Below are 144,179 nucleotides of genomic sequence, written 5' to 3'. Positions count from 1 at the left end.
TTAAAATAATTTTAAAAATTATATTGAATATACTTGTTTCAATCGGAGACAACACTGTTAACTTCTTGGTTTGTTTTGGTAGTGACAATTGAAAATTAATTTGTAGCTACTGTAGCTCTTTCCGGAGCAGGTGAAAGTACCCTGAAATGAGAATTGTTTAAAAGACCAAGAAAAAATCTTTGAAATTCATACAGGTTTGATTATCTGAAATGTGCCTATATCATGCCTGTATGGGTATGTACATGACTTCGTTTCAGGTTTTTCGTGTTGAAATTTGTCTTTTTTTCATTTTCTCTCGGCAGATCTTTTTTAGCATGTTAAATTACACTATATTTTTTTTCATTATAAACTAGTCAAAATTATGATGCCAGTGATATCTAGTTCTATACAAGTATCTTTATTTATCAATACAACCATTAAGGGTCACTTATGCATGGTGCCTCAACATATGACTTCATACAAAAGAAACCTGTTGATTGTACACTTTAGAGGCCATAATGTTCTTGGTTACTGGTTACAATTGCGTTTGGAGGAGGCGATGTAACAATATGAAGATGTCTGCAAGTTAGATCGTCATATCCTTGACGGTACCCTGAATAATTAGAAGAACCGTGATGACATTCGTGAAAGGATTGTATCGCCTACCTATGATGGTAATGCTTTGGTCGAAAGATCTATCTTTCAGAATAACAACGCTCAACCTCATCGTGATCGGATTGCTAGACAAGCTTTAGAATCGGAGTCAATTGTCACTTTACCATTGGCAGCCATATCACCATACAAATCTTATTGAAAATAAGTCGGACGAAAAATTAATCAGAGTGAAGCCAGATGTTCGAAACTTGCTAAACTGAGGATTGCTTTGGTACAGGAATAGCGAATTTTGCACAATTTGAACCCCGATGTTTTTTTTTCAAGGAATGAGAAGATGTGTTATTCTTCTCTACCGGAAACGCAAAGGGTATACCCGATATTGACCATTTGGGGCTAAAGTTACGGTTACCAATACGGTCTGATGTATAAATAATAGCATATTGAAACCGCCCCAATGAAATCTTTGAAAGTGAGAAATGTAACGTTGACAGGAATTAAAACTAAGAATACGTGTTGTGCGTCTCATTAAAATTATAGTACACAAACTGACCTAAAATTGAGAAAATGATGTAGCACACATATAAGAGAATAAATACACCTTAACTTAAAAAATGCAGAAGAGCATACATATCAAGCACGTTTATCAGTAAAACAAAACATTAAAAAAATTTAAAAAAAAGTAATTCTCAGAATACTATCACTTTTACGAAGCTTTTATCTAAATTTTGTTAGTTCCAGAAGGTTTGATATATTCTTTCTAATTCTAAAATCTTTAATTGCAGACTGTACCTACACGTAAAAGTTGAGTACAACAAAATAGAACCAAATTCATGTATATTTATCATGATTGTCAATTCTAATCTAAATGGCTATTTAGAAGCTACATTTAAAGTGTCACGAAACGCAATGATTGTTTAAATCAGATTATTGATGTTGTAAAAAGTTCGGTTAGAATCATCGTAGTATTTGCCCCTGCTTACTAGTATAAAGTAAAAAAAAATGTTGATTAAAAGACATGTAAGAAACACAAATAGAACTTATTTTAACCAAGTTTGATTAAAAATCGTTGATGTTTACATCCAAAATAGGGGGAAAAAAACAAAAATTAAACAATGCTCAGATTTAAAACAATTTAGGGCTTATGAAACATAGAGCGCAGGTGTAAAAAACTAAATATTCAAGTCAGACATGCAAAACTGTTTTAACAAACATCATTATGTGAAAAGGCAACCTTTTCACATATTTTGGCAACATGATGTTTAGACTGTTGCCATGGCAACGCACATTATACAGGGGAAATGAAAACAGAATTTTACTCTAAATGAGACCTTAATACACGTGAATCTGAGGAATTATGTTAACATTTGATGATGTTTAAAAGTGGTTTTGGTTTATAAAATAATCTGGTCGAATTGGTCATAACTCTTTATGTCTCAAAAGAAATGCTAAAAGCAAGATGGATAAACGTTGAGTAGTAATACACAATATTAACAAACGGACCAAAAAGATCTATGAGACATGTTTATTTGGAAGGTGGTCTACAACAAATGTATCAATACATAGAATTTAAATTAATTTTGAAGATATAAAATAACACAATATATTCGGTACGTTGATCGAGCAATGTTTTCCTCATTTGCAACTGTAATGTTCATTTAAGTATAAATAGTTTAAGCACAACTTGTGATGATCACATTTGTACTTTGTGAGATGTTGATTTTTCATTAATTTTACACTTGTATATGATGTTAAAATATGAAATGGAGAATTGAAGAGGTTAGGGTGATTTTTTACCTGTAATTGGTACCATTCTGGTACAACGTAGTTAGTTATGATTTTCATATTTTTGTTATTTCCTTTCTAGTATACGCTTATATTTCTCTGCAGGATCGATCCTAAGATTAATTATCTCTTTTTAAATAAATAAAAATAGACACATCTTGTATACATACCTTCATAGTACCGGATACTTGAATTAACATACATTCGGTAGATAACTACGTATGTATTGCAAATCATTTTAAATATTGCATCTACAGCTACATACAGTTAAGGTTTCGTTTAGAGACCGGTTTCAAATATCTATCGATACGTTCGAACACATGTTTTACTGTTACATGGTGATTTCATTAAAATAAAGGCAACAGTAGTATACCGCTGTTCGAAACTCATAAATCGATACAGATAAAAAACAAATCCGGGTTACAAACTAAAACTGAGGGAAACGCATCAAATATAAGAGGAGAACAACGACACAACAAAAACACAACATAAAAATGTAACACACACAGAAACGAACTATAATATAACAATGGTCATTTTCCTGACTTGGTACAGGTGGGTTGAACCTGGTTTTGTGGCATGCCAAACCTCCCGCTTTTATGGCAACGTCAAACACAACACCAAAACGATAGCATCACATGACAGGACCACAATACAAATAAATTGGAGAACATATAGGACAAAGAAACACACGAATAATAGCTAACAAAAGGTACTAGGCTTAAAACTCAATACACCAGACGTGCGTCTCGTCCACACAAGACCAACCAGTGACGCTCAGATGAAAAAAGTTTGAAAGCCAAAACAAGTACAAAGCTGAAGAGCACCGAGGACCAAAAATGCAAAAAAAACTTCCAAAAAGTTGCGCCTAACACGGCCAGGGTTTTCTGCCTGGGACAAGAACATCCTTATAATTAAGAATAATTTATAATTTTGCAAACAGTAAATTTTATAAAATGACTATATAATAGATATACATGATAAAACCAAGGTGGGGACTAACTACAGAATAAAAACGGATACATTACATAAAACAACTTAATCCAACACATAAAAAAATACACAGCCGAGTAAGCCAAAGCCAAACCCTCAACGCACAAAGTGACGTCACATTTGAAATTCATTAAAACCCATAGTATATGGTCTTTTTGATTTTGTCAATTCAGAATAGATTACAACATATCCTTGACTTTAAAAATGTCTTTTTTTTGGTTAGTTTTCTGTTTGAAGTATTATCTCATGGTTGAACTTTGATAAACTTGAAATTTAGTGATTTCGTTTTATCTCTTTAAAATGAAATCTTTTTTTATTCCTTTGTTGTCTTCGAGACTGGTATAGATATTTGTTGGCGCATGTACATGTACGCTTTTTCCACATATTAAACACCACATCTCGCCTAATTTATGGTTAAATACAGCAGATTTGTATTGCCTCTCCTGAAATTTTCAGTATCGGCATTTCTTGGGGAACTGGTCTACAAGTCCTATTTAATGACGGCTTTCAACCATATAATATTATTCAAAACCCGAGTATTCCATACATAGTAATACCACTCATTTTTTTCTAATATTTTTTTTTTTTGTTTACATTGTGATTTGTGAACAAATGAAACTGTCTAAGTCAATACATTTTAATATCATAGTATTTCGCTTTTTTTGTCTAATTATCCATTAGATTGACCAAAATTCTCTCCGCAGTGGAAGAAAGTCTTCAGAAGTACTGTGAAATTTTTTACTGGCGTAGTGGTATTAACCATATGTGTATTCTAAAAATAAACTCTTACGAACTTCTGGATAATTTTAAATTTCGATCTTTCTCTGAAATAAGTATATTAAAACTGTTGTTTGTTAACCCTTCATACCAACACTCCCCATGTCAAATTGAAAAATCGTCTAAAAAAACCAACCAACAATGCTTTTTAATATGAAAATAGTAGCATACGCTATAAATTTATTGTTTTGGGGAAACAATACGGCATATTTTGTTAATATTGAACAAAAAGGTAAAGCATGCTACACCGAGGAACAAATGATCAGCATCCTGGAGTTTCTTATTGATAACATAGTTATTGAATTTGGAGGTAGACTTTTTCAACAAATTGTCGGTATTTCTATGAGAACAAACTGTGCGCCTCTTCTGTCGACCTCTTCTCATTTTCATATGAGTCGGAGTTCCTTTGACATTTGTCAAAAACAAGAATATCAAATAAGGCAGATCATTAAATTTCACATTCAGATATATTGATGATATTCTTTCCATGAACTATCCAAATTTTTCTGATTGGATTCCGTCAATATATCCTCCAGAACTAGAAATAAAAAAAAACAACAGACACGGCTCCCTCGGCCTCACATTGAGATTTATACCTTGAATTTGACATAAGCGGTTAGCTCAGTACCAGAATCTATGACAAACGAGACGATCTTTGACATAACCCTTGTTCGTCAACTATCTGCTCTGACATTGTCTCCAATGTGCACATGTCCAAACATAAAATGTACATTAACTACCTATACACATATCTGCCCATCATTATAAAAGTATGTGCGATATTTTTAAAGACTACATGAGTTTTTGTAAGCAAAGCTATGATAAAATAAAAGAATTCGATGATGAAATGAAATGTTTTAATGATTGAAACATTTTGTCCGGTTTACAATTGTAATTGATAATTATTGGTTGTACAGTTAATTGGTATACATATTATTATATTATAACCAAAAGAGAATTACAAAATATAATAAAAACTGTTATTAATTGACTGTTGTAAGTTATTCTGCAACTTGATCATTATATTGGCAAATAAAAAATGAAGAGACTCATTTTTTTCATCCCTGAACATTGCACAACAAAACAACTAAGGAGAAATTTGCATCGAGTTGCTCGCTTTGGTGTTGTTAATGCTAAAAATTAGTTGAAGGAAAGTACCGAGGAATTTGAAATTATGATAAGTGGCATTTAGATAAGGAATTTTACTTAGATCTTATAAATTCGAATACTCAATATTGTCCTCACCGATTATTCTTTTTGAGGACAGCAGTAATTCATAAATCTATACAAAATGTGTCTAACGAATCCTAAACTTAATAACAAATGCAAATTATCTTTTAATTGTAAACATAAGTCATTCCTTCATAGGCACTAAACGAGGATCGTTCAACCAGAAAAGCGTGAGAGCAATATAAAAATGACTCTTTAAGATGTCAATAGCAAATATGTTTTATAAGATTGATAATATATTATAGATGGATAAGCGAGTTTTTTTACTATTATAAACGATTGTCGTGTTTAGTGAATCCTTTATTTACATGTGCATGTTTTTCCTTCGTAAATATTGTTTTCTTTTCGTGGATCGAAGTTTTGTTAGGCCCAATAAGTGACAAAATAACAGGGAGAAACAAAATTGCCTGGCCAAGACCGAACAAAATTACAAGAACCATTACTTTAAAAAAAGAAATAAAAACGTAAGATTCAGAAAATGCGAGCATGATTATCCCAATTAATGATGACATGGCCCCGTTAAATATTGGACCACCTGACAGAATGATTGCTTCATTTACCCGCTCATTTCTGTTTTCGCCATCAACAGTTAAAAAGGCATGACATATATGTGCGGTGTAATCAACAGAAAATCCGACACTCATTATTAAATGAATCATTGTAATTGAACTTAAAGAAAGTCCCCATAGATGCATGAAACCGAAAATTCCTAGCATTATGAATGCCATTGACAAGGTAACTAACAAAATGACTAATGCATTCGACAGGAATATACTAGTTACAATAAGAACAGCAGCCACTGCTATACCAACGGTCTGTAGTGTATTCGGAAGAACGGCAACGTACTGCTCAAAATAAATAAAAGCAGGCGAGAAAGAAAATATTCCTACGTCCGATTCTTCCGTTATTTGTCTTATCCTCAACATCAACTCTCCTTGCATGTATGAGTCTTTGATATCATTTGTTATCATATGGACTCTTGAATGGGAAACGGTACAGTTATCGCTAAATATAACATCATTTGAGAACGATGAATTCGAAATGTATTTTTTTAAATTTAAGCAAAACGATTGCTCAGATGAATTGTCATATACATTTGATGATCTATATGAAATCAGCCAGTTAATTTCATTTTCTGTATGTATGCCTTGATCCTGTTTGATTTTAGTCAAAATATCTTCAAATGCATCTTGAGTTTCGATTGATTCATAATTAATTTTTGAGGGAAAAATCAAGGAAATGATAAATTTTGAAGGAAAAAGGTCGTAATCCCAGATACTGTATGAATGGTAATATGATGATTCAGACACCAAATTGCGAAGGAGAAGACCATGCTTTAAGTGAACAACTCCCCATATTGAGAATCCCAAATAAACAAAAAAACCTACTATTACTAAGATTTTAAATGGAAGCCATAAGACTAATTTTGGAAATGCTATAGATGGAAATTTTTGAAGAAAACTTTCTTGGTCGCTTCTTGAGGAAGGTGGGGATCCACCACAGCATGTTATTTTCAAACAATTTCCTCCTTCGCTATTCATTTCTTCCCTGCTTTTTGTTGTGAGGCATGTAATGCAATGTCTTTGAGCTGCAACTCTTCGTTCATGTATGCTCATACAACCAAGGAAAAAAGTCATCTGATTGACATAGCACAGTAGCACAGCCAAACCTGAAATCGCAATTAAATGGATGATATCTTGCTTTATGACAGCATACACACATATTTCTAAGAACTAATTACTTAAATTTCAGCGGCAAATATTACCTGCGTATCCAGTACTGTTACATGTTAATGCGACAAAAACATTTGTTTCTGCTAAGTCTTGATTGGAAGGTTCTCAAAGATCATAACGTGATGATAACAATACCACAATAGATGTTGTATTTGTACTGACTGATATTTAGTCTTAGATACATGATTTTTTATTAGTTGTTATCGGCTTTAAACTAGCTGTTGCTAACTTCAAGTACTCTCAGATCTGTACTGTACCTGTAATTCAGTGGTTGTCGTTTGTTGTTGTGTTACTTTTTTTTCGTTCATTATTTGGTACATGAATTAGGCCGTTTGTTTTCTCGTTTGAATTGTTTACATTTGTCATTTCGGGGCCTTTTATAGCTGACTATGCTGTATGGGTTTTGCTAATTGTTGAATGCCGTACGGTGACATATAGTTGTTGGTTTCTGTTTCATTTGGTTTCTTGTGGAGAGTTGTCTCATTGGCAATCATACCACATCTTCTTTTAAAATACAATGTATATAGGAAGACATGGTACCCTATCCGGAAATATCATTCTGAATTTGACAAAACCATACTTTGGGCTTACTCATAAAGATTCTGATCTTGTTAGAATGCATAAAAAAAAACAATACAATTTAGTGCAGTTGCATATATTCTATCAATCTGTCCACAAACTTGTCGTGTTAGTTTAAAAGAGTGGTTGTTACATTCTTGTATAATAATTTTTTATTTGATATTCCTCAAGTCCAATTTACATCCTAAATCTAGAGTGTCATTACCGGTATTTTACATAATGTTGTGAACCATTGACCACGGTACCGAAGGATCAACTGCTTTTGTTAAAATCCATCTTACTGATGTTTCTGTTTTATTTGATACGATATACATCACAAAAAGTATAATTAAAACAGTCATCGAAAATGGCTCGTTATTTGATACGCCAGTAGCGCGTTTTGTTTACATTAGAAAATGTAAACTCGTTAACGGCGCTTAAATAATATCATATCGGAAGTTCAATTCATCAAGTTAGATAGCATATAAAGCCTAATTCCGAAAAGTTGTGCCCAATTGGGCTAAGGCAATCAATAGTTTTACTGTTTTACAAAATTCCCGACTAAAATATAAAATCAAAAGTGCGTATTGCATATATCAAACTAAGTAGAAGATAAAATGAAGATAACATATAAGTTTACCAGAGTACAAACAGAAGTTCCGGACGCTCTGAAATGATGACAACATCCCTACCGCAAACGCTGTCACATTTGTCAGTGATGTTATTGTGATAGCTACTCCACTTGATTGCATAGTTTTCCCAACACGCTCTTCAGTTGATTTGTTTAAAGGTGCAGATGCTAGTCCTGACATCAGAATAAACATATCATCCACACCAATACCTAAAATGATTAAAACGACGAGAAAAAATACCGATTCCACATTATTATGTTTGCGGCAGATGCTTATTAACTTTGGTGGGATTATGAATTGGAAATGTTGTGAGTCAATACATGTATATTTTTATTTTTTTTCTATTCGTTAAACAACATTGACATGTCGAAACCGATTTGTACAATATAAATTAAAGTAGTTTAATTTGAATTTTTTATTGATAAGAGAGGAATGTGTATTTTGTTTGTTCGTCTCCCCCTCACACCGTTTTGCCCATTGTTCTAATGTTCATAATTACTAATGTATATGTATATACAGAATGTGTAAGAATTAATTATGAATTCTAAACATGTGGGGAGTTAACTGCATTATTCCTCTCTCCCATTTATAAAACGTTAGCAGACAAAAAATTTAATGCATCATTCTCTAAGAATCATATGTATGCATACCAATAATGAGAAATGGCATGACTCCAACGATGTTTACAAATTCTACATTTAAAGCACTACCAAGTCCAAAGGCGCCTAAAATGGACAAACCACTAGCAATCACTCCCGCACGACCTAAATGTCCAGTATTTGATACGCAGTTCCCACCAGCTGCCACGAAAGAGGCGTATGTAATCATCAACGTAAACGTTAAAGAAAAATATGAAATATCACCACCAGTGTTGGCATCTAGTTCTTTCCCTAGAGAGTCTGAATTAGCAAATGCAATACTAATATTTTGATTGCCTGCACTAGAAACAAACGACTGAAATGTATCTATGAATTTCTGTTCCCACTTCGATGCTAATACATTGCTTGAATGTAAGTCTTGCCTTAAGTAGAAATTTATTTTCAAAGCTGTAACAAATACTATAAGTCCATTTGCATTTGTTTTAACACCACCTAGTGTTTGATCTAGTATTTCCTTCTTACCATCTTCTGTCAAAAATACAGGAAAGGTGACGTTTCCAAATGCAACCTGTTTCCAAAAATAATCAGAAAACAATACTGAATAACTGGCGACACAAGTACTATTACGAAGTGCACATAAACTTTTATATAAATATGTCTGGTCTTCGTGTTCGATTGAAATTTCTTCCACCGTGTTTATAATTGTGTTTATATTTGATTGAAATGTCTCGTTCAATACATTTCCATCGTTTGGTGATTTTATAATGATACTTCCATACCTGCCAAGGTCAAGCAAGCTTTGTTCATAGAAATTCGTACCAGTAAAATCGGGAAATTTTGTTCGCACCAACGCACTATCTTGGTATGCCTGGCTATTACTAGGGGTATAAACTGTCAGATCACTATTGGACCTCATCCACAAAATATTTATACCCAAAAGCCCATTAAGCATGATTGCAAACATTATTGCTGAAATAGGATTTCTCGCTATTATCTGTCCATACTTGTGAAAAGTACCAGCTAGTCTTTCTTCAAATAACGTTGATAGAAACATGATCACTGAAACAAAACATATAGATTTAAAAGCAAGTTAATTTATAAAGCATGTCTAGGGCTTCAAAGAAATATAACAAACGACATGTCTGTGCTCAGGTGAACAGAAAATAGGATGATAGGATTATATCATTCTATCGTTTGCGGAAAGGAATGTTGTCAACATTTCATATGATAATTATTCACATGATAATTTCAATTATTTTATTTGCTAATTTTGCCATAAATATAAATAGGGGGTGTGATAATAAGTATTGACTAATCCTGGAAATTATATAAATAACCAGCTAACCCTTTTAAAGGAATGTTTATTTTTTTCCAGAAACAGATAGAATCCTATAATCTGTTCACCTTATCACAGATTGTTATACTACTGTGACGTCCTAGACATGCTTTCACTTAACTAGAACACATTTTTGTTAAGGGGCCAGCTGAAGCCCGTCACCGGGTACGGGATTTTCTCGCTGTGTTGAAGACACATTGGTGGCCTTCGGCTATTTTCTGTTCTTTGGTCGGGTTGTTGTCTCTTTGACACATTCCCATTTCCATTCTCAATTTTTTCTATTAATTTATTTGTTTTTAAATGGTCATTTTTACATAAGGAAGTGTTTGAAATTTAAGCATTAGCAGCATCTATAGGATACTTTCCTCATAAATAAATATTAATGATTAAAACTGAAACGAATGCATTTTTGTATTCTATGGGTATTTCCCATAAATGCAAAATGTTCAAAGGTAATTTTCGGCTATTTTCTGCTCTTTGGTCGGGTTGTTGTCTCTTTGATATATTCCCCATTTCCATTCTCATTTTTTCTATTAATTAACTGGTTTTTAAATGGTCATTTTTACATAAGGAAGTGTTTGAAATTTAACTATTAGCAGCAGCTATACGATATTTTCCTCATAAATAAATATTAATAATTAAAACTGAAACGAATATAATTTTGTATTTTATGGGTATTTCCCATAAATGCAAAATGTTCAAAGGTAATTTTGTGGATTTCCCATTTTTGAATTTGCATTGGAGTTCGTTTTTTTTTTTTTTTTTTTTTTACTCAAAATATGAATACATGAATACTTTTGAACTGTATAGCCATATGATTGAATTTTGTTTTTTGCAGATTTATTTAAAATTTAAGTTTTTCATTCAACGTAGCAAAACCATATTTTTCATGATTATTATATCAACTATAGTTAGAGGAGGGGACAAGGCGTCTGTGCATTGCTAGGAGGTGTTGTCGTAGAAGTAAGAAGGGAAAAGTACAGGTTCCAGTCCGACCGGGGAGGAAGTAAAGAAACAAATCTACTCTAACATTGTTAGTTGATTTTCTAGGCACTTTATAAATATTCTAAAGCCTGGTATTTCTTTATCATAAGAAATCCGATGGACAAGGTATAATTTACAGTTGTCACTTCGCATAGGCAAACATAAATATATTTATATATATATATATATAGGTACGTCTAAATACTAGTAAGTGACAACTCTACGACTGATTCATGCATTGGATCAGCAGTGAAGGTGATACACGGCTGAAAACACATATATAAATAATTACTCTAAATATCAGCACAACAATTAAAGCTGCAAATTAATATATAAATATGTTGAATCGAACATAAAGAAAAAATTCACAAAATAAAAGAAAGTAATGTACAATAAAACCTGAAAAATAAAATCTGCGAAAGTTTACACAAAAAAAACGAAAACTGTATGTAAAATAACAGAAATATATGAATTTCAGAATGATACAACCCAAGAAATATATAGAATAATAATTCGACCTCACATAGAAAAACTAACAAGCGGGAAAGATTTCATCAAAGTGAAGATAAAAATATCTAAATTTAAGAACAATCTAATATTATTATTTAACAACTAAAACAGAATGAATTGATATATCAAATGGAAATTGCTGCAATACATGTGACCATGTAAAACAGATATCTGAAAGCTTGTAAATAGTTTGTAAGCCTCATGTTAAAAATGCAATATTGTAGAAAATACTGAAGAAAAATATTTCATCACTTACAAATATTGTAAAGGAATTTACGAAAATATTAGATTATTTCTCGATAAACTGAAACTATGCTTTCATATCCAAGGAAAATAATTGAATGAAAATTATTATGAAATAAAATAATTATAATTGTTTCATAATTAAGCATCAATAAACTACTATTTATCAAAAAGAAAATAAGGTTAATGTTTTCTTTATATTCAATCATGAATTTCTCATAAGATTACACCTTTATAAAGTTGCTAAACAAAAATTAGGTTTCATAAAACAGAATATGTCAGATATTCTTAAAATATTTTTTTTCCTTTTGAATTGGTGCTTGATTTACTGTACTTGTTAAACTTCTTGTTTAATTTTTAGAAACACCAAAGTCAGATTATTTATTTACAGTTGTGAAAAATTATATATGAAAAAAATAGTTAATACCGACATGAAAAGGTATAACGTTGATAAATCTCAAATTTTGTGATAATTTTGAAAGCAAAAATTTATACTCACAAATTATAATTCTTTATTATTCTAAAGGTAACCCGAGTAAAAATAACAACAGTACTTATGACTTCTTAAGAGAAAATTGTATACTTAACAGATTTGATTACAGCTTTAATTAAATAAAAAATGAAATGTAGTTTTATGTTTTAATTAACGTACACAATTCTGGTCTGAAATATTAAAATATGATTAGTCTTACCTTTTTCCTTATACACCAAGACAACCTTAAGGGCGTGTGTATATTTAATCGTGACTGAACTTCCTAGTACATTTCTTGGTATTACAGATATGCAACTGGTCCAGTTTGATATATGTTTGTTCTTTTCAAGATTTTGCACAAGTGAGCTTATCATTCATATAAGATTATAAGTGTCTCCTATATGAACGGCTTTATAAACGAGTTCGATGTTGATCATTATCATTTCAAAGTTAACTAAAGGATATACAATTCGATTTAAATATTGATGAAATTTTGAAAAAAAAACGCTTACGCTTCAACACATCTTTCACTCGTATTGATAAAAAACAAATAAACCATATTTTCTTAAAGAATAGAACATTAAAATGCAACTATGACAATCAGCAGCAAAGTTCCCGAAGTAAAAAGTAAAATAACAAAAATACCGAACACCAAGGTAAATTCTAAATTGAAAGTCCATTATCAAATATACATTTATTTTACTAGTGATAAAACAACAATATTTTGGGAAACTATTGTTTATTATCCCGGGTTGTCGTTCATATAACTGAATGAGTTAACTATTCTCAAAGTTTTAACCTTTATTTAAATTACCATTCCAGTCCTCCCTTCCCGTCCATTTTCTGTTTTATACAAATACGTAATTGTATTATGAAAACTAATTACAGAACAATCTCATAGTGAAAAAATGATGTAGATTTTAGCAACTATAGGTAAAAAACTAGCAAAACCAATACCGTATATAGTAACCGATAAAAAGCCGCGACATGACAAATGAAGTAAAAAATAACAAAAAATACTGAACTCAAAGGAAAATTCAAACGGAAAATCTCTTATTAAATGGCAAAATCAGAAGCTCAAAAACATCAAATAAATGGAAAATAACTGTCATATTCCTGACTTTGTACAGGCATTTTATTATGTTACAAATTGTAGATTAAACCTACTACTATAGCTATTTAAACCTCTCACTTGTATGAAAGTCGCATAGAATGTTATTATATCAACAAAAAGGTGTGAGCAAAACAAGCAGACATAATAGGTAAAATTGACAAAAAATTGGGATAAATATCATACATTTCAAAAGAGAAAAAAACTATAGCCTGACTATCAAAACATGTTAAAAACAATAGACAAAAAAAAAACCAAGTAAAATAGTTAGAAACCAACGTCTACCAGTGAATAACAGGCTCAGGATTGGTATAAGTACTTTAATAATGTGGTGGGTTTAATATCATAAGATGTGGTATGTGTGCCAATGAGACAACTCTCCATCCAAGTCACAATGTATAACAAATTAACAATTATAGGTTAAAGTACGGCCTTCAACACGGAGCCTTGGCTCACATCGAACAGCCAGCTATAAAGGGCCCAAAAATGAATAGTGTAATATAATTTCAACAGGAAAACCAACGGTCTAATCTATATAAAAAAAAAGAGAAACACTTATGAACCACACTAACAAAACTACCACTGACCAACAGGCTTCTGACTTAGGGCAGGTGCATACAAATGCAGCGGGTTTAAACGTTTTAACAGGCGCCAACCTTCACCCTAACCTGAGACAGTTGTGTAACATTACAACATGAAAAGACACACTATAAAATATCAATCGAAATGGCTTTACTGGATCAAAAAAAAGTAAACATACACTAAACGAATAAGTTAGATCTATGACACAATATTAATTAAAAAAATGTAGGAACAGTGTCAAAAAGACAATCTAACCTGGGACTAAATGGCGTTAAATATAACAACGTACACATGTAAGTTAAGATATAATAATTTTGTTATTAGGAGGACGGAAGTAACTTATTTTACAAAATTTATAAATTTGTTGATCACAGTTCGAGTACAGAAGTGAAAATTAATCGTGATATTAAATACTTATCAAAGGCGCTCCATATTAAAAATAGTGAGACGAGATATTACACAAAATAAATAAACATTGAATAACAGAAATGTATTACAAATTGTGTCAACACGTGAAATTAACACGAAAGTACGATTTGGGAGTACTCGCAGTTACTGAAAGCTAGTTAAAAGCCAAAAAAACAATTAATAAAAAAAAATCATACATCAGAGACTTAAATCGATTAAAACACATCCCAGGGATCTAGTGTTTTAAACGCCATGGACAGTCAAAGAAAGCGTTGCCAAAATAAATGAATAGGCAGGCAGTAGTATATTTGCGCTCAACCCTCACTTTAACAACTAGCTCTAACAGCACAACCATGGAAAAACTGTAAAAATAAGTCGATAAAGGATTGACTCCTCTAAAATGGAGAAGGGAGAGTTGTAATGCTTACACTTATAAATAATAAACCCTGTTTACACATAGCGGTTATAAAAACAGTAACTGTAAAAGTTGGAAAACATAAAGACCGAACAGAAGTTTGGAGCATGTCATGGTGTCCCCCTTGGTTGTACATTGAGAACGAACACTTTCCTGACCATATTTTCTATCAACAATAAATTACATATAACATGTTCATGACTGCAATAGCTGTAACAAATGAAAGTTGGTGTTGACAGTTCATTCAACTACCACATACAGGTGGACAACCTACACAAGCATAACAACACGAACATCTTAAAAATCAATAAACATGTAAGTAAAAGCCATACAAGAGTAACAAGAAATTAAAAAAAAGCAAAGATACTAACATACTGCATCTAACAATTGAACCTGATTCGTGGCTATACTTCCAACCCAGAGGAAAGGGTTCGTAATAGAGCTAGTAGATTATTCCAACAGTCGTGAATAGTACGCAATTATATAGACGAATTATCTTTCCTTGATATCTTTATGTAATTTCCATTGTTACATGTAATGATTTTTATGTATGGGGATGTATAATATTACCTACATATAATACTTGAAGGCTTGAGTCACTAGGTAGTCTAACGTGAAGACGTCCGATCAGGATTACAACTGGATAATGACTGTGTCGAATATTAAGGGAAATTCCAGAAATCCCAACATGACGTAGATTAGTGTTTCGAAATAGTTTTCTATGTCTAGACATTTATAACATGTCTCCCTGTTTTGTAGAAATGAGCATTAATATAATGTTCTTCCTATCTCTTATTTCAACAATGGTTTCTATTTCAAACACTCCAGTTCAGATGATCAACGACAATTCTAAACTTAAAGATCTTTGTCCAGAGAAGCGTGGCTTATACTGGGTTCCAACAAATAATGGTATTAATTAGTTAACAACATCCCGAGATCTAAATGTGGAAAATCAGTTCCCTTCATCATTAGGTTCTTGCTTGTAGATTTTTAGAAGAAATACTCTCCCTGAGGTATGCAAGATCCACTGAATATGTTGAAATGAATGAAATGATGCCGACATAAACGAAGCTAGAGCTAAAATTATCGTAGATTTTTATGCGCGAACAAAAGTTTAGAACAAATAGATGGATGAATTATATTTTGCTCATTATTGCCCAGTGGCAATATATTATCAGGAATAGATATTTTAAAATAATGTATACATTTCAAAAATAAATTCAAACAAATTATATACTAGTATTCTGAACTAGCACAAGTACACATATACATGGCAGTAAATACAGCATTCATTATGAAACAGACTTCTGATATAAATAATACAGTAACCAACTATATACATTTATTTTTAATACAATTTTAAGACATTAAGCACACAAAATTATGCAACAACTCGTGGCACTTATTGTTGGCAACAATATCTTCATCTACGTTTGTAGAAATATTAAATGGTGTGTCTGTTAGCAAACATTCAGTCTGAACATCATTTTTTGTTATTTTTCAAGTTCGATTAGCCATAGGTCTCCTCCATCTTACGTTTCCTTCTATATCCCAACTCCTTGTTTCATTTTTATTTGGTCTTCTTTACTTTTTCATTTTCTCATCCTATATCTTGTACACGTATCTCTTTTTTTTACTCCCGCTGATCAACTTCTGTTTTATCATTTTTATCTTTTAAAACAAATGTACTTTCTTTTTCTTGGATGTTTTAGTCTTAACCATGTTAACATAGGCTTTCTTTTCTGTTTTTCTTACCAGGTTGAATCCTCGTATGGTCTTGCAAATCTCTTTACCTCTTGACTTATTTCTGTAGGTATTTTCCTATGTATCATTGGTACTTTAAGAAAACCAGTATCTGTGTGCGATAAGTTATGTTCTTTCTCTCTCTGCATTGACTGTATTGTGATACTCTATTGCTGTCTTTGTGAAATGCCATCTTCGTTTATTTTCTTGAGCAAAGTGTATTTTTTTTATCTTCTATTGTTATTTTATTTCATTTCTCTTATACTGTGGATACTGATGCATGATTTTTTATTATTAATTGTTTTTGGCTTTTAACTAGCTGTCAGTAACTGCGAGTACTCTCAAATCGTACTTTCTTGTTTATTTGACCTGTTGATACTAATTGTAATGCTTTTTTTGTTATTTAATGTTGTTCGGGGTTATATCTGGTCTATATATATACCAGCTTTGAAAAGTGTTTGGTATTACTATAAATTTTCACTTCGTACTATGAACATCAAAATTTTTTATTTTGTAAAAATATTTCCTTTCTCTCTTTGAACTGTACACGTATACCTAACAGCAGAATTATTTTCATTAACCTGTGTTTAAAGTAATTGCAAATGGCTGATATTTTTGTTCGAGCATATTGTTTTTCTTAAATTGTTTAACATTTCACAGCGGTATAACATTTTACTTTTATTATTCTTCCCTTAATTTATTTATTTTGTATTTACATTGTATCATAGATCAAATTTATTTGTTCAGTGTATGTTCACAGGTGTTATTATGTCCTTTGAGTGAGTTAAGCCATTTCAATTGATATTTTATAGTGTGTCTTTCTATTTTCTATGTTGTGATGTTACACTATTCCAGATAAAGATGAAGGTTTTATACCATTAAAACGTTTAAACCCGCTGCAATTGTTTGCACCTGTCCTAAGTCAGGAATCTGATGATCAGTAGTTGTCGTCTGTTGATGTAGTTCATACGTGTTTCTCGTTTCTCGTTTTTTATATAGATTAGACCGTTGGTTTTCCCGTTTGAATGGTTTTACACTAGTATTTTTTGGGGCCCTTTATAGCTTGCTGTTCGGTGTGAACCAAGGCTCCGTGTTGAAGACCGTACTTTGACCTATAATGATTTACTTTTATAAATTTTGACTTGGATGGAGAGTTGTTTCATTGGCACTCATACCACATCTTCCTATATCTAAATATGTCAACATAACAAAATAGAAAAGCATATAGACAAAGCACATTAGCAAAAACGAAAGACAAGAATACAAAAATTTACAATAGCACAATAGTACAATGACGGGATGCATAAATACCGAGCCACGTCAAATGAATATTACTAAAAATAGACTAAACATTAAAACAAATAATTTACAAAGACAAATGAAAGAATACTATAACACGTTATTAAGATGATAAACAACGTCTGTACCTAGAATCTATACTTCAAGGCCATCGTGTATCATTTGTGAAGCTGATACGGAATATTTATCAACAATGTTTTGGTATCTTACGATGAACTTTTTAAAAAAAGGACGAGACGTTCCTTGACATACTCCTGGTTCATCAACTTTCTGCTCAGACACTGGTGACTTTTAACAAAGTCTGAGTAGCAGATGCAAGCTCTTGAATACCGAATGACTTGGGAAATGTATATCCCATATGCAGGTGAAGTTGGTACTGGGACTTTCCTTGTTTGCATTGTATATTCTGTATCTTCCTTCACGTCTTTGGAATGATTTGATTGGGTATTATATTCTGATACAGCGTTTTGCACTTTTCCGATTGTTTCTCCTAAATGAACTGTTTGCTCTTTTCCTTAGCCTATCATAACGGAACAATGGTCTTCCATTTTTTCATCCATTAAGTTGGTCTATTCTCCTTAGTTTTTTATTGGAGGCTCCTATTAACTTTGGTCCTTTAAATATCTTTTAATTTTACTGAATACACAAAGATAATGTTTGGCTACTTAAACTGAACCTTCGACAACTGTGTTCATCTTATCCTTTTCCTTCCTCATCACAACAAGCATTAGTGAGGTATTCTCTTGCATATTCTGATGCATTTTGAAATGCCCTATCCGAACTCTTCAATCCTGTTTGTAAATTTGTCCAATAGATCGTCTGAATATGGGGAGATATTTGCCAGATTTTCTAAAATGAGACATGAATAGCCTACTGAATCAAATCGGTCGTTTAAAAGTTTGCACGATGTTTCATAGTCTGTTTGTACCTTGTATGATATGTTCTTTTAGAACTTCAGTGCTTTTAAAGAAATTGTCGATACCAAAATTTGTAATTTTTTTTTCACTATTTCATCCGTTCACAATAGCTCCATACGAGCGGCGCTGTTTCGTCAAAATTACTCGATTTATTACTCATATTTAGAGTTGTGATTTATTAAATAAGATTGAAAGTAAAAGCAAAACAGAAGACGTTGAAATAGTATAACAAGCAATTACATAAAAAAAAAACTACATGTACAAAATATACAGTACAAACACTACAATATATGAAACACCACTTTTACAGAAGTCCTTTTACAAACGCGCCAAAAAATTTAACGGACACTATATTTCCATGTTAGTTACTTTGACATCAGAATATCTGACGCACAAAACTGAAAAAGAAGTTTCACTCTTACACCTCAATTTACCGTATACAAGCAGTATTTAAACAAGTATACACTACAAACCAGTAAAAGTCTGAAATTTTTTACTTGTCTGAACCATAGTCGACGAAGTCTTAACCATTTTCGACCAAGTTTGAATCATACTCGACCTAGTCTGAACCATACTCGACCTAGTCTGAACCATACTCGACAAAGTCTTAACCAACCTAGACCTTTTTTTTTGTATCTATCTGTTGTATTTCATCAATTTAAGAACTATTTTTAACATCAGCTATTTCCCCTGGCTAGAACTTGAACAACAATTTGAATTCCAAAATGTATATAATATAACATTGAAACCAAAATTTTACATATTAAATATAATATAATCATCAACACTTATATATGTATACACGTATATAAAACATTTTCAAAAAGACCAAAAAAGTGAAAAAGTATATTTTAACAAAACGCATTTGACTAGCAGGTCGAACAACTGATGTTCTTAAACCCTGCTGACTGCCATTGGCGATTGCCAAATAAACGGATCACCAGATGTAACAAAATGGATCTTATAATAATTTATAACCAAACAGAAAACAATAAACTTGCGGAAAAGATGGTTTAACGCAAACATTAATTAATATAAGCTAACAGCTTGTTTCTGGATCCTATTAATTATTCACTTGTATTAATATGTAAATGCCAATTTGTGTACATTACTTAACCTGAATTTAATTAATAAAATATGTTTACACTAACGCAAACATGAGATGCAATTTTGAAAGAGTCGAAATAGGATGAACGGATCGTATACAAAATGTAAAGATCATATACAAAATGTAAACCCAAAGGCAAATATAATACAAGCCCAAACGAAAAATATAAACAAGTCTAAATTGAAAACAACGTTCAAACCTATGATTGCGTTGGATAAAAACCGCAATTTTAAAACGTGTGCATGCAAAACAAATTTCTTGGTAGAGGGGTCTAAATACAGCACAAACAACATTTTCCAAAAGACCAAAAAAAGTGAAAAGGTATATTTTAACAAAACGCATTTGACTAGCAGGTCAAACAACTGTTGTTTTCAATTAAGACTTGCTTATATTTTTTCGTTTGGACTTGTATTATATTTGGCTTCGGGTTTATATGATCCGTTCATCTTATTTCGACTCTTTCAAAATTCAAGAGTCTATTCTTACTTGATGTTAATTATATGGCCTTCCAAATGCCGTTTCGATTCCTAACATCACTGAAGAGACATTAATTGTCGAAATCCGGATATGGTGTACAAATGTTTGCACCTCATGTTTGCGGTATACCATCTTTTCCGCAAGTTTATTGTTTTCTGTTTGGTAATAAATCATTATAAGATCCATTTTGTTACATCTGGTGATCCGTTATTTGGCAATCGCCAATGGCAGTCAGCAGGATTTAAGAACATCAGTTGTTCGACTTGTTAGTCAAATGCGTTTTGTTAAAATATACTTTTTTACTTTTTTGGTCTTTTGGAAAATGTTGTTTGTGCTGTATTTAGACCCCCCTACCAAGAAATTTGCTTTGCATGCACAAGTATAAAAATTGCGGTTTTTATCCAACGCAATCATAGGTTTGAACGTTGTTTTCAAGTTAGACTTGTTTATATTTTTTGGCTTGGGCTTGTATTATATTTGCCTTCGGGTTTATATGATCCGTTCATCCTATTTCGACTCTTTTAAAATTCAAGAGTCTATCCTAAATTGAGGTAAATTATATGGCCTTCGAAATACCGTTTCGATTCCTAACATCACTGAAGAGACATTAATTGTCGAAATCCGGATATGGTGTACAAATGTTTGCACCTCATGTTTGCGGTATACCATCTTTTCCGCAAGTTTATTGTTTTCTGTTTGGTAATAAATTATTATAAGATCCATTTTGTTACATCTGGTGATCCGTTTATTTGGCAATCGCCAATGGTAGTCAGTAGGGTTTAAGAACATCAGTTGTTCGACCTGCTAGTCAAATGCGTTTTGTTAAAATATACTTTTTCACTTTTTTGGTCTTTTGGAAAATGTTGTTTGTGCTGTATTTAGACCCCTCTACCAAGAAATTTGCTTTGCATGCACACGTATAAAAATTGCGGTTTTTATCCAACGCAATCATAGGTTTGAACGTTGTTTTCAATTTAGACTTGTTTATATTTTTCGTTTGGGCTTGTATTATATTTGCTTTCGGGTTTATATGATCCGTTTATCCTATTTCGACTCTTTCAAAATTCAAGAGTCTATCCTAAATAACGGTAAATTGTATGGCCTTCCAAATACTGTTTCGATTCCTAACATCACTGAAGAGACATTAATTGTCGAAATCCGGATATGGTGTACAAATTTTTGCACCTCATGTTTGCGGTTTACCATCTTTTCCGCAAGTTTATTGTTTTCTGTTTGGTAATAAATTATTATAAGATCCATTTTGTTACATCTGGTGATCCGTTTATTTGGCAATCGCCAATGGCAGTCAGCAGGGTTTAAGAACATCAGTTGTTCGACCTACTAGTCAAATGCGTTTTGTTAAAATATACTTTTTCACTTTTTTTGGTCGTTTGGAAAATGTTGTTTGTGCTGTATTTAGACCCCTCTACCACGAAATTTGTTTTGCATGCTCACGTATAAAAATTGCGGTTTTTATCCGACGCAATCATAGGTTTGAACGTTGTTTTCAATTTAGACTTGTTTATATTTTTTCGTTTGGGCTTGTATTATATTTGCCCCCGGGTTTATATGATCCGTTCATCCTATTTCGACTCTTTATATGGCCTCCCAAATACCGTTTCGATTCCTAACATCACTGAAAAGACATTAATTGTCGAAATCAGGATATGGTGTACAAATGTTTGCACCTCATGTTTGCGGTATACCATCTTTTCCGCAAGTTTTTTGTTTTCTGTTTGGTAATAAATTATTATAAGATCCATTTTGTTACATCTGATGATCCGTTTATTTGGCAATCACCAATGGCAGTCGGCAGGGTTTAAGAACATTTGTTTTTCGACCTGTTATTCAAATGCGTTTTGTTAAAATATACTTTTTCACTTTTTTGGTCTTTTGGAAAATGTTGTTTGTGCTGTATTTAGACCCCTCTACCAAGAAATTTGTTTTGCATGCACACGTATAAAAATTGCGTTTTTTTTCCAACGCAATCATAGGTTTGAACGTTGTTTTCAATTTAGACTTGTTTACACGTATATATATATACAGTGTATATCACCTTTAAAATAAAAAAAATAAATAAAAAAACAAGAACATCAACTAAGGAGGTAATTTCTAGTCGGATTAAAACAATGTATGTAATAAATTAAATTTTCGGTTAAATCAAATTTTTTTGTAATGTTTCAGATATATTTTATGGTTACTGGAAAATTGTCAACACTTAACTTAAGCCTGATATAGATTTATGGTGTCAGTCGAGTTAAGTTAATAACGCAGTGAACATTTTTTTTTATTAAAATATATATGAAATAGTATATAAAGCAACTTAATAAATTTTAAAAATGACATAATTGCTTTGTAAAACCAAGAATTTAAAATAATAGAACTTCCATAGCATCTTTGATAACATTTCAAAGAGGAATTGTGTTCCAATGTAGCAGTAAAAATTTAGGTTGATTAATTAAGTTTTGTCAAAATTAAAGACATTGCAAACAAGAAGCTCTTTAACAAGGTTCAATTACCTCAGTACAGTTTCTCAAACTCGTGTATTACTTATCTAGTGAATTCAAAAGGCCTTGTGATTTAAGTTTTACAGGATTTGTTTAATTTTCAATGGATGTTATTTAAAATGTGGTTCTTTCTGACCAGGTGTGATCTTTTTAATGATTGTGCCACAAGCAGGAGGTATTACTTTATAGTTTACCCCTAATAAGAACAATTTTAATAATTTCTTTGATTTTGTATCTATATATCCTAAATTATGATAAGAATAGATATATTTCTGATATGAGGTTAAAACAATATCAGTGATCTTGTTGGCTGTTGTTAAAAAGTTAGTTATATAACTATTGTATGTAATCATGAACCCTATGTAGTTTTTATTTAAGAATTTAGGAAAATTAAGTTGTGTTTAATAAAAAAAATACATGCCAAACAAGAAGCACCTTAATAAGGTTTTATTTCCTTCAATACAGATGTGGTTTTCAGGTAAATGAAACTCTTTTTTTTTTAACAAGACTCAAACTTTAAAATTAGATAATTTAACTATCTCATTTTGATAAATCTGATAATCATGTAAGGATGTTAAAATCTGTTTTTATAAACATTCTTTTATTTTATTGTGGCTGTTGTCATGTCAGTTAAAAAGAAATTTATTTAAGCAGTTAAAATTTTAAAAAAAAAAACAGTAGAGTATGGTTCAGACTGAAAAAAGGGTCGAAAACTAGTGAAGTATTGGTCGACTTTTGGTCGAGAATGGGTTTATAGATATAAGAAGATGTGGTATGAGTGCCAATGAGACAACTCTCCATCCAAGTCAAAATTTATAAAAGTAAACCATTATAAATCACAGTACGGTCTTCAACACGGAGCCTTGGCTCACACCGAACAGCAAGCTATAAAGGGCACCAAACATTACTAGTGTAAAATCATTCAAACGGGAAAACCAACAGTCTAATCTATATAAGAAAACGAGAAACGAGAAAAACACTGTTTCAGACAGGTCGAAAAATAATTCAGACTATTTTCAATGACAAAGATAAGGTCAAGTACAAATCAGTACAGTCGAGTGTTATCGAGTACAATTCAGTACAGTCGAGTACAGATATTGGCCATTTCAGACTTTTACCGGTTTGTACAGGTATATATTTATAATGCGTTTCTGTGTATGTTGGCGTTTGTTTTGTTGCAGTTTAGTGTTTCTGTTGTTCCGCTGTTTTCCTCTAGTACTTGATGTGTTTCTCTCGGTTTTAGTTTGTAATCCTAACTTGTTTTCTTTTAATCTATTGATGGCTATTGAACAGGGGCATACTACTGTTGCCTTTATTCATATATAAAGATGTACAATCACAATCAATATTGATATATTTAAAAAATGTCACATTTAATCATAAAGCACAAACCATATGATTTATACCTTCATAATGAATATGTTTGGATAAATAACCTGACTTGTAATATCTGAAAAACTAATCAACTTCTTCAAGTCAGGAATATGACAGTTGGTATCCATTCGTTTGATGTGTTTGAGCTTTTTATTTTGCCATTTGCTTAGGGACTTTCCGTTTAGAATTTTCCTCGGAGTTCGGTATTTTTGTTATTTTACTTTTTTCTAAATGTTTAAAAGATTTAAAAGTGCAAAAAATAATCAACACAATAATTAGTTGTTGATCCTACTTTCCCAAATAATTTGTCGTTATTATATATAAGCATCTTCTAGTTAGTGACAACCCTCCTGGTAGCTGGAGTTCTTCTTTGTGTGTATTTGTATTACGGCATACGATCTAGATATGCAAAAAGGGAGCGATTTTTGTGTTGCCATACATTGAAATATAAATTTCTTTAAAAAAAAAAAAAAAAAAAAAAAATATGGTCAAAACCATTTTTCTTTTACTCATAGATGTATTATTTCAAGATAATAATATGATTATTCCTCTTATCATAAAAAAAACAATATCACATGACATTAATAATATATGTTCCAGTTCACAATCCACCGTTACATTTTGTTTTCATAAGTAATCATTATATGATGAACAGGGAAACACATTTTTTTTGGTTACAGATAGACATTTTATTAAGGTAATAATTTTTCTTTATTGTCATACAACGTGGTCAAGTTCTCTAGCGCTTTTGTCACAATTTAAATATATTAAGTTCTAGTTCTCACGTACGGTAAAATATGATTCATAATTTTTTTCATAATAACCATAATATGATATTGCATTTTAAATAAATATGAAATATATGAGAAAGATGTATTTACATTAATGTGCCGAGCTTTAAAAGGTCGCGTTTGTACTGTTCCGAGTTTTAATTGTCCCATATAAGAAATGTAACTTTAGGAAAGTTCTCAATTTATTTTTTAACTTGTCGTTAAGTTTTAACCGTCTGCCAAATTTGTTTAAACTTGTGTCAAATTGTGTTCTCGGGTTTTCAGTTTTGCTATTTGAATATTTATTATGATTACAAATAAAAGATGGAGACTTGTATATTTATTATGATTATAAATCAAAGGGGGCGACTGCAGATGGTTACAATTTTTCAGGAGATGTTTATGGGTAATTTTGACCACAGGAAATTTGTGATTTTCTAGCATCTAGAGATCCGCCTGCAGTATATGAATTTAGTATTGACTCATTTAATGTCAGTGGTGAACAATTTTTTTTTTTTTAATAATTTTTTATGTATAACCATATGCAACAAAAAGGACAGGGTTTCAAATTAGTATCCTACAGCCGGCTTACAAATGTAACATTTCCGAACTTTGAAAACTATGCTTTGTTTAATTAGTACAATTATAACCATGGCTGAAGGTTACGCTTTCACTGGTAACGGTATACTCTGCTGTGGCTGGAGTTGTCAACGCACCGGCTAAAATTATCAATCACAGACATACATACAATTTCAGCTAAAATTATGACTAAGACGCGAATATTTTTCAACCCATAATAATTTATTTGCAAAAATAAATATGAAACACAAGAAACAAATCTATAACAGGGACTCCATTTTGGCTTGTCGGACGTCAAATGTAAACATAGTAGTAAAATATGTGAAATTTATAGTAAATCCTTCTGATCTAAGTCATAAGTCTGAAGATAATACGTGCTTATAAAATAAGGGATATTTACCTGCTCTTGCGTAATGCTTTGAGAGGATCGCAGGTGTTATTGCTTTGGTACTTATAGGAACTAGAACCATGATCAATAAAGGTTCATAGAGGACCGTGATCTCCAAGAATTGTCTGAAGTTCGGACTTGTATTGAAGCAACAATTCTCTGCTACAGTATCGTAGAAAAAAAGTGTGGAGCATTGCTGATTGGTGTGACGAAAAAGTGGAAATATTAAACATCAAAATTAAGTCAATAGTATGTCATGGTACACATCGGTCAAAGAGTGGTAGTGAACCCTGTGCTAACCAAATTTTCTATAATAAAAAATATACAAACAATATATACTCGACCGCACTAGTTGTAAAACTAGACATTTTATGTAATTTTTGGATAATTTAAATCCAGAATAGATCTTCAGAAAACGAAGAAAGAACGTTTTTGGTCCCTTGAATTCGGTAATGAATTATACATCTACCAAATAACATACTCGTATATTCACTGAACTTATGCCGGACATCAGTGTGATGTAATTATTTGTAAAAGTATGATGTATTTGATTGAGGGCTTCAAACATCTACAATTTAGTTGAAAACTTCAAAACTACCTAAAATATCCTCATTTTGAGACCATATATTGCCTACATAATTAGATATGAGATAGAGCTTTATCCAAAATGATGTTTTGATGTCGTACAAGTGAGAGGTTTAGCGCTATAAAACCAGGTTCAATCCATCATTTTCTACATTTGAAAATGCCTGTACCAAGTCAGGAATATGACAGTTGTTGTCCATTCGTTTGATGTGTTTTGTCATTTGATTTTGCCATGTGATTAGGGACTTTCCGATTGAATTTTCCTCGGAGTTCAGTATTTTTGTGATTTTACTTTTTACACACATTAACACTCATGAAAAATACCTTTTGTAGCAACATATACATATATGAGAGATGAAAACTCGTAGAGTATTTATTACTAATCGAATATTCGTTGGCTCTGTTACCCATTTTACGTACAGTAAAAGCTTTCTTACATTTTGACGAAAAAAACGAAAGAAAGTCAAGAGAGTATGTATTACATTCCCATGATAAGAGTCGATGTTAGATACGGTAAAACAGCATTTTTTTTTAAATGAAATTATATTAAAAAATGAAAGCATTTAAAAGATCAATTACGCATTTAATATCTAAAAAAGATAGAAAATAGCATAGAAACGTTGCTACTGTTAAACATGATAACACACTCTTGCGTTAGAACTTTTCAAGCATGCATTTCTTAAATGTCAACACTAAAAATATTACTATTTTAAGATGCTATTAGGCTAACGACAAAATTATCATGTCTTTGGCTAAATGTGCATATAAAAGACCAAGTCGGGGTATAGAATAGGAGGTTATTACTATGTCTGCTAATTTTTAAATCCATCCTCATGACCCTTCATCTCTAATAGATATTGTTTTGTTCATTTACATACACAAGTTAACATCACAAAAATCCACATGAACAATCTTTATGATACTGATGATTAAACCGTAAATATTTTGACAGAAAACGCAATTACACACTGAAAACAGATTTCACAGTTAAGCTTAAAGACCTGTATAAATCAGGTGTATGATCTCACCGAATTCTCAAGGGGTACTGTCGAGGGGCACAGGAATGTTTACAAGACTTATAAAACGAGCCCCATAGTATTTTTCCAGGCTACAATATTTTGAATTTAGGAAGTAATTTCTATTTGTTTTGGGGGTATCCAATATATTTTCCTTGGTACTTTGTTAAATGTAAGTTAACAAATGCAAAGATGTAATTGTTTTTGGGATGGTGGAGTGGTTGAGCACAATCTATAATGTTAAGATGACCTTCTTCTTCTGAAGGGCCTGTATCTAGCTAATATTTAGACAATAAATCATAGAAGTCCCATGACAGCCTGAAGCAAGATTACAGACAAAAATCAATTACAAAATATCCATAGTTTAATAACGGAACCCTCAAACGGGTCTAACGTATAATTCGTCAAGTGTACGTACCTTTCGTCGAATATAAAAAGCTTTACTATGCGGTATGGGTTTTGCTCATAATTGACAGTCGAACGATGAAGTTGCTAACTTATATGTCATTTGGTCTCTGGTGGAGAGTTGTTTCATTGGAAATCATACCACATCTTCTTATTTTTATATTTAGTAGGATGCAAAGCCTTCAACATTATTTTCTAGGAATAGATAAAAGTAGTAGGAATTTTGTACCATAAATAATAGCTCATTTACTACATGTATTAATTATCATAACAATAAACTTATCAATAATATGATTAGACACCTTTTGAAAAATAATAACAACGTCAAACCAGATCACACAAGTATATGTAAGAGAATGATAGTCCTTTTCTTAATTATTGAGTACGAGCGTCAGCAAGTATTTATCATGAAGAAAGGGATTATCATTCTCTTATAAACTTGAATATTGTTAAATGCTTAAGACTCTTGTGATCTCTTGGTTAGTTTAAATCACGAATTATTTTCATTGTCTGTGCAATTTTTATATAATAAATGCTTCATTTTCCCTTAGTTTATTTATTTTGTATTTACATTGTGTCATAGGTCAAATTTATTTGTTCAGTGTATGTTCAATGGTGTTAATGTGTCCTTTGATTGAGTTAAGCTATTTCAGTTGATATTTTATAGTGTGTCTTTCTATGTTGTGATGTTACACTATTGTTTCAGAAAAAGGGTGAAGGTTTGGTACCATTAAAACGTTTAAACCCGCTGCATTTGTTTGCACCTGTCCTAAGTCAGGAATCTGATGTTCAGTAGTTGTCGTTTGTTGATGTGGTTCATAAGTGTTTCTCGTTTTTTATATAGATTAGACCGTTGGTTTTGCCGTTTGAATGGTTTTACACTAGTAATTTTTGGGGCCCTTTATAGCTTACTGTTCGGTGTGAGCCAAGGCTCCGTGTTGAAGACCGTACTGTGACCTATAATGGTTTACTTTTATAAATTTTGACTTGGATGGAGAGTTGTCTCATTGGCACTCATACCACATCTTCTTATATCTATTCACTTCCTTATTAGGCATTCCAGTTATAGGATAGTCTTAGTGATGTGAAGACTTACTTATAATTTGGAAAATTTTAATAAATCGTGTTTAGACATTAGATGACACAAAAATATGATGAAATAGTAGAAATGTTTTTCCAAAATGTGAATATGAATGTAAATTATGTAAGATGTTAGTTAGGAAGTATCTTTATTGTGTTTTTTTTTTTACATTTCAAATCAAAGATAAATTTTAAATTATGGATACAACTGAATTTCATTCCCCAGCCAATATGTTATCCCAGCTTTTTTCATCAAACACTATGTAATTAACTTAATTTTGAATGTTCAAATAAAATCCATTATATATGAAATTACTGCGGATACAGTAATGTCAGTTTTTGTAATTCTACAATGGAAATGGGTGAGAGTACTTTCTATATTCTAACAATATTTCATAAACGTAAAGAAAAATATTTAATGATTGATGATGAAGGTAAATTCAGAAAAGCTCTTCGGACGCATGAAATTTATAACGTGTTGTTTTCATTTTTTAACAAATGGTTGATGATTAAAACTTTATGGTGCTTTATACAATTAACTGAGGGTCACCACAGGGTGCATTGCATTTGTTCTTATTAAGAAATATCATCTCGACAGCTTTTTCTTGGTAGAGTCGGTTTCTCAACTTTGTTACGTATCTTACAGTCCTGCAGACGAAAATTATTTCCTCTGACGGAACAGATGTGTTGGAACGACAAAGACAGGTTTAGACAATTGGGTAAGGCTAGGAAAACCGCTCTCTTGCATAGCCCATCTTTGCGGAAATTTTTAAAGTATGATAAAGCGCAAATATTCGAAACGTTTTCTAATTTTGTTAAATGAAAGATAGAATTTCATTTCTCGAGTGGCGCTCTCAATAAAAATCATTTTTTTTTAAAGAAGACAATTTAAAAAAATATTTCCGTACTCCATGTACTCCTTACACAATTTATTATATTTACCTGTGTACGTTATTTCATTTAACGCAATTTTGTCCAAGGTTATAGTTGTCTTTTTGATATTGTTTTACATCTCCCCCCATTTTTTATTAATATTGTATTTATATTGTGTCATAGATCAAATTTATTCGTTCAGTGTATGTTTACTTGTTTTTGTTAATATTTGTTTTTGATCTAGTTACTAGTAAGTCATTTCAATTTATATTTTATAGTGTGTCTTTCTATATTGTAATGTTACACCACTACTTCAGGTTAGGGTGAAGGTTGGCGCCTGTTTAAACTTTAAAGCCTGCTACATTTATTTGCACCTCTCCTAAGTCAGAAACATGTTGATCAGTGGTTGTCGTTTGTTGATGTGGTTCATAAGTGTTCTCGTTTTTCATATAGATTAAACAGTTGGTTTTCCTGTTTGAATGGTTTTACACTAGTGTCATTTTGGGACCCTTTATAGCTTGCTCCGTGTTGATAGCCGTATTTTGACCTATAATGGTTTACTTTTTACAAATTGTGACTTGGATGGAGAGTTGTCTCATTGGTACTCATACCACATCTTCTTATATCTAATAACATCTTCACAGGGAAAGGATCCATCGAGTTGCACTTTCGGTACTGGTTACTTTGTTCTACCAAGCGATACTAATTACTCTAAATATCAGCACAATATATAAATTGCGGAAGCAAATTTTTGTTCTTCCCTCGCCGGAATTCGAACTCATGCTATAAGGATATCGTGACAACACCGCCTGCACTGTGTCTAGTGCTCTAGACCACACGGCCATCTAGACTGAACTAAAAAATTCAGCTTTTGGTGGCCTAGTGTTACCGTTCCTCGTCAATAGAATCTAGAGTTCTCATACAGTACATGATATATTAGTCATGAAGATGGAATTGATTTCAGATAAGCTAAATTATCTGTCGTAAGTACGTCTAAACAAGTAACAACTCTACGACAGACACATCCATTGGATCACAAGTGAAGTGATACACGGCTAAAAACACATATTTTATCAGTAAATATGATTGTGATGTTGAATGAATTATATATCAGTCTACTTAGATTAAACTATAACAATCTTGAAATTTATACAATAAAAAAGTCAAACCGAACATCAGGTAAGACGCTTGCACAATTCTAAATATGTGTTAAACACGACATAGGTTATATGACTAATTACAACAGAGAGTTCAAATATATGCTTTAAATAAAAATAATAATGTGCGATATGAACTAGCACAATTCTAAAGCTTAACGGTGATGACAATTATGATGTTACAAGAACGATTGCGGCAATAAGAATTCCAAATAAACAACACTGAACGATCTAAATTTGTAAATATTTCAAATTTGACAACGGTAGAGTAGTAACAACAGAGTCTGCGTATTTAAACATCGCAAACAAACGGCCGTTAAAATATATTAATAAATTTTGACTAAGGTTAACTAGTTGAAAGTGGCTTGGTACTTTTACATCCCTCAAAAAATTAAGCAATTTAAATTGGTATATTAAATCTGCTGAATATACCAATATATATATATATGAAATATTCAGTAATGCAGTGAATTATATATTTGAAATTAACTTAACATCAAAACAAATACACATGTTAAAAGTTAAGCGATTTTGTCCTTCGCGGGACTTATCAAGACATTGTAAACTGTTTCTGTTACCCATTTGTTATTCATTGTATTGTTCTGATGTTTCCGACTTTTTGGAAATGTTTGAAATCGGACCAAAGAATATTTAGATGATTGATTTTTCAATTTGTTGGGTTTTTTTCGTGCTTTTTGTTTAAATTTTATTCGGGTAATTTCGTGTAATATATTTACTGCTATGCTAACATACAGTATTTTTGCACTGTGTTATACATATCCACATAACAAAAATATATAAAAATGACACACTTATTTTGCACGCACTTCCACAATACATTGAAGGTGCATACAGATGTAGCACAAGGTACAAGCAAACACAGTGCAGATTTTTTGATGTGTAAAAGTTGGTATTCTTTAAGAAATCGCAAACGAATGGAAAACTGTAAGTATAAGCAATCATGCAGTAAAATTCCACGGATGGACGTTATTTCATAGTATTACTACTTTAATTTATAAATGAGCTGTTTAGCTTTTATGAAAAGAAATTTAAAATAATTTTAAATTTGTCGTTGATTGTCAATTATTTTTTCATATATATTCCCTGTCCAGTAGGAAGCTTATTGTTTGTTTTTTTCCGATTATATACCATAGAGAAAATTCATGCATTACATTATTCGTATTAGTTGTAAATGTGAAGGTTAAGTGTCCTATGACTTTGAAAAGATCCTTTTTGTTCATATTTTAATATAAAATACTAAGATCAACCCAGTTTTTGGTGGGGTTCGTGTTGCTAAGTCTTTAATTTTCTATGTTGTATTTTGTTTACTGATTTTTGTTTTTGGTCGTTTTTCGTTTTTTGCCATGGCATTGCCAGTTTGTTTTGACTTTTGAGTTGCATATTCCTTTTCTATCTTTCGCTTCATTTTAAGCAACGGTGTTTTATCAACAAAGGTGTCTTATGTGTGAAAACTGACTTCGTGCAAAATCGTGCAAAAACAATATATCAATTTGGATAACACATGACGAAAGCTATATGACAAGACAGGCGGTTTGATTGTTTGATTACCAATTTACTATTTTTTTTATTTTCATTTATTTATTATGTATGATTATCGTTTTTCCTTATCATACTTGTAACTTATGTGACATATAGAGCGTTGAGTACGTTTAAAAGTGTTACAATTTTTATTATTTGTAAAGCATTGTAGACATTAAATGTAAATTATCCTGCTTTGTTAATAAATTCTATTTAAATTACTTCTTTTTGTGTTTTTTCTTTTTATTTTTCGGATAAACATTCAAGTCTTTTATGTCAAACTAATATAATAGTGGAGCACTATGTTGTTTGGTCTGTACTGCCGTCTATTCAAAGTTTGTTTCGTGTAAAGTTGAAGTTTTGGTTTCAAGTTGTTAACCGACGGGTCGATGCAACTACGGATAGACCAAGGGTATCACCAGCCAACGTAGAAGTGCATACTATTGACACGGTCATGCATGGATACATCATATCCTTTGTTTTTCTATTCTTTATATTGACTGTTTATTGATAAACATTTACGGTATCAATTTTACTTACTGTTAAATTATTCGTAAAACGAAATTGTGTATGCCCTCAGAATATTTGACGCATAGTTGTTTGGTACATTTATGTTCAACTTTGTATTTGAATTAGCCACCAATCTGTTTTGTAGGAGTACCACTGTTGAATCCCATGTAAAGAAAAGAGTACAAGATTATAAACGTTTTGGATGAACTTTTACAATAATCATGTGATCATACTAACTCTAAATACATGGGTTTACGATGTGAATAATGTGAGCAAGCCAAGATATCATATATGATTGCATATTCTTGTTTTTATTATAACTTTTTATAAACTATTTGGTTAAAAGAAATTAAACACGAAAAAAACATATGTCGAATATCAAAATCTTCCCACGCAAGATCGGTATAAAACGGTTAGTCTTTGAATAGGCTGTAACTAATTATCGTACCCTTTAACATTTAGTTTACATAAGGGCAGACAAGAATATGAATAGTCGTAAAAAAACCTTATCAATTTCAAGGAATGTTTTAATATTCTACTTCAAACAGATTAACCTTCAAGTGAACAGTTTTTTTGAATAAAATATAAGCTCCAAAAGGTGAAAGGATATCCTAAATAATCTACATCAAAGTATGCTGGTGGTCGGTTTGAAGATAATATTATCATAAATCGGATACTGAGTATACTTGTCCGTAAAAAAAAGGAATATTTATGTCATGTATATTTTACTTTCAATTGAGATTTGATTAAATTTTGTTTTATGATGTAGAAGATTTTGCCCAATGCATAGTATGATGGAAAACACATGTAGATTATTCAAATTTAGAACATCTATCGACATTTTAGCTGTTTTGGGAAGAATAATCAAAGTGTTTGCCCATGCGTTTAAGCCCCTATCACACTAGACCAAGACCATGAAGATCACCATACGATCTATAAAAAGATAAGATCGCGGTGAGATCGTTGTATGGTCGGCTTGAATATTCAATATTACATAATTTTCACGTTCATACTACGACCTTGCTATGATCCTGATAAGATTCTGCTACGATTTCGCTTCGACTGTAACACGTTCTAGTTACGATCTTGTCATGCTCTTGCTACGTCTACCAAGACCTTACCACGACTTACACGATCTCTGTACGCTTCTATCGAGACCTTCCAGATCGCATTACGATCTTAATACGAGTTTACTACGATCGAATATAGGCAACAGTAGTATACCGCTAGTCGAAATTCGTAAATAGATTGAGAAAAAAACAAATCCGGGTAACAAACTAAAACTGAGGGAAACACATCAAATATTAGAGGAGAACAACGACACAACAGAAACAGAACACTAAAATGCAACACACACAGAAACGAACTATAATATAACAATGGTCATTTTCCTGACTTGGTACAGGACATTTTAAGAAAAAAATGGTGGGTTGAACCTAGTTTTGTGGCTAGCCAAACCTCCCGCTTTTATGGCAATGTTAAATATAACATTAAAATGACAAGATTACATGACAGGACTACAATACAAATAAATGGGAGAACATACAGGACAGAGACACACACAAATAATAGCTATCAAAAGGTACCAGGCTTATAATGTGATACGCCAGACGCGCGTTTCGTCTACATAAGACCCATCAGTGACGCTCAGATCAAAAAGTTCGAAAGCCAAAACAAGTACAAAGTTGAAGAGCATTGAGGACCAAAAGTTCTAAAAAGTTGTGCCAAATACGGCTACGGTTATATGCCTGGGATAAGAAAATCCTTAGTATTTAGAATAATTCATACTTTTGCAAACAGTAAATTTATAAAAATGACTATATGAACCACGACTCCACTACGTTGTTACTACGCTCATCGTCCCTAGAAATACCTTGACTCTTCCACTGTTCACACCAGTTTCCTTGAGAAAACATGCCACTAAAGGTATCAAAAACACGTAGAGGTCGTGGTGCTAAAAGTAGAGGGATCAACAGAATTAGGTCGTGCATTTTTTGTGGATAGGACGTCGTAGAATCTTAGTGAGGTCGTAGGACGGCAAGCGCGTAGTAGCAGCGTATTATTGTCTTCCTCATCGTAGTATAATCGTATCAATATTTTAGTAGAAGCGTAATAAAGACGTAGTGAAATCGGGATAGTCGCAGTGAAATCGTGGTAAGCTCGCAGCGAAGTAGTTTCCATTGGCTTATCCAATTGCAGGTCACGTTTCCAATACGACGATTCTACGCCCATCCCGATCTTACTGCGTCCTTTCCAACGACCTTCCTACACTTCTATTACAAATAGTTTTGGCCACGACTGCACTACGAATGTTTTGAACATGTTCAAAGTTTGACCTCCATGATCATAAAGACTTGGTACGTTCTTACTACGACCTTACCACAACCACCACGATCTTACTACGACTTCCAAAATGTTTCATAATTTCTGAGATCGTAGCAGTATCGTGGTCCTAATGTGATGGGGATATTAGTAACATATTGAAATAAAGGTGTCTACAATATTTGTGGAAACCCTACTGTTATGGCATTTTTGTCTTTTCAACAATAGAATGAAGAAATCTTTTGAAAAATATATTAACAAAAGCAATTTATATACGGATTCTTGCAGGAATTCAATCTTATGAATGTTCGTTTACAGTTCCATACATTAGTCTATTTAATTTGGGCATATAGAATAATTGAAACGCCACTGTTGATATTGCATGAGTACAAGGCGCTATTATATATTTCATGTTTAAGCTTTATATTGAATATTTAGATTAAACCATAGAAAAATATCACTCAGTAAAATATCCTGAAGTAAACGTATTCATCAAAATAAGAATAGCCGGACTGAATAGGTGATATATTACCATTCCTCTTCTCGATCAAGGGCCTGCTTATCAAAGTTATCTTAGGGCTAAGACATGTCCTAAGATCATCTTAGGACGTATATTTGTCCTAAGTGCGTTTATCAAACATATCGTAACTTAGGAAAATTCATAGGAATCGTCCTATCTTTAGGACACCTAAGTAAGTGTCTTAAGATGGTCTTACGATGAATATATTTTATGATGGTTAATTTGTAATCAAATACGACCGCCAACTATATACGGATCCCCCTTTTTCTAAATATGTTTCTATTTTCACTTATTCAATTGTTTTTGCTCTTATATAAAAACAGAAGACGTATATATAGACCACCAATCCATTCATATTTTCCACATGGAAAATAAGAATAGAGGGGCATCGTATATATATATAACACATAAAATAAATGAACATGATTAAAATAATAATCAGAAAAACGGGGTCCATTACCCAAGCGCATGTGATCCATAATGAAGTTATTTATAATCTATTATATAGTCATTTTATAAAATTTACTGTTTGCAAAATTATAAATTATTCTAAATAATAAGGATGTTCTTGTCCCAGGCAGAAAACCCTGGCCGTGTTAGACGCAACTTTTTGGAAGTTTTGGTCCTCGGTGCTTTTCAGCTTTGTACTTGTTTTGTCTTTCAAACTTTTTTCATCTGAGCGTCACTGGTTGGTCTTGTGTGGACGAGACGCACTTCTGGCGTATTGAATTTTAAGCCTAGTACCTTTTGTTAGCTATTATTCGTGTGTTTCTCTGTCCTATATGTTCTCCCATTTATTTGTATTGTGGTCCTGTCATGTGATGTTGTCGTTTTGGTGTTGTGTTTGACGTTGCCATAAAAGCGGGAGGTTTGGCATGCCACAAAACCAGGTTCAACCCCCATTTTTTTCTTAAAATGTCCTGTACCAAGTCAGGAAAATGGCCATTGTTATATTAAAGTTTGTTTCTTTGTGTGTTACATTTTAATGTTGTGTTTTTGTTGTGTCGTTGTTCTCCTCTTATATTTGATGCGTTTCCCTCAGTTTTAGTTTGTAACCCGGATTTGTTTTTATCTCTATCGATTTATGAGTTTCGAACAGCGGTATACTACTGTTGCCTTTATTTATGTATTCCGTATTTTTATGAAAGACGCACGAGATTTGCCTTTGAACTCTGTAAAGTATAAAACCGTGAAACTTCGAATTAAACTCATTCGAAAATATATAATGATTGTTACCGATTGTCTTTTATAAGTTTTCACTGTTACTGCTCTTTACAAATAATTTGATCAATAATCATATAAAACGTTGTTACATTTTTTTGTGTTTTTGTTTTTGGTTCATAAAGTTTGAATGTACCATTATTAGATAAATAATACTCTTTTCTTTATGATAATACAAATAATATTTCTAAGTTTTAATCTTGTAATCTTTTGCTTCTGGTGAAAATCAATGCATTCTTAAACATTTAAAAATTCATATTTTTCTTTACGCTAACACTTAGGACAGCGGTTAGGAATCCTAGCTAAGATAGTCCTAAGATGTCTTCGATGTGCATGCTGAGAGATGTCGTAAGTCGGTCCTAACAAGAGAGGTCTTAGGACAAATCCTAGGACAGCTTCGATAAACAGGCCCCAGGTGCTTTAAATTTGTCCTTTACTAACTTTCGTGTACATGACTTGTAGTAACCAACAGGTATGATAAACGTTCATTGATCGAGTAGACAGCATTGGTTGAACAATTAAGATTTGTATATATCGATTGGATAATTAGCGGTTAACAACAACAGCTGTACAGTGATTCAGATATAATATGAAATGTAAAAAAACCTTTGTACATTTTGTGCGTCCGACTGTTTACCTTTATCACAATCGCTCAAAGCCAAAAAGTTCGAAATATGAGAATGTATAAATATTTAAAACGCTATAAGACCAAACATGGACAAAAAAAAATGTAAACAATCTAAGGTCGAATTTGCCAGATAAAGTTCCAACCATTATGTTATAATTTTATCAAGCGGAAAATTCAGGAAATGTATATTTCATTCTGACTTCTGGGCTAATAATAACGGTGACGTACAATCCACAAGCCGCGGTATTCACCCAGTGCAATAACACTTTATAAATTTATAATTTAGTACATGACATAAATGATAAATGAAACCGACAGACTTTCTAGAAATACAAAAAAAATATAACTGTTCGATCTGCAAGAACTACATGAACTGTGGGTTTTAGATGACATCGTGAAATTGAAATTACAAGTCTGTATATTTCTGTTTGAAAAGGAACAACCTTAACTAACAATCTGACATTTTCAATGAGGGTTGGTAACAATCTATTCTATAATGAGAGATAAGTATTCATTTTTCAATAGTAAACTCAAAGAACTTGTTATTAATTTTTGTAATAGAGCATATCAAAATAATAGAATTAACTATTTATGGAGTGTCAAAATATCTGTGGAGGTTTTCGATAAATTACGTGCTTTTTATTGTCCGTTCAATTCAGTTGACAGTAATGACTTTTCAACTCTAAACACTACACTACTAAACAATCTTATAAACAGAAGTTCTCATATTTAATTAAATGGTCGTATGAAAAATCTGGTCGCAGACTGATTTGTTGCAACTCACATAAATCTTCTTCTGTGATGATAATTGGAAATATTCTAGATATACTTACTGGATCTGTAATCAGATGATTAAAGCTAAAAATGTTCTTTTTAACAACAGCTTTGTACGTTTCGGCAATAAAAAATATCGACAGGTTGTAAGTGTTCCTATGACCACCAATTGTGCCCCTTTGAAAGCAGACTTGTTCTTGTATTGTTTTGTATCATAGTTTATGGCCAACCTCAGTAAAGATCTGTTTAAATTAAATAGGATTGTTAATTTTTAAAACACTAAAAGTTACTTTGATGACATTTTTGATATTAATGATCAACATTTTTTTGTATGCTGAAATAAATCTAATACAGATAAGAATAATTGTCCTTTTGTTGATTTGGATATTTCAGTTTCACACGTGAAATTCTATAAATATTTAAACGACAAAAGAGACGATGATTCGTTCCCGATTATTAAATTTCCCATTTGAGATGTAGTGTACATTTGGTCTTTTCTTACAGTGTATATATTTCCCAACGTGTTCGCTATGCCCGTGTTTGTAGTCTGGATTTGAATTTCAATGAACGTAATTTATTCAAAACTAAAAAAAATTTCAAGGTAGGTATTTCGTTGCTATAAATTAATTAAAACCGTTACCAAACTCTTTTATAGATATAAAGATTTGAATTGGAAGTTCAACAGTACTTGTAGAGTTCTTATTAAAAACGGGATATTTGATCATAATTTTTTTACGGCGATGTTGTTTTTAACAATTGAATTATGTAATTGTTTATTTTAATCATTAGTTCCAAAGTGTTTGAGTATATAAGAAACATATTCTCCCGCTCAAAAATTAAGAGTGGGTATATTTCAAAGAATACAATACAAGACAAATTGCAGAGTCTTCACCCATCTGGAGCACCTGATTTCTTCCCTGTATTTTTATTAGCTTTCTTTTTGTCGTTTTTTCTTTGTTTTTTGCCGTGAATTTGTCAGTTTTCTCCGACTTATGAGTATGAATTTCCCTCTTGGTAATTTCTGCCTCTTATTTATCTTTACTGATTACTTTTTCCTAAGTCCGCTTATTTGAAAAAAAACGTACATTGTAGTCAACCCCTTACACCCTCAAATCTATAAACGATAAATACCATTTCAACTATTGTAAGTAGTGAAAAGGGGGGTATGGTAAATTCATATCTAAATTTGTAGCTGATTAATATGTACTTGAATTAAAGTCAGCAACCCTCTTAAATTTTATGATTACTTAACTAAAAATAATCGTTCACTTTGTGACACCAATATTTATGACCGACAGCAAAGATCATTTAAGTACTCGAAGTCCTTTTTGTACTATTTTTTTGACATGAGAAACAAACAAAAACGTTTTGTTTCAAAATAAAAATGTAATCTATGTGCAATTTGGGCATAAATAATACTGTCTGAAAGCAGATGAAGTATTTGGTCTAAATAAACAAAGATAGCATGTGACATAATTTATTGAATTGTCATACTCATTTAATAAAACTTAGTGTCGATCTCAGTCGTTCTTCCTCATTTCTTTTCAAGGGCAGTTTTTGCGTAAGGAGCACACCTCTGCTAGCAAAGTCCGTATAGTGTGCTCATGCACGAGCATAAAGTATGAATGGAAAAAATGATAAATACATACGACGAAGTAAAGGATATGTTACTGATGAGAAAGAGAAAGTTGAAAATTTTAATGTTGACATGATTTTTAACAAACATTTCTTAAATTGTCCGTTGATAAATTCGGGAATAATAAAGAAAACTTAAGTTACATTACTCTCAGGCTTAATTTACATAAAATTGATTTGGATTGTTTATCATATTTCTTGTGCAAATATAGCTCTGTATGGTTAAGGTCTTATACTTCCTTTGCTTTGAAATAATTTTGTTTGCGCTTTTCTGATGAACGTTAATCCAGAAATGCGATTCCGACCAATAAAAGGTGTAAATTCAATTATTTAAATTGGTTTGATACCAATACTGATGGACTGTTAGTCCCCGATGGTATCATCAACTCAGTAGTCAGTGCTTCGGTTCTAACATAATTGTTTAACAAACATTTTCTTGGATTCTCCGTCTGCTACTTTAAATGGGACCTACCGATTTAGACTTAAAATCGGGGTTTTTATTTACACATGCAACACGAAAGATGCCACATGTGGAGCAGGGTCTGGTTACCCTTCCGGAGCATATGATTTGATTTGATTTTTGGTGTTTTAACGCCACTTTTAAGCACCGCTTTTGGGCTATTTCGTGGCGGCCAGTTTTTATTGGTGGAGGAAGCCGGAGTGCCCGGAGAAAACCACCGACCTTCGATAGGAAAACTGACAATCCTAGTCAATTAAGATTGGAGTCGAGTGCACCGGCACGAGCGGGGTTCGAACTCACAACATCAGTGTTGACTGGCTAGTGATTACAGTAGTAACTACTTAAACCACTCGGCCATCGAGGCCCCCCGGAGCATATGAGATCACCTCCTGTTTTAATGGGGTATATAATGCTTATTTCTTAGTTTTCGATGTTGTGTTGTGTTGTGTTGTGTTGTGTTGTGTGTTTTTTTGTTGTTTTATATGTCTTTTGGTCGTTCTTTAATTGCCATGGTATTGGCACTTGATTTTGACTTATAAGTTTGAATATCACTTCTGTATCTCTCTTCTCTCTTTTGGAAATTGTTCGTATCTAGATCTTTTTGTTATTGGTGGAACTGAAACTTAGATCCTCGTCAAACCTGTAACCTATGATGAAATAAGATATGCTTTAGTTTGATTTTTATTATGGTGATGTAACGATCAAAAGATTACTATAGGCAATTAAAGTACTATCAGCAAGGTTTCGAGGACGATCTACTGAAATGTTTCCTTAAGTTCTACGTTTGCCATCCTGAATTGATTCATCTTTTCGTAAACGAGCATCTGAAGCAAATAAAAAAAGAAGCCATCATTATCCCTTTACCTCACGATGATGTCTTCTCCCTAACTATTTCAAAGTTTGTTGCCTATATTAAACAGATCTATCATATTGAACTTGCAACGAAGGATACCACAAATACAGCTATACATCTCCTAGTAAATACGGTATTCAAGAGTTTGGGTTTCCAATCATGATTTTCTTGGTAGATGGTTGCTGCTTACAAGGAGGTTATTGAACTAAGGGTTCCAGTAGCATAATGTGCATGACATTAAGAAGATCTAACATAATACTGACTCAGACGAGCTCAGTATAAAAAGGTCTAGATCAGACGTCACCATGGAAATGGTGTTGTCTCAAATGGCAGGTGTATCGTCATCACCAGTCGTAACAAGCACCTTGAATAAGGCACATTCACATCATCACCAGTCGTAACACACCTTGAATAGGGTACATTCACATCATCATACTAATGACATTCATTCATTGGGAAAAAATTGAAATAATTTTCGTACGCGTCCGTCTTCAGTTCTTCTGCAAGACATTTTAGACTTTAATAACTCTGAAAAACACTATCAAACTTTTAAATGTAAAACCAAAAACTGCAAAACCTGTACAATTTTTAAAAAAAATGAGATAATAAATTTACCAGCAAATTAACTAAAATCTCTTACTTTAACAGAATCTACGATGTTCTAAATTATAACTCAACAAATCTCATCGACAAATTTGAGAGTTACCTTAAAGTTTGCAGATTGGTATATGTCGGTGAAACGAAAGTAAGGCTTAATAAATGTATGCGCGGCCATAGATCAGACATCAACAACAACATAAGCTGAATTGTTTACTAGCATTTCAATCAATCTGATAATTCAATCCTTTCTATGCAAAAAGTAAAATAACAAAAATACCGAACTCAGAGGAAAATTCTAAACGGAAAGTCCCAAAGCAAATGGCAAAATCAAAAGCTGAAACACATCAAACGAAATGATAACAACTGTCATATTCCTTACTTGGTACCGGCATTTTCTCATGTAGAAAATGGTGGAATAAAACTGGTTTTATAGCTAGTTAAACCTCTCACTTATATGACTGGCGCATAAAATTCCATTATATTGACAACGATATGTGAACAAATCAAACAGATATAATAGGTAAAAATGTCAACAATAGGAGTACAGCTGTCAACATTGTCTTATAATCTTGAATACTATAAACACAAACAAATATGTCAACAATAAAAATAAAAGGGTATATAGACAAAGCACATTAGCAAAACGAAAGACAAGAATACATAAACTTATCATAGCACAATAACACAATGACGGGTCCGAGTACCGAGTCACGTCAAATGGATATTACCAAAAAAAGACTAAACAGTAAAAGAAATAAATTACAAAGACAAATAAAATAATTCTATAACATGTCATTAAGATGATAGACAACGACAGTACCTAGAATACAAGCTCGCATCATCTTGCAACAGCTCTCTGTAGACAAAAGGAAGACTACTGGATTCGAGAAAAATCGTAAAATGAGATAAAATATGGTTGCAATGATAAAATGGTAAAGGTATCCCATCTAGTCCTTCCTAAAGTTCGGTGAATGTGACGAATAAAATTGAGAATGGAAATGGGGAATGTGTCAAAGAGACAACAACCGGCCGTAGAGCAGACAACAGCCGAAGGCCACCAATGGGTCTTCAATGCAGCGAGAGACTCCCGCACCCGGAGGCGTCCTTCAGCTGGCCCCTAAACAAATAAGTAAACTAGTTCAGTGATAATGGATGTCATACTAAACTCCAAATTATACACATGAAACTAAAATTAAAAATAAAAAAATTATACAAGACTAACAAAGGCAGTCGTAGTCATCGTCATTTTACATTAATAATTACCTGCTGCCAATCATACAAAAGCCGTTGGATATTTTATCACATTCGCAAGAAGTTTTATTAACCATAGCTTTCACAACTTTATTCTCTGTATAACTGATGTTTGGAAATCAATGGTAAAAAAACCCACTCGAATCAATTCAAATTTACAACTATCATCGAGGATATGACCAATCACAGACTTTTCAACCCGTTATTATGGGGAAAGTTGAAAAGGAGAAAATATCCTTTCTTAAACTTTCTGTTGCCAATAAAGGGTATCAATGCTATCAACTTGAGAAATATCCTTCGTCATGAATCAGTTCAATCGAAAATGTCGATTAAAGACCAGTCTGTACCAATCGCTTCTTATATCAAACTTATCGCAACTAAAATTTGCAATTACAAATAAGCAGGAACTCAATATTGATGACTTCAAGTCTATACCTCCTAATTGCACATGTGCTAGTTCTCGATTCATATATAATGAGACTTGCCACACTATTACGGGTGACCTCAACATTGTCAATAATACTATTTGAACCACAACTTCAAAGTACATATGTATTCAGTTGAGGATTATACCAGGCAATGGGTTAAATAGGAGCAAGAGGACGTGGATACTTTTTTACGAATGTATCAATGCTGTGAGGTCGTTGATATAAATTAAAATTAAAAAAAACTGAATGATTCTAAGAATACACATGCTACATTAATCTTTAAAGACCCAAATATTGCAAGACAATTATCGTTCCTCCATGAAAAATATGTTGTTGTCCCCGCAGATAGAGACCCAAACACCATCGTTTTTCTGTGTAAATCACATAAGCTGCTTGATAAATGAATTAGGTATTGACATTTCATTTGGAAACTTAATACATACCCCAAAGACACTTACAAAGGAGAAAATCCAGGATAATCATAGGTCTCTTCCATGTTACTTTGGAATTTTAACCAAAGATGAAGAAGTGGATTGTCCTTCACTGTATTGGATACCTAGATTACACAAGTATTCTTAGAAACAACGTTATATTACTGGATCTTCCAAGTGTACCATGAAACCTCTTTCTAAATTATTAGCATCCATGCTATCACCAATCAAAACCGGGCTTCAAAGTGATTATGAAACTTCTTATTCCAGAGATGGCGTGAATCAGATGTGCATACTTCAAAATTCAAATGATCTTTAAAAGTACACACAGTTTAAGACTCTTTCATCTTGCAATAGTATTAAAACGTTTGATTTTTCTACACTTTACACAAGTATTTCCCTTTCCAAACTAAAACTCAAATTGAAAGAGTTGGTCCTGCTTTGTTTCATGAAAAAGGCCAACGTAGATATAAGTATCTTATCTTGGGGAGGGATCATTCGTGAAAAAATACTCTAATAAAATAAAATATCTGAAAATGACATTATCTAGATGCTTGATTTCCTTAATGACAACATATTTGTTCCGTTTGGAGGACGTGAATTTAAACAAACAATCGACATTCAAATGGGAACGAACTGTGCTGCTCTTCTTGTCAACTTGTTCTTTCATTCATATGAAGCTGATTTCATATAGGAGCTTCTTAGGAAGAAAGAACAAACGCGAGCATTATCCTGTAACTTCACTTTCTGCTATACAGATGATGTCCTTTCACTAAATAATTCACATTTTGGTGACGATGTCGAACGCATCTATCCCACCGAACTTAACATAAACGATACAACATATACTGTTACGTCTGCCACATATCTTGACTTAGATCTAGAAATGAACAATTAGGGTCTGTTAAAAACAAAACTTTACGACGAAAGAGATGATTTCAGCTTCCTGACTGTGAACTTTCCATTTCTATGTAGCAACATTCCAGCAGCGCCTGCATATGGAGTACATATCTTCTACTTGATACGATATTCATGGGCTTATATTTCCTATTATGATATTCTTGGTAGAGGTTTGTTGCTCACAATCCCGCCCCTTTTCGCCGAATGTGACCTACCGAATTAGACTTATCACTGAGTTTGAACTTACATGAGCAACATTACGGATGCCACATGTGTAGCAGGATCTACTTTCTCTTCCTGAACACCAGAGATCACCCCTATTGTTTGGTATGGTTCGTTGAGTTAAATCTATAGTTTTCTGTGTTGTGTTGGGTGTTGTTGATCGTATTTTGGTCTTTGTCTTTTTTTTCTGAATGGCGTTGTCAGTTTGTTAATGACTTTTAAGTTTAAAAGTCCCTTTGGTTTGTTGGGTATTTTTTCCAAGACCTAAGTTGAAGTGATCTCATCGCAGGTTTATGGAAACCATCACGAGCATGTTGACCGTTTTAGAACAGCTGTGTAACAGATGACGAATGATATATTTCAACTGTCGTAGCCACAAGCCAAACCTCTTTTCCTTGACTCTTTTTCGTCGTTTTTCCATTTCGTTATGGCGTTCTCGTTTTGTCTAGACTTTTGAATATCCTCTTATTATCATCCTCCTCTTTTGGTCATCGACAAAGTTTCAACTGTAAAATGGTTTCATTGTTGTAGACTTGGGGTACAGCAGTCAAAATTGTGTTCAAATCTAAATCATTGTTGAAACAAAGAACTATGTCAACAAAGAAAACCAAAATGGCATATAGACACTCTATAGACAAACCACATGGCCAAAAACTGAAATACAAGAAAACAAAGAATCACCATAGGACAATAACACAATGGCGGGATGTATAAATACCGAGCCACGCCAAAAGAATATTACCAAAAATGGACTAAACAGTAAAGGTTAAAAATATACAAAGACAAATGAAAAAAAAAACCAAACTTTAACACGTTATTAGAACAACGACAGTAGCTAGAAGCTATACTTCTAGACCATCATGTTATATTTCTGAAGTTGATACGGAATATTTATCAACAAGGTCTTGGTATCTCCCGATGAATTTATTAGGAAAAGGACGAGACGTTCTTTGACGAAACCCTGGTTCTTCAACTTTCTGCTCACACACTGGAAACGTTTTATAAAGTCTGAGTGGCAGCTGCAAGGTCTTGAATACCGAACGAGGTTGGGAAATATATATCCCATAAGCAGTTGAAGTTGATATATTGCTTCTAAGGTGGGAGAAATTTTATAACTCCAAATTAAAATCGTCTCATCTCGTCATATATGCGGGTACTGAGACGACGAAGTTCTTTTTTCACTGCGGACATACTTTTTGTCAATCTGATGGACAATTCCATTATAGAACATGCACATGAGCCGGCAATGTACCGAATTGTACGAATTTTTGTGAAGCTGATGTTACCAAATCAAACGAGGTAAGTCATCAGGTTTGCTGGTCAATGTAATGATCATTAAAGCCACGAATCACCTATTATTCGCCAAAATCTCTTCCCTGTCAAATTAAATGTTTTTGTATGTGGGATAAGCTGAGTGCTCATTTATTCCTTATTCTTTTACAAGACACTCGTACGGTTTACACACAAAAGCAATATCATTTACCGCTTTTTCCGCAGAAACTACAACCCATTTATCGTGAAAGATGATAGACATTTCACAGCTTCTTTTTCTCTGAAAACGAGGTATTTATGCACCCCTTGTCAAGTGCATAATCCCTCAAACATTTTAAAACTAACAGGTAATGAAATAGAAAACTTCTAATGTAATGTAACCCTAATGGATGATGAAGATGTGAAAGAAGGTAATCAAAGCTTCAAGAGAGCTATCTAGATTTGGAAGACTTTTTTTACATTAGGCCGATGGTAATGTTTTTGCCCAAGACTATGATTATGTCTTTAGTAAGTATTGAATAAGCCTAAAGCATTTACATCACTGCAGGCTGACAAATTTCCCTACTCCTTTGATGTTATCATTGCAACCATATTGCATTGATGTATAATCATAATAGTTTTTGTGAAGCAACTAATAATCTGTTTGGTGTTAAGACGATCCCGGTTGTCTTAATAACAATATTTTTTATACGTTGACTTATATAAATTATAACTATCTTGATATGTGTAATTCTACGACAGTTCAATATTTACTCCATTCCAAAGGAATAAAAGGAGACATGGGGAATAAGTCAAAGAGACAACTAGCGACAAGAATAACTAAAAGAGGTGTCTTTAATATCGTCGCGAATTAATAACAGATGTATATAAATTTAACATCGAGAATCAATAACCTGCCATTAACTCATTTCTTCAAAAACCAAAATACATTTTGATACTTTTTTTGCCTAACACAAATTGGAGGGGTTAAGTTGGGGAGGGGGGAGGCATTCAGATGAAAATCTGGTGGAGTAAAATTAGTCTTCTAAGATCTCAACTCTCCCCAATTTTAATCAAGAAAAGTAGCCTAACAATACCTAAAAAAGATATTACAATAAACACTAGAATACGGAAAACATTGAAATTTCAAATATCGTCATAATAGGTATAACAAAGACACATATAGCAAATTGTATTGTATCAAAGAATTTTCTCAAGATCCATCATCTCAATCTGCAGATCCGAAGCCATGCCGTTCTACATATTTATTTTGTTTTTATCAACATCTTGCGAAAATAAATTTCACTTGAATTATATTAGGTTGGGCTTTTCTGCTTTTTAATGGCAGCATAGCATTAACCATCAACAAATTATGGCCGATGATATAGCGTGCATAGTAATAAAAAGCTGATTCATTCTTTATTGAATACTAATACATACATAATATATGTGATAGATTATTCTTAAAATGAAGTTTTATTACTAGTACAATCAAATCCTTCAAAAATTACAAAATCAGGTTAATCCGAAATTTAAAAAAAAACATACAAATAATTGATTAACACAATGAATGCGAGGAAAAGAGAAACTTAAATGATTCCCAAATTAATATAAGTGATAGAGAGGGTAGCTAAAAATTAAACAAACGCAGTCTATGGCATGGTTATCATTTTTTATGATATGATAATGAACTGAAATGCGCTAGGTTTTTTGTCGTATTGAAACACAATTAGCTCTCGGATGGTCTTGAAAAATTAAGCAATATTGTGAAATCAACTTATTAACAGCATTCTTTTAAACACGTAGTATAACAGTTCAGACTCAACTGAACATGAAGATTTGTGTGAGATTGAAAAATAAGGTATCAATTATAAATCAGGGGTTTCGGATGATGATGCTAGAATGAAATTAGTTCGGAAAGGTTTCTTGCGAATTATACAGCAAAACTATTCATAAACCTTTTACCAATAATGGTCAATTTCTTTAACAAAATATGTCACAATGCAAGATCAACCATACAATCCCAGTATTAAACACAAGTAAACCCCTTTAACTCTTAAAACTAAAAATTAACCCAGGACAAGTACGCATATCTCTTCCAAAATTTTGTTGGTGAGGATGTGACAACTACTAACGTAAACATTACACAGCTGAAACGTTGAGTGATCAGTTTGCATCCTTATAGTCAGATGATATTAACTGATTTAATAAACGACAAAAACGCATTCGACGTAATACAAATCAAGACATTTTCAAAGATTCTATTTCAAAAGGGACAACATATGATAATAAAAAGGTGGTTGAATACAATAAATAACTATAAATCTACATGCAGTAACAATCAAGTGGATAAGATATTCTACTCTTGCTGTAAATTTGATTTAAAAGGTGAACAAAATTACGGCTAAAACTCAATGGTATAGCAATTACAGTTCGAAAACTATTCCTATGCTTATCCAATCTGTAATCAGGATTAAATATTCATAATCGTTTTAACATGAAAAAATGTAGTTCTTATAACTATGTTATTATCTTTAACATCCACTTTGCAACGCAATTTATACCGGATGCCAAATAATGTTTATAATAAGGTTAAATAGATAAATTTGGACTTATGATTGGTCAAATAAAGTATTCGTAATCGTATTAGAAGTATGTTAACAGCAAATATAATCATTGCTTTTAATACACATATAACTTAGACAGAACAATATCAAAATTGTTTTACAAAATACATTTCTTCTTTCAATATCAAGAACATCCAGATTTTTTTCATCCAATGATTGGAAAGGATCTTTCGCGCATTTAAAATTGCTTGTTACAAATCTGAGGAAACAAATATGTCGAGCATAACATTAAGATTTTGGGACAATATTCCATATATATCCTTTGAAAAATCCCACTCAAATTGTGTAGTGTAGCATATTTCCGGGATCTAAAATATTTCTACAACTATTTGTTCTCAAAAACATTTTTCTTGAATAAACATTTTATGTGCAGGACGACAGACCAGGCGCGTTTAAAAATGACGCTAGGATGGCACATGAAGTTTAAAATATTTAAATAAAAGAAAGGTCTCAACCAAAAAAGATAGAATGAGAGTACATGACTAGAAGGTAATACATCATCATTGAATTTTAATGACCAGGTTGTATTTTATCGTTACATTTAATTTGAAATTTAGATTTTGTTTTGTATTGATACCTCCAGCGACTACAAAAACAAACAATGCGATTAACATGTTCCATACATTTTTTAAACAGTGGGAAATAAAATGGATTTGATTCATCAATTTTCACTAAAATGATTTATATGGTCGCGCTAAATTATTTTTCAAGAACGATTTGCACACAAATAACGTCTAAAACACAGTAAACGTATAGTTCCGCCATCAACATTCATCAAAAGTTAAGACGTAGTAATCAATGCTTATGCGAAATTGGCGGGAGAGTAGGAAGTTTCCTTGGCTGCATTTTGGTTAACTCTATTCCATGCTCAGAATTTGTATTTGTCATAGACAATTCGCTACCAAATGCCTCGTTCTTGTAAGAAGTCTTCATATTGCTACTTGACTGATTTTTGTTTCCATTTTCTGCTTGTAGCGATAAGTTTTTCTGATTACCGTTATTTCTAAATTTTGGGCCACACAATGATAGAATAACAGGTAAAAACAAAAGAGAATGCGCTGCCCCAAACAAAACTATCAGTAACATAACTTTAAAAAAAGATCGAAAAATGAACGAATTTGAAAATGACAGCATTATAATACCTAAAATAGAAGAGACTGCACCATTGAATATTGGCCCACCAGCTCTTACTATGGCTCCCTTTGCCCCATCGTCTCTATTTGATTTAGCCGATTCCATGAAGCCGTGACACACATGTGCACTAAAATCGACTGAAAAACCGACGCTCATAATGATATGGATCATTGTGATTGAGCTTAATGTGAGGCCCCAAAAATGCATAAAACCAATCAACCCTACAAGGATCATTGCCAATGTCAACGTGACAAAGAGAACAAGTACCGGATGAGGCAAAAAGATAGCCGTTACTATGAAAATAACAACAGTTGCAATACCGAGAGTTTGAAGGGTATTTGGTAAAATAGCTACATATTGTTCAAAAAAGATGAAAGCAGGAGAATATACGATAGCCACTGGTATAACAGAGGAAGAAGCTGTCTTTCTAACCCTTTTCATCAACTCTCCTTGGTCAGCAGAATCTTCGACGTTAAAGGAGAAAACGTAAAATCTGGAAGCAACAATCGTTGAATTGAAAGTATCAAACTTTATATCATTTTTGAAATGTTGCATCATAGGTAAGAAACTTGAACGTAATGCCGAAATAAAATTGATTTCCGATGAATTGTCGTAAGAAGTTGAATTTCTAAATTCTGCAAGCCAATTTAAACGTAAGTTATTTTCTACTCTTTCATCTTGTTGTAGCAAGGTTTGAAGTGTCAATATCTTATTCCAAGTCTGATCATCAGAATATTTCAAAGTGTTTGGAATGTTAACAGAAATTGCAAAGCTTGATGAAAAATATTTTTCATTCAATTGACTGTAACTGTAATAATAAGAGTCCTCCGTTACCAAATCATTAAGTGTAAGGCCTTGTTGAAACTTGGTAGCACCCCAAATTGAAATGCCCAAATAAGCTGCAAATCCCACAAGAATGATTACTTTAATCGGTTTTTTAAGTACTAAGCGAGATATAATTTTAGGTGGATATTTTTCAAATGGCCCTTCAACTTCACTTCGCTTTGTTGGTATTGATCCAGTACACATACAACTGTATGGTTGGCCTTGTAGACAATTACTTCTTTCCTCCTTTTTGCTTGGGGATATAAGTTGACATGTACAAGCATGACGGCTTAAAGAAACACGTTTCTCGTGGATCACCATACAACCAACAAAAAACGTAACATAATTCAGATAACAAAACAGGACGGCAATACCTGAAAATGAAATTTGTAATTATTTAGTATTGAATAAAATAAAGTGCTTGAATAAAAAGTTATTGCAAGTTATTGCAAGTATCATGAAGCAATTACTATGACACTAAGAAGATGATGTATGATTGCCAATGAGACAACTCTCCACCAGAGACCAAATGACACATACAACAATTTACAACTGTAGATCACTGTACGGCCTTCGAAAAATGAGTCAAACCCATACAGCATAGTCAGCTATAAAAGGTCCCGCAATGACAAATATATAACAATTCAAACGAAAAAACTAACGGCCTGATTTTTCTACAAAATTATGAATGAAAAACAAATATGATATACAGCAACAAGCGATAAATAAAGACAACAGTAGTATACCGCTGTTCAAAACTCATAAATCGATAGAGATAAAAACAAATCCGGGTTACAAATTTAAACTGAGGGAAACGCATCAAATATAAAAGGAGAACAACGACACAACAAAAACACAACATTTAAATGTAACACACACAGAAACGAACTATAATATAACAATGGCCATTTTCCTGACTTGGTCCAGGACATTTTAAGAAAAAAATGGTGGGCTGAACCTGGTTTTGTGGCATGCTAAACCTCCCGCTTTTATGACAACGTCAAACACAACACCAACACGACAACATCACATGACAGGACCACAATACAAATAAATGGGAGAACATATAGGACAAAGAAACACACGAATAATAGCTAACAAAAGGTACTAGGCTTAAAAATCAATACGCCAGACGTGCGTCTCGTCCACACAAGACCAACCAGTGACGCTCAGATGAAAAAAGTTTGAAAGCCAAAACAAGTACAAAGCTGAAGAGCACCGAGGACCAAAACTTCCAAAAGGTTGCGCCTAACACGACCAGGGTTTTCTGTCTAGGACAAGAACATCCTTATTATTTAGAATAATTTATAATTTTGCAAACAGTAAATTAAATTTTATAAAATGACTATATAATAGATATACATGATAAAACCGAAGTGGGGACTAACTACAGAATAAAAACGGATACATTACATATAACAACTTAATCCAACACATAAAAATACACAGCCGAGTTAGCCAAAGCCTCAACGCACAAAGTGACGTCACATTTGAAATTCTAAAAAAACACAAAGTGACGTCACATTTGAATTTGTAAAAATATTTCCCAAAAATAAGAAAGGATTAGGATTGATTCAAGATTAGATTTGTAATACTGACATTATATTTATTAATAACAATGAAAATTACAATACTTATTAATATCAAATTGTGGTAGAAATTAGATAATTAATTGTATTATCTAGCTATGTCGGTGTTTCTTCTGAATCAAACTGTAAACCAAATATATCGTATACATTTCGTTGAATCAAACTAAAATCTAATTAAAGGAGGGGATGATTATTTAATCTTTACCATAACACACGTATATAACAGAAAAGACGTTAAGACATTTGACAAAATCCGACGAGAATAACAAATATAACATCAAAATTAAATACATGAATTTGGGATAGAAAAGTACCGTGACACGTCTTATTGCAATGCGGTTTCACACTAAAGCAAAACAGTCACAATCGGGAATAAGTCACGTTCGGTAATTAAAAGATCAGACGACGTAATGAAAAACCACAATCTAACACGTGGTTAAAATGTCCTTAGTTAGTTTGGACAAAGACACATCGTATGGATCAACCAATACGTGATGATGTCCGTAAAATTTACGGAGTGTCATTTTTAATCTGTCCTCCTCATAACTTTGTTGGAGCAGTTTCTGCGTAAGGAGCACACTCCTGTATATGAAGTCCGTATAGTGTGAACAAGCACGAGAATAACGTATCAATTGAGATATGTAAACACCATACGAAGGGGCAGAGGGTATGTTACTGCTGAGAAATGGGAAATTGATAATTGGGAAGTTGAAATCGTCCCGTTTATCATAGATTTTCGTGTGAAGTCGTCCATCTGTGTCAATATTGAGGAAAAGATCAAGGTATGAAGCAGTCCTTCTAGTATCAGTAGTATCCTTAATTTCAAGTTCACTTGGATATATGAGATGTAAATATTGGCTGAAATATGTGTAATTTAATGATAGAACATCATCAATATATCGAAAAGAAAAGAATTTCGCAAGGTGCTTTTTCTTTTTGTCTTTTAGAAGGTTCTGAATGAATTCTGCTTCATACGAGTACAAAAACAAATCGGCCAGTAGGGGTGCACAATTAGTTCCCATTGGAATACCGACTGTCTGTTGAAATATAAATCCTCCAAACTCAACAAATATATTGTCGATCAAAAAGTCCAGCATTTTGATAATATCATCTTCAGTATATTTTCTGGTAGATTCAGTGTGGTTTTTCACAAAATATGAATTATTGTAACCCAAAACAAGAAATTTGTATCTACGATTCCCATTTTTATAGAAAAAGCTCTGTTTAAGGAGATGGTGAAGTCGATCTTTCAACTGAGCATGGGGAATAGTAGTGTAAAGCGTAGAAAAATCAAAAGTCTTTATGTTGCTGCAAAATTGCAAAGATTGTGATCGAAGATTAAGCAGTAGATCTTTCGAATTTTTGAGAATCCACATCTGGTTAACACCACTGGTAGAATATATCTCATCACAATATTTTTGAAGCCCATCTTTAACTGTAGAAAGAATAGTAGTCAGTACTTTAGAAAGATGTTTAGTCAAACATTTTGATGACCCAGCTATGTATCGTTCTTTATATGGAGTTTTGTGTAGTTTTGGTATCCAGTATAATGATGGGAAATTTTCTTCGTTTTCTTTGATGTTGATACCAAAAGAAAGGACAGATTTGTGATTTTGTAAAATTTCGTCCTTGGTAAATGATGTTAAAGAATATGTAGGGTTACCAGTAGTTCTATTTATTCAAATCTCTGTTGTGAGACATTGCAAATAATGATTTTTACATATGAAGACAATATTATTGGAGGCTTTATCTGCTGGAACAACGACATATTTGTCATGCAAAGAGGATAAAGCATCCACAACATCCTGATTTTTGAAAGGATTAGTAACTCTTGTGCTCATATTGCATTACAACTGAATTACAGGGTTCTGACTTGGGACAGGCAAATACAGAGTGTGGTGGGGTAAAACTAGTTTAAAGGCGCACCAACCATACCCCTAACCTGAGACATTGGTGTAACAGTACGAGATAAAAACAAACTATAAAAATCAATTGAAAAGGGCTTAACTCGTCAGATCGATACAAAGCAGAAAAACTCACAGCAGAAAAACATCTAACAAAAACACAGAGTGGACGTGGCTGGGTACTTTTAAATCCACACAACAACAAAAAAAACACTAAGTACAGATCTGAGAGTACTCGCAGTTACTGACAGCTTGTTTAAAGCCAACAACAACTACTAAAAACATCAAGCATCTAAGACTAAACTATCAATCAGTACACATCCAACATCCACTGAATTTAGAGTAAAGACGTCATTTACACTCAGAGAAATGTATGACCTTGTGCAATGTCAAGATATAATAATCGATAGATTGTAGAGCCATGAATGTGCATATGTATATGAAAAAAATATTTAGTTTGATTTTAATTTACTGACATCAAAATTAATAGGAACATAAAAAAACAATATTCAAAGATCATATTAAAGTGTTGATTAGTAAACTTTTAAAATAAGTTTAATTAAAGAATCGATAAATTCACCCGCATCGTATCCAATTTTCTGAGCTCAATAAACAACATATCCGTAAAAATTAGGATGTACTATTCCGTTAAAAGACTTTTTGTGGCGTATTAAACTGATTTCGTTGGATGTGTACTGATTGATATTCTTGTCCGTGAAGATATGATTTATTTATTAATTGTAATAAGACCAGAACTAGCTTTCAGTAACTGCGAGTACTCTTAGATCAGAAAGTTGTATCTTTTGTAGTTCTGTTATTTGTTTTTGAGTGCATCGTGCCGATCTGATGAGTCAAATCCTTCAAACTGATTGTTCTAGCTGTTTCACCACTGTCTTAGTTGTAGGAGGGTCAGGCCCTCACAAACAGCAGCCATATTCGTTATGTGCCTACCTCAAGTCAGGAGCTTATAATTTAGTGGTTGTCGTCGGTAATTGTCTTTTGACTATTTTCTTGTCAAAATTCAGGCCGTACGATTTTTCTTGCTTGCATTGTTTCATTATGTTTTTTTTATATTTTATTATGCGGTATTGGTTTTGATAGTTGTTGAAATCCGTAAAGTTACTGATTGTTACTTGCATCCACAATCTCTTACTCATTATAGATAGATTTCTTATTGACAATCATGTGTGACTCACCATCAAACAACAATGTAGAAGACATGACTAGAAAAATGCCAAGAACAATTATATTCTTTGTGGAATGTATAAGATGAATGTCTAAAAGCAAAACGGAACTAAAATATGATCTTTATTTACCATTCAGCCACTATATTATATCAAACTATTCAAGTAAATTCATGCAGCACTGTACATTTCGACATTACATTTTAAAATATGAAATGGCATGATGGTAAGCAATAAAGACGCCAAAAAAATTTGGCCTGGAGGCACGGTTATTAAATGAAAACAAACCTGTGTATATGCAAAAATTTCTGACGCTTATGAAAGACGACGATGCACCAACAAGAAAAGCTATCAAGTCTGTCAAAGAGGTTATGGTTATTCCTACACCGCTGGATCGCAATGTCTTCTTTATACGATCTTCCGGTTCTAGTGCAGTTTTGCAATCATATGTTTCTGCAAGACCAGATAACAGCAAAAACATGTCATCAACACCAATACCTATTCAAATGAATAAAATATTATATACTTTTTCAATCCCATATAAAACATTTCGTTATGTTGAATATAGATTATAAGAAAACAAAATATTTGTGATGATAAGATCTGATGGAAAAAAATGATTTCATTACTAAATTTTGGAACTAACTACTTATTTGTTGCTTCAGAAAAAATGAACTGAAATATTATTGTGATTAAAGATGCTTGGTTGGCTCCTAATTTTCAATCATTTTCCAGATACTATACAATGTATTCTCTCTTTCCTTTTATAGGTTGATGTACAACCTGTTACTTCTTTCGACAAACATGGTATTAAGAATGTTATTGCAATTGGTAAAACGTAGAATTACCAGATGATTTATGGACCCAATTTTATCTATTTTTCATGTGTTCCATAAAAAAAAAAGAGTTATGTGACTGTTATCATTAAACAAAAGTTAAATATAAATCAACCATCTGAATCTCTTAACCAAAAGCTTTAAGAATGTATTGGTTTCACATGTACATTTTCACGACATCGAAACTGTTATCTAGCATTCAAAAGTTCCTGTCATGATAACCAGTAAATTATCGTGACCCCAACTTACTGGGACATTATCCTAACCCAAAACAACGTTACCCTTAATATAAACAAATTGATCAAAAACGGATAGACAGATTTTGGATAGGACGCAGCCATAATTAAAATGCCACCCTTCTTTTGTTTTAAATATTAGTTTGGTTTCCTTCAGCAGCTCAGAGAAACCTTGTTGTTATTGACACTTGGTTAACTGATAGATAGTTATATTGTCAGTATGGTAAAAACATGTCCATTTATTTAGTACTTTGGTTCTAGCATGAACAGAGGAATATTATTTAGAAAGAAGTGACATAACAGAAAATGTTTCAGTCAAGAGTAAAAAAAGGAAGTAATTGAAGCCCGATGCATATATCTGAGTGACATAATTTATATAAGGATCTAAAAATACTGCAAATTTTGATACATAATGACAAACTAATGTAGGTTTAATGTAGAAAAAGAGCCTGTTTTTTCGAGTTTGAGTAAAAATATTGAATAGAGAATAAATGTGACAAACACACCAAAGCGGGAATGTATGTTCTAGAAAGGTAGCAGTGTTATGATATTAAAGGTGTTACCAATAATAAGAAATGGCATTGTACCAACAATGCTGACAAATTCTAATCCACAGGCAGCAATAAGTCCAAAAGATCCAAGAATAGCAAATGCCGCCGCTAAAACTCCTGCTCGACCAAGGTTCTGTCTGTCAGAAACGCACTTATAATTCGATGTAGCTGTTGTAGCATAAACAATCATCAGGGTGAACGTTAAAGAAAAAAATACTATGTCTCCCCCAATATTTGCATTAAGCTCCTCGTCTAACGATTCAGAGTGTGCATAATATATGTTAGTATGGTTCGTAGTTATTTTTTTCATTTTGTTGATATAAGAAGCCATCCACAAAATGTTGTCGTCTTTATTTGTTTTGGTTTCATGTTTGAGATGATATCGCAGCTTTATGAACGATGCATTTGTCAGAATACCATTTGAAACAATAACATCACCAAAAGTTCCTTGCAAGGAAAAAGCCCCCGATCCAGGATAAGGAATGGTATTAGCACTGAGGTTGGACTGAAACCAGGGATTGAAGATGATTTGGCCGTCAACTACGCATGCATTGTCCCTTTTTGCACACACTTTCGACAAATTAGATAACGAACCAAAGCTGTCTGTAAACTGCAATGATGATATCATATCAAAGACTTTTTTCATTTCTGATAAGTATATGTTACCCAAAATATTTCTTCCTTGTTTTGCTTCAAATATAATGTCACCATAGATTCCCGATTCAATCTGGCTTTGCGTATAGAAATTGTTGGCAGAAAAATCTCCAAATATCTTTCGAAGAGTTGATCTGTCTTTTGACGCCTGACTATTGATCGGCGTATAGATGCGCTCGACATCGTTATCACTTTTTAGATTAACCAAACCTATTCCTAAAAGGCCATTTGCTATCAATGGAATAAAAATAAATTTCCATGGATGCTTACAAACAAATCCGGCATAACTTTCAAATTTGGTTCCAATGAATTCTTCAACTTTATTATAACACGTCAAACATCCCATAATGTTAACTGAAAGTGATTAAAAATATTTCAATAAAAATATTTAAAATAATAATCAAATAGAAAGCAAAATCAAAGTAAAACATTTTATAAGAAAAACAAAAACATATGGCGGTAACTCAGGTATTTTCAATTTCATTTAGGCATTTTATGATTGTGTCGTGCTTCGTTTTTTTTTTTTTTTTAATAATTATTCAGTTTATTGCACAATTGGTTGTTACCAAATACCCTAAAAGGTACAACTATCCCAAATAGGTTTATCCCTGTGTGTGAATTATCAAATGAACCAGGGGATTCACAAGATAAACTTATTATAAGTTTTAAAAGTGGTAAATAGAATATTACAATAGATATAGGTTACAAAATCTGCATAGCGACAAATCCGGAAAACATACGTTCTCTCTGTTTACGTTTTTCTACTTATTTTAATTGTATATCACGTGGTATAGATGTTTATTATGTATCTCGAACACGTGTATTTTATTCATTCTTGTGTGTTGGAATATTCTTAACTTATTTGGTAAGTTTTAAATTTAATGAAATAACTGTTTTGTTTTCTTTAACGATAACTTGTACGCGCTACAGAATACTGAAAACTTGAAGCATTATGAGTATATATCAATCATTGATGACATTCTGATGGTAGGTTAACATGATCAAAAACATGAATAAAGAATGAGTTTTTGTTGATACTTCGTGTAAACAGAGAAACAGTATACATAAAACATAAATGAGAAACATAGTATTGCTCTACGAGTATTATGTCTTAACTTTCACATAAACAGAGACACACACATATACCTACACAAAAACTTGGTCACAAAACTTGCACACACACACTCCCTGTCACACAACTACTCAACCATGAGTACTTGCACACCTCTCCTATTGATTTACATTGCGGTTAATTAGATATATTTAAATGTATCTTTCAAAAATTTACTACATTTTCTTTCTAAGAGTATACTATTTTCATACCATTCTAAGAATTCTAATTTAAAAACCCTATATACATCTCTCTGATGCATAATTACTTTTGTAAACAGCAAATAAAACAATTGTTAACAACACATTAATATCAAAATATGAACTGTCATGAATTTTGTATCCAAGTATTAAATTTTGCATTGATAAAAATGTCGTGCTTCGTAAATACCATTACAAAGTCACAGAATGTCACACTTGTTTTCCATTCGTTCCGTTGGTAGAAATAGTCTAGCGTTTTGGTTTTTTTGTGAGGATTTATGGACTTCCCCCTTTTCGAATTTATCTTGGAGGTCTGTAATCTTTGAATGCAATTAATAAGGTACATTCCACTTTGATTATTGAAACATTGTTGTGACGTCATCCTTTTGTTGTATCCGTTCTTTATTTAAGTGATTGGACTATCATTTACCTGTAAGAAACTTTTAACTGACCAATATTTTTAAGAATAACCCTCGTCTTTCTTAAAAATATTGGACAGCTTGAGGTAACACAATTGATTTTAAAGGTAAATAATGGTTCAAAGACTGAAAAAATCCATCAATTCACACAATGAATTTCATCTTTTTAACAAAAATTAACAACGAAAGAACACATGACAATTACATCAAAACATTTTTTATTTGGTTCACTTTCGGATACAATAATTTCGACACTCATCAAGGCGGTTTCTTGATAAATTCAAATTGATTGTCTAACTGCCAGCATCAATACTATTTCACTGCCATTTTTGTCATGTTTATGGTTGTCTTCTTTAGCACCAATGTGATTGACAATGCTCCTTGTTAGTTATGTTTTTGGTGCTTTAAGGTATTTCTTTTAGCACAAGCTTTTTGATATCCTCCTCCGTCTTTGGATATAAAAATCGACATCTGTATTTTCCTTACATCATTTTCAGCTGCAATAACATGAAAATAATAAAGTAATGCTTCTAACGCTTGATAGATCATGTCGCAATACGAGGGCCACAAAGTAAAATAATTCTATTATCATATTTAGGTGAAATCGTTCGTCTAAAGTAGATGTTTTCATAAGTGCTGATGTGCAAACCACATATTGTTCCTTAGACAAAATAGCTAATGAACAATTTGATCAATAGCAAAAACTTCGCCCTGTGAACAAAGTGCAAATCGAGAACTTGCTTCATGAACTAGGGGGCAATTTTTATATATTTCACGCACTGGCGTTGATTTGCTAATTTTTCAATTAAACAAATCTGGTGGTACAGGAATATAATACAAAATTTTGATTATTAACGACGTCGATTATAAAAAACAGAAAAAACAGAACACGTTACCACAGGTAAAAGAAATCAATCGTGTGTCCGATTCGCACTTTGTTCTTTGCGATTGTTATTTTTTAGAAACCGATGTAGTCTCTTAAAATTAAATAAACGTAAGTGCTAGATTTAATCATATGTTTGTTATACAGTTTGTAATTGTGTTGTATAAATTTCATCATAAAACTCTTTCCTGTATTGAAATGAGTGAACAATGAAGAGTACAATAAATAAACATGAAGCACAAAAACAAGGACATGTACACTTACAATGCTTTGTTTTGCAAAAAAGAAAAAACAAAGCATTGTTTGTAAAGGGAAACCGAGGGACCAAAATATATATCGAGAACATGAAGGGAAAAAAGGACACGTAAATAATCTAAAATAATGAGCGACACGAACCTTGTGGAACCTTAATAAGAACGGAGAAAGAGAGGGGGTCCTGAGGTATCCTGGTGGTCCGGTCCGGCAAACAATAACTGTTTCCAAGACAACCGCCGTGTAAAGGTCAATTTTTGTGAACGAGGAAGAAAAAGAAGAGGCCTTCGTTATACGGGAAAATTATGAATCAAGATTTCTTTTTTCATATATAGTACTAGGTGAATACGTTTGATCGATGTCTTGATATCCGGATATTTCATTGCAAAGAATTAAAATATTTAAACTTTTTTTGCAAGTAAAAGATATAACATTTGGATCATAATTGTCTTTAAATTCATTGAAATAATATACATAAGAGGGGGGGGCGGATTTTGATGAGTAGCAAAATAATTTAAATTGCTTTGAATTCACGCTTGTTATCTCTTCAAGTGTGCTCATTCATTATATTTAATAGTGTTGAATTTAAAATAAAATTGACTACTGTGCACTCAATATTGATAAAACTTTTTCTGCGACGTGGTACATATGAGTCGGAGTTCCTTCAGACACTTGTCAAAAACAAGAAGATCAAAGAAGCCAGATCATTTAATTTCACATTCAGATATATTGATGAAGATGTTCTTTCCATCAACAATCCAAACTTTTTTGATTGGGTTCCATTACTATATCCTCCAGAACTAGAAATTAAAGAAACAACAAACACGGCTTCCTCTGCCTCATTTTTAGACTCATACCTCGATTTTGACATAAGCAGTCATCCCAGTACCGGAATCTATGACAAACGAGACGATATTAATTTTGAAATCATCAATTTCCCCCACCTTAGTAGCAATATACCAACCTCACCTGCATATGGGATATACATTTCCCAACTCATTCGGTATTCAAGAGCTTGCAGCTGCTACTCAGACTCTGTAAAACGTCACCAGTATCTGAGCAGAAAGTTGATGAACCAAAGGTATGTCAAAGAACGTCTCGTCCTTTTTCTAAAAACGTTCATCGGAAGATACCAAGACCTTGTTGATAATTATTCCGTTTCAACTTCACAAATACGATGGTCTTGAAGTATAGATTCTAGGTACTGACGTTGTTTATCATCTTAATAACGTGTTATAGTATTCTTTTATTTGTCTTTGTAATTTATTACTTTTAGTGTTTAGCCTATTTTTGGCAGTATCCATTTGACGTGGCTCGGTACTTGTACTTCCCGTCATTGCGATGTTGTGCTATGGTAAATTGTTGTATTCTTGTCTTTCATTTTTGCTAATGTGCTTGTCTATATGCCTTTTTGTTTGTCTTTGTTGACATATTTGCTTGTTTTTGTAGTGATAAAGATGATAACACAATGTTGACTGCTGTGCCCTTATTTTTGACATTTTTACCTATTATGTCTGTTTGTTTTGTTCACACATCGTTGTCAATATAATGGAATTTTATGCGACTGTTATACAAGTGAGAGGTTTAGCTAGCTATAAAACCAGGTTTAATACACAATTTTCTACATATTTCTGTCCATATTTGTACGGTTGTGGTTGTTTTAATCTCGTAGTTACAGTTTTTCCGTAATATGTTTTACAATAAAATTATATTATATCTATCCAATGTTTCGAATCTTTGAAAAACATTATATTCCATGGATTAGCTCAAAAAGCTCGAAAGTTTGAATCCCGTATTTGTTTTACGTTTCTGAGAGGTAAAAGGTTTGTAGTTTAAAATTTATGTATTAGAGAATTTACAAAAAGTAGTTGATTTGTAGACTATAATCAACGCGTTGTATATTAGAGAATTTATGAGAAGTAATGAATTCTTAAACGAACAACGATAATTTAGGCGCGACGTTGACCAGTATACATTATTGTTTGGGGAAGCCATCCTCAACGTGCTTGATTTTATCGCTACGTTGAAGACCTATAGGTGGCCTTGGACTGCTTTTCCTTCCTTTGGTCGGGGTTCCATTCCAATTATATTCTTATAAATTATCTAGGCTTAACTCAATTCTGGTAAAGCGACAGTCTATTTTTACGTTTTCGCAATTAATCTAGGGAATTACATTAAGATAATTCCATATTTTGTCTATTTTTTCTTCCATAGTAGATAATTCTTTATCTTTATTAAGGCATTTGACAAATATAACTTAAAATTCTAATCAGCTGTTTTTGTTTGATTCTGCAATTGTTCAAATAGTGTATTCAATCATAGCTGTTAGACATTTTTGTATAACCAAGATCACGGCAATTGTTGACTTTTATTCATCGAAAATTGATCATTTTAACTAGAAGTATCAATTGTACTTTAGTCATTGATGTTTAGATTCATCTTACCGATAGCCGTGACTGTATAGTCGTTGGTAACGAAAGTCGGTATCATTAATGAGTTAGAACCTTGTAACCGGATTTATATTTTTTCCTTTTTCCTTTTTACTTTTCATTCAGTTTACAGTTTTGTCATTCTAAATTATTGTATTTCTGTATAATTATACCGCAATATACAATGTATCATACTTGAATTGCGTTGTACTAATGTTCGATTTAGAAATGTTGAAAGTTGAACGTAATATGCTATTGGTTGACAAAACAACCACAATAAAATAAAATTAAAACAATAAGATAAAAGAAATCTAGCCATTATAAATATTGATATTACATGAAAGACATTCATTGTCAGTAAGACAGCTACATAATTTGTTTGCATAAATCAAGGTTATCAATAATGTGCTTTGAGAATAGAAATTATAAGTTATTGTACATCAGCAATTGAAGTCGAGTGGTATCATGCACGGAACGATGACAAATGTGAATATCGAAAAACGCTCGCAAGTTCGATCCCCAAATGTGTTGTACGTTGTTGAGAGATTTAAACATGTAGTCTTTAAGTTAAATTTATAAGTCAGAATATATATTGTAAGTAAATTTTAGTTGACAACAGATTCTTGAAAAAAAATCTATTATTAGAACAATAAACGGAAGTCAGAGAAATTGCTTAATTTTTCTCGAATAAACTTTTGTATACGTTTAGCTATGTTATAAATCCAATTCTATCGTTTAAAACAAAGCATATAGGTCATGGATATGGCGGTCAAAGATGATCTAACAGTGTTTTATATCATTTTCGTATAACTATTTATAAGTGTTAAGTATCGTCGATACTATGTAACTATCATTACATTTGTTTAGCATAATTTCATACTGTAACATGTCTGTCAATACATGTAATATGTTAGCAAATAAAACGTTTGTGTTCATTGTTCTTACCGTTTTACTTGCTTTTTATCGATAGAAATGCAAAAACTTGAGTGAGAGTATATTTTTTGTTTAGACTTATATGAATATAACCTGATATTGTGTTTTGATGCAACTTGTTTATAGTCAGGAAAATAAAATAAGATAGGAAAAAACTTTGTGAAAGCTACTACCTCTCACCTTTTGAATGACTCTTTACAATAACAATATGTTTTAGACAAGTGATAGGTTTAGCTAGCTATAAAACCATGCAGGTTTAACTCACCATTTTCTACATAAGTAAATGCATGTACCAAGTCAGGAATATGATAGTTATTTCATTCGTTAGAAGTGTTTGATCTTTTGATTTTGCCATTTTATAAAGGACTTTCCGTTTTGACTTTCCCTTGGAGTCTGGTATTTTTGTTATTTTACTTTTTGCAGATATATATTTTTATCAAGACTGAAGTTGCGTTCAAATCTAATAGGATGATAAGCATGCTTTATTTTATCCCCTTACACTTTGATAACTTGACTGTGGTTTTTGAAAGCAGTTGGTAAACATTTCTTACGTGTTGAACAGTATAGTTCGATAAAAAAAATGCAATTGGGTCAGAATTTCAAATGAACTGCAATTGGAGGAGAGAAACACGTACAGTCATGTCAGTGTAACTTTTATCCATAGAGAGTTTAAAACAATTGGAAAGCCACGACACCAGAAATGGTTAAACAATTTGAAACTTGATTTATGTATAAATACATACAAGGGATATTCAAGTTGTGTCCGTAGAAGAAATTGCATGTACCTGTCCTTGTATTCAAAAAGAAAAAGTATCCTGAATATTATATAATATATTTGGTAAACTTTGAATCGTTCTTCGCTGGTTTTGCCTTTTTTCCCTTTATTATGCAATATTCTTCAACTATTTTACAGCAGGTGGAATATAATTGTAAAATATATCTATCTCAATATGATGTTCTACATAAACATTCATCTAAATAAGAAAATGCCTGTACCAAGTCAGGAATATGACAGTTGTTATCCATTCGTTTGATGTGTTTGGGCTTTTGATTTTGCCATTTGCTTAGGGACTTTTTGTTTAGAATTATCCTCGGAGTTCGGTATTATTGTAATTTTACTTTTTTTTGGGGAGAATTATTCATCATCCATGGTGCTCTAAACCAATACTAGGAGTGTTGAAAACATTTAAATATTTCATAAAAAGAGGTGAAAGATGCCAAAGGGAGATTCAAACTCACATATAAAAATTTAACTGACAACGCCATGGCAAAAAAAAAACACAAAAAGACGAAAAGACAAACAAAAGTATACATGACGCAACATAGAAAATTGACTGATCAAAACTAACCTCATCAAAAAGATGGGAGATCTCAAGTGATCCGGAGGGATAAGTAGATTCTGCTCTTCATGTGTCACTTGTCATGTTGCTCATGAATTTATTTTTTTATTTTTTTATTTAGTAAATATTCCTTCATACATGTAGCCGAATTTCTTTTATATTAAACAGTGAAATAACAAAAATTTATATAGTTTTGTTATAATCCTGAGCTCGGACGAAAAACAAAAATAGCAAAAAAATTGAGAAGGGAAATTGGGAATGTGTCAAAGAGACAACAACCTGACCAAAGGGCAGAAAACAGCCCAAGGCCATCAATATGTCTTCAATACAGCGAGAATATCCCGCATTTGGAGGCGGGCTTCTGCTGGCTCCCAAACAAACAATGTGTATTAGTTCAGTGAAAATGGGACGTCACACTTAACTCCGAAACATATAAATGAACTTAAATTAAAAAAAACATACAATACTAACAAAGGCCAGAGGCTCCTGACTTGCGATAGGCGCAAACATTTAACATTTTTTTGTGAGATCTCAACCCCCACTCTTTACCTCAAGCCAATGTAGAATAAACAAAAACACAGCAATACGCACAATAAACCTCAGTTAAACAGTAGTCCGAGTCGGATGTCATAACAGGGAACAGTAAAAACTAAGCAAAATGACAATGATACATGAATTAACAAAGGACTACTAGCAGTTACTGACATCAACTAAATTGATTGAAAGATTATGTCTTCATCATATGAAAATCAAGTACAATTTCTCCCGTTAGGGGTTTAGTATCCCTCATAAAACATATGAGAAGAACATAACCCGTACCACATGTACCATGACAACAACTGGTTTTTAGAATAAATGTGTTTAATTCCGAACTCCGAATGTCTTTTCAGAATTAAGAGTCGCTGACAATATTCTCATTTTAATATATTGTATTATGACTTTGTGAATATTAACAGATAGAATTTGCTTTAATAAACGGGAATGGAATATTTCGTAAGTTAACTATTTTTTTCTTTTTCCTCATTTTGAAAACCAAAACAAATATTTAGTTTCAATAACGAATTTGTAATAAGTAACTTATATTACAATTCTTCTCAATATTTTAGTTTTTGCTGCTCACAATTTGTTTCGTAAAACACAAAAATACATGTATGTCTCTACTTCAGAAATAGCGAAAATACATTCATAAGCAGGATTATTTAAACGGTGAGGTGAGATTCAAGTTTACATTTGTAATCTACAAAGTCAGAAAAGGTATGAAAAACATTAGCTATTTGAAACTTGAAAATTAGTAGACTTATTTCGATTATCCTCTGAAAAATATCGATTTTAATTGAAATTATCACTCGTGATATGTCAGTTTGTTAACATAGTATTTAAAATGTGTTAAATATTATATATATATACATCATTTGTACTGACATTTCTGTTTTTAAGAAGACCCGTAATCATTTAATTTTAAATGAGTTCTATAATTTATATTTTTGCCAACTATACTATTATATTCTAAAGATGCTAATTTGTAGATTTACTTTATATGATATATAAAACATCTAAGGCGGACTTTTTTATTTGAAATTTATCTTTTTTATCGTGTCGTAGAGTAGCTGTCTCATTGACGTATACCCAATATAAAAAGAGAAGGATTTGGCACAATGACCAAGGCGATAACTTTTCACCTGAGACCAAATGACGTAGGTGTTAGCAACTATATGCCTCCGTACGGTCTTAAACAGTGAAAAAAACCTATATCAAATAACAATCTGGAGAACCCGACATGACAAATGTAAAACAAGTCAGATTTCTTTTTTCATATAATATCAATATTATTTTCTACAGAATTTAGTTATAAAAGATAAGACCTATTTATACCCGACAGGTAACGATAAGATAAAGATAAATCCAAAATGTCTTACCGTAAGATATTGTTCATTTATGAACAAGTAACAAGTTGATGAAATAATCGAATTCTTAATGGTAAGATTCACCAATACTGTTCCAATTCAATTGTGAAAATGTGACACGCACAATGACATAATGTTCCTTGTATTGTTTCTGAATTCAACGAATTGCAATTCGAAAACAGGAATTAATTCTTTTCAAATTACGTCACACATTATTTTTATGACTTAATAAATATGTCACAAATCTTGTAACGTAAAGATATGGTAGGAACTGGTCGGTACATGTTTATATGTGACTAGGACGACAGATAAAGTTTTAAAGGGGTTATCTCAAGATTTACAATGATCGCATGCATTTGTAATAACGGTATCTATTGATTATTTAGTATATCTTATATACTGTATAATACCTTCAGTTGGCTTAATATATACAGGGACATGCAACTGAATGAATTTTTCAATTTCATTGTCCTATAAAGTTTTCCTATAAATAGCTGTTTTAGGGGGCATTTTTCAGTTCAAAAATTGGTGTAACGTTTGCCCAACTCCTCTAAGAATCGTCAATTAATATTGATAGAAATATATGAAATTGTAGAAGAAAAATTGTAGGGTGCCGATAGCTAACTTTCGGTTCCATAATTTCAATATTTAGTTGGTATTCTGGTGTCCAAAGTTGGAGAATTTTACATTTTCAAAGCAAATTTTTCAATTTCAATTCTAGACTCTGCATCATTTTACCTGTTGTTGCTGATAATAAACAGTCTCTAGTGGTTCACCGATAATTGTGACTCAATTACTAATAAATTACAGATCAATATAACACTGATATACAGGTAAAATACACGCTACTTGCAGTCTTATTTACATACAAATTCGATGTTTCATCTTTTCAGTTAAAACGAAAAATTAAATTACAAAAATAACGATCCCCAAGGAAAATTCAAAATGAAAAGTCCATTATCAAACATGTCAAATGGCAAAAACTAAATCTCAAACACATCAAACGAATGTAAAACACCATATAATTTTATCATAATTTTTCTGTGAGACATGAGTCACAGAATAATTGTATGTAATTACGGAGATCAAAAGTTACAAATAAAATAGTAACTTTGGGACACTGAAAAATTCAAAAGATTCCAAACACTCAGTTTTTGTTGAATGCTATTTTTAAGTTTTAAGTCACTCCACTGTATAAGTCCGAGATAAAACATTTATTTGTTTTTTTCTTTTGTTGTGACATTATAAAAATCTTTTTTTGTTAATAGTATCATTCCAGCAATTTATATTTGTTTATTCATTTGAACTTTTTATGTCTCACACGTTGGATAATATTTCATGTCAATTCTTAGAATTGTCGGAGTTTAATCTCCCATTTAGGAAATTTTATTATAATCAAAAGTTCATACAAGTTATTATTTTATATATAAACTTAATCTCAATGCATCTGATATCTCATTTGTGTAAGTAATTCTTTCTTACATTTTGATTGTCTTTTCAGTAGAAAAGAATTGCCAGATCCTCATAATTTACTAATATCGTATGTATTCTAATATAATAAGAACAAATTAAAATAGTAGAAATTACGACAGAAACATGGGAGGGTGAAGCAGTTTATAATACAGATGATATGATACTTTATTCATGAGCAAAACAGTCGACCTATAAACAAATGTTGCACTGACCTCACTTATGTTAAGTAATTTGTGTCAAGTTTCATTTTACCAATTGCATGTTCTAAATTGTATGTACTTTTATAAATTTTGACTTGAATGGAGAGTTGTCTCATTGGCACTTATACCGCATCTTCTTATATATATCTACCATAACACGGTATTCCTTTATGTGTATTTTTTTTCTGGTTTTACATTGGCCAATACGTAACATAATATAGTAAAACTCATCACATATACCAGGTTTGTAAAATGTTCGCCAGATTACGCAAACAGAACAGTTGGAAAGCTAAATCAAATACGAGGTTAAATAGGAAAAACTACGCATGTAGCTTTTCATTCGGATCAATACACATAATTGAAGTTCGTTAAGTCGTCAGCAAAGTTTGAAAGAATTGCATGAGGGAGACATAAAATAATTTCCAAAATTTTGTATCAGCCAGGTTTATTAACACAATATCCGTATTTTATGCCAGTACCGAAGTGCTGGCTACTGGGATGGTGATACTCTCAGGGACTAACAGTCCGCTAGCAGAGGTATAGACCAGTTGTAGTGATACAATTAAAGCCACAAATTTTACTGTATCCGATGCGCATTTCGTCAATAAATGTTTCTTCAGTGATCCTCGAGGTCAAAATATTTAGTACTCCATATTTATATAAAAAATGAAGAGCTTATAAAACAAAATGGATGCATGTGTACAGATTTAGTAAATTTAAAACTATTAACAGACATTGTAGGTCGAATTAAGCGACCCTGTACCCTGTATAACATATTAAAAACCGTAGAGGAAATTTGCAGATGAGAACAATCAATCTTAGTCATGAAATGGTTATTCAAATTGCTAAAAGCAACGTTGTCATTGTCTAGAATTTGATAATTGAAAAATATATTTATCAATAGATATATAAATATGTATCCTTTTTACAACAGATCTTCAACAAAATATTATATTTTTTTGTAAAGTTCTGGAATATATAGAAGAGATGAATGACATTGGAAGATTTAAAAAAATAGCCTGCAATTTATGCTGTCATTGTTAATGCATGAAGCTAACTGCCATAACTGAAGTGCATTTATCAGAAATATACTGATAACTATAAATCTTTTTCTTTGTATTCTATTTATTGATCGTGAATAAGCTTCTGTCCAATTTTGATAACATTCAATGAAAAATTTAGTTATGCAGTGGTGTCTAAAATACGGAAATGCAAAACAAATATTTACAAACAGTTTGCTTTGAATACTGTCATAGATCATGAAAAAGGTACTTAGTTTGTAATGTGTTAAACATGTATCGATATATATTAAGTTTAAAAAGTTTCTCATCAATCTTTTTAGATTGGTGAAAATATTGCAAATCGGAATATGATCCGGTGCTTTATTCATTTTTTCCTTTTTTGTATTAAATGTCTATTGCTTCATATATTTCGTTTCTAACATAACGCTTCGATTCCTTAATTTTGCTTCGTTAAAAAATACTTCCATAAACTTTGCGGCATCTGCTTTTATCATGAATGACACATTTTAAAGATAAAAATTAATAAGACAATTTTTCAAATCAGTTATATTTTATTTGTGTTATTTTTAAATCTTGAGTGATCTTTTTAAATCAGTATTAAATTATCTTAAACAAAAATATTCATTGTTTATTTATTTTCTTCATTTAACCATAAAATGCTATTTACACACCAACATACAATGCATTCTAATTAAACCCTTTTTCATAACTATCATTCTACATATATGTACAAGGAGGATATAAATAGCTAAGGTGGCGGAATTATGATTTTTAATACAGTGAGGATGGAAATTTCACTTGAAATATTAATTTCATCATTTTGAAAAGCATCAATAAAAAATAAAATGGCAAAAGTACAGATCTCCAAGGAAATTCAAAACGGAAAGTCCTTTATCAAATTGCAAAATCAAAAGCTCAAACAAATCAAACGAAATGAAAACAACTGTCATAGTCCTGACTTGGTACAGGCATTTCCACGTGCATATAATGGTACATTAAACCTGGTTTTATAGCTAGCTAAACCTCTCACTTGTATGATAATAATTTTCAATTTTAATTATGATACAGACAATTAATTAACTCGAATGACTTTCATAAGCAGGTTATTCAAAGGGTGAGGCAAAGATCTTGTTCGTGAATCATCGTTCAATGCCTAAAATGGCACAAAAACCCATCCAGTTGACATTTTTATACTTAAAAATTGTCAAATATTTCGTCGATTCTCTGGCAGAAGTAGTTTTAAACTGTAATATGCACTCTTGGTTATCTAATTTTTTTTTTTATATAAATACCACATTCTTAAATGATACTATTTTTAATTACTAGCTTTTCAAAAGTATAAAATATATGTAAAAGTAAAAATAAATTTTAAATTCGTTGTTTGCCGATTTTACTCTCAGGTGGTTTAACAATTTGTAATTTTTACAATTACTTTAAAGTATTTATTAAACATCTACAGCAGTTATGATTTTTTTTATTTTGTATTTAAAACAAAATGTTTTAATGCGATCATACGCTAACCTCTGATTGCGTGTCGTTTGGTAGTTCCAGTATTGACTAACAACTAAGTATTTTTTTTTTATTCATAGAAGATTTACATTATTTTCAATCGAATAATATTTACAAATGATCTGAAGGTCTATTAACAACTAATATTTTAATATTAATGAATATATAAAAGTAAAGAATTATGTCTTACCTTTACTTATAAACAGGTATCCAGTTGAATAACAAATTAAATCCTTTTTAACGATAATATAACTAATCTGGTTTTATTGTATACATGTGCAATAAAAACAGTTACTGCACAATAAAGTCAGTGCACTACACTAACAATTCAAAACTTAAAGATAACACAAGACTAATATATCATTAAATGTGATTGCTATACACAACGAGAATAGTGCATCACAAAATGAAGAAACTTACCTATAACAATTTGTAATAATATGAATAAAAACGATGCAGGGTACTCGTTGCTGATGTGACAACAACCACGACATAAATACACAAATAATGATAAAACACTAGTGGACATTTATAAAGAGGTCATCGTTATATGCATGGTGTTACAAACTATTACTCGAAATGTCACCGACCCTATAAAAGGTTTGGAATGAATTGAAAAAGAATATCATAGGTCTGTCATGATCACAAAATTTCCGATATGACAAAAAATGATTTTGTTGTATACATGATGAATTATTTATCTAACAGATATAAGAAGATGTGGTTTGAGTGCCAATGAGACAACTAGTCACAATTTGAAAAAAGTATACTATTATAGGTTAACGTATGGCCTTCAACACGGAACCTTGGCTCACACCGAATAGCAAGCTATAAAGAGCTCCAAAAATGACTAGTGTAAAACCATTCAAACGAAAACCAACGGTCTAATCTATATAAAAAACGAGAAACGAGAAACACTTATGAACCACATCAACAAACGACAACCACTGAACAACAGGTTCCTGACTTAGGACAGGTGCAAACAAATGCAGCGGGTTTGAACTATTTTTGTTGGCGCCAAATCACCCCCTAACATTGGACGGTGGTTACAGGCTCCTGAAACAGCAAAAAACGATAACAACTCAATTACAGGCTCCTGATTTGGGACAGGTACATATAGAATAAATAAAATAACGTACACAGGTAACATTAAATATAATAATTTTGTTGTTAGGAGTACGGAAATATATTTTACAAAATAATTTTGTTGTTCATAGTACGCGAACAGAAGTGAAAATTTACCGTAATACTAAACACTTATCAAAGGTGGTACATATAAAAAAAAATAGTGAGACGAGATATAACACAAAAAACAAGCAAACATTGAATAACAAAAATGCATTACAAATTAGTTTAACAGGTCAAATTAACACGAAAGTACTTGGAACTTGGAATTTTCAAAAAAGCCAACGTTACAATGAAAACTGAAGAAATGTTAAACATTAGAAGTGTTTAATATTAATCTTATGGGAAACATAAAAGTAGCATTTTTTCAAAAAACATGGTAGGTCGAATTCAGTGAATCCTTCTTGCTATGATCCCTGTCGTGTGGTGAATATAATGTGGTATTTGCATTTGGTATTTTGGGAAGAGCGTCTATTACCATTGAAACAGAAAAAATGTCAAAAACGTCAAAAATTTAACCTCCGAACTTAAACAAACTTACTCTAAATGTTTACTGGCCACCATAGATGAGATTTATGACTTCCGAATTTCCAAAATGGCTACCGTTGCCATTGAAACAGCAAAAAATGTGAAACATTTCAAAATGCTCCAAATGTTCTGAAAATTTCAGAAAGATGTATAGCCACGATTCATTTGTATTTTTCACGTTTAGTTATTGTTAGCCTGTTTTTTTTTCTAATTTACATGTATTTGTTTTGAAAAGATATTTTCGTTTAGATTCTGTCTTATTATATATTTGTGTATATGTTACAGTCCTAATTGGAATTAAGTAAGATCCAAAACCCGAAACACTAAAGTTACTCTACACCCAGACATTGATGGCCTTATTCGTATTTTGCACGACTTTTCTGAATTTTTGATGGTCAATGCTCTTCAAGTTCGTTTTGAGCTCGAGCGCCACTGATAGATCTGATGAAGATAAACCCGGTGAAACAATTTATAAGCCAGGTATCTTTGATGAGCTTTGACACGGTTGTATTGTTCGTTTCGAAAACACATGTCTTTCGAATAATATTTTCGACACAGCTTTAATGATTCTTTGTGACTTTGTTTTTTAGATTTGAAAGAGTAACTGATTGGGGATCCAGAAAAAGATTGGGAAATGCATATTCTAAGATGCTAATACAGGACCAACAAAGAAACGTTTTAAATGCAGTCGAATGCATTTTTCATTGTTGTTTATAAAATTCTTTATTTTAAAATGAATTATTTAACCAAATACTTACCAGATTAGCGGCAATCAAGTCAGCGCACTATCTTGTGATAGTCTGACAGTTTTTAAATTTTAATGTTAAGTGCTGCGTTTCGATATCTCTGCATGTATTTTGTTTATGCATTGTCTACTTGACTCCAGAATTTAACGATACTTAATATCTTCGTACATTCACCTAAGAAAGTACGAAACAATAGGACCCGCGAAACCAACAACATTTAGCGTTTATCCGACGAACTCCCAGACAAAAAGTCTGCGCTTTCTCTGTTCATGATTAATGCAAAATCCTCCCAAAGGTACAAATGGTTATATAGGTCACGTACCAACTCCCTTACAAAAAGTTGACCTTTGATGGATTTGGCTATTAGTTGTATGTCCTTTTTTATCTTATAGCGCTTCAACTGTTAAAGTTCTTATACAACCTGGACTTTCAAATATTCGGCTTTGAGGGTTCATCAGGAACCCTCGGAAGGCATTGGTTTTGTTTTGTACATTTTGTTTGATAAGTCATTTCTTTTATTACATGGTAACAGCAGAAAACAATCTCAACTTAAAACCTTCGGTGTTTAAGGAAAGATAACTGCGATTTTTTTAAGATAACAACAGACGGTAAATTTGGTATTGTGTTCCACAATGATATAAAAATCATTTGATCATAGTAATTGTCTTGCATTTTATTTTTACTAAAAAGTTGTACATGTAATTCCATGATTGTGTTTTTCCTTATATATTCTTAAAAAAAAGAAACTATTGGATATGCTTTAGCCTGAAAACAAGGCCAGTGACATAATTGACTTGAACATTTTACAACTGTACATATGAAACTCTTTTTTGTATTATTTAGCTTGATAAACAACGAGTTGGTTTTTTTTACCTTGAACTATAACAAATTAACTGTTGATTTTAAATGAAAATATCGTTAAATAAAGGCAAAACTCTCCAACTTTGACTATACATATTCAAATACTTTTCACTCATTGCTAGAACTGCTGTCAAAAATACAATCGAAATTGCTCCAAGTGAAAAAAGAACAATTTTTACCACTATATGCGTATTTTGGTAGTCTAATAAAAGATTTTCAATTTATCCATTCCCAAACTAGGTCTGATTTTTAAGAAGGTATTGCCAAGGGACATTTCACTGTAAACGCATTTATTTTTGCAATTTTTATATAAACATCAATCCCAAAAAGAATAAATAATGATCCACGGAAGCTTTCAAGGGACACATTAAAATCAAAATAATCGAAATAATAATTCGTTATCTCGGTCTCCCAATCCGTGATCTCGGATCGAGATCTCGATTTCAGTCCATGATCTCCGATTAATGATACATTATTCTTTTCCCAATCCGTGATCTCAGACTACTTTAAAAGAGTTGGAGCAATATAAAGCAAAACGCACGGAGAAATATGTACAGATAGGTAGAGTACACAAATTGGTAAAGGAAATGGTAACGCCACAGTACATAAATTGCACATATTTTTTTTCTAATTTAGTACATTCTTTTTGTGCATTAGCCACACTACCAGTTGCAAAATTGTTTCTTTTTTTTAATATATGATATAATTGTTAGAATTTAACACTAACTTTGATTCTTTTTAAACATTCCTCATTGTCTTGTCTTGTTTTGTCTTGCATCTAAATCCTGCATATCAAAGGCATACATTTGGTTCAAAATAAAGTAAATGATGAATTGAACACCCACTAAAATGTTTGTTACACTTTAAAAAAAAAAAAAAAAAGATAATTTAGATTTTATAAATTCACGCCTTAGACTGAGTGATCTCAAAACGCTTACATTTGGTTTGCCCACTTTTGATTACTAGTACCCAAATTATCAAATGGTTATATATGAGCAAAAAAGACAAACGGTTTACTGATTGGAAAATTGTATAGTCTGTTCCAGTTATGTTGCTATTTTATATATAAATATATCTCTGTAAAATTCTATAGGACAAGTTTGTATGCAATTGATGCATATTAAAATGTTTTTTCTTCATATATTTGGTTGTGAAATTTTCATTGAATAGATTCTATGAAGGAGATAAATAAAAAATAAATAATAAATCGATTTTGATATACAACATGTATATTTTTTATAGCAATAAAACAATAAACATTGTCAATATTACATAAATATCTTTAGCACTGAAATTTATCATTCATAATGCATTTAAAGCATCAAACATAATATGCCAACATAAAATTGGAAACAATTACAAATTTCATGTATAAGAATGTCTTTAATCTAAGTGCAGAAGGTGTGATGCTGCATCTGCGTATTCTAACACATCCACAAGTCTTACCATTAGGTATATAAAAAAGAAGATGTGGTATAATTGCCAATGAGACAACTTTTCACAAGAGACCAAATGACACAGAAATCAACAACTATAGGTGACCATACGGCCTTCATCAATGAGCTTGCTCATATCTAGCTGTCAGTCCCTGAAGTCTTGCATCGATTTCTCTGTATCTGCATTTTTTTTGGTTGACGAGCCCCTCCTCCAGTATACTGTATGATGGTACACTCAGTGAAAGCTTGAGTTTTCTGAAGCACCTCAATTATCTGATAGATATTTTGATGTGCATGTTGAACCATCTTCTTAATTTTACTGTGCCTTCCTTCCAAGTGGTAGTGCATGGTCCCTCAGTCAGTTAGTTGTTCCAGAGGAAGCGATGTCCTTCAACCCAATATTAGGTGACATAATCTGTAATAATGTGTGATCAGGAATATTGCTCCTTCAGTTATTTCTTCTATTATGTCAAGCCAAACAACTTCAAGTTGGTCTTGGGGTACTAATGGTAAGACTGCTACCCGTCGAACAAGCTTTGTGATGTCGTCGGGATCTTATTCCGTAGTCTTCCATGTTTCCTTCATAAGTGTCGGTGTGTCGATCATAGTTTCATCAGCCGAGTTCTGGTTTGCTGATAGGTTGCTGTCTACTAGACGTGACGTGTCTACCTGTTTCCATATCAGTGGTGATCGGAGGTATTTCCAAGATCTCGTCATTTTGGGGTGGTGCGGTTGTTTCTCCAGCTCCTCTGTGTTTAAGGTCGGGTCTCCTGACTGTTGTTGTTGTTTACGAGAGAGGAAGGCTTGTCGTTGACGGTTATTACTATTTTGACGTGCTTTTGATGATCTCTTTTTCGTCACAATTTTCTGTCTTTCGATTTGACGCCATTTTATCGTGATAAAGTATTTGCCATTCCGTTTGGTTACTGTCCAATTGGCGGTTTGACTCTCAACGAGAGAAATGACTGCTGCAATAACATCTGGTAATTGTGTGGAAGTTTCCATACTCAATTCATCGTCAGATGTTTTATTCATTTGAAATATCGTTCAACGTGGTCGGTTTGCCTGACATGTTTAACTAAATGTATTCGATTAGTCAAATGATTGCTGAGGTTTTAGTTGTACACTTGCCATACTTTATTAGAATTAATTTAATTTGACAGACCTGTCTATTTATAATACCAATGAATTGTGTTCAAACAGATGATTGCAAGCTTGGCTAAGCAAAGATAACTTTCTACAAAAGTATAATTTTAGTAGTTGACATCATAGCTTGGATGCAGAAGACTGTTCTCATTATTATCAAATATTTGGATTAAATACTTAATAAAATTAAAATATCGTAGATGAATAGCTAGAAACATGTTTATAATTTTTTTTAAAGCATCAAAAAGATATTTTTTTTCTCAAATTTTAAATATTTATTTCACTATAACCTAAATAGTGTGTTATCATTAATTAAGATAAAGATGAACAGATCGAAATTTGATTACAATTATTATTATTAGTTTATAAATATATATATTTTTTATTTTATAATCTCATTTAGAATTCTGATGACATCTTTCTTATTTATATTTATAGTTTTTATTATAACATTTTCCTTTTTAAATCTCAATTTTGAATCAATTTTCAATTGAAAATATGTATTCTTTATATGATTAAATTAAGATAAATAGTACGCCTAAATTTAAGAAACAGACTTCACTTGTTTGAACAACCCCCCCCCCCCCCCCCCCCCCCCCTATGTTTATATATGCATGTAATTAAAAGTAGGCAAACCAGGATGACAACTCACAAAACACCTTTCCTTTTTATTCACAAGCAATGTTTTTTTAATAATTGCATAGTACGTCTAATATGCAGAGCAAAGCTGAGTTGAGTACTTATTCTAATTGTTCTACTATTCTACATTTCGTGCAGAGATCGTTAGTTTTGATAACTTATGAGAGTTCAAGCAAGTGATAGCGAAAAGCAGAAGCAAGAGCAGTACATGAATGAAAGAAATGATTTATTATTTCTGAGTCCTCTTCACATAAGATACATGTTGGGTTTACGTCAACACGTTTGAAGGCTGACCGATTACATATAAGAATATATATGTAACACTCCCAAACGTGTCCATCCCCCAAACGTGTCCGATTCCCCCAAACGTGTCCATTCTCCCCAAACGTGTCCGTTATATTCAAAATTGCCCAAACGTGTCCGATTTCATAACCCCCAAACGTGTCCGATAATTGTTTTTCGCCAAAACGTGTCCACTGTTAAACGCCAGAACGTCTCACGTCTTTTAGCGCTAATACATGTACAAATGACATCAATAACGTTTACGGCAATTCTATGATGGGGGACACAGTTGATGAAGTGGTCATTTATTATCATTAGTTTGTTCAATGCCGGTTGTTAATTATTATCATAATTGCAAATTTAATCTGTAACATATGAATTAACTTTTGACTGAAATGCAAGTTGCAAGTATTGCATTCTGATTTAGAGCGAACATACTAATAATTTTAGTACAGTTGAATTAATCGTTTACCAAGTGAATTATTTTGTACTAATAAATTCTGATGATGCCTTTTATATTAAACCGAATATTGCACGGCGGGCTTTCCGCAGAATTGACTTCCCTTTTTTCAACAGTTCTGGTATTTTAAAAACTCTTCAAATCAAAAGTTTACTGTTTATCAGGTTTTTTAATAAATTTTAGGTTTCGAGCATCACTAAAGACACACAAACAAGAGACATAACGTCCAGTGCCAAATATTTCATGCATTATTTGAACGACATCATGTTAACCATAAATACTGTACATAGGTTTTATTATCATACCGGGAATTTAGGATTAGGCCTAAATTTTTACGGTTATTCGGGATTAACACTAGTTGGGGTTTTAATCTAAAAAATTTAAGAGCCAGTAACAACCAATTTTTTTTATGACTTCAGTAAGAAACTACTTCAATCTCCGTTATGTAAGAGGTCGTTTTAAAAAAAAGTTGCGGAAATTAAAAAAAAAAGAATGTTGCCTTCCAAAATACAACTGATGGCACCATGAAAGAGTGAATTGCTACACAGGTTTTAATGCGCAGAGAGAGTGACATTCTCCCTACACGAGGTATTTGATTTAATATCTACAAATTAACTGAGCATGGCTGCTTACATTTACATCCAACATAGCCGAACATATTGGCACTTTATCCCAGATTATACTGCCGGTTAAAAAAAGACCTAAAGTAATTTATTTCTATTTTTTTAATGAAATAGTAAAATGAGTATACGTTAATGAAAAAGCAATAACCAAATAACCTACGAATTTATAATATGGACACGAATGATAGTTCCAGTAAACGAAAAAAATTAAGCTTGATATGGACACGTTTGGGGGATTGGACACGTTTGGGGTATTGGGCACGTTTGGGTGTTTATATAAATGACACGCTTTGGCGCCCTTTTACATTAGGACATGTTTTGCAGTTCAGTGGCGTCATGTGGACACGTTTGGGGGAATCGGACACGTTTGGGGGGAAGGACACGTTTCTGAGTGTTACATATATACCGGTAAGTAGTCGAAGCTTGGGGAGACGCCGGATGTCTTTGGTGGAAGTTGGGACACTTCCCACACCAATGTGTAAACGACCAGTGTTTTACATGTAGGAGATGTATGTATAATGGATGAATGTCTTGATATTTCCAAATACTAGTAGTTGTTATGTCATCTATTTTACTTGATTTTAATAATTCAACACGGAGCCTTGGCTCACACCGAACAGCAAGCTATAAAGGGCCCCAAAAATGACTAGACTAAGTGTAAAACCATTCAAACGGGAAAATTGAGACAACTTGAATAAACCCTCAACACTGTTTTAGATTTATGAGCTACACAATTGACTATTGAAAATGCTGAAATTACCCGTGATCAAATAAAGGTGACGTGGAAAGGAGTATTTATAGGATAGTGAGTACCAAGAAGACCTGATTTCATAAAAATTAAAGAATCACAATTTGTTTTTAAACGTTATGTTTTTCCTGGAAAAATCTATTTTGATATATTTGGATCCGCATATCTGTTTGTTGTGCGTTGATATGAAACAATTACACAATGAATAATTCCAGTAATGAATTGATCTTCTAATCGTTTTCAAAACCATACAAATTAACTATCTTATTTGCTTCTAATGGAAAATTTCTCATGATTTGTTTCACATAAGGACCATTTCTTTAAAGTCTCCTTTTATCTTTATCGAAATACCCAGGATGTTATATTCAAATATGTACTTTTAGTTTTTATCATAACTTTTATTTTAACATCTGGCCAAAAAATGCTTAGATATTCTTTAGTTGATAATGACATTTTCAATAGGCTTTGGATAAATTTGATTTTGTATTTACGCCAGACGCGCGTTTCGTCTACAAAAGACTCATCAGTGACGCTCAAATCCAAAAAAGTTAAAAAAAGCCAAATAAAACATCCTTTATAGGTATTCCTCACTCTTAAATTCCAGAAGCTGAAGTTTAGTAAAGATGGTTCAATCAAACAATATTGAGAAGTAAAGATAGTAAAATAAAATTTCACAATCTGTTCTAATCAATGATTATAAATGTCTGTTAAATATTGATTACACATCCGGGGAATAAAAAACATTTCCAGAAGAATTTTGAAAACCATCCAAGAACGTAGTAAACAGAAAATGCAATCTTACAAAAGTAACCCAACCTGAGATAGACCACATATTGTGTCTAAGGAACTCGTTTTGTAATTTTTCTTCATTCACTTAATTTCCTTTATAAGAAGCGAAATGACATGATACTTCCAATGGTACAATGGTATTACAGTGTAAAGATGATAAATCACAAACGGACTGTGAAGAACACAAATCAAACGTTAAACATACAATAAGAATAACAGAAGACAGTACACATGATACATTAGTACTGTCCGTCTGATCTTTTCCTGATAATCTTAACGATTCAGGTTGTCATACATATTTTTCATTGTTGACAGTTTTTGGGTTTTTTCACGTTTTGAATTTCTATCTCGTTCAGGCCTTTGTTTTATTATTTGATAAGCCTTGGAAAGTTTGCACATTAATTCTATAGAGATGTTCCAACATTTTTGAGGTACCGTATTTCCATCACTATCTTTGTAAGCCTTTGCTAGCATCTCATTTGAACATTGGTGTCGACGTTCGATGCTTATTTTGATGACTCAGTTCCTAACCACTTAACCAGTAGATCTAGTTTGGCTTGTCGGAGTCGAAACCTAGTAGATTGTCAAAGTGCACTGGAAACATAATTTCCATACCAGTAATGATTCAGTCCACATTGTGTTAGCATGGAGATCTGTACGTACTCATATGAGTCTGGTCATCTCCGATGTATGTTTGAAATCCTTGTTGTCATTTCAAGTAGTTTTTGAAGTTTGTATTGATAGTGTGCCTCGTTTACATCAATAATCTCTGTTCAACCACTATTTGGTCTGTTGTACGAGGTCTCTATATATGTTCAGGGAAAACAAAAACTGTCAGTGACGTTGGCTCTTCTGAGAAAACATCAGTTTTTTTCAAAGACATGTTCCAATGCACAGTTGGCCAACACTTGCGTGCATCAGAATTTCGTGCGGCCGCAATAGGAGTCTGGATATTTCCTTAAGGTCATTAATTTTCGATGCGACATTCTAGCCGAATTATCGATTGACGAACTCATGTACTCGTTGGATCGAGTTTGTATAAAGTGTGCTCAGCGCTTGACTATAGTCTTATTGTTGAAAATGGCAGCGGCTTTTCTAGTTCCTTTTTGATTTTAGAGAAGGTTCAGGTTGTTTAAGAACGTGTTTTAGTCACGGCCATTCGTTCACACAAGGCCATTATAGCGATTTCCCTATACAGTGTTTGTTCTTATTGATCCATTCATTTGATGATGAATTAATAAATTTAATGCTTCACTAATTGCCGTGTTATTTACAAAACACAAATAAATATATTTGCTTTTTGACGAATTCAATACTGGCACCGTCACTCTTTATTTTGGCATGATTCCTTCATTCGCTTTTAAAATATCGGAATTTCTGATATTTGATTTGATGATTTTGATATGGTGTTATGTGACAGACCGTAGCGATGCACATGGTGAATCTTAATAACTAAATATGGTTTAGTCTTAAGAATCGCAAACAATAAATTGCTTGTTTCCATGTTCATTTAACTATTTAGGGTTCTGAATCCCTTTAGGGAATCCCAATTTTTATAAATTAGTCTATGACACTTTGAATACACGTAAGACTGCGCTTTCTTTACGAATGCTATAATAATGCTGTAAGAAAATCTGATGTTTCCTTGGAGACTTCTTTATTTTCAAACAATGATATTGCATTGATTTTAGATTTTTATCTAAGTACTCAGTATCCACGATAAGCTCATATTTTAGCTTGAAGCGAATGCTTCACTGACATCTTCTTACTGTTTAGTGTCACATAATTCATGGGATGTTTTCTATGTGATTTCTCTCAAATGCTGCTCCTCTCTGGTAAGAAATAAGCTTAAATGATTTTCGCAGATTGACTGGTTTGTCGACAAAATGACGTCACTAGTAAACCAATTTTAATCTAAAACGGTCATTGTGATCTGAACAGCTATTAAAGACTGAACAATAAACTATTAAGTAATATTCAATCTTTCAATCAATTTTCAGATTTATTAACTGCGGAAATTCAGTACTGTTCAGACAATTTGCATGCAGTCAATTAAGATCTATCTATTTTGTTTCAGACCGTTCAGTAGTTGTTATTTACCTGACCACATCAACAAGATACTGAAAAGTTACCAAACAGTACTGAATTGACTGCAAGAGAGTTTCACTGCGTATTCCCAGATTTATCATTGTTTGAATGTTTCATATATTTTACTGTTGATTGTTGAGTCTTTTGTGTTGTTCGGTAGATCACACGTAATGGTATACATAATTCAGATCTCTGTTTATATAATAATTTAAATTACTAATCATATATGACACACCTTTTAACAACAAAACAATCAGTGACAGGTTAAAAGATGCTAATTAGCAAAGATTTATTGATTGGTGTTATAACACGATCATTTTGCATCTGATGTAAAAATTAAAATCAAAATAGATCACATTTACACGGATATTTGTTTATATGTAATGATCAAAACCGTCAATTTTTAGCATGCCACAATGTCTGTACATATTTTATGTTCCTTGAAAAATCACTGAATTATGTGTATTTTCGTTTGTAGTACACATATTTATTTGTAATCTATTACCTGTCAGTCAATCAAGTTTACGTTGTTTACATTTTTAACAATACGATACAGTTATTTTTTCGCGTGTATTTTTCCATTCAGCGAAAATTATACACAGTGAAAATTTAACCTACCCATTTTGTCATCAAAACGCGAAAAAAAGCCGACGCGAAAAAAACACGATATACGATATGTTGTATAATGTGAATCATTTAAAGCACTGTGTAAATGTAAATACACGCTATTGATTGCTTCAAATTGAATATGTTGTATAATGTGAATCATTTAAAGCACTGTCATACATGTAAATGCATGCTATTGATAGCTACAAATTGAATATATTGCATAATGTGAAGCATTTAAAGCACTGTGATATATGTATGTTGTATGTATGTTCATATGTTGTATCTGAGGAATTTGTTTTCTCGCTTTTTTTCAGACGCCAAGTTCATTAGTACTTTATGAGTAGGAAAATGAAATGATATGTTAAAGCTACAATTGAATTACAGTGTAAAGATAATAACACAAAACAATGCTGAAACACAGTAGAAAAACAACTTCTCATTTGGTGCGAAAGATACGCGTAACATCCATATAAGACTCATCAGTAGCACTAGAATATATTATACAAAAGTTAGAAAGTCAAATCAAACATGAAGTTGAAAAAATTGTGCCGATTACGACTAAAGTCAACTATACCTTGGAGTAGAAAATACTTAGTGTTTCTAACATTTCAAAATTTAATAACAAAATTTTAAAAAGTATTCGGCTGGTGATACCCTCGCAGATGAAACATCTTTCAGCAGTGCATCAACCAAGTGGTTAGAAAAACTGATCATAGATACCAGACTTAAACAATTTTACACCAGGCGCGCGTTTCGTCTTCACGAGATGCATCAGTTGAGCTCGAATAACAAGGTTAAAAGGCAAGTTGAAGAGTATTGAAAACCAAAGATTCCAAAAAGTTGTACTGATTACGGCCAAGGGTACTATGCCTGTGGGTAGACCATAATTAGTGTTTGGAATAATTAAAAGATTAAAAAGCAAAACAAAACAGAAAATGTACAGAAAATTACCGTTTCAATGATATTTGATGTCAACAGAAAGTGCTGACTACTGAATTGGTGATACACTTGGGGACGAAACGTCCACAAACAGTGGCATCGACCCAATGGTTAAAAACATTCATTATTGTTACAAAGCTTGTAATTTGTAATCTCTAGTGGTACTACATCTGAAGCACCTGATATCACCTCCAGTTTCTGGTGGGATTCGTGTTGCTCAATCATTACTTTTTAATGTAGTGTTTTGAGTGCTTGTTTGTTTTTTAATTGTTATTGCTTTTTGCCATTGTGCTGTCAGTTTCTCTTTGACTAATGAGTTTTGAATGTTTCCTTGCTATGTTTCTCCTCTTTTCCAACAGACGCGAGTTTTGTCAACAAAAGATTCAAAGGCGCTCGAATATCAAAGTTTAATTGCAATATCAAAAAGTAAAATAACAAAAATACTGAAATCCAAGGAAAATTCAAAACGTTTTCCCCTTTTTTCGCCTGCCTGCAAAAGACGTATCAATGGAGCTTAAATGAATGAGTTGGATAGGCCAAATCAAACACGGAACTGTAGACCATTGAAAACCAAAACGTTTCCCAAAAATGTGCAACATAAAGCTAGGGTCACCTAGACCTTGGGTCAAAAATTCTGAGTGTTTCGAATAACTCAAAATTTTAGAAACTAAGTGCTGAATACTGGTGATACCCTCCAGCAGTGTCATCGACCCAATAATTATGAACACTGATTAAAGATACCAGGCTTATAATTATTTGTTACGACAGACACGCGCTTCGTGTAAAAAAGACTTATAAAAGTGAAAAGACCAAAATGAAGCTAGTAAGCAATATCAAACATGAAGTTGAAAAGCATTAAAAAATCGAAAAAACAAATGTTGAGCTAAAACTATCATAGATGCCTTAGGTGCAAAATATTAAGTGTTTCGAATGTTTCCAAATTTGATCAACAAAAAGGGCCATGCCAATGTTATTTCATGTCAAAAGTCAAAAAGTGGTGACTACTGGGCGGCTTGTAATATATGTACCCTTCAGAACGAAATTTCCACCAATAGTGCATAGACCAAGTGGTGAAAAAAATCATAAAATTACAAGACTTATAATTTGTTACGCATGACATCACCAAAGGAGACTTATCATCTGATTTGTACCATGAGCAACATGACGGGTATCATTTGTGGATTTGATCATCCACTGAAGTACATGAGATCAGTCCAGTTTTTGTTGCTGTTTGTGTTACTCAATCTTCAAATTGTCTTTAGTGATTTTGGACCTCTTTGTCTCATAATCATGGTAATCGTCTTTCGTTTTATTGTCATGGTCGAAAAGTGACTTTCGAGTGTCCAATTTGTATCCTTTGCATCCTTATACGCCAGATGCGTGTTTTCTCTACAAAAGACTAATCAGTGGTGCTCGAATAAAGCTGGAAAACCAAATCAAACAATGACATGAAGAGCAGTGAAAACTCAAATTTAAAACAATATGTCAAAATACGGCAAAGGTCATGTATGCCTTAGGGGAAAAAACCTTAGTGTTTCGAATGAGCTGGTGATTCCTACGAAACGCCCACCAGCAATTGACATCGACTCGGTGGTTGTAAATAAATCATAAAAAATACAAGGCTTAAAATGTGTAACCCTTGACTTTATCGATGACTCTCAAAGTAAAGTTTACGACAGTATTGTTTCAGTTCTATCTTTTTTTCATTATTCTCAATGAAATATCATACCCCTTTGTATTGAGAAAAACTGTGGCATTAGATTAGAAAGGTTAGTTATTCCGAGATTTATGACTCTGGCCACACTTTAGTTATTGGGCATACGACACAAAAAAGATTCTTCGTTACTTGTTCCTTCAGAGTTTGACACAAAAATAATTTTGATATGCAATTCAGAAACATACAATGAAAAATATACCATCATGACTTACTTTTCGGTATATTTCATTTTGAAATTTGCGTTTTTCATGTAAAATACATTTTCAATACTTTTCCGACAAAATAACACAACTTTTAAACCATTTGTAAACTGAAAGAAAAATATTCTCACCCGGTGTTTGGCAAAGTGTTCCTTAATTTCCTGCCCTTAACTGCAGGCCTAAAATAAAGGTTTAATGCATTCAAATATGTTTGAAATCATACAATTATCTGTAATAAAAAGCTGTGGACAATTTTCTTGCTATTACAAATGCATATTAAAAAAAGATAGGCGTCCTAGAAAATCATGATGTATGGCTTTTAATGAAAAAAACAAGCACATGGACTCCTATTTGTTTTCTTTTTCCATCAATCAGCTACTGTTTCAAGAACGCTCCGCCAAAATTTTAAGAAAAGACCAATGATAATTTTTTACTGCACTTCTGTATAGACGCAAAAATATTTTCAACTTCTTTATTTTACTAATAGTAATATAAATTAAAGATATAATTATTGAGTATAACCTTAAACTTGTGACAGCATGTTAATGTTATGGATCAAGGGAACATTTAAACGGTTAAATTATGACTGGTCGTTCAAAAGTATTGCTTCTTTTCTTAAAAATCCTTCAATATGAAATATCTGGGTTTTCCATTAAAATATGCAAATTACGAACCAAAAAATTTCAAAAAGTGAGCCATGAAGGTATAGTTTTCTTTGAACATTTCAAAAGTACACATTGAAATTGACCTTTTGATCGAAATTTCAAGAATAAATCAACCAGGGATCTCTTCTGTTTCATATGCCCTTAAGTCGAGACTACATATTTCGTACAGGCAATGAACAACTAGATCGATAACGTGGCCTTTTACTATATATGCACATGCAAATATATTTCATTATTCACACAATATAGATTTTTTTATTCTTGCATAAGACCATACAGACCATTTTAATTGTTTTATGTAAGTGTCACCTCTTTTTATGATTCCGTAATGTCTTATTCCATATAGAGACGAGTGAAATGTAACTAAACACCACTTGCTGAAGAGAAAATGGATACATTCAGAAGAAGTCAGTTTTATATATATATAAAAAAAGTAAAATAACAAAAACACCGAACTCCAAGAAAATTCAAATAGGAAAGTCCCTTATCAAATGGTTAAATCAAGAGCAAACACATCAAACGAATGGAAAACCTTTTGAATTTCAACCATATATCTTCTTTCCTTCTACTGGATACACAAAAGTCCCTATTGTCACATGGAACAATGGTATATTGTAGGGTCTTCATAATATTTCATGACACCATGTTTCCAAATTACTTTCCTCATTTTGTATCAACAATCAATTTAAAACCGGGCGTCAAAATAACTGTTAACTACCTTTACTAGAGGCGATTTTTTTATGAGATGTGAATTCTAACATCTCAAAGATCTGCCTACAATCTAAGTCCATATACTCATGCAAAGTATATAAATACATTTGACTAAAACATCCTTTTATAGGTATTCTTCACTCTTAAATTCCAGAAGCTGAAGTTTAGTAAAGATGGATCAATCAAACAATATTGAGAAGTAAAGATAATAAAACAAAATTTTACAATCTGTTCTGTTCAATGGTTAGAATGTCTGTTACATATTGATTGCACATCCGGTGATTAAAAACATTTCCAGTAGAATTTTGAAAAACCATCCAAGAACGTAGTAAACAGAAAATGCAATCTTACAAAAGTAACCCAACCTGAGATAGACCACATATTGTGACTAAGGAACTCGTTTTGTAATTTTTCTTCATTCACTTAATTTCCTTTATAAGAAGCGAAATGACATGATACTTCCAATGGTACAATGGTATTACAGTGTAAAGATGATAAATCACAAACGGACTGTGAAGAACACAAATCAAACGTTAAACATACAATAAGAATAACAGAAGACAGTAGACATGATACACTAGTACTGTCCGTCTGATGTTTTCCTGATAATCTTAACGTTTCAGGTTGTCATACATATTTTATATCGTTGACAGTTTTTGGTTTTTTTCACGTTTTCATTTGCTATCTCGTTCAGGCGTTTGTTTTATTATTTGGAAAGTTTGCACATTAATTCTATAGAGATGTTTCCAACATTTTTGAGGTACCGTAACGTTCATCACTATCTATGTAAGCCTTTGCTAGCATCTCATTTGAACATTGGCGTCGATGTTCGATGCTTATTTTGATGACTCAGTTCCTAACCACTTAAACAATGGATCTAGTTTGACTTGTCGGAGTCGAAACCTAGTAGGTTGTCAAAGTGCACTGAAAACATAATTTCCATACCAGTAATGATTCAGTCCGCATTGTGTTAACATGAAGATCTGTACGTTCTCATATGAGTCTTGTTATCTCCGATGTATGTTTAAAATCCTTGTTGTCATTTCAAGTAGTTTTTTGAAGTTTGTATTGATAGTGTGACTGGTATACATCAATGATCTCCGTTCAACCACTATTTGGTCTGTTGTACGAGGTCTCTATGTATGTTCAGGGAAAACAAAAACTGTCAGTGACGTTGTTTCTTCTGAGAAAACATCAGTTTTTTTCAATGACATGTTCAAATGCACAGCTTGCCAACACTTGGGTCCATCAGAATTTCGTTCGGCCGCAATAGGGGTCTGGGTATTTCCTAAAGGTCATTCATTGTCGATGCGACAGTCTAGCCGAATTGTCGATTGACGAACTCATGTACTCGTTGGATCGAGTTTGTATTGGAAATTGCTCAGCGCTTGGCTGTATGTAGTCTTATTGTAGAAAATGGCATCGGCTTTTCTAGTTCCTTTCTGATTTTAGAGAAGGTTCAAGTTGTTTAAGAACGTGTTTTAGTCACGGCCATTCGTTCACACAAGGCCATTATAGCGATTCCCTATACAGTGTTCTTATTTATTCATTCATTTGATGATGAATTAATAAATTTTATGCTTCACTAATTGCCGTGTTCCTACAAAACACAAATAAATATATTTGCTTTTGGGCGAATTCAATACTGGCACCGTCACTCTTCATTTTGGCATGCTTCCTTCATGCGCTTTTAAAATATCGGAATTTCTGATATTTGTTGTGATGATTTTGATTTGGTGTACTGTGACAGACCGTAGTGATGCTCATGGTGAATCTTTATAACTCAATATGGTTTAGTCTTAAGAATCGCAAGCAATAAATTGCTTGTTTCCATGTTCATTTAACTATTTAGGGTTCTGAATCCCTTTAGGGAATCCCAATTTTTATAAATAGTCTATGACACTGTGAATACATGTAAGACTGCGCTTTGACCTTAGCAGTGCTCATGGTGAATCCTAATAACTCTATATGGTTTAGTCTCAAGAATCGCAAGCAATAAATTGCTTGTTTCCATGTTCATTTAACTATTTAGGGTTCTGAATCCTTTAAGGGAATCCCAATTTTTATAAATGACACTGTGAATACATGTAAGACTGCGCTTTCTTTTGAATGCTGTAAGAAAATCTGCAGTTTGCTTGGAAACTTCTTTATTTTCAAAAAATGATATTCTATTTCTTTCTAAAGATTAACCAACTGGTGTTGAATGAACATGTCACGTTCTACTATGTAGGTGAATGGCTTCTTTTTCCAGTTTACGTTTAAGCAAAGATAAACATTGCTTTCAAAGATTTTTATTTAAGTACTCTGTATCCACGATAAGCTCATATTTTAGCTTGAAGCGAATGCTTCACTGACATCTTCTTACTGTTTAATGTCACAGGATTCATGGGATATTTTTTCTGTTATTTCTCTCCAATGCTGCTCCCGTCTGGTAAGAAACAAGTTTAAATGATTTTCGCAGATTGACTGGTATGTCGACAAAATGACGTCACTAGTAAACCAATTTCCATCTAAAACGGTCATTATGATCTGAACAGCTTTTAAAGACTAAACAATAAACTATTAAGTAATTTTCAATCTTTCAATCAATTTTCAGATTTATCAACTGCGGAAATTCAGTACTGTTCAGACAATTCGCATGCAGTCAATTAAGATCTATTTATTTTGTTTAAGACAGTTTAGTAATTGTTATTTACCTGAACACATCAACAAGATACTGAAATATCTGAAAAGCTACCAAACAGTACTGCATTGACTGCAAGAGAATTGTTGACTAGTACTTAATATACCGCAGTGGATAAGTTTGCAAATTTACCGAAAGAATGAACAGACTTTTCAGGAGATGGAAATATAAAATTTACCATTTCATACACATATTCATTTGCTAGTGTATGGTCTTAAAGAACAGAAAAACAAATTGTAGCTTTCGATTCTACTGTTAAAATCCTATCTTAAAACCAACGTTAGAGACAGGAAATAGGAAAATATTTGTAGGACAGTGCGATTACCTTACTTTTGATATGAACATTCTTAGCATGATGTAAATAATGTGAATCATTTAAAGCACTGTGATGTAATGTACGCTATTGATTGCTACAAATTGATTACCGTATATCGGGTATGTTTCGCGTGTGTCTAATTTTCGCTTTGTTCGCGGCAGCTAAAGAAACGCGAAAATTTGACCCCGCGTAAATTTCACTGCGTATTCCCAGATTTATATATATCATTGCTTAAATGTTTCATATATTATACTGTTGATTTTTGAGTCTTTTGTGTTGTTCGGTAGATCACAAGAAAGTGTATACTTAATTAAGATCTCTGTTTATATGATAATTAAAATGACTAATCATATATGGCACACCTTTGACAACAAAGCAATCAGTGACAGGTTAAAAGATGTTAATTAGCGACGATTTATTGATTGGTGTTATAACACGAACATTTTGCATCTGATGTAAAAATTAAAATCAAAATAGATCACATTTACACGGATATTTGTTTATCTGTAATGATCAAAACCTTCAATTTTTAGCATGCCCAAATGTCTGTAAATGTTTTATGTTCCTTGAAAGTTCACTGAATTATGTGTATTTTCGTTTGTAGTACTCATATCTATTTGCAATCGATAACCTGTCAGTCAATCAAGTTTATGTTGTTTTAATTTTTAACAATATGATACAGTTATTTTTTCGCGTGTATTTTTCCATTCAACGAAAATTATACACAGTGAAAATTTAACCTACCCATTTTGTCATCAAAACGCGAAAAACACCCGATATACGGTATGTTGTATAATTTGAATCATTTAAAGCACTGTGTAATTGTAAATGCACGCTATTGATTGCTACAAATTGAATATGTTATATAATGTAAAGCATTTAAAGCACTGTGATACATGTAATGCATGCTATTGATTGCTTCAAATTGAATATGTTGTATAATGTGAATCATTTAAAGCACTGTCATACATGTAAATGCATGCTATTGATTGCTACAAATTGAATATGTTATATAATGTAAAGCATTTAAAGCACTGTGATACATGTAATGCATGCTATTGATTGCTTCAAATTGAATATGTTGTATAATGTGAATCATTTAAAGCACTGTCATACATGTAAATGCATGCTATTGATTGCTACAAATTGAATATGTTATATAATGTGAAGCATTTAAAGCACTGTGATACATGTAATGCATGCTATTGATTGCTACAAATTGAACATGTTGTATAATGTGAATCATTTAAAGCACTGTCATACATGTAAAAGGATGCTATTGATTGCAACAAATTGAATATTTTGTATAATGTGAATCATTTAAAGCACTGTCAAACATGTAAATGCATGCTATTGATTGCTACAAATTGAATATATTATATGATGTGAAGCATTTAAAGCACTGTGATACATGTATGTTGTATGTATGTACATATTTTGTATCTGAGGAATTTGTTTTCTCACTTTTTTTCAGACGCAAAGTTTATTAGTACTTTATGGGTTTGAAAATGAAATGATATGTTAAAGTTACAATTGTATTACAGTGTAAAGATGATAACACAAAACAATGCTGAAACACAGTAGAAAAATGACTTATCATTTAGTGCGAAAGATACGCGTTACAACCATATAAGACTCATCAGTAGCACTAGAATATAATATACAAAGTTAGAAAGTCAATTGAAAAAATTGTGCCGATAACGGCTAAGGTCAACTATACCTTGGAGTAAAAAATACTTAGTGTTTCGAACTTTTCAAAATTTAATAGTCAAATTCTGAGTATTCGGCTGGTGATACCCTCGCAGTTGAGACGTCTTTCAGCAGGGCACCAACCAAGTGGTTAAAAAAACTTATCATATATACCAAGCTTAAACAATTTTACACCAGGCGCGCGTTTCGTCTAAAGGAGACGCATCAGTTGAGCTCGAATAACAAGGTTGAAACGCAAAGTTGAAGAGTATTGAAAACCAAAGATTCCAAAAATTTGTACTGATTACGACCAAGGGTACTTATGCCTGTGGGTAGAAAATAGTTCGTGTTTGGAATGATTAAAAGATTCAAAAGCAAAATTAAACAGAAAATTACAGAAAATTACCGTTTCAATGATATTTGATGTCAACAGAAAGTGCTGACTACTGAATTGGTGATACCCTTAGGGACAAAACGTCCACAAACAGTGGCATCGACACAATGGTTCGAAAAATTCATCATTGATACAAAGCGTATAATTTGTAATCACTAATGGTACTACATCTGAAGCACCTGAGATCACCTCCAGATTCTGGTAGGATTCGTGTTGCTCAATCATTACTTTTTAATGTAGTGTTTTGTGGACATGTTTGTTTTTCAATCGGAATTGCTTTTTGCCATTGTGCTGTCAGTTTCTCTTCGACTAATGAGTTTTGAATGTTCCCTTGCTATGTTTTTCCAGCAGACGCGTGTTTCGTCTACAAAATATTCAAAGGCGCTCGAATGTCAAAGTTTAATTGCAATATCAAAAAGTAAAATAACAAAAATACTGAATTTCAAGAAAAATTCAAAACGGAAAGTCCCTTATCAAATGGCAAAATCAAAAACACAAACACATCGAACGAATAGAAAAACATGGAGTTGAAGAAAATCGAAAACATAAAATGCTACAATATTGTGTCTATTACAGTTAAGGGTGTCTATGCTTATAATTTGTAACGCATGATATCCCGAATCAGACTTATCACCTAATTTTTACTTACCATGAGCAACATTACGGGTACATTTACCCATAGTAGAGCTGGTTTTTCTTATCCATCTGTGGCACCTGAAAACTCCTCTTCTTTTGTTGGGGTTCTTGTTGTTCAACCTTTTGCGTTTTGTATGCATTTTTTGGGGTATTTTTCGTTCAATCGTCTGTCGTTTTTGCCATGGTAGTCAGTTTTACTTCGATTGATGATTTTTGGATGTCCCCTTGGTGTCCCTTGGTGTCCCCTTGGTATTGTTTTCCCCTTTTTTCGCCAGTCTTGCGTTTCGCCAGTCTTGCGTTTCGCCTGCCTGCAATAGACGTATCAATGGCGCTAGAAGGAATGAGTTGGATAGGCCAAATCAAACACGTAACTGTAGAACATTGAAAACCAAAACTTTCCCATAAATGTGCAAAATAAAGCTAGGGTCACCTAGGCCTAGGGTAGAAAATTCTAAGTGTTTCGAATAACTAAACATTTTAGAAACTAACTGCTAAATACTGTTGATACCCTCGGGTACGAAATACCAACCAGAAGTGTCATCGACCCAATAATTATAAAAACTGATTAAAGATACCAAGCTTATAATTTGTTACGACAGACACGCGTTTCATGTACAAAAGACTTATCAGTTCCCCTCGAATAAAAAAAGTGAAAAGACCAAATAAAGATAGTAAGCAAAATCAAACATGAAGTTGAAAAGCATTAAAAAATCAAAATACAAAAAGTTGAGCTAAATACGATCATAGATGCCTAGGGTGCAAAATATTAAGTGTTTCGAATATTTCCAAATTTGATTAACAAAAAGGGCCATTCCAATGTTATTTCATGTCAACAAAAAGTGGTGACTATTGGGCTTGTAATACATGTACTCTTGAGAACAAAATGTCCACCAACAGTGCATCGACCAAGTAGTGAGACAAATCATAAAATTACAAGACTTATGATTTGTTACGCATGGCATCACCAAAGGAGACTTATCATCTAATTTGTACCATGAGCAACATGACGGGTAGCATTAGATCACCTCCAGTTTTTGTTGGTGTTTGTATTACTCAATCCTCAAATTGTCCTTAGTGATTTTGGACCTCTTTGTCTCTTTATCATGGTAATCGTCTTTCGTTTTCTGTCATGGAGTTGTCGGTTTCTCTTCGAAAAGTGACTTTTGAGTGTGCAATTTGTATCGTCTGCATCCTAATACGCCAGATGCGCGTTTCTTCAACAAAAGACTAATCAGTGGTGCTCGAATAAATAAAGCTGGAAAACCAAATCAAACACAGACAAAAAAACTCAAATTTAAACCAATATGTCAAAATACGGCAACGGCCATGTATGCCTTAGAGAAAAAAACCCATAGTGTATCGAATGAGCTGGTGATTCCTTCGAAACGTCCACAAGCAATTGACATCGACTCGGTGGTTGTAAATAAATCACCAAAGATACAAGGCTTAAAATGTGTAACGCCTGACTATATCGATGACTCTCCAAGTAAAGTTTACCACAGTATTGTTTAAGTTCTAACTTTTTTTCATTGTTCTTAATGAGATATCATACCCATTTGAAAAAAATTTTGGCGTTAGATTAGAAAGCTTAGTTATTCCGTGATTTATGACTCTGGCCGAACTTCAGTTCTGATGGCATACGATACAAGAAACGTTTCCTCGTTACTTTTTCCTTCAGATTTTGACAGAAAAATAAATTTGATATGCGATTCAGAAATATTCACAGAAAAATATACCATCATGACTTACTTTTTGATATATTTCATTTTGAAATTTGCGTTTCTCATGTAAAATACATTTTCAATACTTTTCCGACAAAATAACATAACTTTTAAACAAACAGAGGTATTCTCACCCGGTGTTTGGAAAAGTGTTCCTTAATTTCCTGCCCTTAACGGTAGGCCTAAAAAAGGCTTAATGCATTTAAATATGTTTGAAATCATACAGTTATCGGTAATAAAAAGCTGTGGACAGTTTTCTTGCTATTACAAATGCATAGAAAAAAGAGAGGCGAAAGATACCAGAAGGACATTCAAATCATAAGTCGAAAAAAACTGACAACATAATGGCTAAAAAAGAAAGAAACAAACATACAGACAAACAGCAGTACACAAAATACAACATAGAAAACTAAAGATTGAGCAACACGAACCCCACCAAAAACTGGGGTGATCTCAGGAAGGGTAGGCAGATCTTTCTCTACATGTAGCACCCGTCGCGTTGCTCATGTTAGTATAAACCCGGTAATAAGTCTAATTCGGTAGGTCACATTCGGAGAAAGGCGGACGGGATTGTAGTTACGACATTTGGAACATATCCGCTATCATCTGTGAAACGGATTTTCCAGAACGTTGATGGCGTCCGTAAAATTTCAATTTCACCACTTGGAACTCTTGGTTTAATACCTTCTTTCTAAGCAGCAACCCTCTCAAGGAAATCATGATAGGAAATACAACCCCTTGAATATCGTATCAACTGGGAGATAAATACTCCGTATACAGGTGCTGCTGGAATATCGCTTCATAGAAATGGAAAGACCACAATTGGGGAGCTGAAATCATCTCTTTTGTCGTAAAGTTTTGTTTTCAACCGACCCTCATTGTCAATTTCTAGATGTAAGTCAAGATATGAGGCAGACATAATTATCTCATATTCGATGGGATAGATGGGTTCAACATATTCATCAAATTTTGAATTATTTAGTGAGAGAACATCATCTTTATAGCGGAAAGAAAAGTTAAAGGATACTGCTAACTTCTTTTCTTTCTTTATAAGAAGTTCCTGTATGAAGTCAGCCTCATATGAATAAAGGAACAAGTCGGCAAGAAGAGGGCACAGTTGGTTCCCATGGAAATGTCGATTGGTTGATGAAAATACGTCCTCCAAACGTAACAAATATGTTGTCAATCAAGAAATCAAGCATCTTGATAATGTCAGTTTAAGAGAATTTTTTGTTTGAATCAGAGGGATTTTTAACAAAGTTCAATTTATCCCTCCCTAAGACAAGATACTTGTATCTACGTTGGCCATTCTTTTTTATAAAACAAAGCAGGACCAACACTTTCAATTAATCTTTTAGTTTGGAATGGGGAATACTTGTGTAAAGTGTAGAAAAGTCAAATGTTTTAATACTATTGCAAGATGAAAGGGTCTCATATTGTATGTACTCTAAAAGATCTTAGGAATTTTTTAGTATCCACATCTGATTCACGCCACCTCTAGAATAGGTAGTTTCACAATAACTTTGAAGCCCGGCTTTGATTGTTGATAAAATTGATGTAAATAATTTAAAAAGAGGTTTCAATACCTAATTCAATTATCATGAAGTTTATGTAATGTGATTTACACACAAAAACGATGTTGATTGTAGCATGGGTATTCATAGACCCATTCAGTTTCCTAATTCTGATTTGCCATACAGCCTTAATCCATTCGGAAATAGTATCTACGTCTTCTTTCTCGCGTTTAACCGATTGCCTGGCATAATCCTCGAGTGAATCCATCAGTGTTTCCAATTGATGGACTTATGCTCACGGTATTTCGGGCCTTTGGATAACACATTTCGCAGAGAAGTGTTATTGACAATGTTTGGTCACCAGTAATAACGTTGCCAGCCAGATTATATATGAATGGGGAACTAGCAGGAGGTTTAGTCTTGAAGTCGTCAATATTGAGATCCTGCAACATGCGTTTGTAATTGCAAATTTTAGTTGCAATTGGTTTGGTATAAGTATAAGAAATGATAGGTACAGACTGGTCCTTAAAACATGGAGGTATTTTTGATTGAACTGAATGAATGAAGGATATTGCCAAAGTTGATGGCACCGAGACCTTTGTTGCCAAAGGAATGTTTATAAAAGGATCTTTTCTCCTTTTTATCTTTTCCATTGCGAACTGGATTGAAAAGTCTGTGACTTGCAGTATCCGAAATGATAGCTGTAAGTTTGTATTGGTTTGAATGAGGGTTTGTAAGCATAAGTTGTACAGAGAATGAAGCTTTGGAAGGGTAATGAATAAAGCGTCCTGCGAATGTGATGAATACCTAACGGCTTTTGTATAAATGGCAGCAGGTCTTTAACAGAGACATCATGGAGAGTAGGTGATGTATAATGACGATGACCATGACTGCGTCTACGTGGAGGAGTATGGTTGAAAGTGTTCATCACATTCACCGAGCTACAGGAAGGACTAAATAGAATACCTATGCCATCAATTTTGTCATTGCAACCATATGGTGTCACAGTAGTCTTCTTTTTATCTACGGAGAGGTGTTGCAAGATGAGGATTGTTAGGCCTGTGGTATATTTTTTCGATGATGCGAACTTGCAAAGAAAGGATTAAACGAACAGGCTGGTTAAATGCTGGTAAACCATGTCGCTTACATTGTTGTTGATGTCTGATCTATGGTCGCACATACGTTTATTTAGCATTCCTTTCGTTTCAGCTGTGAATTCCTCTATTAAAGCAAAGTCGTCTTTTTTTTTGTGTGGTTAGACGGATTTCTTGTTATATGCTACTGGGCGAATGATTTCCTCGAGGACTAAATGTCCACCAGCAGAACAATCAACTCAGCGGTTGTGAAAAAGAGTCAACCAACTCGTAATGGCGTCCGTAAAATTTACGAAGGGATGATTTCAACTTCACCACTTGGAAGTCTTGGTTTAATAGCTTCCTTGTGAGCAGCAACCCTCTATCAAGGAAATCATGATAGGAAATACAAGCCCTTGAATATCGTAACAGCTTGGAGCTAAAAGACGATAGTGTAACGTGTTCGCATACCTGTGAGGACCTTTCTTCGAACCTAGACCAATCACAAGATAATACAGACACCAACGTGAACTAAATACTGACAAAATCAATTATTAGACAAACCAAAAGCTCAGAATAATTAATACTGCTTTAAGCATAATCAGCCAACGCGACTTGACACGAACAGCCTGGTAATATAAGTCTCATTCCTCTGTAAAAGTAAAGTCGTCTTTTTTTTTGTGTGGTAAGACGGATTTCTTGTTATATGATATGTATATCAAGAAAGCATGTTTTTTGTCTTAATGGCAATGTTCTGAATTTAAACACAAAACTTAATCAAATTTAACAGCTTTTATTTACGATACTGGCATTAATGTAATTTACATTTACAACATGAGTTAACAGTTGTTCTATAATTAACAATCAACAATAGCCGTCTATTACGAACATGCATCAATAATGCTTACATATTATACCAAAATAGGCATTCAAGAAACATACAGGTTCCATCGACGTTTTTCCATAATATTAAATATAGTAATATGTAAACAAATAATAAGTATCTATTTATAACCCTCTTTCAAGACTATTTTAACGGTCAGCTAAAAATGCAAAATGAATCCAACAGACACTAACGTAGACTTTACGCACCTTTACCCTTTTCAAAGTCAAAATTGATTTTACTTGTATTATCAAATCATGGATTTTTCAAGAGACAAGATATAAATAATAAAATTGCATTTCTAACGAACTTTCAGGAACTTCAACCTTCTAAAGCGGAACTGTACCTTATAAATTAATCTGAAACGTCAATATTTATTTGCTGTTAGCTGGAGGTCGGGACAAGCTCGAACTAAAGAAAATACTATAAATATAGTTTACACCGCGTGCATGAAATTCCAACACACATTTCATTCTATACTGAATCATTAAAAACTTATTATATAACAGGTAACTATACATTTGCATAACTAGAGACAAATAATGTCAACACACTTCAAGTACCATACGACGTCTTCCCTAAACAAATATTATTCATAATTAAAAAGTCAATTGTTAATGAACAATTGAAAGGTCTTTCCTTTTTTCTTTTATTGATACCCTTCTTAGTTCAAAAATATATGGTTTCTAAGGACTTTTATGTTCATAACAAGTGGTTGTTAATGACAAAATTCATTCCTAAGGAAAAAATTCATTCCTAAGGATAAAAATATTACTTCCAGTAATAAAAATGTCATATACTATTCATAGTCTTTCAAGTTAAAAAATAAGGGATTGCTAAGGACTTATATTATGACGCGGAATTAGGATCATAAATATCGAATTTAGCATATGCTTAAATCATTTTAGCATATGCTATATTATAATTTAGCATATGCTAAAATGATTTTAGCATATGCTAAAATCATTTAGGGTATGCTTAATTCATTTTAGCATATGCTAAATTCAATTCAGCATATGCTGAATTATTAAGCTTATACAGAAATGTTGGCGCGGAATCAAGGTCATAATTATTCTACAAACCTATTTCAGCATAAGCTTAACTCATTTCAGCATATGCTAAATTCATTTCAGCATATGCTAAATTCATTTCAGCATATGCTTAATTCATTTCAGCATATGCTAAATTCATTTCAGCATATGCTTAATTCATTTAAGCATATCCTTAATTCAATAAAGTATATACTGAATTGCTGAATTTAAAGAAAATACCATCCAATGAGTGCATCCGTTTCATAAGGGGCAACACTTTGATTTCTAGGGGGTGGCAGGAAGAATTTTTATATCCAAAATATGTATTCTGCTTTGTTTTCGCTCTATCTCTGGAAGGTTTTTCTAAGATAATATCGTGCTTTTTTATTATCTCATCTTTTGAAACCTGCCATTTTGTTTTGTCCAATATTCAGGTCCTGCCTTTTCTTCAATTTCATCATAGACCCCCCTCCTATAAAAATCAAATGGTAGCTCCCTATATATATATATAAATGTTGACATTCACTGCAGACCTTTAATAACCTTAAGACGATCACTGTAGAGCGTTTTATCATCTAAACATTTAATGTTGTTTCTTAATGTAAATACATATATAAAAGGGGGACTAGGGCCCTCTGCCATTCCGCTAAATCCGCCTCTGCTACCAATTATTAATAAGTCGATTTTGTATAAACATTTAGCCAGGTCTCGCATGTCGGAAAATTTATTGACACGTGTTTGTTGTTTAAATAAAATTCTATGTGTAATTTTGTATACATTGTATTCGATCTTTTAACCCTTAACGGTGCTTTCGATATACAATGTGTACATTTGTGGCCGATCGCATGAATGAAAATGTCACTACTGTGTGGGTTTAAAAGGGTCGAATACAATGTATACAAAATTATACATTAAAATATAGATGACAAGTTGAGATTGGAACAAATGATGTTTTTAAATCTCACTATTAGAAATACAAGTCAATTTCTATTTGCAGCACAATCCCATTTGTAGTTTTCGAGTAGTTCTGTTTTTGATCGTTTTTAACTTTTGCCACCCCTTTTTACTTGGAACAGGAGGGGTCAGTGCCACACCTCCAGGGACTTCGACACCCCTCCCCCCACCCCCCAATAATTTCTCTCTTTGAATCAATCACTGATCAATTGATTTGTTTAAAAATTTTGCACAATTTCGTAGTGCTTTAAAAAAAAAAGGTAAAGCACAGGAACTTGTCTCAGAAAACAATATAACTGATACCTTAATCTAACGTATAGAGATATTTTTTCTGACACAAGTGCCTGTGAGGCCAAGTTAGATTTTCAGCTCAATTGCATTTGTAGTCTTAGATCGAGTTATGCTGTTTTCAATTTATGCATTCCCCCTTTTTTTACGATAGATGGGGGGATAAATCGAGTCGAATTCAATTCGAATACAAAAAATAAAAAATAAGTCGACAGACATGAACCAACGACAACCACTGAACTATAGGCTCCTAATTTGGGACAGGCACATACAAAATATGCATGCAAATAGAGTTAAACATGTTTGTGAGCGTTCAACCCATTCCTGAACTTTGTAAGTGGTGTAACAGTACAACATAAGAACAAACTGTAAAATCAGTTGAAAACAGATTAAAAGATCGGTACAAGACCCACAAAAAAAAACACACACACTAACATTTAGACAATAGCTATAGACACAAATCATCGAAATAAGAGTATGTACAATTACTGAAAGTTTGTCCAAAGCGTATTACACTAAGACTGAAATAAATCTTGTTTTCTCAGACTCAAGTATCAATCACTACACAACCAACAGATTAAGTCATAAACAGTCTGAGAAACGCCATTACCTTGTATTCTACAATTCAGATTTTCGAAAAGTTGTGATCCGAAGGTTTTTGACCATCGAAATTTTGCAATAGAAATAAAAGTTAGGACTAGCAGATTTTCTTTAAGGGCCACCATCATCTACATGTCATATACAAGACAAAAGTCGACAAATTATTGAATAGTTTAAGATTATTCCTGAAAATCAAATGGTCTAGGCTTTAAGTCCGATTGGTTAAGCAAAATTTAGTTAGGAAAGCAGTTAGAAAAATCACAAACACAGCGATTTCTTCCAACCAATTGACTTTGTTTTCACACTTATTGTATAATTACATCAAATGCCAAAAACAGAGCACAGTTCCAATGGGCCAAAAGGCCCAGGTGGTACAACTCATGGTTTGTTTTCACCATAGGTACGAACTTGTGTCTACAGGGTCTAACATGCCTACCTCTAATTTTTAAAAGTCTGACAAAAAATCCTAACGGTAAATCATTGTTACCCACTAGGTACAAATGATAGGTAATTGTCTAAGGTTTAATGGGCCTAAAGACCCAGGTGGGAAAGAGTGTCAAAAATTCCCTACGGCGATACTTTTTTACCTACTAAATGAATATGATAGGTAATAGTCAAAGGTCCGATGGGCCAAAAGTCCCAGGTGGGACAACTCATGGTTTGTCTTCAAAAGGTCCGAACTTGGTTCTAAAGGGTCTAACATGCCTACACCGAATTTTTGAAAGAGTGTCAAAAATTCCCTACGGCGATACTTTTTTACCTACTAAATGAATATGATAGGTAATAGTCAAAGGTCCGATGGGCCAAAAGGCCCAGGTGGGACAACTCATGGTTTGTCTTCAAAAGGTCCGAACTTGGTTCTAAAGGGTCTAACATGCCTACACCGAATTTTTGAAAGAGTGTCAAAAATTCCCTACGGCGATACTTGTTTACCTACTAAATGAATATGATAGGTAATAGTCAAAGGTCCGATGGGCCAAAAGGCACAGGTGGGACAACAACTCATGGTTTGTCTTCACCAAAGGTCCGAGCTCTTGACATAGGCTAGATGTAATTTATGTATGATTTACATATCCGACAAGAAGTGGCAATCTGACCTTGACCTCAGTTTCATAGTTTATTGGCCAATTTTAAGTATTGGTGATTAAAGGCCTGAATATCGGATAATAAATTAAAACATTCACGAAAGATACCATGCAGATGTATAACTGTATTCTCCAAACTCGCGTTTTCCTACAAAGGATTCATCAGTGACGGTCGATTAAAAAAATATGGAACTAAGAATAATTGGTAAGATTGCCAATGAAGCTACTCTCTACAAGAGACCAAATGTCTTGAGTGATAGAGACTGCATGACACCATACTACACTCAACGCGGAGCAAAAATCTTCACCTCATAGACAATCAAAAACGTGAAAATCATCGGCATTATTTTTAAGGCATAAACCGACAAACCGAAAAGATAGCGTTGAAATAGATATAAGAAGATGTGGTATGAGTGCTAATGAGACAAATCTTTCATCCAAGTCACAGTTTGTAAAAGTAAATCATTATGGGCAGCCCGATATTTCGACACCCCATTCGTCCGACACCCCAGCAGTCCGACACGCCATTAGTCCGACACCCAATAGTCCGACATCCAATAGTTCGACATGTAATAAGCCTGCAATCGAAATATATCAAAAAATGTTTTTTTTTTATATAAGAAATCTTAATAAACTTTTTAATGTTCGTTCAATATTAAGAACAGGATATTGGCCTTCATGGGAACAGGTGATGCAAGCTTGGTTAATGTATCAGAACTAAAGTAGCAGAATTTCATCACCTTTAGCTGATAGCACAACCTATACTGTGTTAAATCTTGGCGAACTTCTTCAATACCTCTCGATATAGTATCTCAGCAATACAGATTTAAGAAGACGCAGTAAGAAAAAAAAACAAGGTATATGGACCTACATGGAAAAGAAATAAGGAAGATTGGTCGATAGAACGATTACGAAATTATAATTATGTACAGAATGTGCCTGTCCCAAGTCAGGAGCCTGTTATTCAGTGGTGGTCGTTTGTTGATATGTCACATATTTGTTTTTCGTTCTTTTTTGTACATAAATTAGGCCGTAAGTTTTCTCGTTTGAATTGTTTTACATTTGCCATTTCGGGGCCTTTTATAGCTGACTATGCGGTATGGACTTTGCTCATTGTTGAAGGCCGTACGATGATTTATGGTTGTTAATTTCTGTGTCATTTGGTCTCTTGTGGAGAGCTGTCTCATTGGCAATTTTTTTATATCTACATTGTATATATAATTATTATACCAAGACCGTCTGGACACACTGAAACGTCTTCCCTGTTTTAGTGTTTATAATATTGAATTTATTTCTACTACAAACATTACATTAAATTAACAATTCAATGATCAATAAACATAATGTCAAGATGAGATAAATCTTTTCATGGCCGTATCATTTCATTCCATGCACCAAATTAATGTAATAAAAATATAATTACTTAGAGGGGCACTAGCTACGAGATAAATACAAAAATTTAGATTATGATTTTTGTCGAGCCTGCGACTTTTGTCGCAAAAGCGAGACAAAGCGATCCTACATTCCGTCGTCGTCGTCGGCGGCGGCGGCGTCCACAAATATTCACCCTGTGGTTAAAGTTTTTGAAATTTTAATAACTTTCTTAAACTATCCTGCATTTCAACCAAACTTGCACAGAAGCTTGTTTATGGTCATAAGATAGTATCCAGAAGAAAATTTTGTAAAAAAAATCCTGTTTTTCCGTATTTTACTCATAAATGGACTTAGTTTTTCTGCCAGTTAACATTACATTCACTCTGTGGTTAAAGTTTTTGAAATTTTAATAACTTTCTTAAACTATCCTAGATTTGTACCACACTTAGTCAGAAGATTGTTTATAATCATAAGAGAGAATCCAGAAGAAAATTTTGTAAAAAAAAATCCTGTTTATCCGTATTTTACTCATATATGGACTTAGTTTTTCTGCCAGTTAACATTACATCCACTCTGTGGTTAAAGTTTTTCAAATTTTAATAACTTTCTTAAACTATCCTAGATTTGTACCACACTTGGACAGAAGATTGTTTGTGGTCATAAGATAGTATTCAAAAGTAAATTATGTTAAAAAAAATCCTGTTTATCCGTATTTCACTTATAAATGGACTTATTTTTTCTGCCAGTTAACATTACATTCACTCTGTGGTTAAAGCTTTCAAATTTTTAATTACTTTCTTGAACTATCCTGGATTTGTACCTTATGATCAAAAGCTAGTATCTAGAAGGAAATTTGGTAAAATTTTTTTACCTGTTTTTCCGTAAATTACTTATAGATGGACTTAGTTTTATTCCAGTTAACATTACGTACAGTCTGCAGTTAAAGTTTTTAAAACATTTATTAGATTCATAAACCTTCTTGGATTTTTAACAAACTTGAACAGAACTCCTTACAGTCAAAAGATAGTATCTAGAGGAAAAATTTTTAATACTTTTTTCCCCATTTTTGTTGAGCCTGCGACTAACAGCAAGAGTAGGCGAGACACTGGGTTCCGCGGAACCCTTACGAATGTTTTTTGTTTAATCATTAATGAAAGTGAGATAGTGAAATAATAATAATTCGGTATTAGCAGCAAGTATCATGGTTTATTTTTTTCAAAATAAGCAAAAACACCGATTATGAATTATTATTATTATTATTAGTAGGGTGCCCAGTACCGAAAAAGTCGTCTAGTTAACGAGTTTAAGTTAAGGGATAACACACGGCTATATCTATATGCAAACTATTGGAAAATCATTTTTTCCAATCATGAATGTCGTCGTAAGCTTCCGTGGTCACGTTTTTCAAAATCTTGTGGTTTCTTAGGGTATCAGATACTCGTATGATTTTACATGCTATTCATGTAAACAAAGAGTTCGGTATGAAAGGAATCAAGGGTAGGATAATAATAAAGTCACAAAATACAAATTTACTGATCTTATACGTTCATTACTTCCCCTCCATGCAGCATACGCATAAGCTATGGTTTTAAACTGGCACTACAACTTGCACACAAGGTTTGCGCCGCTATATACCTGTCCACGAAATATGTAAAAGTCTCGGGTCTGTCATCTGTAACATTCTACCATCCGCACATGCTGTAACAGGATGCTATACAACGTCATCCCTGTTTGGGATCGGTAAGCGCTCTGTTTTTAAAGTCTTGCAGGACAACCAAGAAGATTTCACCTTTCGAATTGTGACATAGATGAATCTATAGATGCAGCTCGAAATCTTGTTGTTAGGTTGTATGATCTCAAGTCAGAACTCATAACAGATCATAGTGACCTAAACAAATTGAGGGTAAAATTGGCTATAATTAAAAATTTCTCCCTTGTCAAAATTTCTCCTTGTGAATCTACCTTTAAACAACATGTAATAAGAGCATCACTCAAAACATACGTTTGGATGTTTTCCCTATATAGCAAAACTACCCTAACATTCTCATCATAGTCATCTGTATATATAGGATGGGGTTGTTTTACCTGTTTCTAACAGACGTTTTGTTTTCATAACTTTACCCCCTCCGTTTGCAGTAATATTTACTTCTGTAAAGCAAAACTATACAAAGATCTTTATATTCAACCAATTCGACGTTTATGATACACAAATTTCGAAATAAACCAATAATATATACGCTTTCACACTCAACAACAGAAATTTGATATTTATCTAGAAATTGACGAACTCCTTACTATCAAAAGACGTGAAAAACACATTTCGTTTTCGACAAATTATTAAAGTTAAGATCTAAAAATCATCTTTAGATCTTACTTGTAACGAATTGAATATAAAAATTCCAAATTTTGATATTAAAAAGGGTCAAGGTCACTGTTATTTAACAGATGTTTGAAAATTTCAATTTAAAGTCATTTTTGGCGACAAAAATATAGAATAAGTTCTAGATGTAAAAACGAAAGATATTTTTCTTTAAATTAGTTATAGTTATTTTGCTCCAAACATATGTGTAGGAGAAACAAGCTTTCTAAATGTGACTCTGCATTTTCCTGGAATTTTTGCTTTGACCTTTGACCCTGATAAAAAAAAACGTGACCACTGCAGACAACGACGACATCAATATTTCGATGAGGCTTGTTCTCCTCTTTCCAATGATATAAAATATAGCCGTGTGTTATTCCGTTAACCCAAATCGATCAAATTTGTTGATTGGGCACCCTACTGTAAGCCGGAGTGCATAGAGAAAGCAACGATCATCGCCATGTAGATAACTGATTATGGCAATCCTAGAAAATAGGGATCGTAGTTGAACGCCCTTGCTACGAGCGGGGTCTAATTCACAACCTAGACATGATATAGTAATTACTGCATGCAGATAAACTCTTAGATCACTCGGCAAAAAGGCCTAGGCATTTCTTTAAATAATAAAAAAAAATAAAAAGATGTGGTATGATTGAGACAAATCTCTACCAGAGACCAAATGACATAAAAGTTAAAAATTATAGTTCATCGTACGGCCCTCAGCAATGAGAAAAACACATACCGCACAGTAAGCTATAAAAGGCACCGAAATGCAAAATGTAAAAACAATTCAAACGAGAACATCACGGCCTGATTTATGTATAAAACAATAAACAGAATACACAGCAAGAAAAGACAACCGCTTCATTATAAGCTCCTGACTTTGGACAGGCACATACAGAATGTGGCGAGGTTAAACATGTTTGATGGCGCCAAACCCTCTCCCTACCCGGGAACAGTGTTTAAACAGTATAACACATACACTCGCCCATTCCAAAATAGTATCATTTTCTTCTTCGTGTAAATTCAATTTGTCTCTTTTTAAGAAAACTTGTCAGATATTTTCTTTTCAAATATTTAAGTCAACTTTGTAGATTTTTAGGTCGATATGTCAGACAATCATCTGACAAGTTGGGGCAAAGTTTGGTGTTGTCTCATATAATTCTGTTATTCGTTTAACTCATAAAACATTGCTTCTTGATTTAAAATTATATAATGAGCAGAAGTATTTTCAAACGCATTTTACCGATGTTTACTGAGTATGTACTCTAAGTCTATATTTATACTAATATCAATCAAGAAAGTATAACGTTCAATAAAGAATATGGCAACGTATGGAATATATCATTTATAACGATTTTTTGTTGTTGTAATTTAACTGTAACTAATTGCAATTCTCCCAATTTGATTTCTTGCAGATGTGGCCAAGTTTGGGTTAATTTATCATAAGTCAAATTGAATAATGATCAACATTCTAATTGAAATATACAATTATTATACATGTATGATGCAAGCAATATTTGAATTTCCACTTTGGTCTTCAGACGATTTATGTAAATATGTATTTTTTGTTATTGTTGAGTTGCTATTTGGTTGAAATGTACTCAAATCAGGATTTTTTACAAATAATGTTATATTGAAAAGAGGAATGCATTTCAACGAGGTCAAATAAAACAATTATTGTAAATTGATATTTTAGGTATTCCTTAATAAAACAGGTACGTTTCAAAAACACAAAAACGCAAACATACGTTACCTACACATTGAACGTCAAAAACATCAAATTAGCGATGGTGTGACGTTTTGATAGACCACAATGTGACCACTTTATTTTGATGATTTGTACATTACTCTTTATCATATATATATCGAAATGTTCGTCTTGCAAAGGAATTTTGATATAAAAGTTTGATTTTTTCGAACAACTGATGTTGTTTTCAGTCATTTTGATGATTTGTAACAACTTGTGCCTAATAATTCAAAGAAAAAAAGAGGACTCTAACATTGTGACATTTTGGTAGACACCCTTTTAATGCTTCGATATTCGATACTAATCGATTAAAATTGAAAGCATAGAATATTTTCTTTTATATTTGGAATTTATCATACTGGCTTAAGTTCTCCGTTCAAAAATGCAAATCATATTATTTTTCAATGTTTTCTATTACCAACTCCGGAATTACTAACGTAAAACGTTGGTATAAAGTTTTGTGACGGAAGACCTTAAAGTTTGGGGATTCATATACTTCGTATTTTACAGCGGATGATCGTGAGGGCATTCCGGTGTATTGCTATCGCCTAGATTTCCATTACGTAATATTCGTTCTGGGTTTTTAACCGATCTGTAAACATGATGAATACGTAGACATTATCAAGTGCAAACTAACATTCCTTATCGCTTGTTACAAATTCATTTCTTCAATGAATACTCATCAAATACTTTTTAAAGAAGATAAACTAATAATATTAAAATGTTTTGTTGTAATAATATACATATAAGTAAAAAATCATTAATATCTATGCACACCCATGCGGAAGAATATCTCAAGAACGTTTGCAATTTCAAAGAACAATAACTCTGCATGGATGATTAAACATTTTTTTGCGGGAAAATATGAATGCCTACTCAAATCCATATTATTAGAAAAATCGAATTATTACAGAAGAGTGTCCACCATGCACTTGCACTGCACTATTATTAATATAGTAGAATAGAATGATATACAAATGCATGAAAATTATATAAACATGTAACTGTAATATACAAGTACTAATATAATATATAACAATAAACCAGGGTATATTGATTTGTATCACTACAATATAATAGTAATTACGGCGAGGTTGAATTCCCTGTCATTAATTTATCATTCACGCACGAACTTGTCCCAGAAAATTATTGAACATTGAACGACGTCAGACACGCGAAGCAATGAATGTGGTTTTTAATTTGATAGATGCTTTTGTGCTTTTTTGTAAATGATTGTTTGTTTTGATATTGATACACAGTGATGACTGCTGTACCCATATTTTGACTATTTTATTTATTATGTCTGTTTTGTTCACGCATCGTTGTAAATATAACGGAATTTGATGAGACTGTCGTACAAATGAGAGGTTTAGCGCTATAAAACCAGGTTCAATCCACCATTTTCTACATTTGAAAATGCCTGTACCAAGTCAGGAATATGACAGTTGTTGTCCATTCGTTTGATGTGTTTTGTCATTTGATTTTGCCATGTGATTTAGGGACTTTCCGATTGAATTTTCCTCGGAGTTCAGTATTTTTGTGATTTTACTTTTTATTATATCTGTACATTAACCTCACTTTCAGGTAAAGAGATGTGAATTTTTTTTCTGAGACAAGTGCTTGTCGGACCATCCACAAGAACTTGCGGTCATCCGATGTTCAGTACTTCAGTACTTTGATTTTGTTTAATGCTATAAATGAGATTGAAGTCCGAATGAATGTCGTTCAAATGTTATAGATTAGGACGCATGTTACATTTTCTGACTAGATGAAATGTTTTGCACAGTTTTACTCAATATTGATTAGTTCTTTATAGAACAGTTTTTTTAAACATTGTTGTGACAATGACTTTGTGCTAGGTTTTCGGTAATGATGTCGAGGTTTTCATGGAAATCGCTCGTTTACTTTGGATTTCTGTGCTTTAAAAGAGTTCTCCAAACTTATTTTACAAAAAGATATACGCTATCACCAATTTGAGAACATAATCCTCTAGCTATAAATGCATTCTGAACTGTTGTGCCGTAGGGGAGTGATATTTTTCCTTGGTGTCTACAACCAATAATGACTTCTTACAAGGCCTACTCGGTTCGAAAATTGCGTTATTTACGTCTAACACACATGTCCTCCTAAAGCCCTAACTTTTCTATCTCAAATGGTATAGCATTGTTATACTTTATCTACTATTAAGAACCCGAAAATAGGAGGAGCACTCGAAGAACAACACAAAATAAGATTTTTCTTGTTAGTATTCGGAAAATTGATCGATAAAACTTAATGAAAAACGATAAGCCATCTGTAACTAAATTTCTTACGATCTTTAAAGATTTTGTAAGCAAAATAACACTAGATCTTTCCTTTATTTATCTAATTTAAAGCCGAATTTTGGTGTCAGGTACGTGAAATCAGAAAACGTCACCAACATTGTGCTTAACGTCTTGAGCATTTTAACACAATTTCATCCTTAATATAGGAAATTAACTGATAAATTTACAATGTAACGTGATTTTTGTATTTAATTAAAACTTTTAATTTCAATTATTCTTATTAATTCTAGATTTGAGTGACAATTTTCTTAAAATTAGACAGACCGCGCACGTACAGATCGTATACATAATTTGAAATGGGCATATGTTTACTTTTATAAATTGTTACTTGGATGGAGAGTTGTCTCATTGGCACTCAGACCACATCTTCCTATATCTATATATGGTCTGGAACATCCGTACATAGCAAGTGATTAAAATTTGATATAATTAGTAAGTAAACAACTGAAAAATGTAAAAAAACCTTTTATATTATAAAGTTATGTAGATTTTTACAAAAAGAGGAACAAGTTATACTTTCATTTATTTAATGCAGAATGTCTGTCTATCAGTTAATTGCTAGTTATTATAAAAGGCAGTGTTCGATTTTTTACACGAATGGAATAGTTCGATAAGAATTCTGAGAAGTGTACACTCAATTTAGTTTTGAATTTACCTTCTTCCAAAACCTCATATGAATTACATGATTGTTTGACTGAGAATGTGTAGGGTACAGGGTACAGGGTCCTCAGCATGTAGATTTCGATATAAGATTATAAGTAAAGGGTTATATCGAAGCCACTACTGTACGGTTGAAAGTCAAGTTAAGTACATGACCTGGTTGGTAATGTACGCTATGTAAGATGTTAGATTTTCCCAAGAAGCTTCAGTAGGGTGGCCGTGAAGATTATTGTTTGAAGAAATTCATGCCCTTGAGGACCAAGCACTATAGGTCCAAAGTATAAAATACGCTTCAATAGAAAAAGCTTCAATTATGTGTTCCTTAAAACCAACAATGATCATATTTAGATCAAGTGAACGATAAAAGCTTAAGATCACATGATCCTCTAGTTTAATAATATTAAGATATGTATATATGTTGTACAGAATTTCATGTAATTTATTAAATTTTAATGTTCATTCTATATATATAAAAAAAGAGATGTGGCATGATTGCCAATAAGACAACTCTCCACAAGAGACCAAATGACACAGAAATTAACAACTATAGGTCATCGTGCGGCCTTCAATAATGAGCAAAGCCAATACTGCATATTCAGATATAAAAGGCCCCGAAATATTTACATTTTTGTAATGATTATCAATTCCCGTAAAACCAGAAAAACGAAAAAAATGTTGTTAGCCTTCCCTATCTTTGATACAAAACAAATCATTGGATGGAACTAGACACGAGCAGCCACTTTGTTTTGTTTAAAGTCTTTCCTAAATTTCCTTAAATGTTTGCCTACCAGGTTACTTGGATCATCGTTCGACCTATTAACTGGTTAACCTGTAGTAAAGTGGATGGTCAAAGTACTACAGATGCAAATTCATGGTTTTTAGATAATTTTTCATCTAAGAGAAAGAAGCCCCACAGAAACAAGAACACAGAACCACCATAAAAAGTAAATTTCCAGATAACGAAAAATATTCAGATATGAAATTTTCAACCTCTGACATGATCCTAACATGGGATATGGAAAACATTTTGTTATCAAAAATAACAGAAATATCCAGACTATAGACAAGCTTGTTTGTGAGAAGAATTAGAACACAAATAACAACAACGAGAAGAGTTCACAGTAAAACAATAGTTCTCCGTTAAGATACATAATAACGATATTTCATTATTATTTTACATCAATTAAGCCATGCGTATTTCTTAGGACGAACAGAAACTATGGTTAATCCATTCAACTCTTAGTTTCATCATTTCCTCAGTCAGAATGAACCTCCCCTATATTTATAAAATGATGTCTGTCCAATTTGCAGACAATAGCAGGCGTTATTTTTTTCTGATAAAGTTTCAATCGAATTGCCTAAATGATAACATGATTTCAATAATTTTTCAATTTGTTTGCGGGGCATTATTTATTGTGACAGGATTCGGTAATTTCCGATAAAATTTGTCCGAAGTTTACCGAATCTGAACCACCACCATCACATACATCAATTATCATCATCACCATCACTGATCATCACCTTCATCAACAAAACACGTATAATGTTGTGACAACTGCATATAATGCTGTGACCACTGCATATAATGTTCCGACAACTGCATATAATGCTATCACGACTGCATATATTAAATGTTGTGACCACTGCATATAATGTTCCGACAACTGCATATAATGTTTGGCACGACTGCATGTAATGTTGTGATTACTGCATATAATGTCAGTGGCGGATCCAAAGGGGGGCGTAGAGGGCGTACGCCCCCCCCCCCCTTTTGCTTGCACTTTTTTTTTTTTTTTTTTTTTGTAAAATGATTAATCAGACTAGACTTCGTGAACTTTGCCATTTCCCGTGTATTTAATTTTTATGCGACAATTCTTTACTTATAAAGATATTTTTCGCTCGTATTTACTGTAATATATTATTGATTATGTCAAAGTCATGTGATTCTCTACGGTGGCGTTGACCAGTTCGTCGAAAAAAACGTCACTCAGTCATTTTGAAATTCAAATTACAGTAACACATTGCTTAGGTTGAGGATGACAAGCATGACGCCTTCAAAGCGACAAAGTATTGAGCAAGAACGTATTGACTTCTATTTCACAATTCCACCCAACAGAAAGTAATACTCTATTACACTCTCATGAAAATAAAAGTTCCACAGCAATATTATTTACCTACGAAAACATGTTTAACCCCACACGCCCCAGCCCATTAATAACATTGCTGAATAGTGATCCCCAGTCAGTAAGCTCTAGATATAGATTTAAAGTCTAAGGTACGGACCATTTGATCTGAGGGGGCAGTCTGAGATATTTTAGAGAAAAAATTCTGACCCTGATTTTTGCCTTAAACAAAAATTCTGGCCGTATCTGGATTGAAAACAATAATCTTGTCCACTTTTTTGCTATTAGAAAAAAATATTTTCAACAGAATTATTTAGCATTAAATGAACATGATGAATAAAAAACAGGCGTATTTAATTTTTTTTTTTTTGGGGGGGGGGGGGGGGGGGGGGGGGGTTGCATGTGAATCCCATATCTGACCGGAATGTCTGTTTCGCCGAACTGATATACTGAATATTTTTTTCAGGGCACGACTGCAACCTGCCTGCTGGGTGTGGCCTATATGTCTCCATGTGTCGACCGTCATTCACAACTTCATTGTCATTTCCGACTAATTCGTAGCCTTTGGTTGATTTGGAACCCCTCACTTCCCTTGTTGGGTAAAACATTTCAACCAAACATTTGGATGAAAATTGCTTGTTTGTCTTTCTTCGTGTCGGTCGTATTGTAAAGTTCATTGAATAGCCGTATATCTTGTTTACAACAAGAAATCTGTGAGGTTATGCTAACTAACCATACAACAAACGAGAATTTTCCATGTCCATTTTTGACTGACAAATCCCACATCAAATATATTAATTAGTACATAGCTTTGAATCCATCCAATCATTTCATAATAGACAATTGATGGAGAGAATACGGCACCAAAAATGTCCAACCCCTACACTTTAACTATAAAATGCATTTTACACTTATTTTATGTTTTTTTAGCCAAAAACGGTAAAAAAAAATTTCGCCTCGCTCTGCTCGGCGAACTTTAATACTACGCCCCCCCCCCCCCCCCCTTTCCAAAATCCTGGACCCGCCCCTGAATGTTGTGACCACTGCATAATAATGTTGTGACCACAGCATATAAAGATGATCATCAACATAAGGCAGTCATGGTGGTTGTGCGTCGTTCAACACGATCTCGCAAACATCCTGTTCGTTTTCAAATTTTATCTTTGGATACAATACAAATTCTTCCGATGAATTTACGACCCAATCAGACACTTATTATAAAGTGAAGCGAATTTTATCTCAACGGAAAAGAAATGGAAAAACAGAATACCGTGTGCAATTTAAAGGCGAACCGACACAGAATGCATTATGGATACCATTCGAACAGATTAATTCACACACACAAAAGATAGTACAAACAAAACAACCGCCATGTGTATTTTATTATGAACATTATTGAATTATGTTTTGTGACGTTTTATGACAATGTTGATTTGTTTATCGTAATACGCAGTTGTTATTTTGTGACAAGAAATATTTGAAGTACTGAATTCTTTAAAAGAACAATGTGTCTGGTTTTATAAAATTTGTCTAAAAGTAATAATATGTGTATAAATAGAAAGTGATAATTTTGTGAGAAAAAGGAAGTAACTGACAATGTAATGGGTGTCAGTTAACGGAAAGGTGTTTTGAAAAGATTTGTTTTATTATTAAAATATTGAGAGAATATTTGCTTCAGTATTGCTATGATAGCAGTTTTCAAAAGATTTTTATTTCAAATTTACTGTTCTTGAATTTTTATTGAAGTTTTATTCTTCAATGTATATTTTTTTCAGGCTTACGATTTGAGTGAAGAGAAGTTAATTTAGTAGTAAAAGTTTTAAATTTTAGTAATTCATTTTGTTGAATATGAAATCATATATTAACATTAGAGATTGCTTTCATTTTTTGAAGTTTGATAAATAGCAAATATTGCATTTAGGCAATTAAGAGAAAAAATACTGCATTTAAAGTGTTGTCATTTGTAATGACGGACTGTGTGTAGAATACCAGAAATAACCTATTTTTAGGGTTGTATTTGTTGAGGTAGCGTATATGGCTAGTGTGTTGCTTTAATATAATTCCATTTAATAAGAGCCAAGGTCTCTGCTGGTGTCATCATTTATTAAAGTTTGCTCTGTACATGTATAACCAATTTTATAGTGGAATATGCAGTAGATAGTGATTTTTTAGTATAGTATACAAAGATTTGATATTGATTGAATAATAGATTGAAGACGTAAAAAGGCATATTTGTTTATGACATTATTGAATTTTTGATTTATTTTAAATGACCTAAACGCCTTGACCATTGAAAACAAGCGGGGTGTGTTTATTTGTTCAGGGGAATTTTATATGTCAGTTTGGTATGGTCAAGACGTTTGGTCAAGTTGCCATACTTTTAAGAGAGTTATCTCTCCTTTACCAATTATTGGGTTATGTGTATATGCGGATTGCAGTCCGTAATTGAATTGTATATTAGTTTGATTTGTTCTCTTGATTTATTGTTACCATAGATGTACATGTGTTGTGAAAAATAGAACTTTATTGATTTGAAAAAAGTGGTTATTTATTTATGCCAGAGTAAAGCATAAAAGTAGTTAAGAAAGCGAGATTTTCATTGGATAACACAATTAATTAAGCATAAGCTGAATTCATTTTAGCATAAGCTAAATTTTTAGCATAAGCTAAAATCATTATAGCATCAGCTAAAATCATTTTAGCATAAGCTAAAGTCATTTAAGCATAAGCTAAAATCATTTTAGCATAAGCTAAATTCATTTTAGCATAAGCTAAATTCATTGATCGTATATGCGAAGTTTAATATTTATGACCTTGATTCCGCGCCAACATTTCTGTATAAGCTGAACATTACAGCATATGCTAAAATGAATTTAGCTTATGCTAAAATGAATTTAGCTTATGCTAAAATGAGTTTAGCTTATGCTAAAATGAATTTAGCTTATGCTAAAATGAGTTTAGCTTATGCTAAAATCATTTCAGCATAAGCTTAAATGGATTTAGCATATGCTAAAAGCGATAATTATGACCCTAATTCCGCGCCATATTATATGTCGTTGCTAGGGACAAAAATGTCATTTCCAGTATTAAAGATTTCATATTTATATAATTCATAGCCTTCTAAGTTCAAAAATATATGGTTACTAAGGTGTTTTATGTCGTTGCTAGGGACCTTGACCTCTGATATTGACCTAATGTTATAGATCTTATTATGTTGAACATTTTTGCAATTCAAAGTTTCTTTCTATCTCTAGCCTCTTTTGAGTTATAAGCAAAAAATCATCATTTCGGACCCGAAAAACAGTTTTGGTGCCCTAGGTCCATAATAGTTGGTCCAATAATTTTGAACCCACATAACAAATGTAGATCTTGCCAAGACAGACATTTTCTCTATACATTTTATCAGCCATCTTTTACGGTTATTGAGTAGATCTGATAACAAGCTAAGGTCAAAATCTAGGTCATGACCTTGACCTTTGACCTTAGGTCAATTTTCATGGTCACGTAAATTGATGATCATTGGTGAAAATCCTAGGTGGCTACAACTTACGGTTTCTGAGTTTTAGTGGCCAACCGACATTAGTTAAATTTCAAAGGGGCATAACCCTACCAATGAATCGTTGAATCTTTTCGATCCAAATGTAACGAAGAACCAGGGTCTATTTATTGAATAAAACATACGAAGCAAAGACTGTACCTAAGCATTTTATGTATGGTCCGCGGAAATTGAGTGTAATTTTAACACAGCTGCGATGTTCAGCCTCATTTCTAAATAACGACCTATTTGAATCAAATATAATACAAAGTCCATATTGTGCTTGTGGCGCTCCGCGTGAGGATTCATTTCATTTCTTCTTTAATTGCAATAAATACGCCGATATAAGGAACGATCTATTAACCAACATTCATCGTCTACAAGTGACAATAAATCTACAGTTGCTCACTGAGGGTAGCCAAACTTTAACATACGAGGAAAACTGTGAAATCTTTAAAGAAGTCTTTAGATATATAAAAAAATCAAAAAGATTCCTTGTAGTATAATCAAATAAGATATGACTGAACAAAAAACATCGTGTCCACAGAATTTCATTTATTTTTTTTTCTTTATATTTGTATTATTTCCTATTTTTTCTTTTTTTTTCTTTTATTTATATTTTTTCTTTTCTTTTCTTTTTCTCAATTCTCTATCCTTTTCCTTGTTAATTGCGTTAGGCTTTTTTTTTTTTTTTTTTCTTTCTTTCTTTTTCTTCTCTGACTGTGCAAATGCCTCATTTTACTATTACCTTTAATATATATATATACTGAACTGTGCATGCTCTGTATAATTGTTATTGTAATATTATGTAAAGGAGAAGACTTCATAAGTTGGTTAAACTTGTGTCCGATCCTTTTTGTATCTATGAGCAAATAAAATCGTTATAAACTAACCAGGGTCTGCTCCTGGACAAATTCCACCTTTCATTTTTTTTCTACCTATTATGGTTATGGAGTTAGAAACAAGGTTTTCGGTGTTAGGGGAGATAACCGCTATAAAGGAAATGTTACGCGGTCGTGCCCTCACCACAAGATAGCTTTTGGTCAACCAATACTAGATACCTAATATCATTATAACATGTCCAGAAGAAATACAGTAAGGTCTTTACTTTTAGTGAAAGGAAAGACCGTTTTTAATTAACATTGTCATGGGTATCATATGTCAGTGAACAGGAGTTGTTACATTTCAGTGCTCATCATAAGACCTCAGATACATAATTACTTAATTATTGCATATATAAACATATAACACCCATTTATAATGGGAATAAACCTTAAGTTCACAGATATACAGTCCTTGGATGGTGTAAACTTCCCACTAACACCATACACCATACACTATTACACCATTACACCATTCACCATAAACCATTACACCATACACCCTCTGCATTACACCATACACCCTGTGCCATTACACCATACACGTTACACTTTTGCACCATACACCTTACATAAAACGAATTTTGATCACAATATTGTAAATTAAAATATAAAATTAAAAATCAGTTCTTATCAATATTTCGCATAGTTTTAAATGTCGTACACCATTTATTCACACCATTCCCGATCGCACGTTACACCATTACACCATTCCCCTTACACCATACACCATAGCACCACACACCTTCTACCATTGCACCGTATGCCATACAACATTACACCATACACGTTTTTGGGAAATTTACACCATCCAAGGGCTGTAACTGACAATGGGTCTTAACAGAAATTCTCTCAAAATATATCTCTAGAAAAGAATATATAAAATGAAATGTACATTTCATACCCATAATCTCTATAAAATATTTTTTCATGTAGATCTACTGAAAAAAAAACTGGAAGATGTATGCCTTGAAACAATTATTTCTATCAAAGTATGACAAAATAAAGGTAAACATGCAATCAGGGAAAATGCTGAAACATATTTACCCCCTTTAATGCTGGATTTTTTTCACCAAAGCTTGGAATCAGTATTTTTTCTAATACTTTACTGGTCCAAAACCCCTCAATTTATGTATAAATTTTTTACCACTTACTTTTTTTTATTTCTTCTGAAGCTACATGTAAGTGTGTGGAGTGTTCTAGTTCTGAAATAGTGTTTTTTTTTAAACTGAATGTAATAATAAAGGCAATTTCTCTAGCAATATCCCTAATTTCCAGATGATTTTAAGATATTTTTCAATTAAATAGCGATTTACCAAAGCAGACAGTTTGGGTCCCGATACCTGACAGGTGCCCTCATTCCAATTCGACATTTTTATTCTTAAAAGAATAACGTAGTGAAAGTTTTAAACCTGCCGTATCAAATGATATATTTGGTTAAGCATGATACATTCATAAAATATCTTTACGCCGTCGATTTCGTTTATGAGATTTGCTGTCCGGCTGGGAGTTTTGTTTTATTTATACGAAGGAATTTAGTAAAGCAATACTTTAAATTCGGACGATCATGGCGAGGTCTTATCGGAGACCGACGATCATAATTATTTGCTACTGGTCCCAAGGTAGTAAAAAAACATAATGATGACAACAATGGCCTTGCACATGCCGCGTTTATAAACGAAAGACATATAAGGTGCGCTCTAAACAAACATGTGGTTAACCAAGTATACCATTTTAATCATTTTAGCCTGAAATAGTTTACATTATCGACTTAAGTATAGCCAACATAACACGTGTATCACTGAAGGCTTTTTTTCTTAGGTTTCTTTTGGTCATGTATCTCCCCGCGTATTCAAATATATACAGCATCGACTTGTTTGGACTTGAGCGTTCCTGGTGAAAATTATTCTATAACAGTAAAATTCATCTAGGGCTCATTCCGGTACAAACCATGTCTGGTGTTAGATCTATTTTATCGTCAAATGCAGTGAATGTCCCCCTATTTGTTGAATGAGTCGGGTTAGCACGTCGGTGGTTGATGCATCCATCGCTCTGTCGGAGCACCTGATCTCGCTCTTTAATGAGTTAGTCCGATTCTTTCAATTTTTGTTTTCTTGATTTGTCACTTCTTAATCAATAAACAAGATGTGAACATCGGCTAACAACTGTTGCGATTTAACACAAGTGTCTCCAGGTTGTACCGTAACTGGTGATACGGAAATAAGTCTTTAGTTAATTTATCTTAGAAAATTTCATTCGTCTCGCAGTATGGTCTTCAACTACTATAAGAAATATATGTTTGCTACCATGCTCTCAAAACTCAAACGATTCTGAACCGAAACATTAACTACGTTACTTCCAGGAGTAAAGCACAGAGAAAAGATGGATATAAAACATGTTTTAACTAATGAATATCCCAGAGTCTAGACAAAGTTGCATATAGATTAACAGACCATTAACAATTTACTGTCTTTCTTGCCTTCACAAATGCTCGGACGGCAATATCTAACTCTTTTCCAAACATAAAAGTAAATGAATCATTGTATCAGTTGTAAATCGCAGGATCTAGTTTGAAACAGACGACGGTAAGCCGCTTTGTCGGAGGTAAGTTCGTGAATTAGAGCAAACAGTTGGCAAGATTAGACCAATTACACAAACATGTAACAACCATGGTGATTCCTTTTGTCTTTCGAAGTTTCTACCTAATTCATTTTGCTTTTTAAAAAATCATCGATGCCTTGGGTTGCAAAATACTAAGTCTGTCAAAGAATTGCAAATTTTATGAACAAAAATAGCAATATCAATGTTATTTGAATACTGGCCTTATAATACATATACTTTTAGAACGAAACGTCCACCAACAGTGGCATCGACTAAGTGGTGTGTAAAAATCATCAACATTTCAAGACTTCTAATGGCGTTGTCAGTTTTTCTTCGAATAGACTTTTGTATCTTCTGTCTCCTTGAACGCAAAATGCAAGTTTCCTCTACAAAAGTCTAATCAGTGGTGCTTGAATAAATGAAGTTGGAAAGCCGAATCAAACACAGATCTGAAGAGCAATGAAAACTCAAATATAAAACAAAATGTCATACGGCAAAGGTAATGTATGCCTTGGGAAAAACCTGAGTGTTTCGAATGGGTTGGTGATTCCTTTGAAACGTCCATTAGCAGTTGGTATCGACTCGGTGATGGTAAATAAATCATCATAGATACAAGGTTTATAATGTGTAACGCCTGACTCCACTTTGTGTACTGTTTGTCTTTTCGTCGTTGTTTTCGTTTCTTGCCATGGACTTGTCAGTTTGTTTTCGACTTATGAGTTTGAATGTCCCTTTCATATCTTTATCCTCTCTTTGACTAAAAATGTCTTTATTCATTTTAATCGAGTTGAATGGACACAAAGTGATTGCAACAGCATCCTACTCATAACATAAAAAAGGAAAATTTGATATACTGACACTAGTAAATTAATTTTAGTCTGAAACGGTCGTTTTGATCTTAACATCATCAAAAAAGTCTGAACAATAATTTATAAAGTCATGAATGTAGTACTGTTAAGACAAATCGTTACTGTTCAGTAGCTTTTCAGACAGTATGTTGTTGCATCGTACAGGTAAACAACAACTACTCAACAATCTGAACATTAACCGAACAAATCTTAATCAACTGGAGGTCAATGATCTGAATAGAAAACAGAAAAAAAAGACTTGCTAATTTATTGTTCTGTCGTTTAAGAGATGCCCAGATCAGATTAACCTTTCTAGGCTAAAATTCGTTTGTCAGTGTGAATAACTACAATGACTTTTGTTGTGTTAGTTTTTTGTAGTGAGGGAGAAAAGGGATCATAAATGTATAAATTCTAAAATATCTAGGACATTCTTTAATTCAGGAACAATCTCCCTCATTTATAGCCCCGAATCGTTATCTCTTCATCCGGGATTGGCTATATTTTTCACCCTTTTCGGTTATATTCGCTCATCAAAGTTTATATAAGGCTTTGGATTTTGAAAAAAAAATTTGCACTCAACCACCATTGAAGTAGTAGAGAATTGATAAGAAGTAGTGGATTCGTAAACGATAATCAACGAGCGACTTTAGTCGTAAGTTGATTATCGTTTCCGAATCCACTACTTCTTATCAATTCTCTAGCTTTACACATTTCTAGTAAAACGACTGTTTGTTTTATGTTTTGACAATGAATCAACGGAATTTCATAAAAATAATTTCGTATTTTGTCTTTTTTATTTTATAATAGCTGGAAATGATTATATCCACACGGTTCACGTCTATATTTAAGTTAACATACGTTTAATATAACTTAAATGGGTTGTTAGCTCCCCTTTTTATTACCAGATTTCATACTTGTATATTTATATTTCATTTAATGCTTTATCATTACAAAGTATTTAAATTATATAGATTTTGGTATTTATGATTTATTCAAAAAGACATATATAAATATACAGAATTTATTTATCTTTTTTTGAATAGTTAAAAAATTGTAATTACCAAAATTTAAAAACTTTTGAAATTTACATATATAGTATTTAGCAATCAGCTATTGTTGACAGCTGATTAAGAATTGTCTACAATTGAACCGTACTAAGTCAAATACATATATTTAGCGTAGTTGCCATAATACTACAATTTCATGATGCTCCAGTTAATGATGCTTTCCGAAATAAATAAAATAATTGCTTAAGGTCTTTTTTGAACAATTATACATGAATTTTATTTAAACTGTTTCCCTTTCATTAAGTTTAGATTATTTTTAACGTTATTACATTTGGCATCCATCGTAAACCAGTCAATAAACTAGTATTATCTGTGGTACGCATTCTGAATCTCCAGCAGAATTGCTCTTGCTACAGATGTACAATGTATAATTATGTAATTTTTTTACTTTTACATTCAAGCTGTTCATAGCCGTGATCGTCTAGTCGTTGGTACAGAAAAACATAACTGTGACATTAACAGTGCCAAGTTCAAACCTTGTACCCGAATTGAAATTTTTTCATTGTAATTTTTTTCTCAACAAAAATATTGTTTTAATCTTAGAGGTATTATATACTTCATTTTCATTTAAAGGCGATGATTTTGTTTCTGGTTTTACAATCAAAGAAGTAGTTTTACGGTCGTAGCTTATATATCACACTTTATTCAAATTAGAGTCCGTTCAATGTTGACGTGATGTATATTTGGACCATTTATAATCAAACAAAGAAAAAAATATTGATAGTACGATATCATTATAAGACTAAAACCATAAGTAAGTATTTGCTATGATAAAAAGGAAAAGTCCTTGTACGTTAAAAGTGACAAGTGTAATGGGCATATGAATGTTTATTTTATCAAAGAATTGCACTAATATATACAATTCCTTGATTCTCTAGTGTTTAGAACTAGTGTGTAATAGCCACAATCGTATAAAGACCCATCGGTTCATTATAACGATGTTGAAAATCGACCAATGTTCAAACCTGACATCGTGAATAAACTCTGTTTTGAGATATTTCCATACTGCTATATAACTATAATCAAGAACGTTCAAATGTAGAACATAATCTTCCTTAAAAAATAACGCCCAAAATAAAACAATTTAAATAAATTTGAAAAGAACATGAACAAATCCAGAAATAGTATATATATTTTATTAGATAACAAAAGCGAATGATCTCTGAGACAGACATACAGTTTATTGACATGTATTGACAGTTGTGCGCTTTATGAGTGTTATTTAAATATTGATTTATGTCAGCACTTGGGTATAGTGGTATCATGCATAGACTGAAGACTCTACTGATTATGAAGAAAATACGCGCGAGTTCGAACCCTTCATATACCACTCGTTTTTGAGAGGATAAAAAATCGTAAGTTAAAAGTTTAAAGTATAAAAATAAGTTATCTTAAGTTAACGAAGTGGTCAGTGGATTCTTGAAAAATAATCTACTGTAAGAACAATAGACTGACGTCAGAGAAATGGGTTAAGAGACATTAATTTCCGAAATACGTATATATGGTTATAGATAACGTAAACTAGTAATATAAAGATATTATCTCATTGTCATTTGTAGATATCATAAAGAGATGTTTAACTACATTTTCAAACTGTAAATGCAAATTTGTAAAAATCCCAAAATAGCACTGTAATCCCTGTTGACATTAATCAGGACAGGATAACTAAAGGACGATAGTGTAACGTGTTCGCCAACCGGAAAGGACCTTTCTCGAAACTAATTAACCACAACACAATACAGAAACCAACAGGAACTAATCACTGACCAAATCAATTAATAGACTTACCAATTAAAGGCATCAGTTGTATACCGCTGTTCAATAGTCATAAATCGATTAAGCGACAACTAATCCGGATTACAAACTAAAACCGAGGTAAACACATCAACTATAAGAGGAAAACAACAGAACAACAAAAACACTGAACTGCAACAAAAACACTGAACTGCAACAAAAACAAACATCAGCATACATAGAAACGGACTATTTGATAACAACTGCCATGGCTTGGTACAGGATATTTTAAGAAAAAATGGTGGATTGAACCTGATTTTATGGCTAGCTCAGAATAATTAATACTGCATTAATCATAAACAGTCAACACAACTTGACACATACAGCTTGCTAATATAAGTCTCATTTCTCTTTTCACGCAAAGCCGTCTTTTTTGTGTGTGGTAAGACGGATAACTTGTATAATGATATGTATAACAATAAAGCATTATTTTCTGTCTTAATGGCAATGCTCTGAATTTTAACACAAAACTTAATCAAATCTAACAGCTTTTATTTGCGATACTGGCATCAATGTAATAACATGTACTACACGAGTAAACATTTGTAAGTTCTAAAAAACAACAATCAACACTAGCCGTTTATGACGATTGTCAATAATACTTATACCAAAACAGACATTCCAGAAACATACAGATTCCATCGACATTTTTTCAAAATATAAGATATAGTAATATGTAAACAAATAAATAACTTTTCTTTATTACCCTCTTTCTAGACTTTTAAACAGTAAGCTAACAATATGAAACCATCAGACACTAATGCAGACTTTAATTATGCACCATTACCCTATTTAAAGTTTAGGTTCATTTTTTATTTATATCAAATCATTGAATTTTTAAGAGACGAGAAAAACTATAAATATTCTGACTCCGTTGAAATCTGAAAAATAGGAACAATAAGACTCCGTAAGAGAAACTGATATAAATAGGAAAATTGCATTAATTATATTTCTAGCGCAATTGCAGGAACTTCAGCCTTCTAAAGCGGAACTGTACCTTATAAGTTAATCTGAAAAGTCAATATTTTTGCAGTGGACTGGAGATCAGGACAAGCTTGAACTAAAGAAAATACTATAAATATATCGTTTTTGTTTAAATCCCGTGCATGAATTTCAAATAAGGTTAAAAGTTATGAGCAAATAAGAAAACTTCCTTAGAAGGCAAAACATTATTCTAACCACATTACTGCATAAAGGTGCGGAACGTTGGTGCAAAAATAGCCTATACAGAGCAATTCCTCTCATTTAAATAGAACTATATCCTACACAAATTTCACATTGAAAAATTAGATATCTATCAATATTTTAAAAACATACTTAAATACAGTGTAGCTACTGTATATAAGTTCTACGCTGTCTTACAGAACAATACACGTAACCTCAGGAAAAAGCAAAAGTAAAAGTAGACTTTAATGCACCCGCTTAGAAAAACACACATTATTCTATACTGAATCATTAAAAACTTTTTATATATCAGGTAACAATACAATAAGATGTTCACATCTAATACTATAATGCATAGTCTAGTTTGCATAACTAAAGACAAATAATGTCAACACACTTAAAGTAGCATACGAAGTCTTCACAATAAATTATCCATAATGAATGTTATATAATTTTTTTCCCCATAAAATACATTATCAACAGACATTTTGCACTACTGTTATCCAAAATCACCACATAAGGGTAAAAACCACATCTTTATTTTATAATATTGAAATGACAGTGTTAACGTTCAGTACAATAAACTATCATTTTCCAATACACCTGGAAAGTCACAATCAGTATGTGATAACTCATATGTGAACTGCTCAAATAACTTTGGGTCAGCTGTCTTGAAAATATACAATCTGTGGTTTGCATGGATACGTATATAATATTTACCTGAAATAAAAAAAAGTAAGGCATTTTAATATATCAGTTGGTAAAATCAATGAAAGTCGAGTATGTTGTTGCATTAGTTGTCAATTCTAGTTTCATATATTCCAACTTCTATTTTAGTCAATTTTATATCTAATCTAATAAAATTGCTCTCCAAGTTATGTTTACCTTTTATTGTTTTATTTTTCTGACACAGTTTAAATTGAAATTAATTATCCCCCTTTGTATTGAGAAAAAAGTTTAAAAAAATCATGGCACGAGTTAAGAAAGCCTTGTTATCAAACATGTTGTTTTAAACAGAATATTGATCCTTAATAGTAAAATCTAAGACTTAAAGCACAACAGTTAACAAAGAAAAATACAGATGCTACTGACGACGCGGAAATTTTAATGATGCAAATCATAAACGAGCGTATATATATCATGTTTACTTCTTTTTCTTTTAATGCTCATGTCACACATTTTGTTCATATAAGTAATCTTACTGCAATGCGATGTAATCTAACCCACGTGTGTGTCATTTTAGAACAAGTCTACTTTGGAAATAAAATTCCGACATACAAAATACCATAGGACATTATAAACAAGGTTGAGCATGTTTACCAATGAAATGTGGTAACGTAGTATGATTTTCTCCATTCGAATCTTTAGAAAAATATTGGAATCAAAATGTATCAATGTGAATCAATGTAAATAATTCTACAGTGACTCTTTTACTTAAGACCAATCGTATCAAGCACATTAAGAAAAATAACTGTAACATCATTTCTTTAAAGTCTTGAATTTAGGGTATATCTCTGATTATCTCATATTTCCGTGTATTCACAATATTATTAAATTTGTATCTAATATGGACAAGCGCATGATGTATCATTCACAGTTAATACCTACCATTTGTTTCAGTCATTTCAACCTTTTCTATGGCATTCATTGATAAGGATTTCGTCATTGTCTTTTCCAAGAACCCCCAGTTCAAGGTACGCCCGTTTTCCTCTTTTTGGATTGAAATTGTCACTTTGTGATCCCAACCACGTGTAGTCTGCTTCATAAATTGACCAATAACTGAAACGATATAAGTAAAGATAAAATAAGAAATACCTTTTTGGTAAAAAGAGTAGATAATGTGACAGATTTAGTATTTCTTGAACAATCGCATAATATAAAATGAGTTTTTCATGCTTATTGTATCACTCGTATATCCAACTTAAAAAAATAAAGATCGCTATCAGAACGGGGTACTCAGAATTTTAGTGACATCTATTATTTACATCTCTTTTATCATGACTTTACGTACAATCTTCAGTCGTTTCTTAGGTTTTTATATGAACTCTGTTGCTTCGAATTCAATACTGTTTTATTTGTTTTTCGTTTCATTAAAAGATTTGATTACTATATTCAGCAGTCTAAGAGAAATGGGGTACTAACATATTGATAATTGTGGCTAGAAAGCTGGGCTATGTCCCATTCACACATGTATATATTTTTAGATATGTATGAATGAGTTGGCTGTGTCATGTCATGTACCCAAAATAGTATCTTTCGTGATATCTAAATAAAATTGCTGAAAAAAACTAGAGAACCAAAAATTACCCACGATGAAGAGCTTAACATATTGCATCTATACTTGTTTATTGTTCAAGACAGCCTGTTAAATTCAAACTAAATATCTATCTTTTTATTTCATTTGTCGTTGAATCGCTGTATCATAATTATAAGTTTTGAATATCATTTTCTGATACCGATTAATATTCCTTTTTATGAAATGACAAGTAATCCTCTCAAATATTCATTATCGTGTTTAATTATTGACGATTGTATATATTCTTCAGATAGAGTGTCATATTATGTCACAAAGACCCAAAACTTGAAGAGTGTCAATGGATGTGCATGCAAGACAAGTTTCATAAGGTTTGGAAATTAAAACTGACTGACCATGTAAAAATCTACTGTTATAGTGCATGCCCACTTAGGTTATGTATTTATTAAAAATAAATGTAAATTTTTTTGGAGAATTACTTTTACTTTTGTTTCAATTTTTGTAGCATGTTGAATCTTAAGATTACTCAGTTTTGTTTCAATTTTGTTTTCAACATGTTTAATCTTAAATGTACTTTTACGTTTTTTTCTTTATCGTTTCAGGTGCTGTATCTTTATTATTTTCACAATTACATCAAAGGATATAGAGATAACTTTATTTACCCTTTTGAAAATCACGGTCCTTTATAGCTAGAGAACTTTTACTTCTATATTTGACATGTATGGTATCAATCTCGTTCTTTGTTCTGGTATCCGTGATGCGTTTTCTTTCTGATAAAGGAGTTTTATTTTTCATCATTTGCTTAGTACATGTAGTCTGCATGCAATCCTTTTTTGTAAGATTGATCAAAGACCCTGTCGTAGAATCTGGATGTTTAATTACGTACTGAACAAATTGATGAAGCATATTCAAAATATGTCTTGCGCGTGAATCGTCTAGTATCAATGTACTGTAACCCAGCTCAAAATCTAGTTGGCATTTTTTCAAATCATGCCATACCAATAGAACTGTTTCATTGTAGTTACCCGTACATATACGTTTTATCGTGACGTCATTGGTAATCTTCTGGCTATCTCCAAGGACTTGAATAGATTCCATAATGATTTGGTGTCTAAATACGTCTTCGGATTTTATATTAGTTAAGAACTCCACAATATTATCGAATGGTAGTAAACTATGTTCAATAGCACTTGCAATTGTTCGCTTGTTGTTACCAAGAAAAGAAGAAAAATTCACCGTATGATCGACGTTTGCGTAAAATGGAACAGGGTTTATAAATCTACAAACTGTTTCTTTCAAGTCTGGAAAATGTATTCGCATATCGACTGTTCCAAAAAGGGATACTGTTTTTATTTTCAATTCAGCGGAAAGTAGGATTTGATATAAGCTGACAACAACATCAAATAGTTTAACATTTTGCTTCTTCATAAATCTGGTTAATTTTAGTGCAATATCTTGGTCAACTGTGAGTTTGATAAAATCAAGATGCTTTAAATTCAAATCTATTCCTGAACTGCCCTTAAAGGACATCGGACATAAAACAGCGGGTGTTTGATGTTCCCAAAATTTTATAAGTTCGTCTTTCTGTGATTGCAATTTTTGCTCATATAGTACAGCAACGTCTTTGTCTAAAGTAGGATGACCATCGCTTGATTTCGACTGAACTATATCTGGAATGCTTCTTATTAAAATCATAATAGACGTGAGGTCAAATGATAAATGGTTAAAAACTAGTCGAACGATGTATTTTTTCGCATTTCTAGCAAACATTATCCTCAATGGTAATTCTTTTGAAGGGTCAAATAGGTATGGTTTGATGTCTGAAGGAACTTTATTGGCATGGTCTAAAACTTTCATAGGAACTTCAATAAAATCAAGAGTACATTTGTCTGGATCCATTGTATGTTTTCGTATTCCATATCTAATTCCTTCTTGGTTTGGTAAGAAAAGAGTTCGTATTGCATTATGCTTTGCCTGCAGCTGAGAAAAGAGGTATTTCCATACATCAGGGTTTACAAGACGACCTGATACTTCAAGATCTGCATAAATAAACAATGACGGGTCCTCCGAGTTTAACAGATAAGCATCATATGACATTTTTTCCATTGGAGTTATAGAATTAACAATCGAAATGTCCACAGGTGATTTAGTTGGCATTAAATGTGACCGTTCTGAAATTTTAGAATTTAAAATCTCAATTATGTTTTCAAATGATGTTTCATCTGCCATTAGTGTGACTACAGGAATCCTTACGCCAGTTATGTCGTAAATTGTATTAACAAATGACATGGACTGCATCGAGTCAATTCCTAATTCTTGAATAAGTGTTTCGTTTTGTAGAATATCGATATCTGTCGTGAATACTTCACTAGCTATCCTGAAAACTACTTTCACAATTTTTTCTTTCCTTTCATGCGTTGGTGCCTCTGTAATTTCAATCAGTTCGTCATTAACAGCTCTACTGGACGCATTTTGAAAAGTTTCTTTTTCTTGACTATATAAATCATGAAATCTATGTTGAACATAGTCCGTTTTCATTGCTTTCAAATTTATCCCTATCAAATTCCAATCAAACTGTCCAAATGTCACTTGGATGGAGTTACTGTGAAGGCTTTTCTGTAGACACTTCATAATGTCTGATACATCCAACGGAAAATATCCTTGTTGTTTTAAGATTTCTCTTATATTTGCTCCATCTTTCAACATACCTACATCTAATGGGCCCCAATTTATACTTTGCCCACTTAGTCCATTCAATCTCCTGTAGTGTGCAAGGCAATCCATAAAAGCATTGGCAGCTCCATAATTACTCTGGCCTATGTTTCCTATCACTGATGTCATTGATGAATGCATAACAAAATAATCAAGAGGATACTTTTTTGATATCAAATGAAGATTCCAGCTTCCAAGTACTTTCGGTTTTAGTACATCTATCAAATAGACTTCGTTCATCCGAGAACTTAGAGTATCTTTTAGTACACCGGCACCTTGAAAAATGCCCTTGATTTTGCATTGTGAACTCTTCTCTATTTCGAAAAACACTTTCTGTACATCATCCCAAACAGTTATATCTGCTACCATTGCTCGAATACGACATCCGGTACTTTTACTTAGCATGTCAAATTCATTCTGCTGTTGAATAGAAACATCTCGACGTGACAAACTTATTATTTCACCAGCTCCGCGACCTGCAGCAAAACTAATAATTTCCCATCCCAAACCGGTTAAACCACCAATGACAATGTAACAACCCTCCTTTCTGAATAAAGTGTCTTGTGGCATTTTCACGTAGTTGTATTTTCCAATGTTATCAAATTTCATGGACAAAGTTTTGGTCGGGATCTGTAGAATGCCATCAGATATGTGTTGGCTATTTCGATGTTGGAAGAAGTCATTATTCTCATGTCTGAATATTTCAACATCTAGACTGTGCTTTTTGACGAAGTTGTATTTTTGAATATTGTCAAATTTCATGGACATAGTTTTGGTCGGTATCTTTAGTGTACCGTTCGATCCGTATTGGCTATTTCCATTATTCTCATGTTTGAAGATTTCAACATCTAGATTGTGTTTATTCCAAAACTCGAAGATAAGTGGAGTGACTTTTACTAAATTTTCTTTTGATACGATATCATCTATTTGAATGACTTTAACTTCAACATTGTTCATTTGGAGAATAAGTCGATCCTCTTGGTTCAGAAAAGGAGAAAGAGCTATAACTAGGCCCAAAGATCTTATCCCTACTAATTTATGGATGTCTTTAGAACTTACTGTTTTCAACATCAAGACTGTATTTAATGAATCGACATTCCAATCCACACCTAATTGTAGTATAGCACTCGTTCTTTTGATTTTTTTTAAGAACAGTTGAAGTATTCTCCCGGCAAATTCATTTTCTATATCGCATAAAATGTGTGCATGGTGTCCTTTTTCAACATGATGAACCAATGAGTGCACTAGAACACTAGCAAAAATGACACCTGGTTTATACCCTGGTAATTGTTGTAGGGGATAAACAGTTACTAATGGGACCTCCACTGTACTCTGAACCCTCATAGGGAAACATGCAACAACTTTATCTCCATTATTCGGTGCTGTATTTGATTTCTTGATTTGAATTAATCCGTGTAATTCTTGTATTGTGGCAGTAGATTCATATGACAGTAAATCAAATTCAGAACAATCAGTCCCTTTGAAAGCAAAGAAAGTCTGATCATTATTTACACGAGTTAAAGTTACTGGGTACAAGCATTTACTATGCAATGATACTTCGTCAAGACTCAAGGAAATATGGTTCTTTGAAATTTCTTGTGGGCCATTTTGTAGAACACAAAATGTCTGTCTAATATCATTTGCTATTTCAGTTTTTATTGCCACTTTACAGTAATCATCAATGCTCCCATATCGATATTTACTTATTGGCTTGTCAGGTGCTATTTTCTGCAGATGATTTGTAAACACTTTCCCGTGATAAAAAATAAGCTCCCCATATTTTGGTATACTGTCATCGATGAAAAGTTGAGAAATGAATTTCATAGCGCCACTGATGGATGGATGGCAATCAATCAATCGAATCTCAAAAGATATGTGTTCGCGTATGATAGATCGTACCTGTCCCCAAAGTTCGGAACCAAAGAGATTAACAAATGAACAATTAGTAATATCTGGTACCTGGGTAGATTCGGTAATGACTGTGAGAAATGTCCCATCTGTCTTACCTGTAATACACTGGACAACAGCAAGTAAGACTAAGCAAGAGGCATTTGTTGTCTTTAAAACGTCAGTTCCTGAAATCAAGTCTGTCATCTGTTTACCTGGTGCAAAGTAGATTTCCACAAATCCTGGATTTTCTTTCCAAAAGGAACTGAATATATCCTTTTGTGAACTAAGGGATGCTTCTTCATTCAGCAAAAGGGTTTTTACTTCTATATCTGGAACAGCTTCCCTTATCTGACACAATATTCCCCTGTCAAACGAACATAGAAGTATTCTTTTTTTTATTTTATCTGGATCTGTATGTTTTGGCATGTGGCACACTTCAATATTTTCCCACAACAAGGCGTACTCCTGCGAGGTATTTGACATCACATCGCCGATAACTTTCAACCTAAAGTCTTCAATTTCGGCGATGATACTACCATTAACAGTCAACAACAACATATTGTAAAGAACTTCCGATTTGGATCGATGCTTCAATTCAGTATATGCAATCATAGTTCGTTGGATCCCTCGCCTCAGGATTAGTTTCCCTATGCCTGCAGGTAAGACAGTCCTATCATCAGAGGCGTATAAAAACAAAACACTTGGCGTTTGAAGAAGACCGTCCAATATAGCTGGATGAAAATGTGTCATCTTTACATCACTCCAGATTACATCTGAAACATGCATTTGAACAAGACATTGCTTATCATTCTTCCATGAATCCCCAAGAATTTCTAGGTGTTTGCCATATGAGAAACCCATGTTCCTAAGTATATCATAAGTATCTTCTGATGATTGGAACTGTGGGCATACTTTGTATAGACAATCAATATCTATATTTTCTCTTCTTGGTTGCTCTTCTGCGTTACGAAATGTGAATTTTGATATAACGTCCTTGTCCTTCGTTAACACACACATTGTTGAATTCGATGATAAATCATTAATTGATACATCTACACTGTACGATTGACCAGGAGATAGAAGTATTGGTCGAATGAATTCTACTGTAACACATATATCTTGAACTCGTTTTTGTAGATGTAAGTGTCCTACTTCAAGTGCCACCTCGGCATAAAATGCACCAGGGACAATAGGAGTGTTTGAGACATAGTGTTCAAATACAAATGGTGTAACTACGTCGTTGATTTTTACTTTAAAATTTGCTGTTGAAATAGGCGATTTCGAAACAAACAAATGGTTTCCTACATAAGGGTCTAAACCTGTATGTTTCAAAAGGGTTACATCTGATATGAATAATGACTTTCTTTTCGGGTTGAATTTGTATTTCGGTATATCACATAAGTTACCTTGTCCTTTACAAACTCTGTGCCAATCTAAATTAATTCCATGCTCGAATAATTCTGTAGCAGACGTTAGCATAGTGTCTTCCTCGTGTCTTTCTTTCATCGAAGGCAGGCAAATTGCTTCATCGTGTGCATAAGAGTCTCTAAGATAAACCCTTAAAACCGGTTTTGGTCCTATCTCAAGGAATATGTTAAACGTGTTCTTCTTACCGGCAGTGGACACTGCATCTTTAAATAAAACTGGACAACTTACATTTTTGTTCCAAAAGGAAGCATCAATAACAATGCCATCAGTAATTGTTTCGCCAGTAACTGTTGAAATATAGGGTATGGAAGGATCATTACTTACAAAACGTTTTACGATTTTTTCTAAATCGTTTCCTGCTTTTTCGGTATGATGACTGTGATAAGCGCATTGTACATTTAAGTCTGTCAGCAAAAAGGTTTCTTTTTGAGCCTTGGGTAATCCATCTTTTACTGCCTTTTTAAAGATATCAACAATATCAGCATCGCTGGATACGGTGCAGGATGTAGAACTGATATATACCGCAATGCAGACCTTTCCTTGAAATTTGCTACAAACAGACTCGATGTATTTCGTATCACAGTTTCCTATGACAAACATTTTGCCTCCTGTTACAGTTGAAAGCATTTTTGATCTGTGATATATCACCGCAACTGCATTTTCCAATGTCAAGCAACCTGCAGCATACACAGCAGCAACTTCCCCAACAGACTGACCAATAATTGAATCCACCTTTATCCCCCAGTACCTCCAAAGGGACCATAGGGCTATCTGGCATGTAAAAATAGCTATGTGTCCAGTTAAAGGATCAGAAATATCTTTGCCATTAGCTAGAATATCATAAATTGACCACTCAACCCACTGATTAAGAATGCTATCAATTTGTTGTACTACTTTTTTTACTACAGTATATTCTTTCAACAACTGACTGCACATTCCCTTCCATGTCGTCCCTACACCACAAAAGACAGCAATTATATTTGGCGATCTCAATCTTACTTTAGATTTTGGTTCATTTGAATTCTGTTGTTTTCTTAATTTAAGTTTCAGATCTTCTAAACTGTTGGCAAAAAGAGCTATACGATACTGGTGATGGTCTCGTCTGAATAGAGATGTGTATGATATATCACACAAACGAATGTCGATACGAGTGATCTTTTCAATCATTTCGACTATGGATATCGTCAGTCTGTCTAGGTCTACTGCAGATATAAAAACTAAATGTAATATATCCCGATGTTCCTCCTGGCAGCGTTTCTCTTGTTGAAACTGCTTTACTATCACGTGTGAGTTTGTTCCACCGAATCCGAAGCTGTTAACACACGCCATTCGTTGATTATTTACATCTGGTTTCCATTGAATAGTGTGCGTTGGAACAATAAAGTGATACTTCTCAAAATGGATTTTTTCATTAGGCTTCTCAAAATGGAGAGAGGGAACAATTGTTTCGTTTTTCATCATTAATAACACTTTTATTAGCCCAGCTGCCCCTGCTGCTGCTTCTAAGTGACCGATATTAGTTTTTACAGATGCTATATAGACAACATGTTTTTTTAGAGATTGATCATTTGTTTTTTTTCCAAAAAATCTTCCGAGTGTGTTCGCTTCTATCGGATCTCCAACAGGGGTTCCTGTTCCTATAAATACAGATAACTAGACAACTTAGTTAGAATTGTATTATTTACATAGAAGTGCTATCATTTATCTGCAAAAAGGTTCAGATTGTGGCAATTAAACCAGAAAAAGACCAGATAGTACAGCGATTCATATTGAAATACAAGATCAGTGATAAAGTATCAATTGATGAGAGAAAAATAGACGCTATTAAGATTTCATTTAAATTCCATAACTACAAAACATCTTCTGTAAGTGTAACTGCATCTGGAAAATTTGAGATAATGGCACTTTTCTGTTTTATCAAAACTTATTATTCTTTTTATAACAAGAGAAAAGATTAATCATATCATTTATTAGTTCTTTGTAGATCGTCTCATATCTTCTGAGCTCACGACTCTCAGATATAAGAAGCCTACATTTAATCCATACATTGTTTTTGTAAAACGTTTTCCGTCCGTAGGTGTATTTAGGTTTTTATATTGCTGTAATGAATCATGGGACAGTATTTATTTACGTATTCTATAATTTTTATTTCTCAGTGAAAAATGAATCAACTAATATTTAATATGATCTCAAATTGTGATATAAACTTACCATGCGCTTCTATCACTTGTACGTCTTGGGGATTGACATTGTTTGATAAATAAACTTTATGAAGAAGATTTTCTTGTTGACTAGCAGAAGGAGCTGTTATTGGGGTTGCTGTGTGGCCATCTTGGTTACAATCAGTAGCAATTGTTGCCCAAATTTTATTTGAATCTCTTTTAGCCTGAAAATAAGTATATGTTGTTTTTATTTTAGAATGCTGGTAAATTTAAAACAAAATGTAAACGAAGGATATTCTAAACCAATGAACCAAAGAAGAAGGTGGTTTCTTATCAGTCTGATAATATCTTGTTATAATATTTTCCCTACTTGCCGTCGGAGGGTTTAGTTTTTCAGGCAAAACGCTTTTCTTTATATAATTCTCATTTTTAAAATTGCTTTACGGCACATTATCAAGACCGATTCATTCAAAACGAAAATTCCTTAATCAAATTGCAAATCAAAAGTTCAAACACATGAAACTTATGGATAACAACTATCACATTTCTGACTTGTTACAAACATTTGTTCTTATGTAGAAAATGGTGGATTAAACCTGGTTTTATAGCTAGCTAACCTCTCACGTGTATGACAGTCGCATGAAATTCCATTATATTGACATCAATGCGTGAACAAAACAAACAGACATAATATGTAAAAATGTTAAAAATGGGGGCACAGCAGTCAACATTGTGTTCTAATCTAAATCACTATAAAAAAAAATTAAAAAATTCTCTGTAGATGCTATTTCGACAAAAACGACGTACGGCATGACCAATGAAGCTTTAAGATCGATTTGAATTGATGGTGTTTTACTCTTAGAAATTCAAACAACTATGTCATCAACCAGGATAACTATTTACGAAAGCAACAAATTTGAAAATGGAAATGGGGAATGTGTCAAAGAGACATCAACCCGACCAAAGAGCAATAAACAGCCGAAGGCCACCAATGGGTCTTCAACACAGCGAAAAATTCCCGCACCCGGAGGCGGGCTTCAGCTGGCCCCTAAACAAAAATGTGTACTAGTTCAGTGAAAATGGACGTCTAACTAAACTCCAAAACATATAAATGAACTAAAATTAAAAATCATACAAGACTAATACACACATTTTCGCAAGGAATAGTGAAAATTGCAAGAATGTTTTATGTTGTTCGAATATATTAAAAACTGTACCATTTAATACTTTAAGACCATTGTTTGAAATACCGTGAAATACAATAAAACTAACATCTCCTAGTTTTTTCAATATAACTATACCACATCCTTCCCCTCTGGCATACCCATCTGCATTTGAAGAGAATGCATGGCAGTGTCCACTTGGTGATGCCATTCTTGCTCGGCTGAGTGGTATTAACATTGAGGGTGATAACATACTATTAACTCCTCCACAGATAACCATTGAACTGCGCCCTGAATGAAAATAAGCTTTCATGAGAATGGTCGAAAAATATTCAAATCTTTAATAAGGTACATTTTATAAATATGTTATATTGACTGTTTTTGTCATTTTAAGTTTGTTTTGGCTTGGTCAATTCATCTTCGACTTATGAGTTTGATTATTCTTTTGGTATATTCCGCCTCCCTTTTATGAATGAGTATTTGTGGGTGTTGCATTAAACTGTTTACGATTCCCATACATTATATGAGCTATAGTAACTTTTACTATGAGCTTGACTGATCGGTGAACGATTACTGTTTTTGCTTCTGACCGGTTCTTTGTGAGAGTCATCGTGACAGCAAACAGTGATTGATTAGAAGTAAATTAAAAACAAATAGTATATGAAACGAGCTGCAATTTTTCATGCTACAAATACGAACATCGAGCAAAAGTTTTGATACTGACATGATTAATTAAAAAAACGATTCTAAAATGGTCTGTTTATGAATTAACAAATTATTAAAAAAGAAGGTTTCAACTCACCCATGCAAAGTTGACCTTAGATGAAGCCCTTTAATTGTTTCAATTCTTATACATTCTTGGCTTTCACTTTCGACTTGAGTGTTTCTGATGAAAATAGATCATGAAATGCGCTTCGAACGATTGAAAAGTGTTGTTTTCATTTGTTTATCATTGTTGAAAATAAGAATATTTTTTCTTTTTGTTGAGTGAGTTGCATCTAACGTTAAATTTGAAACTTAATGACAAGTCTTTACACAATGTAATTGGCTCGGGAAGGCTTCTTAAAAAACCTGACAGAATCTGATACCCGTCCTTTTTGTCAAGTTACTGTAACGCATTTACCCCCATTTATCATTACAGTCGCGTTCATCGTGCTTATATATTCTTTATTTTCCATTTACTCATTTTGGACTATTTATTAAGGAAAATACTATGCATGCATCGGATAAAAGTATCCTTAAATTATTTTCAAATACGTTTTGACCTTTTGTTTTCAACAAAATAAAAAAATTGTCCGAATTCATTCTAATCATTTCTTATCATTTATCAAGAGATAGGATTTAGTAAAATGATTACTTTTATCCAAGCCTTGATGACACAATTTAATTGTGACGTTATATAACGAAAAGATATAATAACAATGATAAATAATTGCTGCAAGAATTTTCTAAATCTAGACCCTACCAAAAAACTGATATGGTTAATGAATAATGAAGATGAGAAATTGTTATCAGAATTGTGCATATTCATTAAGAAATATGAAAAGTTTTGATGGGATTTATCTCCCTCTTCTGCTTGTAATCCGAACTTTATATTTTCCCTTTAGTGAGTTCTAGAGCACTGTCCCTTAATGAATCTTGCATAGTAGCAATGTCAACCACTTGCTGCAGTGCATTAATCATTAGGAGAACCACTATTTGTGAACATCGCATTACATATGTAGCTAGTTCTTAATGACCTCCCCTTGATGACCTCTGAATTGTTGTGATGTAAAATTCCTCGCTGCTGTGCACGTGTCACGAGGAGAACTACTACAAAGTGAGAAACTATATTTCTGGTTCTTTTATTTCCTGTTAATAAATTTTATATCTATTTTGTTATTTTTATTTAAAACCGACCTCATTACACCTAATTCTTCATACTGTAATAATATCCTAACATTACTCATATTTTTACTTTATTTCTTTGTGTATTGTGTATTGTGTATTTTCACTAAAAACTTGCATGTTTTATAATAACCATTGTAATATGATGTTTATGTATCTTGCCCGACAAGGGCCCATGATTGGTAAAATAAGATAATGTCTTATGTCTAATATAGCTAGACTTGTAAGATCAACGTAGAACACAAGTGTCGCTCACAATAGTTGTTCTGCTAGTGAATAAAAAACACAAAAAAAATAATGTTTAATTATCGTTTTGCCGACGCTTGTGCTCTACATATTTCACAGCATGCACAATTCAAATTATTTCTAGATTTTGTATAATCATGCCAGTTTACTGAATTTACTGTCATTTACGTCTAGGTTAGTCTATGCTAAGGTATATACTATGAAATTTAGAGTGAGGGCTCGCCCCGAGCACTTAATTTCATAGTATATACCTTTTCATAGATTATCCAATTTAGCACATATTTACAACTCAAGTAATCATTTAATTGGTCTTTTGATGGCTGACTTCTTGAATCATATGTGTTTGTAAACCGGAGCTCACTAACAAAGTTTTGTTTTGTAAATCTGCTCACTAGTACCATTGTAAAATATGTGATTTCAAAAGACCCTTGACTCCAGAATAAAAAGAGGGTAGCTGCTGGTGTAAGTATGTATATTGATATAAAGCAGTGTTTCACTATACATGTACTTCCTTACATGGTAAGATGATAAAATAAATTGACCAACAGCAGGCAATACTTAAATTGCAGTGGAAGCTTTACATGTTTTGAAAGCATTTTTCAATTTCACAGTAAAACTAAACATATCATAAATTTGAAACATATAGATAGTGTGCCCCCATAGATAGCATAGAAGATGGGCATTAAAAAGCAACTACCAACTAAGTTCAAAGATTAGACGTTTCGTGTTTTTATTTTTTATTTCAAAGAAAAAACTAAAAGATTTATCAGACTATGTTTATATATATAGATGGCACATTCTCTTCAGAAATTATAACGGTTTTTCAATTCAAGACATCGTCCTGAACATGCAGGAAATATTTGCCACTGGCCATTAAGCGACCAATAATCAATCAATCAATCAATCAATGCATGACGGAATAGATTAACTTCCTTCAGAAAGTTTAAAAAACATCACCAAGTTGCCTTAATTTACCTGCACAAGGTTTCATAGTAAACACTTTTTTGTGTACAAAGTAATTGCATGGATGATAAATTATCACAATTTTAAGATAGTGTCGTACTTTAATCAAGGTGTAAAGAACCATATTTGTTACTCTTTATATAAATGAAAGACACTTGCAATTGTCGAAAACATGTTTTAGATCCAAAGATTTTAATAGCAGGATATTTAAAAATCAATGTGAAAACTTATAACAAACTAATTTGATTAGGAACACAGCATTTATTTCAAAATAGCCAGTGGCAATTTTTGTTTTTAAATCTTTATTAAGATACAGTGAAATCTTACCCTTGTGATCATTCATGCATAGTTACTTAGTACACGGAAAAAGTATGTACTATGAAAATTAGAAGGCAAATTCAACCAATATCATCGGACGAGAAGTTGTAAGAATGTATTAATGTTGTGTTTTGGCCAAACAACACCAATAATCAGAAATAGATCAAAAAAGATAAATTCTACTACGAATTGTTAAAATTTGCTGGATTTAACAGTTGCACATGCTAAATGGTAGGTATTCTACATTGACCCCATCTGATTAAATATTTTGATGGTAATATTAAAAAAAACCTGTTATATGAGATGAAATAATGCATATTTTTGGCTACATTGTAATGAAATTGCAACCTTTTTTCCAAGTTTTGCCTATTTTAAAATGATATCTGATACACTGATAACAATATGTCTCTTTATTATATACTTAGTAGTAAATATAGATAAATTGTATGTGTAATACAATCATTGGCAAGCGTGCTGTATCAGCCATCCGTGATGATATCGATATCAGCACGGTTGCAAAGACTTTATCACACCTTTAATCTGCATGACGTAACGTCTTCGATTGCGTCATGTCAAACCTCTAATCTGTGCGACGTCATTTCAACCCCCGTTATCTGTATGACGTCATGTCACATAAAACACATCTACGTGAGGTATATGTATATAATAAAGTGTATATGATATGGCTTTTTCAATATCACACACCGTATCAACCCTCAACCAATATAATCCCTCGAGCAGAGCTTTTGGGATTATATTGGTGTCTCGGGTTGATACGGATGTGATATTGAAAAAGCCATATGATATTCTCTATTTATTATATGTTCCTTCTACCTATATTTTAAATATAGAATCGAAAAGCTTTGACCAATCTAGTATGAACATTTTAAGGGTCTCGAAAAGGGGTATATAAGATTGCAAAATGATCCTTTCAGAAAGGAAATAAAAGGGAGGTTACTCGTTGCAAAATGGAGTTGGGTCATGTGATGAAGCCTTGAAAAACATATTGGAAATGTTGTCTTATGCTTAAAGTAACATACCCATTCTTAAGCTATGAGCAGCAACGTCGATTGCAACTAAAGCAGATGAACATGCAGTATCTATTGACATTGCCGGTCCAAGCAAGTTATAAACATATGATACACGAGCGGAAATAATGCTTGGAGATGTTCCAGTTAGACTGTAGTTTGTCATTGTAGTAAGATCGTCATCGGCTATTCCTTTGTAATCGTTATTCATAAAACCTGAAAAGAATGGATTTTTTTTCAAGTACATATGTCTGAAATTTTTTTGTATTTTTCGATCGAATTGCACATGTTGGCAAGCATTTTTTTAGTTGTCTAGTCCTTATTGTTGTTATACAAATATACAATCCTAAAACCATCCTTTTTAAAGGTTAAAAGACACTTAAATTATGAAAGATTTTGGTAAATTTTCCCGGAAAGTGAACTAAATGTACACAAAAATTCAAAATACCATTTAGAATATATTGCTTAATTTTTAGAAATTCGAAGAATTATTTTATTTGGTAGATATATCATATGAATACCAATATTTGCGGAATAAATTGTAAATCGTAGTATGTTGTTAAAATGTATGTATATATATTTTTGAAATTCAAATGTCTAATAAAGCTGTTTATCAATCATTAAGTTGAATCCACAGAAAATAATAGTAAAATCTCAAGTTTGTCGTTTTCTTCAGCGTTGTCTTGTTGAAAATAAAAGATATCTTTCTTTATAGATGAGAAAATTCTATCTATTCGTTAAAATCTACTATGTAATATGAGAGTTTCCTAATTTTTTAAGAGATTTTCTTGATATTTATCATGTCTATAAGTATTTTATTCATATACTTTATTTTCGAAGTTTATTTCTTCCAATTTTGTTTTCACGTTAAATCATTATTTCTTAGATAATTGTTTTACCAATATAAACTCCAGTGTCCGATCCACTAATCATATTTCGTGTGATGCCGCCATCTTCCAAAGCCATATGGACGCATTCAAGCACATATCTCTGTTGAGGATCCATTCGTTCTGCTTCAAGGTCATTGATCCCAAATAACTTGTTATCGAATTCATCATGGCTACAACACATTTTGATGTAGATGTTTTATTTATTATCGATCATATATAGATACGTCTATAAATTCAGTGTACTTAATATTATTGAAAAGAAACTGACAATATATTATTACGTGAATATTTTGCAAGAAAATTAATATAACATTTCTTGTGTGGTGAGTTTTGACAAACAATATTATTACATGACTAAAACAAATTCTCTTTTCTCATTGGCTAAAAACATACTGAGTCTTCTTTGATAAAACATTATATTCACCTCGTGAAAAATCATGAGGGGTTAATATAAGATATGGAACAGCTAACGTGTACCTAAATATAGATAATCCAAGGCAACGTCAATGACATAGACGTCATGTAAATTCTCGTTTTTCGATGTAATTGTTTTCTCTTCTTGTTTTAGGTGTATTTTTCTTAAAAAAAGTTTATTGAATATTCAAACTTATAAAAGTTAGCAATTGCAAATGCAGATGATATATTTAGTATAAAAACAAGGAGCAGCTTTGAAAGTATCTTGAGCAAAAACTAGAAAATTGAAGAAGAGCGCAAATACTAGAAAATTGAAGAAGAGTGCAAATACTTGAAAATTGAAGAAGAGTAAAACGTCATATAATGAAACAGTTGTTGACTTTTGATATCAGTTGATACAGTGATACAATAATGTATCAACCCCATAACTATGACATATTCACCCTTGGCCGTTGACCTCGGTGCATATCATATCGCTTGGGTTGATAAATTATTTTATCAACTTCATCAAAAGTCAATAAATGTATATTGTAAAATGGATTTCATTTCGAGAAATTTCACTCTTTCGGAAAAAAATCTATATTTTCACATTGTTGAAATATTTACTTTTTCAGAAATCCTCCCCTTTGAATATATGTCTTTCCTTTTGCGTCTTGGTCGCTGCTATAAAATGCATCATTGTTCCATCGTTCAGATGGTATATCAATAACATGATTCTCGCCATTCACCAGTATTTGCCAAAATTCCTCTTGGTTGTCAGCTCCTGGAAACTTACATCCAATACCTATTATGGCTATAGCGTCGTCGTTGTCCATTCGAATGTTAAATCATTCTCATTAGTATCTGAAAATATTCCTTTAATCTTTGTTTATCGGTACAAAAAGCAAAACAAAAAGACCAAGGCAAATTTAAAAAGGGTAAGTCCACAAAAACTGACAAAATCAAACGTTATCAAACAATGAAAAACGAGTGAAAAACAACTGTTATATTTCTGACTTAGTACAGGCATTTTCCGAAGAAAGTGGTGGTTTTTAAGCCTGGTTTTATAGTCAGCAGACCCCCCCTTCCCCATCTTGTATGCCAGTTGTTTAAGGTTCCGCCATATTGACAAAAGTTGGTGACCAACCCAACCCAAACAGACACAGCAGATCAACGTGACATCAACTGG

The 144,179-nt window shown here is 32.7% G+C and overlaps 2 protein-coding genes across 2 annotated transcripts; both read right to left on the bottom strand.

Moving 5' to 3' along the window:
* Window positions 1-5,645: 5,645 nt before the first annotated feature.
* LOC127708260 (patched domain-containing protein 3-like) lies at window positions 5,646-9,952 on the bottom strand. Its single transcript, XM_052213097.1, has 4 exons — window positions 9,526-9,952; window positions 8,950-9,345; window positions 8,308-8,508; window positions 5,646-7,045 (listed from the first exon to the last, which is right to left on the bottom strand). Exons 1-4 carry the CDS (start codon window positions 9,950-9,952, stop codon window positions 5,646-5,648), a joined length of 2,424 nt encoding a protein of 807 aa, XP_052069057.1.
* Window positions 9,953-50,204: 40,252 nt separating this feature from the next.
* On the bottom strand, window positions 50,205-143,826 carry LOC127708259 (uncharacterized). Its single transcript, XM_052213096.1, has 13 exons — window positions 143,618-143,826; window positions 142,607-142,767; window positions 141,720-141,923; window positions 137,375-137,556; window positions 136,152-136,326; window positions 135,265-135,577; window positions 134,126-135,042; window positions 133,617-133,774; window positions 130,514-131,252; window positions 129,303-129,538; window positions 57,681-58,173; window positions 56,334-56,543; window positions 50,205-51,742 (listed from the first exon to the last, which is right to left on the bottom strand). The coding sequence occupies exons 1-13, from the start codon at window positions 143,824-143,826 to the stop codon at window positions 50,205-50,207; spliced, it is 5,535 nt and encodes a 1,844-aa protein (XP_052069056.1).
* Between the last annotated feature and the right edge of the window lie 353 nt (window positions 143,827-144,179).

This window comes from Mytilus californianus, unplaced genomic scaffold (assembly GCF_021869535.1).
Source record: "Mytilus californianus isolate M0D057914Y unplaced genomic scaffold, xbMytCali1.0.p SCAF_7, whole genome shotgun sequence".
In the NCBI taxonomy this organism is placed as follows: domain Eukaryota; kingdom Metazoa; phylum Mollusca; class Bivalvia; order Mytilida; family Mytilidae; genus Mytilus; species Mytilus californianus.
Note: the sequence above shows the minus strand (reverse complement) of the source record. Positions and strands in the feature narration are given on the sequence as shown.

Bases quoted from the DNA above. Each gene is read 5' to 3' on its own strand.
- LOC127708259 (XM_052213096.1), bottom strand. From the start codon at position 143,826: ATGGACAACGACGACGCTATAGCCATAATAGGTATTGGATGTAAGTTT. The intron at 141,924-142,606 runs GTAAAACAATTA...CATTCTTTTCAG, and splicing joins GGACACTGGAGTTTATATTG to GTTTTATGAATAACGATTAC. The intron at 136,327-137,374 runs GTTAGTTTTATT...ACTTATTTTCAG, and splicing joins TATTGAAAAAACTAGGAGAT to GCTAAAAGAGATTCAAATAA.
- LOC127708260 (XM_052213097.1), bottom strand. From the start codon at position 9,952: ATGTTTCTATCAACGTTATTTGAAGAAAGACTAGCTGGTACTTTTCAC. The intron at 8,509-8,949 runs GTATGCATACAT...TAATCATTTTAG, and splicing joins CATGCCATTTCTCATTATTG to GTATTGGTGTGGATGATATG. The intron at 7,046-8,307 runs GTAAACTTATAT...TTGCGATTTCAG, and splicing joins GAACTTCTGTTTGTACTCTG to GTTTGGCTGTGCTACTGTGC.